The sequence below is a fragment of the Mustela lutreola genome, chromosome 10 (assembly GCF_030435805.1).
Source record: "Mustela lutreola isolate mMusLut2 chromosome 10, mMusLut2.pri, whole genome shotgun sequence".
In the NCBI taxonomy this organism is placed as follows: domain Eukaryota; kingdom Metazoa; phylum Chordata; class Mammalia; order Carnivora; family Mustelidae; genus Mustela; species Mustela lutreola.
The window spans coordinates 93,967,839-94,109,823 of record NC_081299.1 but is presented as its reverse complement, the minus strand read 5'-3'; the positions used below and the strand labels follow the sequence as shown (position 1 = coordinate 94,109,823).

The following is a 141,985-nucleotide window of genomic DNA, read 5'->3' as shown; positions in this document are numbered from 1 at the left end:
TTGAAGTTCAAAGTTATGGTCATCGCATTCCTAGATGGTGTGCCACGGAGCCAGGGTGATGGATGGGCGTCCGCCACTCATGGAGTCAAGATAGGGGTAGACGCCCTGCTCTCTCCCTGTGATCCCTCAGTGCTGCCGTTGGACACAAGCATGGGCAAGACTGGCTGTGGCACAGCGTGCCCTGAATGAGGCTGTTTGGATCATTCTAGTCCTTAGAAACTGCACAGGTAGCTGGGCCTCTGCCTCCACCTCCAGGGCCTCCTTCCAGTACCCCTACCCCTGCTCCGGCCATGGGACACTGCTGGCCTGGAATATGTCACTGCCTTGGCCAACCGCTGGCTCCGGGGGGCTGGTTCAGGATCGAAAAGAACCCAGGAGGAGCCTCGCAGTCCCTCCTTGGTAAATGGAGTGTGACAGCCAAGAAGTTGCGAAGCCCTCCCCTTCCTCCATTCCCCTTCGGAGCTCTGAAAAGCCTGAAGCCTGGGGAGTGTCAAGAGGGTGGAGGCTGCTCTTGGCCTCACCTCACCCCGTTCCCCCACCCACCTCCCTGTAAATTCTGGCGACACAACAGGAAGGCCCTTTAACTAGCACATAAAAGTGCTGTGGGCTTTCAAAGCCCCCGCCCCGGTGTTTACGGGGAGCCCTGAGACATTTATGGGCCATTTCCAACCCCCTTCCCGCTGACCTACTGAGGCATCTTGGTTTCTAGCTGTGGTGTGGGAAACTGTCACAGCCCAGGTAAGGGCCAGTGTGGGGTCTGGAAGGAGGATGGGAGACTCCTGCCCCCGGGGGGTGCCAGGCCAAGTCTCTATGGGTCAGGCAGTCTGCTGGGATCCCCCTCGGATCCGGCCCTTTGTCCTTGGGTCACAAAATAAGGACGCACCACGTTGTTATTTGACAACTGACTGGTTTGCGGCTATAAGTGATGATTAGATCAGTCTTGGAAGGGGCCCAGCAAACACCCCGGAAAGGTGATGAGGGCTGTGTCCCCATAGATATTCAGCCCATTCTGGAGGTGGCCAGGCAGGTGAGCTATCGTAGGCTAGAATTCCAGCAATGGACCTTTAAGATCTCGTTTCGCCTTGCTAGATGGTGAAGCTGTAGACTTGCGAGGATTTGGGGGAATTAGTAAGCATCTGCTCTCTGATGCAGAACTAGGACTGCTCCACGCCAGTAGACGCGGGGAGAGCCCAGGAGAGGCTTTTCCCTCAACCTGGTCTGGGATCCTCGCAGGTCCAGAGATCTCCTGGCTCTTAGTGCCTGGCGGGGCGGAAGGGAGCTCCCAGCCTGGGAGCTGACAGAAGCCCAGTGGCGGTGGCGGGTGGCAAGGAGAGATCTCTGCCGGCTCCTAGCTCCCGCCTGGAGAACTCAGCAAGGGGGAGCCATCCAAGCCCCACAGGCTCCCAAGGCAGATATGGAAGCCCCGCACTGGGCCCTGCCAGCTGTCCCCTCTCCCTGGCCCCTTCCTACCCTTCTCCACGGCCCCTCCCTTCCTGACCCTCTTCTATCTCTTTGTCTGCTACATTCTGGGGGGACAGCTTTTGCTCCCTTCGATATTCCTTAGACTCACTCCTGTTCTCAGCATCATTCCATTTGGTTTTTACCGTTTCTTCTTCCTTTTTGCCTTTTGCTTCCTTTCTATTTGATCTAGCCATCTCTGCCCTCCTCTCTTAGACAAGATTGTCTTTTAAGGTCTCATGTGATGATGAAATCACATGATCTGAAGATCCAATGAATGTATGTGCTACGCTGGTACATGTCAGGCTCCTCTCGGTTTCTTACTGCGCTGGAAACTCACGTCCTTTCTCTGACGCTGAGCTTCTCCCCATTTTACAGGTGCAGACTTGAGGCTCAGTGCCCAGGCATGATTTGCTCAGAGCCACAGACCTATCAGATGACAGACCTAGGATGAGCTCCCCCTGCCTTCAGTCACAGCAGCGATAATCAAGACCTCCCATAGCAGTGCTGTAAAGTGTAACACACATTGTGACATACGACATAGCACATTCTAGATATGGACAGTGTATTTGGTGCAGCATACAGGACGGTTCCAGATACTGCTCTTAGTGCTTGTTGTTCTTTTATTTTTAAAGATTTTATTTGTTTGTCAGAGAGAGAGAGGGATTGCACAAGCAGGGGGAGCAGCAGGCAGAGCGAGAAGCAGGCTCCCTGCTGAGCAAGGAGCCTGATACGGGACTTGATCCCAGGACCCTGAGATCAGGACCTGAGCCGAAGGATGACGCCAAACCATGACGCCGAACCAACTGAGCCACTCAGGAGTACCAGTGTTTGTTGTTCTGAGTCCGCACAACTTCATAGCAATCCTATGAGGTAGGTGTACCGCCCCCATTTTACAGATGATGAAACTGAAGTGCAGAGAGATTAAATAAATTGCCTACAGGTACACAACTAGTAAGTGGCAGAGCAAGACTCAACCCCAGCGCTTGCCTCCAGCCTCTGCCTGCACCATTCCTGGGCTCTTGGGCTCCCCTCTTCCCCGAAGTTCTTGGGCAGGTGGTCCCCTCTTCCCCCAAGACTTACGACAAGTGGTCCTGTCATCAGGAAATTCAGGATGCTGGAGATATGGCCTCTGATTCAGACAGTAATGGAGTTTTTTGGAGGCCTATTGGCCTTGCCTGCAAGAGGAGAAAGTGTGTGTGTCTGGGTCTGTATGTCCCCAGGAACTCCAAGGCCAAGTGTTCAGGAGAGATGTCAGAGGAAGGGGTCAGCTGAGACAAGCAGATCCTGTCTTATTTCCAGATTAGAGAGAATAAAGGCTTCTATTCGGAGCCCCTGCATACACACACACACACACACACACACACACACACACCAGCTGGCTACTCCTAGAAGGGCCTCTTTCCTCTCCTCGCCAACTCTGGGAAGGCCCTGAAGAACTTGCCCTTCCTCCTGACCCTGCCCTGGGAGCCACAGCTAAATCTGGCTCCACTATTGTCCAGCAGCACCCCACTTGGACCCACAGCCTCCCAGCCCCCGGGGACTTCTTGGTGGGTACCTGGTCTGGCTCTCCCCTCTGGCATAGGGAAGAATGCGCCGCTGTCATCCTATCCTCCCTCCCCGACCCTAGCCCAGCGCAGAATTGGATTAAGAACAAAAATACGAGCTGTGTTTGTTTTAATCAGCTTCAAGACGTGGGGGCTTTTAAAGGGAAGGAGAGCAGGCTGGAGCTGGCCCCGGGGCAGGCAGGCCGGGCGGTGATGCCATCCTAGGGTCAGGAGCACGCAGAGTGGTGAGTGCATCTGCAGGTCAGATCCTGGGCCAGATAAGGGCTGTGAAGAGACAACCAGGGGGCCAAGGGCTGCAGTTAGGGGAGGAAGGAAAGGATGTTGGGAGGGAGGGGAGACACAGGTCCCCCCTAACCAGAGTGCGGGAGTGAGGCAGGAGGGGAGGGGAGGCAGGAGGCCCAGGAAGCCCCTGTGGAGAAGAGCAGCAGGGAGTAACTAGGGGGAGTAACCCCCTAGCCCCTCGGGGTCTCATCGTGAGGGATGATGGGAAGGAGGTCAGGGAGGGTGGACAACGATCTCCACCACCCATCGCAGGAAGAACTCCTGCCAGGGGCTTCCACTGAGCCGGAGCAATGGTGTCTGGACTGGAGTGTTGCGTCCAGGTGTGCCAGAGCTGGGGGGACCCAGGTGCTCTCATTAAGCCAAACATGTGGAATCCAGTGGAAAATGGGAGGAGTCAGGGTCCGATTGAGGGAACCTGCCTGATCCCTGGGCAGACATCAGATCTGATGAGCACCTGGAGGCTGCAAGGTGTGGTGGAAGGACTCTGAGGTGGGAGCCAGGAGCCTGGGTGCTCGGGGATTCCTGGGCATATAAGGAAAAGCCCCTGTGGACATACACTCGTACACTTACTCTACGAGCTGTTCTCCTCACGTTAGCTCTGCGAGCCAAAGAAAGGGGCTCAGAGAGGCTCGGGGACTGGTCCAAGGTCACACAGCCAATGAGAGAAGAAGCTGGTACAACTACCTAGGGCTCAGGATATCCGGCTGGCACTCCAACCCCTCTGGTTGAACAGCCTCAGCGAGTTCTCAGGTCGAAGCATCCAGATGGAAACAGTGATGTCAGACAGCTGAGGGCAGAGCCCCCAGAGGTCCTTCCCAGAACCTTTCTGCTCCCTAGCCATCAGGCACAGGGAGAAGGGCCTGAATGGGCTCTGCACACCCTCCAATCAGACTCTGGTGCTTCGCACCACCCTTGCCTGGAGACACCTGCGAGGTGGCGGCCGGAGTCTGAGACCAGAGCACGGGATCCCTGGGCCAGATCTGGGTCTTCTCATTCAAGTCCACAAAGGGGTTCTGGTCCATGACGATGCTATTACCAGTTGGAGGTGAAGGAGAAAAAACCAACAGGGAATTCTTTATATGGTTACATTTAGTGAGCTTCTAAATTTGAAATGATATCATCCTTTTTCTGATTTAAAATGTTCTTTCTTGTTATAAAACATAATGAAAGCAGGACTTCTAGAAAGTCCATTCTTGGCAAAATAAAAATTGTCAAACCTTTTCCTCCGTTCAGTTACAAGCAATTTTTAACGGGTCCATAAAAATCCCCAAGTTTATTTATTTGGGTGGGTTTTTTTTTTTTCCAGATCTATTTATTTATTTGAGAAAGAGAGAGTCCCGGCATGAGTGTGTGGGATGGGGCATGGGGCGGGGGAGAAAAACTAACTCTAAGCAGCCCCATTCCCAGCACAGAGCCCGAAGTGGGGCTCGATCTCATGACCCTGAGATCCTGACCTAAGCGGAAACTAAGAGTCAGACGCTTAACCAACTGTTGCCCCCCACTCCCCGCCCAGGCACCCCTATTATTTATTTGGAGACATTGTTACCTGCCCTGAGACAGAGTCCAGAGCTCTGCATGCATGCTACAAGAACTTAATAAATGTGTATCACAGGACTTCTCATGGTCCAGGTCAGCAGCAGGCACACAGCTGGGAGGTATGGGGTATCTGAGCAAATAGCTACATTTCTGCCTCAGTCTCCTCTTCTGCAGAGGAGGAGGCAGGAGCATCTAGGGACCCTGCAATGGATCTCGGGGGCAACATCCCGCCGCTCGGGGAGACTGAGCTCCTGGCACACAGATGGGGACCATCCCAAGCACAGAGCTCGCAGCCGTGCCCCAGGCCAAAGACTTAAGGGGGAAGACGGAGGCATGGACTGGCTTACCTGGCCCACGGGAGAGAATGTCTAGTACCAGCCATGGAGGGTCTGTCAGCCATGAGAAAGAGCATCACCAACAGCAGCCAGGACTTAGGCCCAGGTAGCCCTGGTCCTCTGTCCCAAGGCTCTGGATGCATCTCCCAGGCCCTGCAGGCTGGGGCCAGCCTCAGAGCCTCCCCTCCACCAAGAATCAGGCCATCCTCTGTAGGTAAAGTCTATCCGACCCAGTGCAGCTTGGCCCCTGCTCTGATGCCAAGTGTGGGGGCACACACATTATATGGGAGAACGGTGCACACAGTGGTGCTGTGTTCTTTCAATATAGGACATACGTGTTCATACGGGTCTACCATAGTCCAGTCTGTTAAGAGGCAGTTGGACTGGGGTGCCTGGGTGGGTCAGTCATTAAGCGTCTGCCTTTGGCTCAGGTGGTGATCCCAGGATCCTGGGATTGAGCCCCATACTGGGCTCCCTGCTCAGCAGGGTGTCTGCTTCTCCCTCCCTCTCCCACTCTCCCTGCTCGCGTTCCCTCTCTCACTGTGTCTCTCTGTCAAATAAATAAACAAAATCTTAAAAAAAAAAAAAAAGAAAAGAAAAAAAGAGGGAGTTAGACGAAATAAAATATGTCCAGCCTCTGCCCTCAAGGACCAGCTTCTGAAACACACCCCTAGGGACCTGAAAAGAATCCAGTGGACAGAGGAAACCCATTCTATCCCAGGGAACATTCTGGCTAACGGCAAAGGTGGGTGCTTGGCACAGACCCAGCATCAAGGTAAAACCTGAAGCAGGAGCTGTGGACTGGTGGCCGTCCATCGCAGGGCCCAGACGAAGATGCCTCTGTGAGTGCTGGAGCCAGATTCGAATGGGAAGGGAAGGGGCGAGGCCATCACTCCTCCCTGAAGCAGGACCCTCATGTCGCTGGGGGTGGGAAGGGTGTGGCCTGTCTGGAGCAGGCACTGTCCCTGGGGTGTGGGTGTCGTTTTCCAGCTCTGGTCTTGTTAGGATGCAGGAAAGAGGCATCTTTGCCAGGGCCCTGGGACGTGGGGGAAGAGGGCACAATGGCCTCCACGAAGTGCCGAAAAGACAGGGCAGCTTTGGGGGCGGGTGGGGGCAGCTCTCCTACCCCCTCAGGCAGCTCAGCTCTGCACAGTCTCAGCCCCATTCCCCAGACACCAAGGGACACTGGTTGCTGACACCACGGCATTGGGTTTCCCCTGGGCTGGCCCAGGCTACTGTCACTGGGCCTGCCAGGAAATTGCAGCTGACACTCAGGAAAGGGCCTGGGGAAGGGCCCAGGGAAGGGCCCAGAGAGTGGGGGTCCAGAATCGTGCCGTCGGTGAGTTCTGAACAGGCCCCAGACCGGCTGGAGCAGGGGGAGACAGCTGGAGCTCGGAGGAGACAGCAGCCACACAGAGCTGGGCCTTGCATCTCTATCCTGGTCCTGCTCCTCTTGAGCTCTCCCCAGGAGGCTGGGAGACCCTGGAGCCTGGGGTTAGCCTGGCTGTGTGGAGTGAGAACGGAGAGGAAGGGTCACAGGACCCCTCTATTTCCCCACCCACAAGGTTGTAAAAACTGGTGCTTTAGCATCCCTTTGGGCGGAAAGCCACAGCTGCCCCACCCTTACTGGGCCACGTGCCGTGCCGCTGCCTCCACAGGGCCCCATCAGCTTTAATCTAGAGAGGGAACACATCCCCCTAGTCAGGGGCTGTGCCCTGTCCTGCTCTGTTCCACTGGATCCCAGACAGCCTGCTCTGTATCCTCCCCCATGCCATCCGTTTCTCTCTCCCTCTCTCCCTCTTCTGCTAGCTCTCCCTTCTCTATTGTATTTATTAAAATAAAAACACATACTGGTTCCCAGGTGCTCTTAAGTATTTCAAAAACTTAGAAACTGGGGAAGGCTGCGGGTGAGCAGCAGGAGGGACCCTCGGACTGGGATTCGAGATCCTCCGGCTCTCACTGCCCCTGGAGGTTCTCTTCTAGAAAGCATGTGGTTTACCTGCTGGAGACTTTGGGGATGGGACACACAGCACTCTGGGCTCTCAAGGGCAATTCTTACAGGAGCTTGGGCTCCATCCCCACCTGCAAAGAAACATCCATGGACTTACCGCCTGCACTGTTCCACTGTCCACCACACCCGATCACAGATGAAAGCCCTCTGGCCCGGACTGTGACAGTCCCCCAGAGCTTCGGTCCTGGACTGCATCACTGGAGCCTCGGCCCCAGGCAGGAGGACAAGGCAGGCCCAAAGGAGACACAGGTGCAGTGAGAGTGTGCCCCTGGGAGGAAGCTCCCAGGGCACCAGCTAAGGGTGGGGATGGAGATTGGGCTGAGGGGGGAAGGGTGGATAACAGCCACAGGGGAGGGGCAGTGGGAGTCCAGCCAGGGACCCCCAGAAGGCAATGAGCTGTTGAGGATACCATGCTGGCAGCCCTGGCGCTCGGTCTCACAGCCCCCGACAATGCAGGCCACTCTCCCACAATCCCAAAAGGGAAGAATGGAACATTCATGCAGATGACTCATCCCCATCCGTGCACACCTGCTACAGCTGTGACACGGTGACAAACGTGCAAAAGGCCCCCAAAGGCCCATTTCTTCTTCAGTCTAGGAGACTCCTTCAGAACAGGGTGGGACGGGGGTGGGGGTAGGGCACATCTAACTTGCTGATTCCCAGATTGGGTAACAACGGACTGTCAAACTATAATTTGGTGTACTTACTGTTCATTTCATCACAAAAGAAAGGTATTTTAACACTTGTTTCGAAAAGAAGTGAAGAGGATAGAATAAAAGACCGTCCTTCCCACTGTCGAGTAGTGGTAAAGATCCAGCGAGGGGCAGCTTTGGAGGCAAGTGACTGAAAGGGGCACCAGGGGTGCCTGGGGGGCACTGGTCAGGTGTGCGTCCCAGATCGTGGCGGCTGTCACAGAGACACGGTGCACAGAGACACCTACCGAGCCATACATCTGGGAAGAGGGCACTGGCTCGCCTAAGTTAAACCTGAATGGGAACAGTCACATAAATAAGGCTCAAGTCAGACATTGAGCTCACGGAAGCTCCTGCCCCTGGGGGCCTCTCTTCACAAACTCCAATTCCAGCTCTACCCCTTGGTATCTGTGTGACCTTGCACAAAGTGTCTCACTTCCCTGTTCCTCAGTCTCCTCATCTCAGAAATGGGATCCCCAGCTCAAAGAGCTCCTGCGAGGCGCTCAGGAGTCCATGCCCATGAAGTCACCTGCATGGAGCCCGGTCAGATGTGCTCGCTGTCCTTCCAAGAAAGGGCAGCTGCCAGCTCCACACGGAACCGTAAAAGAGATGAAACAACCTCACATTCAGAAAGGAAAACATCATGCGACATTTTACAGGATGAATCATGTGGTACAATGTTGCTATCTTCTACAAACTTATTAGAGGCTCTACCTGTGGTTACTCATTCATTATTCAACCCATATTGACCAAAGGTTGCTAGCTTCAGAGACTGCTCCAGATGGTGGGAATAAAACAGTGAATTAGACAAAGTCTCTGTCCTTGTGAATTTATGTTATCCTGTGGGAGACAGTCAGTAAACTAAATAAGCAAAAAAAAAAAAAAAAAAAAAAAAAAAATATATATATATATATATATATATATATATACACACATATATATGTAGTATTTATAGTTTATATAGTAAACTAAATAAGCAAAAAATATATATGTATATGCATATATATAAAAAACTGTGTCAGCAGAGAACACCTATCAGGAGAAACACCAACAGATCTATATGTAGACATACCATGTTCAAACTGCAGAAAAATCAACACAAAGAACAAATCTTGAAAGAAGTAGGAAGGAAAAAAATGTTTCACCTGAAAAGATGGGTAAGAATCACATCGGACTTTCTTTTTTTTTTTTTTTTTTCAAGATTTTATTTATTTATTTGACAGACAGAAATCACAAGTAGGCAGAAAGAGAGAGGGAAGCAGGCTCCCTGCTGAGCAGAGAGTCTGATGCGGGGCTCAATCCCAGGACCCTGAGATCATGACCAGAGCCGAAGGCAGAGGCTTAACCCACTGAGCCACCCAGGTGCCCTTGGACTTTCTTTAGATACCATGCAAGCAGAATCAAAGTGGAATGAGATGTTTAAAGTGTTGGAAAATATATATCCCAATCTAGAATTCTGGATCCAGCGAAATTATCCTTCCAAAGGAAAAGAGAAATAAAGACAGTCTCAGAGGAGCAATGTCAACAGTGGTAAGTGCTGTAAAGAAAAACAAAGCAGGGTGGGGGCACCTCGCAGGCTCAGTTGGGAGAGAATCTGACTCTTGATCTCAGGTCATGAGTTCGAGGCCCACGTTGGGCAAAGAGATGACTTTTAAAAAATAAATAAAGCAGGGTAAATGGTTAGAGAATGTTGGGGGAGGTACTCTCTCGGGGTGGTCAGGAGACCTTTCCAAGAGGATACCATTTCTGTGGAGACCTGAATGAAGGATGGAAGCAGGAGCTGTGTGCAGATCAGGGAGAGAGCCCCTGGCAGAGAACAGCAGAGGCAAAGGCCCTGGGGCAGGAGGGAGGGCGTGCTGGGGCAACAGAAAGAAGTCATCATGGCTGGAGTACAACGAACTCAGGGCAGGGGCTGTGAGGTAAGGAAGGAAAGGCACAGGGCCCAGGTCATGGAAGGAATCTGAACTGAAAGGCAATAGAATCAGATTTACGCCTTTTAAAACCCCACTCTCAGCTTTGGTGTGTGAAGAACAGACGAGGAGTTGCAAGGCATTGTCTAGGCCAGGGATGGTAGGGTGTGGACCAGGACAGCAGCAGAAGGGAGAGGGCGTCACTGGATTCTGGCTATGTCTGGAAGGTGGAGCCAATAGAACAATGGAGGGACTGGATCTGGGACACCAGGAAGAGAAAGGAGCCAAGGAGATATTTTGGCCTGAGCAAGCGCAGAGCCACAGGGCCTGCAGCTGAGATGAGGGTACCTGGGACCGAAGCAAGTCTGTGGCTGGGTGGGAGGAGGGGGTGGCAATCCAGAGTTGGGCTCTGCTCGGCCATGTCTAATCTGCGACACCCAGGAGGCCTGCGAGAGGACGGGACAACTGGACAGCTAGACATACACGTCTAGGCCTCAGGGGAGTAGGCAGAGCTGAAAATATCATTTGGGGAATTGTCATCAGCAGGAAGTGTAGCTCAAATGCCCCGCTTGTTCTCATGCTTGGGGTTTTCTCATTATGGAAAATTCCCTGTAGTTCTGCTAAGGAAAGTGGGAACAGTCTTTCTAGGGCTGTCTCGTTAAAAGTCAGAAGAGGCGAGACCAGCAGCCTTTGTCTCCAGCAACTCCATTGGTCCTCTCCCTGTGGCCCAAAGAACATGGCTCTGCGGCACATCAACAAGCTGAGAGGGATGCTTCGATTCCTCTGAGCCACGCCTGCTCCATGCCCCTGGAGGGAATTTGCAGTAATCTTTGATGATGCCCAGAAGAGCGAGCGAGAACATCAGAGCTCTCCAATCCCTTTTCATTTCTGATCACAACGTGTCCTTTACATGACAGTGACATCTAGTCACTTACAATGACCAGTGGGGCTCTAACGCCCTCTATCCTTGCTAACATTCCTGTTGTAGGAAAGAAAGCAAACGTTTGGACTCAGAGCCTTCTACAGGCTCTACGCATATACACGCATGTGTGGGTCGTGAGTTACTGTAAAGAAAACTGTTAATAGTACAAAGAGTACAAATGTGGACCCAAATCATGAAGGTCCTACTTCCGTGACTGAAGTCTGAAAAAACATGGCTCTCAAAGGTGCAGGAATGGGAATAAGAGCCCTGAGCCTCATGTTCATCCACAGAGGTTATAATGCCCCCAAGCCACTCTAAGATCAAGGGTAGGAACATTCTTGTTTCCCTTCATAGCCCCAGCAGGCCGTAGGGGGATAACACTCCCTCTTCCTTGTTGTGTTTGGTATTTGCCACCAAGGGGGTTCACCAAAGGGGAAAAGTCACAGAACATACAATTCTCACCATCTCAAGGACGTAAAATTGATGTTCCCAATGATAGCCGCCCTCCAAGTGTTGCAAATTCATGAAATGCCCTTTGAATCAGCAAAGCTGGGGCACCTGAGTGGCTCAATCGTTAAGCGTCTGCCTTCAGCTCAGGTCATTATCCTGGGGTACTGGGATCGAGCCCCGCATCGGGCTCCCTGCTCCACGGAGAAGCCTGCTTCTCCCTCTGCCTCCCCCAGCCTTTCCCCCTGCTCATGCTCTCTCTCTCAAATAAATAAACAGAATCTTTAAAAAATTTAAAAAATGAATCCGCAAATCTTACGACACACCCTCTAAGTAACAGCAACATCTGGTCACACTTCTAAGTGATGGCGACAGCCGTTCTAGACGATAACATCTGTAAGCAGGGCGAAATTCAGGAGTGGGTTCGGGTGTGACTCGGGGCCTTCTGCAGAGGCTGGCCAGGGCAGGCCAGACCTAAGGGATCTCTGTGCGTCAGGTCTCTGTGCACAGCTGTGAGTCAGAGGACAGCGACTGTGTGAACCAGCTCAAACATGGATGGAAGGTACTCAGAAGCCAGTCCTGCTGACCCCTGGGGACCCTGTAGAAGCCGACACCCCCCTTCCCTGGAGCCTTTTGGGTCTAGCGATATTATCCCGTAAGGAGGAAGTGTGGGTCCTGGGTTCTCAGCACCTCCAGCTGCGGCTGTGCTGAGGGAGGCACAGCTGTCTTGCCCGAGGCTGTGTCTCTTGCAAAGGAGAAACATCCGGCCAATTCCATCAAGAATGTCAGTCACCGTGCAGGGAAAGAATCAGTCGGTTCAGCCGTCCTGTCCAGCCACGCCTGCATTCAGGGAGCGGGTGCCTGGACCATCCTCCGCCGGATGGGGAGAGACCCACCTCCTGTGGACCCCTGATCCCAAAGGTCTGCTGCTGCCTAGAGCCTAGGGCTGGTGGCCCATAGGTCCAGGGGCGGCACAGGGACTCTTGGAGGTGACCCAGGATGTGGGGACCTGAGCATTCAGAGGGGAAAGATATGCAAAGGTGAAAGGGCAAACCTGTTTCCAGTCTCCTTATCAGGAACAGCCGACTGAAAGGGAAGCAGGCCGCCCTGGAGGTCAGGTTGGGGGCCACGGCGGGGACAGGGTCCAACCCAGGAGACCTGAGAAGAGACCCACTGGGTGGGGGAGAGAGAGAAAGGGAGGATGGAGGGAGGAACCAACCGCAAGGCCCTTTGCCAAGTGGAGGAGCAACTACGGTGGCCAACCATCCGGCTCCACCTTCCTGCCATACGGGGCTTCCACGCTGAAAACCAGATGGTTGGGCACCCCTGGAGCAGCCCCAGCCAGGGGACTGTCAGAGTCCCCCACACTGCACACCATCCCAGGCTCACCCCACCACCTTCTCACTCCCCAGCGACACCTTTACTCATCCAGTGCTAATGAGCACCTGCTCCATGCCAGGCCTGCTGGCGGGCACTGTGGGTTTGGCCACGAAAGGACATGCCCCCTGCCGTCCTGAACTTGTCGGTTATGCCCACTCCCCGTCCCCCACCTGCCCAGCCAGCCCACCACAGAGTGCCTCCCGGGCACGCTTCTGGGAAACATCTTTTCTGTCTACCCCTCCAAACCCCCCAGGGTGGGGACTGTACCTAGCTCCTGGCTGGGCCGCGCATAGTGTCCTGTGCAGACGGGGGCTTAAGGCATGTCTTTGGATGGAGGGGCTGAGGTACTGAGGGCAGCTGGAAGTGGGGACACCTCAGCAGCCTAAACGCCCACAGCCCAACACCCACGCCACCCACATATGCACCTGGGGCACACCTAGCCTATGGGGGCATCCCCCCCCAGCACAAGGAGGCCCCACCCTTCCCAGCTGGAGAGTGGGAGGGGGAAACACAGGCAGCCTGAGGGAAGACCCAGCCCAGGTTGGGGCAGGGTGGTCCCTGAGATAAAAGGTGGGAGGAAACATCAGAGCTGGCTTTTCCCCCAGCTGAGAGGACTTCCTCTTGGGCTCTGCCATTCTCTTCCCTCAGGGGCCCCACCTGCAGGGAGCCCACAACAATGTGCCCCACGAGTGTCTGGGGGCATCATGAGAAGGCAGAGCCAAGCCTAGACCCCTTTGGCCTCGGTCCTTGCAGCCGGAGAAGCCCGTGGGGACCCCGAGGGGAGGCCAGGCATCAAGGACTGCTGGGGGAGGTGCTGGAAGAGGTTAGGGGTTCCAGCTACAACTCCAACAGACTCAGCTGCCCACTTAAGGAGCAGGGATCTGTACCACTGAAGTCACCATGGGACTGTAGGCTTCTCGGAGGCAGGGGCTGAATGCAGTCATCTTAGTCTTCCCAATAGGGCACTGCTTAGAGCCAGAGGATGGCCAGAATCAAGCCTGGCCCTCAGAGAACAGGACCCCATGTTTCTGTCCTGCCCCCTGGTGGCAGTTTATTGTATTGCAACTCACAGGCTCTAACAAGCTAGGGGGGTTTCTGACAGCCGCTGAGCTCAGCCCCTTTGACACCCCCATCTTTGAGATGGTCTTGAGGTATCACTAGGATAGGGCCCCTGGGTGTTCTGGGAACAGCTGGAACCCAGCCACTCCCAACCAGCTGGGGAGTGGGAGAAAAGAGCAGGATGAGGGAAGAGAAGGCTAAAGAAAACGGCAGCCTGGGACTTGATATATGCTCTAGCCATAGTATGGACAGACAGGGAATGTATAGAAGGGACTTGGCAAGTTTTTTCATGTAATCTCAAGTGTCCAGGATCAGATTCTGGCTTAATCACCATCTTTGGTTCCTGATGCACTCTCACGCTTTCACTGACTGGTTTGCTTACCTATTTTTTCATTATGCATAAGTTCCTATGAACCAGGGATTTTCTTTCTTTTAAAGCAATACAGACCCCCTTTTATCCCAAAGGAAATTCTGCATGGAACCCCAGTGGAAAAGTGGAACTGTTCTGCTGCAGTAGCAGTGGAGGATGGCCACTAACTGCTTGACTTCCCCTTTCTCTGCCCCACAGCCCTGAGCAGCTCCTTGGAATTCTGTAGAACATGATCTATACCAACAGTGCCCAGGAGGGCAGGGGCACCTCTCCTCCACCTCTGTGCCCCAGTGCCCAGCACATGCCCAGTTTGGTGTCCCACTTCAACGCATGCTGGGTGAAACGAATTGAATGAGAGACATTTGCTCCAACAACTACCCAGGTCTGGTGTGGGAGGAAAGCACCAAAAAATGCTTCTGCCTCCCAAAGTCTTGCCCATCCGCCCAACACAGTGCCTACCGTTCCTTATCACCACACAGCCTCGCCTTGCACGTCTTCTGGAATCCAGAGGAGGTGCCGCCTCCTCCATGAAGCTTTCCCAGATGTTGTCAGCCAGTCATTTTGTTGGCCCCAAGTGCCAAAGCCACCTCATCACACCTCTTTCCCGCATTCTTCACATGCACTCAGCCTTCCGCTCAAGTTATGGGCAGGCACATCTCATTTCCCCAGCAATGTGGACGCCGCACTCCCTAAGAGCCAGGCATGTTTGATTGCCTCTTGCGTCCATCCCACGGCCTTCACTCAGTAATACTCAAAAAATATGTTTGAGAAAGAAGTCAAGTCTCCCCATGCTCCTCAGGGCACTGTGTCTCCAGAAAGTCCTGTTAAAATTTTCCAGAAGGGGCACCTGGAATCAATTTGCCCTACTAAGACATGAGCACGGAGTGTTTTACCCACTTGACAAAGTGTCACCAAGCAGAGCTCATGGAAGAGATCCAGCATAGGGAAGTTTGGGTGGAAAAGAGATATTTAGAGCCACAGCAGTGCCAGAGCTACATACAGAGGATGGGTCTTTGGCCCTGAGAAGGATTCAGAGAGTGTGGCCAAGGAAGGGTTGGGGGTAGGGGCATGACGCCTTGGGTCCAGCAGCAGAGTTGGCCTCCCCGCGCTGCTCCCCAGGGCCTGGCAGGCTGGGACATAGGGGACTGGTTCCCTTTCTCTCCCACAGAACATCTGGGGCTGCATCAAACATAACGGTCTGGTAAAGAAAATTGTTATGGAAATATGTAACCGTGAGACGTTATCAAAGGCATCTTTAAAGTCCCTCTTCAGCCCCCAGCCCAGTGGAGGGGATTGGAAATTGGAAAACTGGGAGACAGTCACAGGACCATCAAAGTGGCCGAAATTCAATCCAATCTGCGGGGTTGGGGACGGCTAGCAGACCCCTGCCCCAGCCCCAAAGGCTGCAAACCCACTGTTTAAAAACCAAATCAACAGCATCATCAGATCCGGGTCTGGAGCAAACAAACGGCGCCCACAAAGGCTTCCCTGGATTTCCCTTTCGTTGGGGAAATCTGAGAAGGGAGGCCCTGGGGAGGCGCCTAGCCCTGGGAAGGCTCCCAACTTCCAGAGCTTCTATCTCCTCCTCTCCACCTACCCCACCCCCAGCCTGGGCTCGGGCTCTCAGGCTCTTTGTCTCGGTCCCTCCCGAATATTCTCTTCTTCCTAGACATTTTGAGTTTCTCTCTCCTTCCATCTGTCTCTCTTCTTCATCTCTCTTTCTACATTTTTTTCTAAGAGTGTTTGTCTCTCTCTCTCTTCTTCTCTCTAAGGCTCCCCTTTGTCATCTGTCTTCTCGTGACATTTCCATCTTTTTTGTGTCTTTCAGCATCTGTCTCCTTACATTGTGTCTTCATTCTTCTCTTTCTTTTTTCTTTCTCTCTCTCCCTCCCTCCCTTTCCTCCACAACAACCACTTCATTTCCTTGGCCTCTCTTTAATTTTTCGGCCCCTTTTTCTGCCAATAGATTTCCTGTAATTTCAGACTACGCATGAGGTGAAATCCTCTTTGATCCGTAGTTACGAGCGCAAGTTCTGGGTATTTCCCCCAGGTCTCCAAACACACACTGGCCCTCCATGCAAGCCCACATAGGGACTCTTCTGGCATCTCCCAGCACCAGGAACCCTGTGTTGCTGCCATAGAACTGGGCCAGCACATACAGGCACCCAGAATAGACATGTGGCTTTACCTAGGAGCTGGCTCTCTAGACATGGAAATCTATGTCTGGAGGGGCAGAATACTACAGCGCATAAAACTGATACACGCAGAACACTTCCTTAATTTACAATGATTTTTTATTTGGGATGAGAGAAAAAGACTGTAATTTTGCTACTAATACAGTTCTCCGTATTTATCTTCGAGACGTGAGGGTTTATCGCACATTTCCTGTGGCCCTGACCTCGGAAGCCTCTGTTAGATTGCAGGTTTGTGATCCCACGAGAGCCCAAGGCGCGCGTCTGGCTGGAAACAGCCCAGAGATTCACTCCTGCAGAGTCTCCCAGGGACCACGAGAAGAAAGCTCCATTTTGAGTCATTCACCTTAGAAGAATCATTTCGGGAACGGAAAGGGGAACGCACCCGTCTGTTTCTCGGAAAAATGGAACTGCGAAAGGGCAGGAGAAAACGAAAGCAGAGGCTGGGCAGCCGCCGCGGGAGCCTGCAGGGCAGGGGGCGGACGTCCGAGGCGACGCGGCCACCCGGGGGCCGGGTGGACCCGCGGCCCTGAGAGGCGGCCGGGACGCGAGCCGCAGCGGCGGGTTCGGAGCAGCGGGCAGCGGCCGCCCGTCGGGCCACGTGTCCGTCGCGGACCCCGGCGAGCTGCGCTCTCTGCTAGCGCGTTTCCTCCGGCCGCCGCCTCCGGCTCGGCTCCCGGCCCCTCGGGCCGCGCGGCAGACAACCTGTGAGCTGCGGTCAGTTTACCAGGCCTCAAGTTCACGGGCACTGCATCCGTCCGGCCCGCGTGCGCCCTGGCCCCGCTCGGCCCTGGGTCGCGGTGCCGGAGTCCGAGGCCCCGGCTGGAGAGAAGAATGCGCCGGGCAGCCTGGGGCTCCATCTTCGGGGCTCCCTGAGCCCCGGGGCCCGCGGCGATCCCGGAAGAAACCAAGCGCCTGTTCCCTTTGATCTGGTTTTATAGAGATTTGATGTTGACATTAAACTTTGAATGCTTTTATCTATTTCAATCTCTCTCTCATTCTCATTTTGGGAGGGGATTCCTGGGCCCGCGGCAATCTCCGCGGGCGGGACTCGGGCACCGGGATCAGCAGGTCCAGAGGCACGAGGGTGCAGGGGGCGGGGGTGGGGGTGTGATGCTGGGCACAGCCCCCACCCACACCCACACCCACCCTCTCGCTTGGAGTACACCCACCCCTGCCCCGCTCGTGCGCCCTGCGGCTCTCCGCAAGGCCGGTGCGGGAGGCCAGCGCGGGGTGCAGGAGTGATGGACAGAACACGTCTCCCGGGGGGCGCAGGACTGCGCGCTGCCCAGGGACTGGGCGCCGCCGCCGCGCCTCAGTCCTCCCTCCGCAGCCCCCAGACCCATGCTGAGAGACTGAATTACTTTCAGGTGTGGACCACTTAATAAAATAAATCTTCCGGGTCAGGAGGCAAGTTTCCAGGGTCCCAACTCAAATCAGTAGACTTCACATTTAGAAAGAAGGGCTTCCCTAAAATCCACTAAGCTTTTTGTGGAGCAGGAGGAAAGGAGGTTCAGGAACACAGGGTGTCTCTTCCTGGGCTGATACTGTCCTTAACTGGGTGGGGGGACCCAGGGGGCGCTCTCTTTGTCTCTTTCCCAGTTGCTCCTTGGGCTCTAGCCCTCTTCTCGCTCAGTACTTGGGAACCGAATCAACCGTTTTGGGATCAAATCACCGTATAACCGCCAGAGCCCTCCGGTGCAGCGGGAAGACCCAGTGGAAACAGAAAGCTGTCTTCCTCTCCCTCGCTTCTTTCTCTCTCCTTTTCTCCCTTGTCTCCATCATCCATTGCCCAATGGTTCTCTTGATCTGAGATTTCCAAATCCAGTTTTGCAACACCCCAGGGAAACTCCAATTATCTCTAGGGCTTTGTGAAATGCTCAAAATGAAATAAACTTCAATTAACTTTAATTACTTAACTGCAGGTTACGGACCCCTAGTTGGGCAGGAGAAGCTGAGGAGGATGTTGGGGAATCAAGCAAACCACCCTGCTCTCTTGAAGCTTAGGAATTCCAGCTTCAAAAACTTCAGGGCTCAAGAAAGGATCCTGGATGCAGGCAAAGAAAAGCAAGTTCCCAGGAGGTCATGGCCTTAGTTTAAGCAAGGTTTGGAGCCAGGGAAGGCTCTCTCTGACTGAAGGCGGGCTCCTCCCCCCACCATCTAGCCAACCATCTCCACGTAGGCCCTTACAGGAGAAAGGGAGCGCGTTTCTCCCCACTCTAATGCCACCTACAATTCTGCCCCAAGGTCTAATTGACCCTGGACACCGAGGTTCTTTGACCGTTTGAATTCAGACCACAACAGAAGTCTTACACGGACTTTCCAGGAACTGAGGCCGATACAAACACACTGTCAAGGTTCTGCTCTTGTAGAAGAGTTACTCACCCAGAAGTCTCCAAGACCTCCTCACTCCTCACACCACTGGCTTCAGAACACTGCCCTTCTCCTGAGCTCAGGGATGGGAGCCCCAAGAGGTGACCAGACGGCTGTGACGGAGGGCAGCTCACTCTCCCGGTGTCTGACAGGAGCCCACATGTTTCCCGTACAGAGAACAAATCTGCCCCATTAAAGCGTTACTCCGTTGGGGAAAACAAGGAGGCAATATTGGAAACATGCTGGGCCCAGTGCAGGAGCTGCTGGGAAGGGGAGGCAAGTCTTCCCCGGGCAGCCAGTGAAGGCCAGTGGGCGAAACTAATCCTACCACCTCCACCCGCACTTGGCCCTGCAGACAGAGGGAGGGATTATTGACCAAAACATCTGCAGGGAGCAAGCCTGTGGGGCTGGTGGTATAGTTACAGACAGAGCATCTGGGGACAGAGAGGGGAAGAAGGTGCTGGTGACTTGGGGGGCGGGGGAGACGTGGCTGGGCTGTCTGAGTTTGAGGCCCCACTGGAGAGTCCACTTCCCAGAACCTGAACTTTATAGCAAATAACTCCATGGTCTGAGCCCCAGCAACACCCCTGATCTAAATAGCTTATTAACAAATGGAAAATATATAAACATAACAATTGCCTCTAAGAAAAAATTTATTAAACACCCCCCACGTTATTTGCAAAATAAATAGCTGAGAACATATGGGTGAGGGGGGAAGTGGCTGTGTCCTAATTAGCTATATGCTCTTGGCAAAGGTTCCCTCTCTCGGCCTCCCTTGCCTCATTTTTAAATGAAGATGACAGCCTAGATCAGCCATGGTCACGCTGAAGATGCCATCAGTATCGGCCGGAAAAAAATAAAAAGTGTCAAAACAAAGTTTGCTGGGTCACACCCCCAGGACTTCCTGGCTTGGGAGATCCGGGGCAAGGCCGATCATTTGCCTTTCTAGCAAGTTCCCTGATGCTGCTGCTGCCGGGCCAAGGACCATCGTAAGGTTTAGGTGATGCCCATCCTGATCTAGCATTCTGTTCTATCGCAATGCCCCTGTCCATCCCCCTCACCTGTTGGGAACCAAATACGAGAGGCTTGATGTTTCTATATTCTCAAGCTTGTACCCCGTCATGGGGACAGAATAAATCTTTCAATTGGCCAGCGTGGGCTGATGGTCCTGCCCCCTGAGGGATTCCTGACCCCTCTGAGCAGCGCCTGTATTCCAGTCTGAATTAACCCCAGCTGCCTGACTACAGGGCCTCACTCTCCCCACAGTGGCTAACATTGATTTCCCTTTGTACCAAACTGGGCTGGGCCTAATCCTAACCAAATCCCAAGCAGGCCTGTTGTGTAGAGGGCTGCCTTTGGAGGGGCTGGCAGGAGCCCAGGGTACATCTCCCGGCCCCCGAGACAGGCTGGTGTCTGCGAAACACTTGCCCCAACACACACACACACACACACGCACATGCACACGCACACGCACACAGTTTGCCACACGCGGAACCCCCGGTGGTCAGGAGAACTAGTTTTACTTTGATGTACCTCTCGCTGCACATTTGTTTCAGCTCCTCTCCTGGAGCCACGGCCTTATTTATCTTCTTGGCATGGGTTCTTAGAATCCTTCCATTCAGGCAGCAGCAAAATCACTCAGCTCCACTGTTTTACGGAGTTTATCAAACAGCAAAATATCCGGTCTCTTTGTCCAATGGATCTGGTGTGAATGTGCTTACAGAGCTGCTTTTCCCAGACGTCCTGGGGTCTGTGTGTGGTTACAGACGCCCTCCCCTGCATGGACCCCGCCAAATCCAGGGCTTGCCTGTTTCGGCTGCAAGGGGGCCCCCAAAGCAGATGCAGGGCTTTGAGGCTTCTCCCAAATAGGGATACCCAGTCACACATATTCCACACATGCACGCCCTGTGTTCACACCCCACCAGCAGAGCCTCCCACTCCCACAGCAGACCAACGCCCCCTGATGCCCCCACCAGACCCCAGGCCTGGCACAGCACCCCCACCCCCCAAGGGCAGGAGCTGCTTCTAAAATCATTACTGTCACCTCAATCCCAAAGACCTCTTTGGAGAGAGCCACCTTCCCCAAAGCCGAGGGCTTGGGCTCTCCACTCCCATTTAAAGGGACCAAGTGTTTCATAATCTGTCCAGATTGACTCAAAACAGCAGCAGGCCTGGTTTTCTCCACTGTCCTCTACCCAGCGCCCAAAGCATCCTGCTCGTTCCCTGGGAATCATGCCTACCCCAGCATGCCTATGTCCTGTGTATGCCTAGTGCTGTCCCCAGGAGGGTGCCGATCACAGGATTCCAGGGCCTGGCAAGCCTACGGAGAGACTTCCTCCCTCAGCCCCCGAAGTCCAGAGAGTAGCCTTGACTTTGCAGTCGACAACGGGTAGGGAGTGAAGGGCCCCTTTCCGGATGGACGTCTGCCTCAGGGGTTCCACATGTCCCCTGAAGACATATCCCTGTGCCTTCCTCTCTGCAGCTGCTGGTCGTCCATACACCACACCCCTGTCCCAACGGCAATATGTCTGTCACTTCTCACTAAAAACACCTCTTCCCTCAGCCATCCCTCTTCTTCCCCTCAGCCACACCTCAGTTCAGGCCTTAGGCACCTCATGCCAGGACCACTCTCTTACACAACACGCTGTGTCCCCTTGTCCTATGTGCCACTGCTACCTTGGGCAAGTGACTGACTCTCTCAGTGCCAGAGTTTTCTCAGCTGTAAAATAGAGACAGCAGTACTTAGCTCATAAGAAGGTTAGACTTCGGGCGCCTGGGTGGCTCAGTTGTTTGGGTGTCTGCCTTTGACTCAGGTCATGATCCTGGGACCACGGGATCGAGGCCCACATTGGGCTCCTTGCTCATCGGGGGAGTCTGCTTCTCCTTCTGACCCTCCCTCCTCTCATGCTCTCTCTCTCTCTCATTCTCTCTCTCAAATAAATAAATAAAACCTTTTTTTTTAAAAAAAAAAAAAAAGAAGGTTAGACTTCACTAAGACAGTGTGCTTAAAGAGCCTGGCCCATAGTAACTGCTCAATAAATGTTAGATAGCATCGCTACTATTATTATTCTGCTCAGGCCACCAAAATTCTCTTCCTACAACACAGCTCTCCTTCTCCTGCTAAATAACAGCAACCATAATAATACTAACACTTACCAAACACTTATTCAGGGCCAGGCCTCCTGCAAGGTCTTCTCCCTTCTACCCACTGGCTCCCGCTCTCTAAAAAGAAAGAAGGCTCCCTTTTCCACACCTGCCACATTCTGGTCTTGCGAAGCCCATCTCTGTCACACCTGCTGCTCCTTCACACAGCCTTCTGCTGGAGGCAGCCAAGTGCCACGTGCTCAGACGCACAGCGTCCACTTGACCTGGGCTCAGCAACTGCCCTCCCCTCCATCTGTCCAGATCCTTCACATCTTGTCAGGCTGAGCTCTGAACTCTCTAAGGGCTCTCTGCACGGGGGAGTGTCCATTTGCAATGGTCCTCAGGGTTGTACAGCTGAGAGTCTGGCCCAGGGTGCTGATATGCTCGCGACCATGCAGTGGTTTTCTTCTCCACCAGGAAGTGACTCGGAGTAAACCACGCCTTCCTGCTCATGTCTGGTCCTCCGCCAGGACAGCCTGTCTCACACTTAGCAAACATCCTCATATTCCTGGGTGATTGGTCATGTGTCCCAATCTCGTCTCCCCCGGAGAAAATAAAGCTAGTAAGAAGGATTCACTCAGAATTTGGAGTGGGGTGCATTTTTAGCCCCGCACCCTCCAATTTTGCCCAGTGTGGTCTCTACCCCATGCAGTGCTCAGATCCACCGAACAGCCAGAGGGAAAGCAAGCACAGCCCTCATCTGTCCAAGGTGACTCAAGGCAGCATAGCACGCTGGAGAGGGCGCAAGCTGATTAGGGCACCTGCCTGGGAGTCCCTCCTGGTTCCATCATTGAGGAAGAATTTGACACCTTGGAGAACTGACTTCATTCTCTGAGTTCTGTATTATTAATTAGGAAGTAGAAATGATAGCATCTACCTCCCAGGTGCGTTCTATGCCGTTTTAAAGAGTAGACTGTCCAGCTCAGGCTTAAGTCATAGTGGGCTCTGAACACTGCCCCCGGCTCCTGATCATTCAGTTCAAGGTCGAAGGTCGGTGTTCCCCTTGCTAAGCAGAGAGCAATGCAAACAGGATATTCTAGTACCCTGCTCAGGGAAAAGGTGAGCCTGCTTCCTTCCTTCACCCACATGAACGAAGAGCCTGGGGGAGCTCAGAGATCAGCTCGCTGTCCTAAGGGAGCCCCTAGGAGTCTGTGTGTTGTGGCCACTGACGCCCAGGGTACAGAAAAGACCAGGGTATACCTCATCCCCATATCCTTCAGTCTCCCTCAGGACAGGCAGTGAGTATGGCTCTCCCTACCCACTGGGCTTTGCCACTTGCCTGCCAGGCTCCCTGCTCCCCAAGAGCCTCTTCTTAGCTCATTGATGTAGACAGTCTTTCTGAGCCAACATGTGGCCTTCGAGCCTCCCCACAGAGTCTCGTGTGTGAATCCCAGCCGCGCTCCACAGCTGTGGGATCCCGGCAGTTTTCCGAGCTTGTCTGTGGTCATCAGCCCCCACGATGGCCCCACGCTGGTGGGATCCTCTCAGTCAGAACCAATCAGAACTGTGTAGTCCGTCCAATATGGCCAAAGCATGCGTGCGCGCGTGCGTGCGTGTATCCCAAGGCTGGGTCGTAAACGACACTGCACCTTGATCGTTGGCTGTGGGGAAAGCCAGCTGCCAGGTTGTGAGGACACCCAAGCAGCCAGGGGGAGAGGCCCCCCCAACGGGTGGAACTGGGGCCTCCCATCAATACCCAATACCTACCTGCCCACTGTGGGAGCAAGCCACCACGGAAATCCATCCTGCAGCCCACACCAAGCCCCAGAGTCCTGCAGCCCAACCAGTATCTGAGCTGGGGTTGTGAGACTCCCCAAGACACACCATTCAGCCAAGCTGCTCCTGACTATTGTTGTGCTAAGCCCAGCAAGTTTTGGGGTGATTTGCTAAGTAGTATTAGAAAACTGACACACAGGCCAATCTCCATTTCTTCATTTGTTAAAATGGGAATGTTAATGCCAGCTGCGTAACAACGTGAAGATGTGAGGAGGTGGTGTTTTCCTGGCACACTGTAGGTGCTTGGTGAGCGGTGGGCGTTGTTATTACCCAGCCCACCCCCTCTCCTCCCCAGCTGACTCTAGAGGAGGCCAGGCAGAGGCTGTTTGAGCCTTGACACTTGCTTTTCTCCTAGTCCCTCCTAAAGCTCAGACCCAGTGTTCGAGCACTCTCTCTCTTGCCAGCGCAGAAGCAGACCCTGGACTGGAGTGGGTGTCTCTGTGACATGGTGGTGAGCTCCTTCCAGAACTCTGGGGTGGGTCCCACTCCCATCTCTAAGGGTGTTCAATGGTGTATGTTTGCATTTCCTTTGAAGGGCCCCAGATGTGCTAATTACATACTTGTTAGCCCCGTAAAAACAACAAATCTGGAATCTACACTCTGGAACCAATGGATTTCCTGCTGAAATGAGTTCAAGAGGTGCCCCAGCCAGCATTCCCAGGAAGAACCAGAGCTCTGCTACGGAAGGGTCTCAGGGATCGCGGCGCTCAACCTGCCGCACACAGCTCCTCCGCCCTCCACCAACTCTCCAACCTCAGGGCGCCCAGCAGTTAGATGGGCATGTTGTTCTACTGCTTCTCTGCAGGCTTTCTTACTGCCTGCCTGCTAGACATGGGTTGTGTGCCCCCTTAAAGTCAGGGAAATTCTGGGCCCTAGGGCTTGCTCCCTCTCATCTGCCACTTGCAGACCCAATGCTTAAAACCGGGCTTAGCAGATGGACACGGTGCACGGTGGATGTCTCTGGAACCATCTTGCCCTCCCCCTGGAGTCTCTCTTGATTCGGGTGGACACCTCCCCTCTGTCTCTCTTTCTCCCACTTCAGCCCAGACTCTTCCTGCCCTGGCCCGAGCAATTCAACAAATGCATGTTCCTTTGCAAACGTGGCTTCTTCCTCTTTCCCACCACAGGGCTGTTCTCTCTGGATGCCCTCTCTCCCTGCCCACTCCGCACCCCCTTCCCTGCTAAGCCCCACTTGACTTTCTACCTGGAAGTGTCCCATGACCAGCTACCCCCCAGCCCAAAGCTGGGACAGGTGCCCATTTCATGGCCTCCATGGCCCCTGTGCTTCCTGCCAGCACAACACAGCCTGTGATCTAAGTGCCCATTGCTCTGTGTGTCCCCTGCCAGCCTGGAAAAGCCTTATCCTCCTTGTCAGAGGACAGGAGTAAGGCTCCTGTCCTCCGACTCAGTCCTCGCTGTGCAGCCCTCCTGTCTGGCACAGGGCAGGCACTCAGTACAGGCTCGACAAATAAAGAGGCAGCGTGTCAACTTATCAGCGTGCTAGAATTGCCAAGAAGTCCAAATCTGCCTCCTTCTGCTTTACACCAAGAAAGAGTTCATCAGAAACTCTCCCATAAAATGACTCCTGGCCTGCGTTGGCATTTGCCACAGACCCCGTTTACCTTCACACAAAGGCAGTAAGGCAGCCATCAGGCCAGACCAGGCACTCAGGACACATCCCAGACACAGGACCCCCCCACACACACTCCATTCACTGCCCCCATCCCAACCCGACTCCAGGGAGGTGGGCAGAGAGCATAAGCAGAGAAGTATAGGTTCAGGGTGGAGTCAGGCTCAAACACCATCTGTCTAAACACAGTTCCTGTTCATTCCAGCAAAGCTAAACTACAAAATCACTGCTCTCGTCTTCCAGGGGAGAAACTGAGGTATGGACAGGTTAAGTGACTGTCCCAAGGAAAGAGATCAAATGAACAGAAGAGCGAAAATAGCTTCCCAATGTCCCCGAAATTTCACCCCTAAGCCCAGACTGCAGCCTGGATTGTCAGCCCAGGATTCTGGGTCTCCGAAGCACAAATCTCCCCACCCCCTTCCTTCTTTCTTTTAAATATCATGGGTGAGGAGGAAGCAGCGGATCTGAGGGTTTATTTACCATTCCTTAGCCTGACCTTCCAGGAAGAATGTCACTAATGAGAAACAATCTCCTTGGGCTCCCAAACCCAGAATTTTCATAGGGATCAGTCTAGGATTTCAGAGCCTAAACAGGACAAGGGCAGTACCAACGGTCTTCCCTTCGAGGGGGAAAAAAAAAAGAAGCAACTGAGTCTTTCCTGTCTGAAAGGAAGGTTTGTCTATGTCAGATCTGAGGTGACATTTTTCCCATTGTTCCGACCCCTTTCGGATATCCACTGGGGAAACGGGATGTGGTGTAGGCTGAGGGATGTCGAAAATGAGAGAGCGGGAGTTGGGGCTCCTTCTCTGATTCTAGAACCCATCTCCCAGGTGAGGCTAGACATCAGGAACTCCACTCTTGAGACCAGGTTCCATCCTAACTCAAACCCCAATGCCGATTTTGTTGTGGGGGAGGAGACATTTCCAAGTGTCTGCCCCACAAAGGCAGGAGGCACGTCTAGTATCTCAGTGCCCGCACACATGCCTGCCACACAGTAGGTCCTCCCAGGGAATGAATAAATGAGGCAATTGGCTGGTGAAGAACAGCTGCCTAGACACAGTCAGTAAGTACCGTTGTTATTTTAGGAGTGGTTTTTCTCAGCAGGTGGGAAGTTAGTTGGTGTTGTTGCTTTAAGGTTTTTCATGTGATGGGGATCATCGTGTCAGTTCTCACTTACTCCACGGATCATACAGCAGTGACAGATGCTACCACAACACATGCGGCCATCAAAGAGCAGGCATGGGGAACTCACACATTCTCTTAAGACACTGCCCCACATCTGGATGTACCAGTGGGTTGTAAAACCTCTCAGGTGCTCGAAGCTCTGTCTCGTTTGGTCTCAGCTTAGCAGAAACCACCCTGTACCTACTGTTCCAGCCACCCTGGCTACCCCCCATGAGGGGTGGGGTGTCTCAGTAAAGTGCCACTCTGTGGGCAGGAAGGCAGCGCTGTGGTTCCACCTTGGACCACCTCTGTCCCTAGTCCACTCTGGCCTTGACTTCCTTTTCAGGGAAAAATCCCAACCTTCCTCCAGGAACATGAGGGTATGCACTGGACGATTTCAACTTTGTCATATTAGCCAAAGAAGAAGGACCAAGAGGTGCTCGGTGTCAGGTGCGGGACCACAGATATGGGCATCAATTCTGGTTCTGCCATGAAGTGGCCTTGGCCACCCTAGACAAATGGCTCCCTTCTGTGGCCTCAGTCTCTTCTCTGTAAAATGGGGATAATAATTGTGCCTGCTTCTTGGATTGGGGAGGATTAAATAAACCCGTGTCTGTAGGATACATGAGAGAGTGGCTGACATGCAGGAAGACGTATCAGCCATTGCTTTTATCTGTAAGATGAGGGCCCCTGTGGTACTCCAGGATCTCTCAGCCCTCGTAAGGGGCAATTCCACGAGTGCCACTTTTGTGTTTTCTATGTGCCTCTGCCCCATCAAACTCTCCCCAGATCTCATAGAGGTAAAGAGTTTGCACTAGTGGTTTGAAACGGGAACAAGAAAGCGTACCCTGCCTTGAATGATCCTGGGAGAAAAAGCCATCCAGAGGGCAATTCTATCTACCCATCCGATCTGAATGAAAGCTAGGGTTTTCTTCAGTCTCAGTTCAACTGGCAGCATGGAAAATGGTTCTGGTCAGAGAGCGGGGAATGGCAGGAGGAGCTTCTGGGTTTGGGCAGGGCTGTGGGTCTCTAGGTCTGTCTGATCAGCCCCAGCCTCTAGCCCACTCAGCCCCCGGGGTCAGGAACCTTCCACCAATTGCCGTCTCTTGGATATCATAATGGCAATAATAATCTCATGAACTAACACCCATCAAAACATCAGCGAGTCTCCAACATCCTTTGTCCATGTGCACAGCCCATTTTTTACAACAAGGAAACTGAGGCTGAGAAAGTTTTATCACCTGAGGCAAAACACTTGGCCTTTAAGCCTGGCTTAAACTGTTGGTGATGTTTTTCCTGCATCCTCTGTGCATCTCTCTCACTAAGCTGCTCCATTCCTTTGTGGAACAGAAGTGGCGTCCTGCGTGGACGCGAACATCGTCCCGAAGAGTCAAAATATCCACAGCCCCAAGCCCAAGAACTATCGGAAAACCTTCCTAATAAGTGAAAGGGATTGAGGCAAATTGACTGCCCAAAGCTGTGAGCCACTGGGTCCTTGAGAATTGATGCTCCTGGTGAGGCCAGAGAGGAAAGCTTAATTCTGAGCTTAACCTCCCTCTTGGCTGGAAATACCAGCCCCAGGTGCTCCCACCTCACTAGCCCAGTCTGCAGCCTGTGATCAGGGGCCCTAATGGCCATAATGCCTCCAATGTGGTGTTTAAACCAATAAGGCTTCAGAGAAGTTACGGTATGTTTAATAATGGCTTAATGACTACTTGTGAGATGCAAGGCTTCTGGTTCCTGTTTGGCCTTGATTTACAGCCCAACTCTGGCTGAGGACAGCCAAGAAACCCCCTCTAAGCCCCCAGCGGAAGAGGGAGGTGTTCACACCAGGCCTCTTGGATTCCTTTAAAAATTGAGAATTCAAATGAAATACAAACGATGTTTAACTCCCTGTCCCACTCACTAGTCTCTGGAGGCACTGAAAATAAAAAGCGGTGTAACCCAGACTTGGGGACTCCTCAATCCACAGAAGGGAGCAGGGTCCCAGGTCAGGAATGTCTTCTCAGATCTTAGGGTGGGGGTTATTTCTCTTCTCAGAAATTCCAAGCTACTTCCCTAGTCCTATGCATCCTTTTGTTGGTGGGGGCGGGGGTGGGGTGTGGGGAGAGACTCAGCTCCTAGGAGATGCAACCCTACCCTCACCTCCCTGTAAAAGGGCAGGCCTGGGGCGGTAGAGCCTTGGGGTCTGAGCTGCAGGCAGCCTCTCTCCAGTAGATCCCCATGCACTTTCAGATCACTGGAAAGGTACTCACTTCATGCCTGCTTTTCAAACCCCAAACCTTCTATGTACTCTCTCACTTGCTCCAAAGACAGCCTCTGCTAGGCCCTGTCCAGTCTTGAGCTGCCCCTGCAAGTCTCCCTGCCCCTTCTGGTTCAGCCTCTGCTTCTCAAACCCACCAGGAATACACAGAAATGCTCCAGAGTCAGATGAAGACACTAGCCACAGTTCAAGGTCCCACAGCTAATTAATGACAGCGCCCTGGCCGAAACTTTCCCAGATTAGAGCTGTTTCCAAACACCTCTCCCCAAGGACTCTTGTCGCAGGGAGAAACAAGAAATCCCCAAGGGAGGTGTTTCTGCCTGAGGCAAGGGTTTTCCAGCTCCCAGCAAAGAGTTAGGTAAAGTCCCAGCCCAGCCCCTCCCCCAGGCAGCCCTTATCCGAGGCTTCTGTCGGGAGACCAGGCCTAAGAGTGTTTGCTGGGCGTGCATCACGCCTCTAGGGGCGAGAAGCTCCAGGCTGTATGTCAGGACCTAGGGTGCTGCTCTGAGCAAGGGACTCACCAAGATGGGCAGACAAAACGGACCCTGCCGTCGAGAGAAGGTGGCTTCCTCCCTCTGCTCGAACTGCCTCTGACGAACGCGGGCTGGGGTGAATCCAGGGGGCTCCCGGGCTCCTAGGGGTTAACCCGCGCGGGGCCGCACGTGACGTGGATGGTTCCAGCATTAAGTCAGAGGCGCGGCCCCCTCCTCTGTCCCCCGCCCCCCGCGGCGCGCGCCGCTCCCGGGGGCTCCGCGCCCCCGCGCCCAGGTCCCTCCCCCTTGGCGGGCGCTCACAGGCCGCACGGGCAGCGCTAGCCCCGGAGCCCCCGCGGCCTGTGCGCCGGGAGCCGGCATGGACCCCGAGCGCTGCGCGCCTTTCGGCGTGGGGCCCGGGCCCGGCCCCTACGCGGCCGCGGGGGACGAGCCACCCGGCCCGCAGGGGACCCCCGCCGGCGCGCCTCACCTGCACCCCGCGCTATCCCGCGGCCCCCGCCTGACCCGTTTTCCAGCCTGCGGGCCCCTGGAGCCCTATCTCCCCGAGCCGGCCAAGCCGCCCGCCAAGTACCTGCAGGACCTCGGGCCCGGCCCGGCGCTCAACGGCAGCCACTTCTACGAGGGCCCAGCGGAAGGTAACGCGCGGCGCGGGCGCAGCGCGTAGCCCCGACCCGCTCTCCTTCCCTTCCCCGGCTGGCCCGGGCCTTCCCACTCCCCTCGCCCGCTCGCCCAGCTCTCGACTCTTTGACCCTCTAGCCCCCCTCCACGGCCCCCTCGGAAGCCCCACCGGTGCCGGTCCCGGCCGGGCAAAGCCAGCGTCCCGAGTGAGGCAGAGCCCCCCGTGTCTCCCGTGGCTGGAATGGGAGGCGGGAGGTAGCGCGAGGGTGGAGCAGCGACGGCCCCGGGCCCAGTGAGACCTGAAGCGACCGGAGGCGGAAAGGAGAAATCACGCTTGGCCGAAGTTGGCCTGGAACTGCCACCGACCCAGAAGCCCGGACGGGGCCCAGGTCCTGGGCGCCACCCTGAGCCCTCCGTCCCGATGCGGGGAGAGAAGCGCGCCTTTTGTGTGCGGCGCCCGTTCAGGGCCCTGAGCTTGGGCCCCGACCTGGAGTGGCCAAGCAGGACTCAGCCGAGGGCTGCGGCCTGGCCGCCGCCGGCTTCTCCTCCCCAGGCCCAGCCTCGGTGGGGAAGGCGCTGCCTGGGCGTTAGGCATTCGGCGGCGCGGCCGCGGCCGGTCGGCAGCGCCGGGGCGTTCTCAATACGGAATAATTGTGTTCTTATTTCTCAGACTAACCTGGCCTCCCCGTCGTTAAGCACGGTGATGGCCGCCTTTCCCGCAGTCTTGGCTTACTGGCCCTGGATCGTCACGGCTGGGGCCGTCGAGAGCAGCCCGGGCGGGCCTATTCCCTGGGCGCCTCGGGCTCCTGGGCCGGTGCCCCATGCGCCAAGGCCAGCTGGACCGCGCCAACTCCGGAGAATGCGCCTGAACGCCGGGGCCTGCCACACGGGCTGGCAGCCCGGCCGCCACCGCTGCACTTGCTGACCTGTAAGGAGTCTGGGCGCCCGCCCCATCTGTGCTGCCACGGCCCGCACCATAGGCCCAGAGCTGAATGTTCTGAGGTCGGCCTCAACCCGTTGGCGCCTGGCCGGCCTCCACCAGGCAGCTCGGGCCTTCGCCCAGCCGGGGCAATGGGAATGTGTCGGGAAGGGCGGGGAGGTGTGTGGGGGTCAGCGGAGGAAATGAGCGAGTCCGCAGAGCTTCGTGCCTGTGCCCTTTGAAAGAGGCTCTCCTGATAAAAACCATAGTTGGGACTTAATGAGAAGCAGTTGGCCTGGCTCCTCTGATCCCAGCCAGACGGCGGCGGCCGCGCAGCGCCATGAGCACGCCGGGGACAGGTACCCGGGCTGGCTAGGCGCGCCGCGTTCGGCAGGACTCACCCCACAGGCCCGCGTCCAGCTGGGCGCGCCGGATCCCGCAGGCACCGCGGGAAGGCCGGGACTGGCACACTGTGGAGAGCGCTGGGGCACAAGGAGCGGCGGGGCGCGGAGGGACCCGGCGATGGCGAGGATGTCAACAACGAAATGCGTAGAACTAAAACCGAAGAGTGTGAACAACCACCAAAAATAAGGAAAAGGAAACTGAACAAAACAACGGAGAAGGAGAGGTAGACAAAGTCGGCAAGCAGTGCAGAATGTTAAGAAATAAACGGAGAGCGAACGGAAGAACAGAAGGGAAAAAGCAAGCGATCGAACGAAGCGGGTAAATGGAGAAGGAGGGAAGGGACGAAGAGTAGAAGCAGAAAAAATGAAAGGAGAAACAGGGAGATCTTAAGAGAGCAGAAAGCTGCAAAATGAGATCAAGTGGAAGAGGAAAATGAACGATTCAAGCGGAGCGGAGGACCGCCCAAACGAAAAAACAGGAGCGCAGCCTGGGACCCCGGCCGCTGCTCGCCTCCCGGGTGCCGTGGCCGGAACTCGGCAGGCGCGGTCCCCTTGCGTCCCTGCGGCGGAGCGGGGCTGCTGGGGAGGACCGGCCCCGAGGGGACTAGGGCTACGCAGTCTACCAAGTGGGAAGTGGCGGCAAAGGGGTAAACCGCCTTATTTCCCGGCTTCTCAATTGACGGGCTACGAGCGTTTCCAGTTCAGACCAGTGAGCGCGCAGCTGCACCCCATCTGCGGCGCGATCTTGCGGAGGCCCGGGCAGTCGCGCGCTGGAGAGCCTGGAGCTCCTCTCCCGCTCTTTGCGGTGCCCTTGGCGGAGAGCGCCCAGCCCTGCCCTAGACCCTGGCCGCGTCCCGGCGGGGCCGGCCACCCTTTGAGCCCCGTGCGCGCGGCTGCTCAGAGGACCGGAGAAGTGCCCGGCCGTTCCTTCCCGCTCCACCGGGGGCCGCCCGGTCCATTCCCTGGCTTGGCTCTCTGACCTGGGAACGCGCCCGCCACCTCGGAGGCCCTGAGCGGAGCACTGAAGGCCTCGCTCACCGCTCGGGTCGCAGACCTCGTGAAGGATTCCAAGTTGGGGAGGGCCCCAAGCTGAGGCGTCTAGGCCAAAGGTGGAAACTCTGTCGAGAGCACAAGGGCCCACTGGGGTCCCGCGCCCGGGGTTTATGCCCACAACGGCTTCAGGTTACCAGCCAGAGCTGCCAGAGCCCAGGCCTCTGCGAGCTCTGCGGATGGCGTGGGAAACAGCGCAGAGCAAGACTCCCGCCGTGGTCGAAAACCAGGTGCTCAGTCTGGAGGCCTCAGTGGACGCTGGCTGAGAGGGCAGTGGGGCTGTCGGCTGTCGTGGGGAAGCCAGGGCTCTGGGGCTGGCAGGGTGCGGGAGAGCAGCCCAGGGAGGGAGCTGGAGGGAGCACGGTGGCAGCGTCAGAGGCTTTTGCCTTGGTTTCTGTCTTTCAGGCCCCACAGACTTCTGCTGTGGTGTTGCGGTTGTGCAGGCTGTGGACCCCCTGGTGCTGGGCCCCAGGATTCCAATCTCTGCTATGAACACTCCCCCTTTAACCACCCAGGGTCTCCACCAGGTGCAGGTGACCCCCATACACTGCCAGTACACCTTGAAAGTGCCAGTACACCTACTCCTTGCAACTGCAGACTCAAATCTTGGGGCTGCCTCTCTTTTCTTGACTGCTGCTTTTCCGGATCCCACCTCCCCTCTTCTCCCCTAAGCCTTGCTCTTCAGGAGAGATTCTAGGAGGTGTGCCCCGTCCCCCCAAAAAGGGGGGGTGCCTGCTTCTCCCCGGAGATCTCCAGGTAGATGGAGCTTTCAGGCCCATGGCGATGAAGAGGGGAGAAGTACCCTAGTCTCCTGGAAGGGCTCTAGAATGGGCCGGCATAGGAGGCCAGCAGAGGCCAGCAGGCTTGGTCCCTTTTCTGGGTGGCTGTTCTGAAAAGTCCTGCCACGCTTTTATCTCTCACTCTGGCAGCTCAGAGCCCAGAGCTGGTCACTTCCTTTGGGCAGATCCTGTTCCAACAGACTCGGAAGGCCCAAGAGCCAGGTGAGCAAAGCCTCAGAACTTTGGAGAACCCCCTACAGTGATGTCATTGCTCCCCTCGCCCCCATCTCCTCGCCATCCTCACCCTTTTTTGCCTGTAGTCCAGCAGGAGCTCCCTCTGAACCCAGGACTCCAAGAACTCCCTCTCAAACCTGCTAGAGGCAGGGTGTCCCTTTCCAGTCTCCCACTCCCCCTGACCATTTTCAATTGTTTGGCTCAGCTTCCATGAGTCTTTCTTCCTAAGCGGCTGCCCATGGACTTATCTCTAGACCAAAATATGTTGGCCAAGAACGGAAGTTAGTGGCTGGAGCACTTTCTCCTCGATGCTCTGCCTGAGCTATGAGCCTGGTACCCGAGGGCAGGCCCCTGACCCTGCCAGGCCTCCAGGATCCTTGCACAGCCTGGAGCTTCCTGCACAGCCCAGGTGTCCTGGGAGGTCCCTGACCACCTTCCGGCTGAGGGGGACCCTGCCCAACTTGTCCTCCATAATGCAGATGGGGAATCATCAGAGCCAGAACCCAAAAATCCCATCTCTCTGGTCCCATTTTTCCCTGATGACAACTGTGATCCTGACACCAAGTCCCAAGGAGGAAACTGCCTCTTGGTGCCAGCCTTCTGGGCCTCTTGGGGCTCAGACCCCTGCCTGGGATGGGCTGGGGCCAGGCCAGGACCCTGTGAGTCAGTGGGGCGCCTTTGTGGCTGTGCTCCTGCTGTCCCAGCGGGCTCTCGAGATTTCATGGCAATGCCGCTTGCCAGAGGAGTGGGCAGAGCGATCGGGGTGACCTATTTTTCACCATGACCGGGTTGTGGCAGGGCTCCACCAAGCCTCTCATGTGCGGGTTAGCGTGTCAGAGTGGGGCTGCTGGGAACTATGCCCAGCAGCAGTCAGGTCACCCCTCCCTGCTTGCTCATCCTGGGCAATGGGGGAGCCATCGGAAACTGCCGAGGAGGGAGGGACAGTCATTGACCAGGGTGATGGGGTTGGGAGCTGAGGCCTCTTTCGACACTGGTCCTCCAAGCCTTCACCCTCCTGCTCTCCAATGCTGGAGCTTAAATGTTGGGTCAAACATCACAATTTCTGGAGGAATGAGACAATGTCTTTTGGATGCTTCTTTGCCCCATCTTGTCCTTCATGTCCTGGGGCTGGGGGATTTGTCATTGCCCTGAGATTTGGGCAATGAGGCACAACGAGACCAGCCAAAGGGGATCTCTGAGTGTCCCTGTCTGTCCCCTGCCTGGACCTGGGACCAGAGGCAGGGGCATGAGGACCTGGGAACCACAGCCCCCGCAGCAGGGCCAAGGAGGCACTTCCTGGCAGGGGCGGGAGATGCCAGCCACCCCGGGGGCTCACCCCCTCCTGCGGCCTCTGTGCTAGGCCCTGCCCAGGGGGCCAGTCCTGGCACCCCCACGCCCTGTGGGCCATGCCACCACAAAGCGCTTCCCCGAAATGAACCTTCTTCTGGCCCCAGCAGATCCGCCCGACCACAGAGCACATGGTTCCCCAGGGCCCACTGAGCTGGAGGCTCAGCACACAGGCCTCCAAATGCCAGGCTCCCGTGCAGGGTGGCTGCTGGGACGAGGGAAGAGAAAGGAAGGGGGAGGCGGGGACTGAAGCGTCAAACGTTCTGCCCCCTCCCCCAGTCCACCCACAAAACCTCCTGGTTCGGTTTCCATCCTCCTTTTTGTGTTTTCCATTGCAGCTGAGGAGAAGGCCTCCAAAGCTGCCAGCTTCCCCCAGCTGCCCTTGGACTGCCGAGGGGGCCCCAGAGACGGGCCCTCTAGCTTGCAAGGCTCCCCGGGCCCTTGTCTGGCCAGCCTGCATGTCCCTCTGTCCCCGGGACTCCCGGACTCCATGGAGCTGGCCAAGAATAAGAGCAAGAAGCGCCGGAACCGCACGACCTTCAGCACGTTCCAGCTGGAAGAGCTGGAGAAAGTCTTCCAGAAAACCCACTACCCAGATGTGTACGCCCGGGAGCAGCTGGCTCTGCGAACGGATCTAACTGAGGCCCGGGTACAGGTGAGGGCACCCCGGCCATGGGCCTCTCTGGCTGCCTCGACCGCCCCGACCGTGGGCCAGGCCATGGAAGGGCTGGGAGAGGTGGGCGCTGGTGCCATGCAGAGCCGCCTTTCCCTGGTGCCTGCCCCTGGCCTGCCACCCCTCGGCTCCCCCTCCATGCCCAGCTCCGCTGCAGCCCAAGTGCCTCATGGGGTAGTTGCCTCTGGCAGTTCAAAGACCTACCTGTCTGGGAGCCCTAGCTCTGCCACTCTCTAGCTGACCAGGTGACTTAGTGCATGTCGTTGAATGTCTCGATCTCACTTTGGATAGTCTTTGAGCATCAAGATGCAGCAGCCTTTCAGAAGCAGTGAAAGGCTGAACACATCCGGCAGCTCCTGAGGCAGCTGCCCAGAGCAGGTGGGTCCCCAATGAAGGGGGGAGGGTCTGAGGTTCAGTGATGCTCAAAGCTATCCCGATCCAGCGATTTTCAGCCCCCCCCCAGCTCCCAGACACCTTCCCCACCCAACCCACTCACCCCAGCAGAGATCAGGCCCCAGGGCTTCCCGGGTAGGGCTGTGGCCAGCTTCCTGTTGGGCGTGAGGGGACGGATGGATGCTGGAACAAGGGAAAGGGAGAAGGAAAGTCCATTTCCAAGACACATCGGAGGTGAGAAAGAACAGGCAGATGGCAAGCAGAGGGTGCGGATGGGGAAAGAGGCTTCGGGAAAAGCTTGGCCCAAAAGGAAGATGGTGGTTGTTTCCGTGTGGTGTCCAGCAGGCTCTCTGAGGCCAGGCAGGAGTCACTGGGAGAGGGGTGGGATTTGGGCTTCTTGGGAGAGGTGAGGAAGTGACCTCTAGACAGAGGAAATTCTCTTTCCCCTTGCAGAAGAGATCTCATAGGGACAGAGCTCATACATAGCACACCCTGTATGGGACCTCCCAAAGAGGCCAGCTGCCTTCTAGCAGAGAAGGCCCCACAGCGGGTTTCAGCATAGGACCAGAGGTGCTTGGGCTCTTTCCCCCTTCTCTTCTGGGTCTTCCTGCTTTCATTCCCCCCACCCCACCTCAGGTGGCACCCAAAACACACTTCTAGGACTGTGCTCATAGAGTACCCAGGGCCGGGGCCAGCAGGGTAAGAGGCCAAGCATTCACAACAGTCCCAGAGCCCTTGAGCCACCGAAGTCCAGAACATCAAGTCTCCAGACCCTCAGCGAGCCTCTGGGGTAGGGTCCCAAAGGCCATGGCCGTGGCACTCCTTGGAGAGCTGGAGTACATCTCCGTACTCCTCTCCCAGGCCTTCTCAACCCCGAGGGGGTGCTGGGCCGGCTGTAGGCCCCCAGACTGACGCTTGAGGTCCCAGAGGAGGGCTCTTTTCTCTGACACGAAAGTGAGAGCCACCTGTGGGCCCTGCCCCACAGAGAGCATTAAGCCACCACACAGAACAGAGCAGAGGGCCAGGCCCAAGTGCAGGTGGAAGGCTACGGTGGGGTATGTAGAGACAATCAGGGATGGTGGGGAAGAACGCCCAGTGAAGCAGCCCCCTTCACTCACTCCAGACTCTTTCAGTTGCCCGTGGGGCAGGGGGGATAGAGAAGGGAAGGCCCAGCAGCTGGGCAGGCAGGATGGTCCCTCCCTGACCCTGCCCCAGGCCTGCTCTGGGCTCTCTGCCTCTGAGGCTTGGTGGGCTGGGGGTCTGCCAAGCTCCTTAACTGTCGTGGCTTCACCTGCCTGTGCGGGTAGGAACGGCCACCATGGGGGTGTGAATGAGGGGCTGAGGTGGGGCTCCTTACACATTCACATGCACACACACACATAGAATTTGTTGTGGCTCCCAGCTAGATCCCTAGAAAGCAAGGGGATGGTTTGGTTCAGTTTTGATATTGCCAACATCCAGCCCAGAGTCTGACACAGAAATGTTTATTAAATGATAGAAACACAAAACGCATGCATGGGGACCATAAACATAGAGCCGCAGGGCCCACAGATCCACCATAGATGCACACATAAGCGCCCAGCACACGGGTGGGCGCCCCTCACCTGCCAGGCGCTCGCAGATGAGGGGAGGCACAAAGATTACAAAGCAGACAATGGTAATTGGGTGGGGTGAGTATGAGATGCCCGTGTGACACCCAGGAGATGTACGTATGTGTGTCAGGGTGAGTTGGGCAGCCTTGGCAGGGGAGGCCCAAGCCAAGACAGGGGACTTTCAAGGTGGTGGATGGGTTCAAAGGCAAGTGGGCATGGGAAGCAAGTGGGGGAGAATCCAGTGATACTGCCTCGTTGGGGATGAGGCTGTAAGGAAGAGCGGGCTCAGGGCCCAGGGGTCTTCTGATGGAGCTGCCCGGGGCAGATGGCCTGGGACTGGAGATGAGGTAAGGGAGGCCTAGGTGGGGCCCAGAGCCTCTGAGGCCACAGATCCCATGATACCCTTAGTGGCCCAAGCAGGCAGGAGAACCAAGAGAGTGACTTAGCCTGGTGTCTGAGGGTAATGGGGACCCAAGGGACCAAGAAACTCCCTCCAAAGTCAGATTTTTCCTAGACCTCATTCCGGGCTCCCCAGCCCTGAGAACAATAGGAATTTATAGGCGGCTCAAGGTCCTCCAGGCGGGAGCCAGCTCCATACCTTCCAGAAGGACACTACCACCCACCTCAGGGCCACTGTGTCACTCCCTCAGCCTCTCCCCTCCGTCCCCAGGTGTGGTTCCAGAACCGCAGAGCAAAGTGGCGGAAGCGTGAGCGATACGGGAAGATCCAGGAGGGGCGGAACCCTTTCACATCTGCCTACGACATCTCTGTGCTGCCCCGAACTGACAGCCACCCGCAGGTGATACCCCACCCAGCCCCGCATCAGGGCCTGGCCCCCAGGAGACCTGAAGCAGCATTAGGGCTCTGTGGAACTGTGGGTAAATCACTCGTCCTCCACCAAGCAGGGCTCCTTCCCTGCACCGCAGGAAACCTCACTTGGTGCATTGGCAGGGGTCTCCTGGATTCCATTTTGAGGGTCAGGGGTAGGAGGGAGCAGATTCCAGACCCCGGTCAAGCAGAGCTTGCCGGGTAAGTTTCTGGAGTCCTAAGGGCAGAGACAGAACCCCCAAGTAAGGGAGGCAGCCCCTGGGCTATTGATTCATGGGCCTTCTTTTCTCTCTTTTCAGCTGCAGAACTCCCTGTGGCCCACTCCAGGTTCTGGGAGCCCCCCCGGACCCTGCCTCGTGTCTCCAGAGGGCATGCCCTCGCCGTGCATGTCTCCGTATTCCCACTCTCACGGGAATGTGGCTGGCTTCATGGGGGTGCCAGCTTCCCCTGGAGCCCACCCTGGCATATACTCCATCCATGGCTTCTCCCCGGCCCTGGGGGGTCATGGCTTTGAGCCTCCCCCAGATGGCGACTATAAGTCTCCAAGCCTCATCTCGCTCAGGGTGAAGTCCAAGGAGCCACCCACCCTACTGAACTGGACCACGTGATTGGTTGTGTAGACATGCAGACTAAGCTGCCCACCCCGCTTTTCTGTTCCCAGCTGCTCCCACCCCATTCCAGCCTGGGGGCCAGAGAGGACATACCTCTGTCTCCAAGCCCCAGAGATGGTTCCCGGAGGCCCCAGGAGAGCAGCTGGGATACTCAGCCTCCTGCAGGGGACAAGCTAGAGTTTTTTTTTTTTTTTCTCTTAAAATAAGGTGGGGCTGCCCAGGACAAAGGGGGCTGCAAAGCAGGTAGGACTCTTCCTACTACACACTGGGTCCCTTCATCCAACTCTGGGCTCGAGGAAGACACTGGCCCTGCTTCCTTCAGACTTTGTCTGAGTTTAAGTGTCACCCCACCAGCTGAAATGGCTGAATTGGTTCCTCATTCAGGGAACCCAGGAGAATAAGAGGATGGCAAAGGTTGAAGCTGGAAAAGCTCTCTGTGACTTGGGGGAAACATGGCTGGCATGAGCATCTGGGGCCAGCCTTATTTCCCCCACCCACCACTAGGGGGCGAGCGCTCAGCATCTGGAGCTCACAAGGGTGCATAGGCTGTCCCTGGAAATGGTGCCAGGCACTCCTGATCCAGCCTACCCCTTAACTCCTGCCCTGTGCTCCCTCTCCCAACACGCCTCTCCTCCTGCAAGGGAGCAGAAAGTCCCCCAGACACCACTAAATATTTGGATTCTCTTCAATGGGTTAAGGCCAGAGCTATGCCATGGAAACTGTAGGCTCCCTTGGTTTGTTACATGTTGGTAAGAATAAAAGAGATTTCCACAGAGTCTAAGCCCCTGAGATCTCAACACCCCCTTTTGTAAAAAAAAAATAAATAAATAAATAAAAAAATAAAAAAGTGCTGCCCAGCATATTGATAAAGATGGCAGTATTTTTTGGAACAGGCAATTGTGTCGGGCTTTGGCACTTGGTTAGCTGGTCTGTGCCCAGGGTTGTGGCTGGGCCAGGCCCTCCTGAGGGGCCAGCAGGGATCCTGGGGGCTAGGGGAAGGTAGGCCTGCAGCAGGGCCCCTAGGCTGAGCGATGCCATGCCTGGCCCTGTCACCTGCTCAGGATCAGCTGGTGTGGGTGGCAGGAAGAAGAGCCCAGCTCTAGGGCAGTTGGGCCCATGTGGAAGGAAAAATGGGGGACTGGCAGTGGGAAGGCAAAGATAAACTTGTGGCTGAACTGGCAGTGGAAGTGGGGGGTGGAATGAAAGACGGGGGAGCCCACTGAGGGCTCTGGGCTCTCCTGGGCCAGAACCATGGGGGTGGGGCAGCCCCCTTCTCCCAGAAGCCCCAGGAGCTTGTCTGAGCTATGGGGCGGAGACGAAAGCCAGGACTCTTTCTTGTGGTTTCAGAGTATTAGCCATTCTATCCTTCATGCCCACTTTCTGCCTTATCTCCACGGCCTGGAAGGCAGGAAGAAAGCAGGCCTGGCCCTCCCACCCTCCCAGTAAACACAACCACATTGCTCAGAAGAGCTCAGCCTCAGCCAGGAGCCCAGCCACCACACCCCAGGCCTCCTCTTCCAGGAGAAACCCGAGCACACAAAGACACCAGTGCTGTGCTCATTCCCAAAAAGGTAGCAAGTCCCCATCAGGATCAGACCTTCCTCTAACAGTGTGGCTAGGTTCAAGCACCCTTTAGAAGAAACCAGTGTCTTCCTTCCCTTCCCTCCATTCAAGGGCCAGGCTGCGGGTGATTTCTTTCCTCTTTGTACTGACGCTGGCTCTGAGGTCCACATGAGAGCCGTGTAGCCATCAGGAAGGGAAGAGCGTAAGTAGTAGGGACAGGCAGCCCCAGCACCTCCAAGGAACACAAACGCCCTCCCCAACAACCCTCCCACCCCGCCCTTCACAAAGCTGGTCAATAATGACTGGGCTCAAACTCAAATTTCTAACTCAGGGCTAAGACCACTACACTCGAAGTTTCTGTACCCAAGGAGTGGCCAGCAAAATTCTGGAATTCTGTGTCACAAAGTCAGAGAGATGCAGAAAGATTAGTTTGTTCTACAAATATTTATTGAGTGGCCACTCTGTGCCAGGCATTGTGCTGGGTGCCAGAAACAGAACAATGGTCAAGAAAAAAACCACAATTCCCTCTCTCACATAGCTCTGCGGGGGGTCGGGGGTGGCAGTACATGGAGAGGAAGGGATCCGTGAAAGCAAAGGAAGCAAAAGGGAGGGATGAGAGAAGCCAACAGAGTAAAGCCAACAGAGATCCACGCAGCAAGAGTGGAGGAGGCAGGCCGAGGCTGGGAGCGAACCGTGCAGGAGGGAGGCCCTGGTGGGGGAGGGCATGGGGAGGCCAGAGACCAGCTACTGGCTCCCATCCAGGGGCATCTGCCCACAGCTCATATTTTTCTGGCCAGTGACAGCTAAATGAAGAGAAAGCTAACTTTACAACCGCCCACTTCACACATAATGAATATGAATGGGCATCCCGGAGCCTATTCCCTAGGATTATCTGTGAGCTGATGGCTTCTCCCACAGACTGGGCCATCCCAGCCGGCCTGTCCCCTGGCTAGGACACAGGCAGCCCTTCCACCTGCTTCCCATTAGCCATCCTCCCCTCCTCCTCCACACCCTAGGCACCTCACCCCTAAGACACAGCTCCCCTCCCCCCCATCTTCAGATGCCCCTGCCCCCAGCCTCACTCCAGAGGTGACCTCGGCTCTCAGCCTAGTCCCCAGGCCAGGCTGGGGGCTACGCTAACTCCTTCTGGAAAAAGAAAGGGGAAGTGGCCCCACCTGGAATCCAAAATTTAAGAGAGTTGCTAGGCTCAGTGCCCCTTTGCTAAGGCCCCTCTCTGCCCTAGTGAGGCCCACCCACCCTGTCCTAAATCTTGGTGCTGGCAGGGACACAGACCCCAGGTCCAGAGCACAGAGCCCTTGTTAGCGGGCCCTTCGGTCCAGGCTTCTGGTCTCAGTCGGGCATGAGGAAATGCTTCTCATTAGAGGCACTCAATCTTCCTTCCCCACCTTCCCCCAAGCATTTACACATCAACCTGAATTACAGCCCTTAGGAGCAGACCTTCTGCAGCCCCAGACAGGAACTGAGCCCAGCCTGGCCAGGAGCCGGGTATTTCCCCCCTGTCAAGCGGAGGGAGCACACGCTGCACTCCCACTCCAGCCTCATCCTGGACACTTTCCCCAGGGGCAATAATCTCAGGACCCATGGTCCGGACGCTGGAGCCCCCACCCTCCCCACAACCCCACGCAGGCTCCTCTACCCAGTGTCTTCTCCAGAGCATTGGCTGGGGCCGGTGGGGCCCAGGTGGCCCCACGGGTATGTCTTGGGGTCCACTATGCTACTGCTCTCGCTTGCTGCTGCAGGCACCTGTCTAACGACTGACAGCTTGTCAAGGAAAGGGAGTGTGGTGTTCGGTTCACCTGGATGCCCAGGGCACCTGGAACGAGGCCTGGCCCAGAGAAGACGCCTTCGAGGGAGGGTGGCAGGGTGGCCCGGCAATGGCTGACTTTTGGAAGCCTTCTGTGTACAGAGCAGTGAGTTTAGAAGGAGGGACACGTGGAGGCCTGAGACATTGTTCTGGGCCCTTGAAGGAGGCAGGAAGTTTTTTCCAAGGGATTCAGCAAGTGGAAGCAAATTCAGAGTGGGCTAGAGTTGGAAGGGCCCTTAGCAGAACTACGAAGAGCTGTCACTTATGAGCTGTGCTGTCCCCCCACAGCCAGGCATGGAAGCCATTATCCATCATCTTATTTAGCCCTCATGACCACCTGTTATTATTAAACCGATTTTTACAAATGAGCCAGCTGATGGTTGAGCTCACTGAGCTCCAGGTCCTCTGCAGTCTGAGGCTGATCGTGCCAAGTGACAAGTGAAATGGCCCCACTACAGCTTCCTGGAGCAGTGGGCTTCTGAGAGGACAGAGCGAGCCAGCCTCCCGGGACAGGAGCCTGACAGCAACAGTGGGGTAGCCACACGCAAGGCCTCTGGGACTCGGGACAGAAAGACAACCCAGCTCAGGCCGAAGAGGAAGATAGTAGTGACAGCCCCCGAATTACCTCAACGAAGGCACATTTGGGGCACATGAGAAGCCAGAGCAAGGCCTAGTGGACATCTGCCAAAAATCTTCTTGCCAAGGACCATGCTTAAGCAAATACTAAGTACTGACGGACTAAAGGGAATAAAAGAGCAGATGAATGCACTGGTGGTAAATGCTAGGGGCGGGGGCGGCGGGGGGCAGGGAGGAAGGACGACGGCATTGATCTACACACTTTGCAGAGATCTCCGTTTGTATCCAGGCCCTGGCTCTCATTATTCTGTGACCATGGGCAAGTTCCTTACCCTTTCTGTGCCAGTTTCTCATGTAATGCTGGTACCTTTCAGAGTTATTAAAAGCAGTAAGATATTACATACAAAGCACTGAGAGTAGCGGCTAGCATACAGCAAGCACTGAACACTGGCTGGCTCCTGTGTGGGGAACAAGCTTTCAAGAAGCATGGGGACCGGACCTGGTACCTATGTGACACCAAGTGGTAAACGCTTTTGATTAAGAAGGGCCAGTTCCCTCAGGTGATAAGGCCACCAGGTAACCCATCTGTCAGTGGATGGAAGGAGCCCTAGACCTTCAGCCTGGTAGCAATCATCAACATTTTGTGTAACTCAACCATTTACAAAGGGCCTGCATGTACCCTGTCCATTACAGGGCCCAGATGAGAAAGAAAACTGCGAAGAGAACGTGGCCCACTTGTTCCAAAAGCTGTTTTTGTACAAAAGCCTGGATCTGAATGGCCAGCCCAGCACTAGCACACTCTGTGGCTAGGATATGGCTCTGCCTCTCTGGGCCAGCCCCTGGGCCCACAGATGCAGGCATTCATTTGCCCATTCCGGCTTCATGAAGCTGCAGCGTTGATATTCTGCATTCTTGTTTGCACAAACTTATAGATAAGTTAGATATATAAGTATTTACAGACCTTTGCAAACCAAGAGGGGAGAAAAAGGGCACCTCTGGTTAAGGGAAACTTCAGAAGAGACTGGGGAGATCATAAAAAGGGGAACGAAGCAAAACTTCAGACAGGCTGGTTCAGTGATCCAGGCTGCCTGGTGGAGTAGGAAACTGACAATCTGTCTTACCTGAACTAAAATCTCAAGATACATACTTCCTATTGGTCCTGGCTAGGAACAAAGAAAATCCATCCCACACACATGAATGGTGTCTGTTTCCCTTGTCTGGTGCAAGTTACCGAGGAGCAGAAATTCAATCAGTCGCAGGGAACTTCCCACCTCAGAGGCTTACAGAAAAAGGACAGTGCTGGCTTCACCCTTGCTGCTCCAAATCATGCAGGCTTACCCTGGAAGCCCAGTTTGGGGCCTGCACTGGGGCTCAGCCAAGACCCAGGCCAGGAAGGCACTGAACCAGCAAAAGGGAGATTCTCCCCAGAGTACATTTCCTTTGTAAGTCAAGACCCCTCAGAGACTTAAGATCCAATACACATGGCCTACAGGTAAGAGAAGGGACCTTCAAATAATTCTGAAAAGAAAACAGTCCTATGGTATCACTTGCACCAGAAACAGAACCTCAAGATGGAAGGAGGTAGAAGCGGAGATGGAAGTAGGTGGAAGCACATGTGACCAGGGATTAGAGGCCAGGTGCAGGCTCCAGGAGGCCTCCAACCAACACCTACCACAGAGAATCCCCTTGCCTCTTCCCCAGCAATGTGGGCTCCTGCGCCCCCCAAACACACACCTTCCCCTTGTGAAGCTGACTGCTTCCCCAGGCTCTGGGCACAGAGGTTTCCTCTCGCTCCCAACCACCCACCCTTGTGAGGGCCCAGAGCAGCTGAGCCCTCGCTGACTCAGCTGCTCCCTCGCTGGCTCTACAACTGGTTTGGTGGAAGCCAACTCAGAAGTGTGATCCAGAGATGCCTGGGGCTTCTACTGCAATCACATCAAACCCAGGCACACAGGACTACGGGTCACCCCAGCAGCCCGGAGCCCTGGAGCTGGGCTGAAGCGATTCCAGATTGACGTGGGGAAAAATACTCTGGGTAAGTGTTAACTCCCCCATTTCTTCCTCTCAGGTGGGAAAGGCAGGTAGCCTGGCAGGGAACAAGTGGGTGACCCATCAATGCTGGCAGGAAAGGCTACTTTCTAGATGGGAGGAGATAGGGGCCATACTTCCTGCAGACACGGCAATGGGGATTGGTTTCGCTTCTTTTTAATGTAAACAGAATACACAAACACGTTAAAAACCCCACAGGACACGAGAGAATACACAGAGATATATATATATATATATATATAGGTATTTACAGACCCTCGCAAACCCAGAGGAGAAGTGGCATCTCTGGCGAAGCGCAGCTTCCCTTCCTACCCCCTAACCCCATCCCAAATCAAAGCATTGAGGCAGATGTAGGAGCCTCTGCAACTGCTTCTGGACGAAACTTAGCAGGAGGCTGGAATGACATCAGAAACCCCCAAAGCAAAACCAAGATTTCAACTTTCTGGCCCTGGCCCATACCCTAAGCCCTCCTCCTCAGCAGGCTGACATGCCAAGAATCTGTGCATCTTGGGAAGAGTCAGCATGACCCCTGCGATTCAAATGCAATGGCTTCCCAGCCCACTCCAGCTTTTCCCAGCCTTGGGCTGAATGAGAAATGAGCTGCAACCAACCGTGTCCAAGAGAAGAGGGTAGGGAGGAGTGAAGAAAGGGAATCCCAAGCTGAGAGCAGACTGCACTCAGAGCAGGACGCTGGGAATCAATGAGGGGCCAAATCTGGCCTCCCCCACCAGCCCAGCATGTCCTAGGGAGGGCACCGTGGGGCCATGCTGCCACCTGGAGGAAGGTGGGAGCATTGCACCCACGGACTGGGACAGCCCCTGGGGCACCTCCAGGTCACTCCCCCTTTCCTTGTCAGTCCCCTGCCCAGGAGCCTCACTGCAGCAGCTCCTCCCAAGAAATGGGCTTGGAGAAGACCTCCCTTTCTAACCAGAGGTCATAGTTCATCTGGAAGTCCTCAGGGAGGTCCACCCGCTGGCCCAGGACACTCTGTAGGCAGTTGTCCACAGGCAGGAAGTCCGGGTTGCTATGGGCCCGGTCGTACCGCCGGGCGTTGAAGCGTTCGATATTGGCACGGAGGGCACATTCCTCTGCCTGGAAGTCCCAAGGCCGGGCATCAAGATCTGGGACAAAGCAGGAAGACATGTTTAGGAGCCAAGCCCTTGTGGCAGCTCTCCCGGGTTCACTGAAGCTCGGGGCCAGGATGACTCTGGCTTGCAATGCTGTCAGCCCAGAGCAGAAGACTTCCAATCCCCATCCTCAGGAAGACTGACAGGACTTTTTACTTTGATACAAAAGAAAACCAGGTAAAAAGAGAGAGACCATATCTATAAAGAGGCCATGTTGCAGCTAGTGGGGACCCAGCTAGGGAGGGCCACGGAATGATACACTTCTCTGGAAGTCACATTCTCCCTGGATCTCTGGGATGGATGGCAGGAAGCTCATTGTCTCAGTTCCCTGGCCAGGGCCCCAGGGGCCACTCTGGCTCTGCACAAATTCACAGGGCACTGGGGCGCTGATGTGGTCACCTGGCCATGGGGTTGTGGGCAAGAAACCGAATGGAGTGGCAGCACGCTCAGGAAAGCCCAGGAAGAGCCCACTCCACTCTGAGGTGGCCGCCCAGACAGGAAGCACACATGTGGATACCCAACAGCTACAGGTATGAGGGAGGTACCCTGCTGGGAGCAAGGAACATAGGGGACAATGGGGCTAATGGGCCAAGATCCCTGTGTGGGACAGAGGCTGAGCTGAAGGGAAGCTGGATCAGGTTACGCAGAGACACTGGGCCAGCCTCACAAGCCTTGCTTAAGAGTTCAGAAGCTAATGAAGGATTTTACTTAGGGAGTTAGTGCCACAGGACCTGCTTTTTAAAAAGATCACAGGGGCTCAGTTTGAGGCACTGATAGAGGGGAAGAAAAGGAGGGCAAGGAAACCATCTGGTTCTGTGAGAATTTCAGTGGTCAGAACCGAGGCAGTGGTCGTGGGGAGAGAAAAGATGGGTAAGCGTCTTGTGACAGTTTCTGGAAAAGGAACTCCTTCAGGGGGACAGAGGAATGGGGGTGATCACATGTGCCAATCCCAGGCAGTTTCTTAACATCTTTCCTGGAGCTCTCAGCGGGATGGTACAGAGGCAGGACCTGGACTCTGCGGGTTCCTCAGAGGGAAAGGCGACCCCCAGCTTCGCACCAGAGCTTACCATTGCCATACGCCCAGTCGTCGTTCAGCCGATGCCGCACCTTCTGGTAGATGGCAGACATGGTCTTCATGTTGCTCTTCCGCCACTGCCGCCCCAGGTACTTGGTCTGCACCTTGAGCAGCTTGAGCACATACAGCTGCATCATGGCCTGCTTCACCTTGAGGGCGCGCTTCAGGATGGGGGCCGACTTGAACACCACCAGCATCTGGGAAGGGCCATGGAGGGTTGCGGGCAGAGATTAACACCTGAACCGTGCCCTCTACTCACTGCTTCTGGGGTTATAGGCAGGGGAACTGACCATCTCTGTCTCCCCAGACTGAGGGGTTTCCCGGGACACTCCCACCACTTAAATCACGGGTCATCACGAAATCTGAGGCAAACCGTTCCTACGTGCGCATATGTAAAATTTCCAAGGACTCATGGACATCCCCTCCCCAAAGGCATCCTGACTCAGGGTTAAGGGAGACTCCCAGAATCGTGGTTGTGGTACCACTGGAGATTAAGAGGACATAGAAAAATCCCTTCTCTATGTGTCCACCGGCATCAGGGCACAACTGAGCCTCTTCTAGCTTCTAGTTCAACTCAGCAAGGAACCAGGAATGAGCCGTTAAATGCAAGGACATGGCTAAAGGCGCTGAGAAGGATGTAGGGGCAGCAGCGAGCCCGCCCTGGGGACACCCTGGGAGGGGACAGCACGGGGTGTGGCCCTCTGCCTAGACTTCCAAGTTGTGTGCCTGCTGACTATAATAGCTCACCATGGTCCTCGAGTGCTTCCATTTTGTCAGCTTGTTCAAGATCCGAAGCAGATTGATACAGGAAAAGAGGTTCCTCCAGCAAAACTGGTTATTGTCACCTGCCTCCTGCAGGGAGAATCCGGGAACAGTTATAACCCTCACAGCTGCAGGGGTTCAGCAGTGGCCAAGGCCCGCATGCCTCTCTCAGAACTGCCGGGTCTTCCTCTCCTCAGCCCTGGAGGACTGCTATCCCAGAGCTTGGCAGGGGTATGGAAGCTCCCTAGAAATTTTCTGCAGGACACGTGGAGCATGTGGATTTTGGAGACTGTGCCCTTAGCCCCCACACCTGGGGCACTGGCACCCACCTCAGAGCTGCACCCCACAGAGATCCACCGTGGGAGAGGGAAGCAGCCAGGCCAGGGGAGCTCGGGGTCCATGAACACCATGAAGAGCCCCTGAAGACCATGCTCCTGACCAACTACTCCCTACATCCACATCTTTCCCCTCGGCAAGCTCCCTCCTCTGGCCCTTCTATGCCCTCTCGGTGCTTTAAAAGCCAGCACTCAACAGTGACCTCACACTTGTGCACACCTCCATCCCTGTGTCGGGGGAGGCAGGCCCTCCATCAGCACCCCTCACGCCAAAGAAACAGCTGGGGAAGAGCACAGCCACTCACCAGACTCTCGGCGGTCAGCTCCGGCAGCTCGTGCACCACGCAGTGGGGGTAATCCAGGACAGAGATGCTGCAGAGAGCCAGGGCCCCCATCCTGAGCAAAGGCTAGGGGCTGGTGAAGCAGCTACAACAGGGCTGGCTCCTGGCCTTCCTCCCTCACTTGGGAGTGGAAGTAGGACTCTGCCTTATCTACACCCCTTGGTTCCCCCAGTTATAGGAAGATGAAATCCCTACTATCAGAGAGCTTGTAGGGTCCCTCTATGGCCAGAGACCAGCCTGCCATCTTGTAAGGTCCAGAGTCCCTGCTCTCCTCAAAGCAATCAGCCTGGGGCCTGGGGAGGGGGAAGATTTCTCAAGGTAATTAATGTACGCCAAACCCCTTGTGGAGACAGTGTCCGGATGAGAGCTCACCCTGCCGCACATTGTCAAATCTGCTGGCCCCAGGCGAGGGGCGGCAGGGGTAAGAGCAGACAGGGCCTCACGGTGCACATGGCAGAGCCCCTCAGAGATCAGGAAGCCCAGCCAGTCTCCTCAAAAAAGCACCAAACAGGGGCACCTGGGTGGGTCAGTGGGTTGAAGCCTCTGCCTTTGGCTTAGGTCGTGATCCCAGGGTCCTGGGATTGAGTCCCTATCAGGCTCTCTGCTCAGCGGGGAACCTGCTTTCCTTCCTCTCTCTCTGTCTACTTGTGATCTCTGTCAAATAAATAAATAAAATCTTTGAAAAGAAAAAAAAAAGCACCAAACACTGAGGACAGCACTGGAGCCCAGGATGAGAACCTTCCTACCCAGCACAGATTGAGTCACCTGTCACTAGAGTAGCTTAGACTCAGACTGGACACACTGGCATTCTCCACAGCAGGAACCATGTCTCACTCATCTTTGTGTCCGGGGGCCTGGTGGAGTGCTGGCTTGTTGGGCTTGAGCAGGCTCAGGAGGCGAGGCCAGCAGGGAGCCCTGCCATCTGGCCATACCCACCCCTTCCTGCTCCCTCATCCTTATCACCTGTTCTTGGCGGTGATGTAGGACATGATGTTTTGATTGAAGAACTTCAGGATCAAAGGGATGCAGTTGGCAAACACCAGGTGCTGGGCCATGTATTCAAACTGAAACCAAAAGAAAAAACTAAGCATGCCCTTTAGGACCTCACCCTCCTTCCTCCGATGATAAAAGGCCTTGGTCGGAGACCTGTGTCTAAAAACATTCATGCAGAGCTCAAGGGGGTTTGAAAGTCAAGGCCTGGGTTCTTCAGGGCTGGAGGAGCAGCACTGTCTGAGGCCCTGGCCCAGTGAATAAGGCAGGCAGTCCCTGGAAGTACCTGGTAGACGTGGTTCAACTTAAAATGTTTGAGCAGCAACAGCAGGACAGCAGAAATGGCCTTAACAATGACCTCCTTGTGGCGGTTCACATCCACGCCCAGCTTCATGCTCTGCAACACCGTGGTGCTGGAAACACAGTTCCCTGGTGAGCCACCAGTGTGTACAGCACAGCCTTTCCTGGTGCTCACAGGAGACACGGGATTCCTGAGCCTTCCCTGGGCAGAGGCCGACGCACCCCATTCCCCCCTCCACCCAGACACCTGAGAGATCAGGCCCCAGGCTCCTCTCACCCACCCTACAGGCAGTCCAGCTCAGCACAATTTATTTCTTGTGAGGCCACAAACACATTCTTAGCCTGTTTCCCTCGCAAAATGAACTTCTCCTTTTTCAAGTTCTTCTTAAGTTTCTGCTACCATATGAACTTAGGTCCCTCAAAGTGTATTCTGTGGAACACTAGTACATTGAGACATTTCACACTATGGAGAAAAAAGGGCTTTGGCGTCAGATAAATTGAAGAAGCACTGAGTTCAATCAGTTTCTTCATTCAGGGCTTCTCACTGTAAATCTCTGTAAAAGGAGGTTTAGTATTTGACTCTGGAACCTTTCTTCCAAGGATCATCACGATGGCCTTGTGTTCTGGGACACTGCCTTTGGTATTAGCCAATCCCTGCCTCCTCCCTCACAGGGCCATCACTCAAGGGGCCCAAACCCCAGGGAGCTGGGAGGTACTGGCAGGCTGGCAGGAGGTCAGATCAAGGCCCAGGTCCTTCTCAAAGCATAAAATGATCTCGGTTTGTACTCTTGTATCAAAGCGATGAGGTCAGTGCCCCAGAGAAAAAGAACCCCTAAGGATTTCACCAGCGCCCTGAGATAACCCATAAATACTTTGTTTGCCAAATCACCGGTGAATAGGAAAGAACCCGCACCCCACTCAGGTTCGGCTGTTGGCTGGTAAAGTGTCCAGAAGCTCAACCTACGTGTCCTGGCTGTCCTGATCACACCACTTTCGAGGGAGGGTTTCAGGAAATGTCAAACACAGCCTGACTCATTTTACAGGGGAGGAAAGGACGTCTCCCCAGTTCACTCAGCGGCAGAGTCCGCATCAGAATCCAGGCCCACCACACTAAACCACTTCCCCAACCAGCAGAACTAAATATTTAATCCGATATAGTTTCTTTCTTCTGAGCCAGGAATACCCTAAACTTAACCTACAGAGAAACTGAGCCAAAGAGAGAAACAACCTAGCAAGACTGAGGCTCAAAGGAAAACACTCCCCTTTCCCCTCTACCCGGGGGGCCCCGACCTGCGCCATTCACGGGAACACCACTCACGGCATCTCCTCAGGCAGGACATCTGCTAAGATGTTGATTGAGTCCGTTTTGGCCTTTGAGGTGGGGGCCGCAGCCAGCAGAATCTTCAGCAGCGCGATCTGGGGAGAGGCAGACCTGAGCCCTGAGAGGCGGTCCTTCCAGAGGAGCGCAGGTGGGCTGAAGGACACTGGGCAAAAGGGGCTGAAGGACACCGGCAGGGCACACTCTCAAGGCCAGTGTAGTGGGCAGGGACACCAAAGGGGCCCCAGACCGAAAGCCCTCCTGAGCAGGAGGTAAGAGCCCAAGAACAGGAGCACTCACCATGTACTGAGGCAGGCTGGGAAGCAAGCCTTGGTACAGGGTTTCTGCAGGTACTTGCTCTACTTCCTCTTCTCCCTTTTAACACAACAGGTACAAATAGAGATCCCCCCATCCCGACTGGTCTCCTGAGCCAGCTTGCTAGACAGCTAGAGGAGCATATGTAAGTAGCAATGTAAATAATGACATTGATCATGACAGCAAACCTTGAGTAATACAACATGTGAGGCACTTTACCTGTATTAACTCATTTAATCCTTTCTGCAACTCTTGTGAAGAAGGTACTATTACTACTCCCATTCTATGGGCGAGCAAACCAAAGCACAGTAAGATCCAGTAACTTGCCTGAGTGGCCACCTACTGAGTGGTGGAGCGGGAGTCAGAAGCAGGTGACAGACTCAGAGTCTGTGCTCTTGACCCCCACACTAGACACATGCCACCCCTGCAGCGGGAGTAAGACTGGGAGCTTTGAGGGCAGGGCCTGGGGCAGCTTTGCGATCTGGGCCCAGCACTGTTCCTAGTGCCTAGGAACAGCTGGGGGTCCGGTGGCCAGAGAAAGCCTCAGACTCACCCCTGAGAGGGGAGAGCGAAGGTACTCTTCCTCCATCTGGGCCTGGACCTCTGCAATCGATGTGTACTTGTGCTGGAGAGAGAGAGAGCAGAGAAACACCTCTCATTCTCTGGCCGAAGCCCCACACCCTGGCAAAGACCCTACTCAATTTTCTTTAAACACAATCTTCTCAAAGAGGGCTAAGTCACCACAAAGATCCCTAACTCAAAACCTGAAATATTTTTCTAAGTGGGCATGTTTTCTTAAACCCAGCCTAAAACCCACATGACAGATTAGAAAACAACAAAGGAGAAAGGAGCTTTCAGATAACTATAGAGCCAGTAGAAAACTATCAGAGGGGGAGTCAAGGATTCAGAAAAGCCGAGCAGCACAGGACCTACTTAGCCCACTTATACCATAAATCTCAAAAATACACTTCAAAAAACTACATCAACATTTCCACTCCTGATACATTGTCAGGGGAGACACCTCTTTCCCACTCTTGATGCTTCCTCCCACATGGAGAGTGTCAAAAACCCCTACTCTCCCACCCCGTTCCACCACTCCCTCTCCTTTTGCCAACTGGTGAGTATCAGGGGAGGTACAGGACTTTGAGCCCAGCCAACTACTCTTTTCTCTTTAGAAAAAAGAAAAGCCTATGTTCACTTCTGTTCCTCAACTAGGCTTAGGAGGGTTCCAGCACCACCTGGCCCTGGGTAGAGTCTGCCTAATTCTGGAAGTAAAACATAGGGTGCATATCACTGCTGTGTTCTCATGCCTCATTGTCCAGTCGCTCTATTAGCAATAAAGTTGGTGATTCAATTGCCATCTGTCTGCTCCTCTATCTCAACTGCTTAGAACTTGGACTCAGAAAAGGGAGGGCAATTTATTGGGCCCTTTAAAACACCAACTATCAAGTAATATCTCTAATAAACTCCCAGTCAAGTCCCCAACAAAAACTCAGCTAAAATAAGTAAAACTACAAAGAGCTGTATTAAAGGGCATTGCCACAGCCCACCCATGCCTCCACTCCAGGTTCCTTCAGGCAAACAACACTCTTCAAAAGGTTTCTCCCAATGGACTGCTCTCACTTTACTCACTTGGGACCAAAGTAGGTCAAAAGCTCATTCAAAGCCACCTACCTGTTTCAGAGTCTTGATGCTTTCGTGGATTGGCCTGGGCAGCCCCACCACTGTGTTTGTATCACTGGAGAATAAAGAAAACCTGTGTTAAGCCTAGACAGCAATTTGTCTCGATCCCTAAACACCAAAGGCCAGGAGAAAGAACTCCCATTACCTCTTTCTTCAAAAGGAAGTCAGATCACACTCACCTGCCTAGAGTGTAACCTATAAACTTGCTGCGGCTGGACTCGAGGAACATCTCAATGTCCTTCTCTCTGCCAAAGACAAAGACAAGGTTTTTACAAAATGTCATCTCAAGGTGTCATGGTCAATAGAACACAGAATGCACAAGAAGCCAGGAAAAACGGTATCCCACCATTATTTTTCTTTTTAGGGGGAAGAAAAAAAGAAAAGAAAGAAAATAAACAAATCAACTGAAATCTTCAGACTATTTTAAAGTCCTTTATAATGTTGTTGGATCTATAACCTGAAAATATTATGTGTAACTAGTTTACCAGTAAAATTAAGGTGCTACATCAAACTGAAAAGGACAATTTATTCAGCTAGTGAGTCTGTCAAAAGAATTTCTCAAATATCTAAAGTCATTACAACCATTAGATCTATCAAATACAGCTATTTTGCTATGCGTCCTGGGTCCATCTTAAACAACTGCCACATCTTGCATTTCCTGACGACTAGCTCTACATTGCTATCAGATATTACTGAAAACTGGAGTTTCAAATCAAGAAACTGACTTTTGTATCCTTTCACATGTCCACCAATTTCGTAAGTTGGTGGCTTTTTTAAAAAAGACTTTATTTCTCCATTAGAGAGTGAGCGAGCGAGAGCACAGGCAGGGGAGGGGCAAAGGGAGAGGGAGAAGCAGACTCCCCGCTGAACAAGAAAGCCTGATGCCTGGGCTCAATCCCAGGACTCCAGAAGCAGGACCTGAGCCAAAGAGATGCTTAACTAACTGAGCCACCCAGGCGCCCCTAGCTGGCACCTTTTCAAACAGATACCATTTCTATACACCCAGGCACATTCCTACCTATTGATTCATTCACACATACCTCAAACACCTTAATTATGACTCTAAAAACTCTTCCTTATTCTTTAATTTTTCTGTTAAAAACACATACAACCCCAGGGCAAGTGGAGATGGGTTCAGTTACCTGTCCTGGTTCTCCCCTTCATTAGTACGGCTAGCCAAAAACTAACTCACATTACTGATTTAAGAGCCATACACGGGTTTCTCTGAGCAAGGCCAGCGCCCTGAGACCTCTGGGCCAACACAGAGTACTTTAAGGAGTTTCACCCCGGAGCCAAAGTCAGCCTGGCCCTGTAGAGGACCTCCTGCTGGGGCTGGGAGGCCTCTGGTTTTAGGAGCCACAAGTGTGCCAGACATCTGAGCCTCACCTGACCTTGGGAGCCCACGGAAGCCCCTTTGGGCAGGTGAGCCTGTCAGTCTGAGGCTGCTGTAACGGGGGAGGCATCACTTCATCCCGCTCAAGGGGGAATGTCTCCCCCTCCAGACTGTTGTCATCATCATTCTCCTCTTCCTCTTCCCGAGAGTCATCAGCCTTGTAGGGATCCCGCTCGTTGAAGGCATCCAAGTTGTCCTGTTTTATCAGTGCCTGAAAAGAGAGGGAAAGGGAATCAGACAAGCGCCAACCGAGCAACTGTAAAGGCAAGAAGGCTAGAGAGGCTATAACAAAAGAAAAGTGGCAGGCGGAGCCAAGCGCAGGGGAAAAACCTGAGAGGAAGGCCAGGCTGGGCCCGAAAGGCTTTTCTTGCCCCAGTGTCTCAAAAGTGCCATGCTGTGAGTACCCACGGTCAACCAGACCCTGGGTTAGAGACACAGTGTCCCTGGCCCAGAGGCCTTCATTTGGACTAGCTGGTCAGAGAGGATTTCCAACAAGCCCGCTTACCCAGGGAGCATGTTGCCATGTGCTGTGCACCTTGGGACCCTTGGGACTCACAGGGGACATCTGTCACCCTCACCTTGTGTTCCCGACGGCCCCGCTTCTGCTGCTGCTCAATCAGGTCCGAGGCAGACGCTGGCGGAGAGGCAGCCCTCATGTTGCGGATCACCTTGATGCTGTCCTCAGGCAGCGGGGGAAGACCCAGGACCATGCGCTTCTCAACCTTCATGCTCTGGAGCTCCTCAAAGCCACCCAGGGTGCACTGTATCACGGACAAGGGCAGGCCAGGCTCAACACCTCCACAAGTGGGTCCCCAAGCCCTGCGTGACACCACAACCTGCACCAATCTCTCAAGAAGGGACTAAACCCATTCACACGAGGATCTAGCAACACCAACGTGGGAGCAGAGCAGTCAGACCAAGGGAAGGAGACATGCAGGCTGACTGAGCTAGTGGCCATGCTTTGCTCCGTATGATACACTCATCATATCAGGTGGGCAGACTGAAGAGCCTACTCCTTCAGGTTCCTAGAAGAGACTGTGAGAGTCAAACGCTTCAAAGGCTATACATGCCAGTCTTTCAAAATGGTGATACACTGTTACATACTCCCCCACAAAAAAGCCCAGGCTCCCTCTCATCATGCCCCTAGAAGCCAGACCCCAGTGGTATTCAGCTTTCGTCTCTGGCTTCAGTGAAGCTTTGACCTCTGACCAAAATAAAATGTGCACACCGTTCTAAAGAGGCCCTAACCTCCCTGAGCCTGGCTCTGCAGAGCTGGTCTGCTCTGGAAGGAGGAGGTGAGCCCCAGGGGTAAGGAGGAACCCCATCTGCAGCTCCACTGGGTGCAGAAGGGCGCTGGGCAGGTTGCTGGCCATTCCTCCCCCAGCCAGAAACAAGTTCTACACAACCCCCTGAGGAAGAGAGCACTAGCACAAGGCTTGCTCTTGCTTCCCTCAAGGGACCTCTGACCGAGGGGACCCAATTACACCAGCTCTAGTTCTGTCTCCAATCACTTCATACACTCTAGGTTCGGAAGCAGCCTGTCTGGGGAGAAGGTATTTTATGACTAGAGGAGCAGCTTGTAGGTGTCAGGGAGCCAACAATCTGTTCTGACCAAAGGGCCAAGTCCTCTTCAGCTACAGTGAGACAAAAGTGCTGTTTTGTTTTAAACCTCAGTTTTATAGTTTAGTTATTTATCAATTTATATAGAGTTTATCACATAATTCAATGTTTAAAAGGATATATAGTGAAAAGTCTGTCTCCTGGCCTGACCCCTACCAGCTGAGTTCCCCTTCAAGGAGGTACTCACCAATACTGTTTTCCAGAGCAGCAAGAGAACTTTCTTCATGGGGAAGTGAGGGGCATGGCCGCTGCAAAATTTGGTCACCATCCCAAACAGCATGATGGCAAATGGTTCATTGTTGTACAGGGGGGAACCTAGAGGCAACACAGAGGGATCAGGGCCACCAGCAGAACAGGACCCTCCCAAAGGCCAGCAGCCTCGGCTCCCAGGCAGGGCCTCAACACCCCAGGGTTTCCAGGGCCCTACCCAGCTCAGCCCTGAAGGTCTGTCGCATGGTCCTCCACTCAGCCTTATCACCCTCACACTCCTGATGAACAGTCTCCACAATCAGGTACATGATGTTAAGCAGGACCCTGGGAATAAGAGCCAGCTCATAATGTTGCACAATCGTGAAGCAAGGGAGCGTCCTGGCTTCTCCATGGTCCAGCTAATGTGATGAAAGCATGTGCACAAAGGCTAGTTGGTGGCGGAGGGCTGTGACACAGAGCAAACTTAGAGTCCCACAGAATGCCCCTTGGGGTGGCCTTTCTTGTCCTCTGCTGTTAAGGGCATGACAGATCTTACTCTGCTTTGCATGCCAGCATCGAGCTAGGTGTTCATGCAAGCAGGCACTTCATCAATGGTTGCTGACTGGATGAATATGAACAAGAATGGCCCAAAGCATTTCTGGCCCTAAGCTACCCTGAGCAAGAAGAGCTCAGAGGTGGGAGCAAGCTGTGGAAGTAGATGCCAGGTCAAACAAAGCAGCACAGGGTCAAAGCAAAAACAAGACCACGCAAGTGCTACCATGCTGGAGAGGAAACTGGGAGCCAGGGGTAGTACCCAGGGACGGGACCACAGTGGGGAACACCATGAACACCCAGTCTGAAAACTACCAAGCTCATAGAGACAGATGCTAGGCCTCACAAAATGGGAAGGTGACCCCATTGTTCAGCAGCTGCTATTACTGCCTGTGGGCAGGACATCGTAAGGGAGATGGGGGTCAAGCTGCGCAGCAGAGGGTGGAGCCCGAGGAGCCACACGGCATGCATTCCATCAAGCACAAAGCATCACACCAGCAAGTTGTCAGCAGCAGCGTGGGCAGGAGGCCACACGTCACTTGGGCTCTATTAAGTGGCCTTACCCTAGATTTCCTGCTGGAGCAGTTCTCAGCCGAGCCCCACCAAGGGAGAGCCCCCACCCCCGACCCACATGGCCGACTCAGGACACATGGAGATGGGCGAGCACAGAAGGATCACACACATAGCAAGGGCTCCCAAAGACATCCTTCCATTCCCGGCTCTGATCTCATTCTTAGGGAGCCTAAGCCAGCTGCCTGCCTCACCTCAGGTCTGTGCTGTCTGCCAGGGAGATGGCCGGCTTCCTCACTGCGCTGCTGCAGGCCGCACTGTTGCTGCAGGAGACATCTGGGAGTCAGGCCCTCCCCAAGGAAGGAAGACAAGGAGTTGCCCGGACAAGGGCCGCCCAGTGGGGGGATGAAATGCTACGATAAGTGCTTCGACTGCAGAAGAGCCCACGGTTCAACCCGACTAGTCAGAACAGAGCCTGGGACCACCCCGTCAGCCCCACTTGGCCCATTCCCCCTTCTCAAAACCACTGAGCTCTGCCAGCCCTGTCCCTTCAGCCCCTGCCTCCCCTTCCCTACTCCAGCTCCTCAGAAGAACTCACTCTATCTCCATGTTCAGAAGCTCCACCAATGCATTGAACGTGCCCACCTCAAGGAGCAGAAAGATGTTGTAGCGCATCCAGGACTGCACTTCTGCCTCCGAGCTGCACTCTCCAAACGTGCCTGCAAACACAGGCACAGCTCGCGGGGGCCCTCCCAGGATCACACTGGACGGCATCACTGAAAACTGCTGCAGGGTGCCTGGGGGGCCCGCTCAGTACCTTGGGCAACATAGAGAATTGCTCGAGCCACCTTGAGTCTTTTCTCCCTGGCAGTGACTTCCAGGCCATCCAGGAGCCTCATGGCATGAGTACGGTGCTGGTTGGTATCCAGCTCAGTCCATTTCTTATCTGTTACTGTGGGGCAAGAGACCAGGAGCACTTGAGCCCAGAAAAATCCTCACGATGGAATGAACCTATGTTAACTCACCACATTCAAGACTGTCACAAGGCCAGAACACTCAGAGAGAGAAGTTAACTCGCTAGGTAAGGCAGAAGGTCATGTACTGCTCTACAAATTTCCAGACTAACACACTGCTGTTTTTTGATGCAATTTTAATCACATAAAGATTTCCTCCCAGTACTCACACTCTGCAAAGCCACCACCAGAACACCAGCAAGCCCACCCTAAAGGTCACATGGGGCCTGGCACAATCATGGTTTGGCAGGTTTCTTGGGCCAGTCCAGGATGACTCAAGTCACTCAGATGACTAAGAGAAGCCCTGCAGCTCTCAGGACTCTGGGTCAAAGAAACCAAGAAGTGCGGAGAATCATCTCACCATGGATCCGGAAGTCCTCCTCAAAGCATTTTCGATTCATCAGGAATTCTGGCCCTTCTGTGTAGCTGTACAGCTCTATCAAGAACAAAGTCTCATCAGCTCCATGTCCACATGCCACAGCAGGTCTTGTCCATAGCAGAGACTATAAGGCATTTGCCTCTAGGCTCCACTCTCTCCCTGAGTCACAGTGACTCTTGGACTATCCAGTTACTAAGGGGGTCTTAGTGCTCTGACATGCACAGTGGAGAGAATGCAAACTCCCCTTGCAGCACACAATCAGAATGCTGGTTACACAAAAGTCCAGGCATTTCCAGTCTGGTGCACATCAATCCCACCATGCCACGCAAGGCGGACTGCCGCCATGGACATGTGCCTCTCAAATGGCCATGATCTCCTAACTAGGACCTGTACTAGAAGCAGCTCAGGCTAGCCTAATGTTACATGTGAGTAGTAGTGGCGGCAACACATGTGCACAGATGCAGGCACACCTGTTGGCAGACCTCATGCACGACCTACTGCTCCAGGAGAAACCACTGTCAGGCAGATAGTGTATGGCCCAGGAGCACCACTGACTGTGACTAGGCCACAGCCAGCTTAGCTGACCACAGCAGAGAGGCTTCACCAAAGCAAAGGAAAAACCAAAGTTATGAGATACACATAGCTGGAACCCCATAATTAACATGTATGTATATGTGTGTGTGTGTGTGTGTGTGTGTGTGTATGCAAGTTTATACAACTGATATATATGTATATATATCACTAGGTAACCAAAGGAAAAAATGAACTCCAAAATGACATTCATTCTTAATTTTATTAAAGATCAATACAGAAAAAAAAATCCTAAATAATAAGAAGGTCTGTGCTTTACCCGAGAGCTCTGCAGCCCACTTGTCTGTGTCAGCATATTCAAACTCGAGATCTGGTGACTCGGAATAGCCCTGAGGAGGAGAGGAGACAGTAATGCAAAAGACCACAGTGAGTGTTTTCTGAAGGAGGAAATAATATGCGTCTAGAGACACTGCTGTGTTACAAGACACCACTGCCTCCAATTTGCTGGGGTTTTATCACATTTTGTTTCCGGGGCTAGCTCAGGTTTCCCTATTGGGCCCTTACAGAGCACCTTCCACTTTCCCTTTAAGAGCACAACTTCTAATTATATGCCAGCATGTGTATTTGTTTTGTGTCTGTCTCTCCACAATATGCAAGTTCTATTCCTTGAGAAGGAGAACTTTGTCCACTCTGTTCACCAGTGACTTCACAATGCCCAGCATACTACCTCGCCTGAATGAATGAATGAATGAATTTTTTAAAAAAGATTTTATTTATTTATTTGACAGAAATCACAAGTAGGCAGAGAGGCGGGCAGAAAGGGTAGGGGGGGCAGACTCCCTGCTGAGCAGAGAGCCAGAAGCAGGGCTCGATCCCAGGACTCTGGGATCATGACCTGAACCTAAGGTCGAGGCTTAACCCACTGAGCCACCCAGGCGCCCTGAATGAAGAGTTTATAGTCAAATAAAATCTTGTGAGATAAATGAACACAGAACTTCTAAGTGTTCTGTGCAGTGAATGACCCCTTCCATACAATGCTAAGATTCCGGAAGCTTCGCTTCTTTCTGGCTAGTAGTAGGCCATCAACAGCTCAGGACAAAATGAGTATTGATACGCTCAGTTTTCCTGCCCTTTTCTCAAATTTCAGTGAGAACTGACAGAGAAGGCGCAGTCTAACAGAATGGTTTCCCTCCCAGACACACAGGAGAGAATGTGACAGAGAATCTTTTCACTGGTGGGGATAGGTGATCACTGAGAACACACCTTGTGCTGGGAAGAGAGAAGAGGTGACAAAGTAGGTAAAGTCTTCAGGCCTAATTATAAGCTACTTAGGAAGACAAAGACCACCCACAGAATGACATAACAAACCCAGACACTGAAAAACATGAAGAACTCTACTGTCAGAGGCAACAGACTGCACACTTTCACAAGTTCCTGAGCTTCAGTTCATTTATGGAATGGGGATGACAAAAATCTATCTTGAAGGTTTTTAAGGACTAATCAAAATTATGTAGCACACAGTGGGCTCTCATCAAGTGATGTCCTCCCTGTCCTCCAGGCATTGCTCAGGCTACCAGGCTACTGATTCCAGCTTTGCCCCAAGAGAGAGTGCAGCACAGACATCTCTAAGAAAATAAATTGAAACAGATCTCTCAGCTTAAGTGTTCATTGGCTGGCCTTCCACGTGTTGAGTCTATATGGAAATTAAAGGATAGAAGGAGAAATTCAAATGCATCAAAGGGTATTTATTTGATCTTTCAAGACAACCTAGAAAAATTTTAAACCGTAACTCCTCTCCTGATAAGGGTGGGCTCACCCCCATACTTTCATAATCCTCCCACCCCACCAGGCAAAGGCTCCTAAAAAGTCAGCTTCACTGCTTTTTCAAATAATTCCCATCAAGCTCAGTGCACCTCTATTTTGGACTTGCCAAATTTTGACACGCTTTGCCAGAGATCTGTACTTGACAACAAAATACAAAAGCTTGAGAGGAATTGATTTCACTTATCTTTAGCCTTTGGTATGACTGGTATACTGCGTCTGGACAAGGAGGAATTCCCTCTCAGTATTAAGAGCTTTACTGCTGATCAGCCTCTGAGTTCTCTCGTAAAGACGACCTCACAGTAAATACTCTGGGAACGTACTGATTAAGAAGCCCTAAAATGCTGCGACGTGCGACGTGCGTGTCTTCATTCATGAAATCTACATTGGGAGGGAGTGGGAGGAATTCTTTAACTCGGGGTGAGGTGACTAGTCAGCTTCAGACTACGGTGTCTCCGGAACCGGAGGAACAGCCCACTAGCAAGAAAGGGAATGCTGAGCTGAGCCCTAATGCCTGTTTACAATGTATATTTGTGATCGTTAACACTTCAGCATCTGGCGCACTAGGCACTGTGAAACTATGGCCTGGACCTGTAAATAGCTAAGGTCAGACCGAACTGGGAATGTTACCTCCGCCTACTCTCAAATCTCCGGACGAGTAGTACTATTAGTGATAATTAGCTCCGTCCGGCTTCCAGTTCCCTTCCCTGCCCACACACACCGCCCACCGCACGCTGCGGAGCCCACAGGACCAGGCGACAGAGATGATTAGGGATGTGGGTGCAGCCGCCCGCCCCTGGAGCGCACTCACTCCAGTAGACCACGGATTCCTCACCCCCGAACTGGGACCGGGTGCGGCTTCCCCAGGAGCTGGGGCCTGGAGGCCGCACCCTTAGCCCCGGCCCCAGAGAAGAACACGAGGAGTCGCTGGCTCCGGGAGGTTCTGGCTAACGACGGAGCTCGGGGATGGGACCCCGGCTTCACGCCCCCGGCCCCAGGGGTGCCAACCTTGCTTCCTGCTCCTTTCACTGTAGAATGACAACTCTCCCACCGAGCTCTCTCTAACCCTCCGGAAGCCCAGCTGGAACCCGAAAGCGGCCCCGGGCCCGGGTCCCCCGCCGTCACCCGCCCGGTGCTACACTCGCCCCCCGAAGCTCCTTACCTCCGAGTCTTTGCGCTGGTTGCGATTGAACTCTCGGGCTTTCCCCCCGGGCAGGAGGCCCCCGCCGGCCCGCGGGGCTCCGGGTGGAGGCTGCGCGGTTGCCGGTGGCGGAGGTGGTGGCGGCTGAGGCTGTTTGTTGTTCATGATCAGCGGGCCGGGACTGCCGGCTGCCGGCTCCATCTTGGCTGCTCCACACCCCCAGCTCAATTCACGGACTGTAGCCGAGATGCAACTCTCGCGTGATTTCGTCCAGGAACCCTCCCTGGGGTCGCCATATTAGGTGTGGCGGTAAGTGCTGGAAGCCATCTTGGCTGCCCATGACCTCGCGAGATTGCTTCTGCCGGGACTCTTACCTTTCTCTGTCTTTTTAGTTTTCACCCCATTTCCGTACTTGTTTAGGTGCGGTTTGGATCTGTGAGTACTCCCATAGCTCCTTAGGTCAGTTTAGTTGCCCCCACCTTGCTTTAATATGTCTTTGCACTTGTGAGTGTTCTAGCTCTGTTCAAAGCTTAGGGGATATAACAGTTAACACAATGGACACGATCCCAGCCTTCACGGAGTTTATGCTCACATGGGGGCGTTACGCTAAACAAATGGATAAATCAGTAAAACAGTTAGAGTTGTGACAAGCATGCATTCATCATTCATTCAACAAACAATAAATGTGTCTGTGCTTCCAGGCAGTGCGAATGAATGGGGGAACAAATCAAGTTCCTGCGCTAATGGTACCTAACATAGTACCGAGTGGGAGAGAGACGCGATGAGCGATACGCTACTAGAGAAATAAGTGTTGAGAAGAAACAAAAGGAAGTGTAAGGGATTAGGAAGTGGCAGTGGTGATGGGACGCGTGGCTATGTTAGGTCGGATGCCCAGGGAGGTGAGCCTGAGAATACGATTTTAAATGAGTTCTGAAGAAGTGAGAATCCTGCAAACTGCCAATGAGCAACTTAAGCAAAGGGACCTGAAGTTGGTTGGCAGGTGAGTGAGCCAGGGCAAAAACAGGAAAAGGTTAGGGCTAGATCATCCCCCAGACGAATAAATTTAGAGCCGTGAAGGGCATGAAAAAAAAATTGGAATTTTATTCTTAGTGAAAATGAAAACCATCAGAGGGTGTTAACCCAGGGAGCTGACATGGTCTGATGTTTACAAGACCAATGTGACTGCGTTTTGGAGAAGGGATTGGAGAGTTGAGAGTGGAAGAGGGTAGGCAGGTTAGGACACTTCATGTGACAATGACGATGCTTGCACCAGGATGGAGTTAAGATATTTCTATACCATGTAGGTAGATTCAACAGGATTTAGTGAAAGGCTGGAATCCTCCTGGCAGAATAGAGTGGAGTAGATTTTGGCTGGAGAAACTAGATGAGTGATTGTATTGCTTATTAAAATAGGGAAGTCTGGGAGAAAGAAAAAAGGTTTAGGAAGAAGATCAAGATTTCTGTTTTGAGATGCCCATTAAACTTCTTAGAGGTAATGTTTGATAATTACCTGTTACTATACTTTGAAATCCTTAAAAACATTTCCTCCATCTTTGTCTCTCCAGAGCTCCATCTTGGCTACTCCAGCTCAATTCTCAGAAAGTCCCAATGAGGCAACTTTGGCAAAATTTCCATCACCCAACCAGTAAGTGCTTTCAAAGTCTTTGTTGTAAACTAATGAACAAATCTAAAGCCGCTATGTTGCTACTTACTTCTACTGATGATCCTGCCCTTTGCCCATTTCTTCTCAAATCCAGTAGTTTACTTTGTAAATTAGCATTGCATCCAGGCAGGGCGAGGCCAAGGGGATAGGAAAAACTAAAGAATTTTCAAGAAAAGGACTAATGCGGCAAGTCTTCTTGGATAAAACCAGCAGGTCCCACAAAACCCCAAACATAACACCTCTCTAGTTTTGCTTACCAGTTTGGCCAAGTTCTAAGACAGACCTACCACAGCTCTTATCACCTGGGGGAGTGGGGGTGGGGGCAAAATAGAGCTTTAAATATCCTGTACTGTTTCAGCTCCATTCAGGATAGGGAGGATTTGAGGTTTTAGTTTAGTAATTCCACTTCTAGTAATAGATCCTAAAGAAACAAAGACTTAGACAAAGATATATGTATGATGATGCCAGTGGTATTTTCAATTGTGTAAAGTTGGAACCAACCTAATTTGAGGAATAGCCAACAAGAAAATGACTAACTAAAAATGAGGGCATGGATAAAATTGAATATACAGAAGCCAGGAATATTTAATATTAAAAAGAACTTTTAGTGACACTTTGGAGAATGGTTAAGACTTCCTTCTTTCCTCATCTGTAAAATGATGATAATCCCATCTGTCTTATGAGGCTATAGATCAAATGAACTCATTTATGTGAAATCATTCTGAAAACTATGAAGCATTTTGTTTTGTTTTTATTTATTTATTTATTTATTTTTTAAAAGATTTTATTTATTTATTTGACAGAGAGGAATCACAAGTAGATGGAGAGGCAGGCAGAGAGAGAGAGAGAGAGAGAGAAGCAGGCTCCCTGCTGAGCAGAGAGCTCGATGCGGGACTCGATCCCAGGACCCTGAGATCATGACCTGAGCCGAAGGCAGCGGCTTAACCCACTGAGCCACCCAGGCGCCCTTGTTTTGTTTTTATAAAGGGTTTTTTTTTTTTTTAAAAGAATTTTGGGGCACCTGGGTGGCTCGGTTGGTTAAGCGTCTGCCTTCAGTTGAGGTCATGAGCTCAGGGTCCTGGGGCTGAACCCCATGTTAGGTTCCCTTCTCAGTGGGGAGTCTGCTGCTCCCTCTCCCTCTGCCCCCCTCACCCTTGCCCCTGCCCATACTCACTCTCTCTGTCTCTGCCTTTGTTTTTCTCTCAAATAAATAAATAAAATCTTTAAAAGAAAAAGAATATTATGGCCAAGATGTGAAGCCTGAGGTGAGACGGCACTTCTTTCACCACAGGTAGTTTTGGTTCCAGAGACTGGAGGAAGGTGAATTGCATATTCAAGCTGTTACAGCCTTGCGGGGGAGTGGGGAGATTGCCAAGAACATGGTGGTGGTCCTGGGTGGGCTCCGTAGTAGGAAGTCAGCACAAACTATGTGCCTTCAGGGTGTTATCTACCAAGCAAGATGCTTCACATCCATACACACCTAACTGCATGCCGAGAGGCACTTTTCATCTTAGCCTTGATCAGGTTATTACCAGTCCCTGAAATGCTCAATATTAAAGTTGTGACTTGTAGAGCATCTGTGGGCCAGGTCTAAACCTCTAGTTGTAGTGCTGTGTGGCATTTTCTCCACTAATGGCCATGAGAAGAAGAAAAAGTGGATAATGTGACAGTTAGTTAGTTAATGGGGCAAATAACATTAATCCTGTCTTCCAAAGGAATCAAGCAGCTTAACTCTGTCCTAGCCTTCTTACCTACTTGATGGCTTAGTCAAGAGAGGACCCAAACATACATCTGATGGCTGATTTGACATCTCACTCAGATGTCTAACAGGCATTTCAAACTTAGCACGTTACAGACAGAACTCTGAATTCTCCCTCCCTTTTCGCAAACTGGCTCTTCTCTTGTTTTTCCTTCTCTGGATAGATGATGTTCCCAACCCCGTCCACTTTTCACAAGCCAAGACCTAGGACACACCCTTAACTCCTCCCTGCTTCACTCTGTACCTGTACCTACCAGTGGCTCTCCCACCCAAACTGTCCCCACGCTCCCATTTCATGAACAGCACTACTATAGTCTGCCTTCCTTCCCTCCCTGCTGTTTGCCTGACTCTACCGGCAAGCCAGGCTGGGCTTTTATTATTATTTTAAAAATATTTTATTTATTTATTTGATAGAGAACATGAGTGGGGAGGAGGGGCAGAGGGAGAGGGAGAAGCTGACTCCCCGCTAAGCAGGCAGCCTGACTCGGGGCTCGATCCCAAGACCCCAGGATCATGACCTGAGCCGAGGCAGACGCACACCCAACCAACGGAGCCACCCAGGTGCTCCCAGGCTGGGCTTTTAGAGCCCCAAAGCAACTTGTATAGCTGACTTGCTCCCAAGCTCCCATGGCTTCCCACTTCCCTTAGATTTATTTTATTTATTTTTTTTAAAGATTTTATTTATTTATTTGATAGAGAGATCACAAGCAGGCAGAGAAGAAGGTGGGGGTGGTGGGGGAAGCAGGCTCCCTGCTGAGCAGAGAGCCTGATGCGGGGCTCAATCCCAGGACCCTGCAATTATGTCTTGAGCCGAAGGCAGAGGCCTAACCCACTGAGTCACCCAGGTGCCCCTCACCTCCCTTAGATTTAAATCCTCTTTTTTTTTTTTTTTTTTAAATCCTAACTCTTTACCCTAACATCCAAGGCTCACGTGGGCCCCCAGAGGGCCCTGCCTGTTTCTCTGACCTCATCTCCTGCCGCTCTCCTCCTCTGGCCTCATGCCCCTTGCCTCTTGCCCCCCGCCCCAGGCTCTATCTCTCTAGCAGGTCAAATTTGCTGCTACTTCAAGACCTTGGCACTATCTGGTTTGTTGAAGTGAGGGGAGCAGGGAGCTTGGAGTGTTCTTTCTATAGATAACAGTAATAATAATAACAGCAACTATGTATATATCCTTAGTTTATGTCAGGCACCGTGCCAAGGACCTAAACTCATTTAATCCTCACACCAATGCCTCTGGGATGGATCCTGTTGTTTGCTGCTGAAGAAACCGGGATAAAGAGAGGTGAAGTATTTGCTAAAGGTCACATCCTATCTGAGACCAGCTTCCCCGAAAGCAAGCTCTGAGGCAGAGATCTGCATCTGGCAGGTGTGTTGGAGACCGACCCTGGTAAAAACCCCCTTAGGCAGGTGAGAGCACCAGGACTGGGGGAGGGAGAAGTTGAACTGTGACATGGTTGCCATAGAGATCTCGGTGGACCCTTCAAGGCCCTGGAGAGCGGAGTTGTCCCGCATTGGAGGCCAAGGAGTCAGGCCTTTCTATTCCTGCATGGATGAATCCTCAGCTGCCAGACTGCGTGGGTGAAGGGTGTATTTTTAAGCTAAGGGAGCTCTCTTGACTGGAGAAGGACTTCTGGAAACTGCTACTGCTAAACAGCCAACACTTCGGGCACCAGAATTATGAAAGCCCCAGCCCCGAAAGGAGAGTTTGAGCAGCAGGTCACCGTCCCCAGGACACACCGTACCTTAGTTTCTAGTTCTGCGTAACAAGCCAGCCTCACATTTAAGGATCAAAATAACAAATAGTTATTATCTCATCGTTTCTGTGGGTCAGCAATCCGGGGATGGCTTTGCTGAGTGCCTCTAGCTCAGGATGTTAAAGCATAAATTGTTCTAGCACCTGTTAACGTGGTAAGGAAGACTTCAGTCCAGACTCTTGGAATAGGCATCTGGACTATCCCTAGGTGAGAAGGCTTGGGCTTAACTCCAAATCCAGCAAAGACTGCTGGGAATTTGTAGCCAACAAGTGGGATGAAAAAAAAGATATTACTAAGAGGAGGCACCAAGGGTAGGGTGATTCTTGCTAAACTAACAGGATTCTTGCTGAAGGTGGGCCAGGGTGATCAGATAGCAAGGGTGAGGAGATTCTTGCTAAACTTACTTAGTAGAATTCTTATTATACTTGGGCTATGCAGGCCCGGCAAGGACAGGGAGCCAAGGTCAAGGCCTCATCAAGGAAAGGGCTCAGAGGAGGCTGACTGCAGTTTGTACAAGCAGAGCGTCTATGTCAAGGTCTCTCATGAGGTTATGGTCAAAGCTGTTGGCCAGGGCGGTGGTCTTACCTGACAGCTTGACCTGGAGAAGGAGAAGGATTCTAGGAAGAAGGCAGGGTAAGAAGCACCAGGAAATCTGTCTCCCCATTTAGCGGACAATTGTACTGTCAGAATGTGTCTGCCTTAACTGTTTTGGAACTCTTTTAAGTTTGCTGAAGGCTCTGCAGGGAAGACCTGGAGAGTAAATTACCTTCACTTTGATCAATTTCAGCTGTTAGACACCATAGCAATTACCCATCCCCCAAAGACTTGTAACTGTACCTTTAGTTTTCTGCATGAGACTGATACGTTTAAAGAAAAAGACTGTTAGTGTGAAAACTAGTATTACTATATCTTCGGTTTGTGACTCCACACTTTGTTTTCTATATAATTTAGGAGAATAGTGAATTTAAAAGAATTATTCATTTGTTTGGGGGCACACAATGTATAAAGATGATATTTTGTAACATCAGCAATCAGAAGGGGTAAGGACAGAGCTATAAAGGAGCAGAGTTTTTGTATGTTACTGAAGGTATAAATTCAAACAAGAGCATTATAAATTTAGAATCTTAAATGTAATCCCATGGAAACCACAAAGAAAATAGCTGTATAATATACACAAAAGGAAATGGGAAAGGAATTTAAACAACTCACTACAAAAAATAAACTAAACACAAAAGACAGTAATGCAGGAAATGAGAGAGAAAAATTTCAGGACATATGGAATACAAATAGCACTATGCCAGGAGTAAGTCCCTCTTGATAAGTAATTAAGTGTAATAAATTTAACTTGCCATTCAAAAGACAAAGATTGGCAGAATGGGCAAACACACAACCTAACTCTATGCTATCTATAAGACTCACTTGAGATCCAAAGGCACTGTCAAGTGGAAAGGGGAGGATAGAAAAAGATATTCCAAACAGTAGTCACCAGGAGAGAGCAGAGGTGGCCGTATTAATATCAATTGATTTTATTTATTTACTCATTCATTTATTCATTTATTTATAAAGATTTATTTATTTACTTGAGAGAGTGTGCACAAGTGTGAGCATGAGGGCAGGGGCAGAGGGAGAGGAAAAGAGCATCTTAAGCAGACTCCATGCCGAAGGCAGAGCCCGACACAGGACTCCGTCTCGCCACCCTGCAATCATGACCCTGAGATCACGACCTGAGCTGAAACCGAGAGTCAGTAGCTTAACTGACTAAGCCATTCAGGCACCCCAAAAGAGGATTTATGTAATAAGAATAGGCTCAAAACAGCACAAAGCTCTAATAATTATAAACATGTATGGCATCTAATGAAGACTGTCAAAATATATGAAGCAAACACCGATAGAATTGAAGGGAGAAATGGATAGTTATACAATAATAGTTGGAGACTTCAATACCGCACTCACGATAATGGATAGAACCAGACAGAAGGTAAGCAAGGAAAGAGAGGACTTAAAACAATAAACCAACTGGAGCTAACAGACACACAGAACACTATCCAACAGCCAAAGCACACACATTAGTAAGCCCACAGCAGAGATAGGAAAAAGCCACACAAATGGTTGTTCCCCATTGTATGTGTGACAGAGAAAGAGAATACCCTTCTTTATCTTACCATTAGATCTGATACAAAGCCATCTTTGCTTGGAAGAATATTCACGCACAGCTATCCCCTCTGTCGACAGATTTGCCTGAAAGCAAGCTGTAAGAGCTAGTGCCCCTCAGGGAAGGCTGTGCTCAGCAGGAGAGTTTCAAGCCTGTATTTGTCCAGTTCAAGCTCCTTGTCACACTTTCCTTGATAGGAAGACACCTCTAAGTGGCCCTTCAGAAGCATTTTGCCCAGAAAGAAATACAAAGGCAAGGGAATCATTGAAGAGAGTGCCCCTTTCACTTGGTGTTTGTGCAAGGAAACAGTGGGGTGGGTAGATTATGTGTGTGAACTTTTGTGATTGACAACCCAATGCAGAGCACAAGGGCTCAATGGGTCATCAGGGGATCTGTGGGGCCCCAGGAGTGGGTGACTTTGACCCAGTTTGGCTCTGGCTCTGGGAAGCAAGTATTCCGTGCCCCCAGAGACAGCAGGTTCCCTAGGTGACCGGGGCTTGCTATTCAGGAAACATCTGCAAAGTCATGGCATCTGCGGCGTGGGGCTTCATGGCCAGGCCGTTTCTTCTGCTGAAAGGATCTTTTTTAAGAAATGAGAACCACAGGGAAACTGCTTCCAAGTACCCTTGAGGAGCTTCAAAGTGACTCAGAAGAAAGGCCTCAGGGAGTCAGCATGAAGGTCAAATCCTAGGTCTACCTATCAACTGCCCTATGACTCGAGATGCTTGATTTTCTCCTGGCCCTAAGTTTGTTTCAGTGGGCTTGGGACAGGATTGGGAATCTATATTTTTAACCAGCCCCATATGTGACTCATACTAGAAACCTGGTATGAGCCTCTTTCCTATAAGCCGTATTGGCTCGTGTTTGTTACGCATGGACCCTGGAGACAGACTGTCTGGGTTACTTCCAGCTCCACCAGCTTGGGATTTGTGTATCCTTGGGCAAGTTATTTCACCTCCCTGTCTCAATTTCCCCATTTGTACAATGGGGAGAATAGTAGTACCTGTCTTACGGGGTTATTGTGAAGACCAAGTATGCTAATTGTGGAAAGCCTTTAGCATGGAGCCAGTTACAGCAAACACTGTGTGTTCCTCTTAATATTCCAGAGCCACAGACCATTATCCACAAGTCCAAAATTTAAACAAATTCTAAAAATCAAAAAGTTTTTCCTTGGGATGCCTGGGTGACTTGGTTAGTTAAGCGTCTGCCTCGGTTCAGCTCAGGTCATGATCCCAGGGATTGAGCCCTGCCATCAGGCTCCCTGCTCAGCGAGGAGCCTGCTTCTCCCTCTGCCTGCCATCCCCCCTGTTCCTGTGCTCATGCACGCTCTCTCTGCCAGGCAAATCTTAAAACAGTTTTCCCCTGAAGTTTGGCACAGATCAATGTGGCAGCGAAACCTGATCTGAACTGATGGGAGGCTACTGATAGTCTTTATCCCTTATTCTGTGCATTAAAATTTAATTGAAGAAATAGCAACACATGTTTATGGAATGCTGCCTCACAGCCCCAGTAGGTATTACATGATATACTGTGTATTTGTGTATTTCCTAAAAATCTGAAATACTCTCAACCTCAAAACACAGGGGTTGTTGAGAAGGGAACTCGGAGCTACAGCTCATTATCTTTCCTTGGCCAGAGACAACGTGGGATAACCAGACAATGTGGGAAAACTCGCCCTCTGGTGGTTGCGGTGGAGAACCACACCACAGGAGGGCCAGAGGAGAAGGAAAAGCCTCATCAGAGACTCATCCTCTGGCCCACAATTCAGAAGAAAAATTCTTTTTAGAGGACATTTCTTAAATGTCTTCAAGGGCTGCTGTATGGGCAGAGAAGACATCACTTCAGTCAAAAAAATTAATATTCAATTTACTGAAGTAATAAAAACATTACATCAGCTTTTTAAAGTTCGGTTTCTAGATCTTATATTTATAAAGCTAACAAATGTTAATTACTTTTAATTAGGGGAAATTTGAATATCCAATTTATAAACAAACTCCTTTAAACATTTACTATTGCATTTTTGTATTTAATATATTCGATTTCCTTTTCAGAGTACTTTAATTATCTGGCCAACCAAACTCAAAATACTATTAAAAGTTCCTATAGTATATATATATAGTTTCCAATACCATATAGAGAGAAATGATTGCAATTTAAAACTGATTACTAAGTCTAAATTGATTACTCACTCACGCACTCCAGACTGGAATCACAAATTATCTTCCCCAAGTTAATTTTTAAGTTGCTTTATCAGTTTGCTGAGATTTCCTAGTACCAAAGGGAATCCTGGCAGGATGCTGGCCGACTACAATACTCTGTTCAATATCCATTACTTTTCAGTGCTTTCATTCTGTCAACCTCTGCTCTCATACTCCCTCTTCTTACCTAATAGAATGCAAATGCAAACCTTTCAACACATCTTTCCCTTTGTACCTACCACACCACCTTTACGCCTGCGGTCAGCAACTCTTTGCGTAAAAGGCCGGTAAATACTTTGCACTTTGTGAGCTCTTTGGTGCACCTACTTAACTGTCTGCCATCGTGAAAGGAGTCTTAGACATCACATAAGTAAGTGTGCCTGTGTATAAAACTTCATTCATGGACACTGAAATTTGAATTTCACGTCATTTTCATGTGTCACAAAATAGCAGTCACAGTTTAAAAAGACATTTAAAAATGTGAAAACCGTTCTTTAGCTTGTGAGCTGTACTACCACAGGCAGTGGGCCAGGTTTGGCTCACTAACTGACCCCTGCTCTAACCGAGTTTTGCACGCAGTTAGCAGGTTAAGTACTGATGTCAATTCTTGTTCTATGCTCTTTGAAAACTCACACATTTCTCTGAAATTTTTCCTCATTCGAAGTTATTTGGCAGCTAAGACTTTGTCCAGGGAGCACTCTGGAGCGGTTACACCACGCTGAGCCCACACAGGGATGTCCACACTTTTGTTGAACTGTCCGGGTCTGTGTATTATCTTCACTGGGGTTTATCAGTGAAATACGGTTTTGTGTAGACAGGTAAAATACTGTTTCTTTGTCAATTTCTTTTCCTTTGCTAACCCAGGAGTTTTAAACTTTATTATCTGGTCTAAGATGTTCCTAAATAGAGCCAATAGATTTAAAAAAACTTTTCTCAATTGATGAAATTAAAGTCTGATTTTTTGGGGGAGAGGTGTCCTTGAACTCTCACTAAAATTCTTTTTTTTAATTAAAATTCTTTAACTTTGCAATAAAACTTACAAAATAGTAGCAAGTACATTACAAATAGCCTTTTCCTAGCCTGTCTGGGAATGAGCCATTTTCCTGATGACACATCACCCCTAATATTTGAGTCCTTATTTCCTCCAAGCAAGGACACTCTATAGACAACAGTTCAGTTGTCAACATCAGGAAAGCAACAGAAGTTCCCACCACCTAGTCCTTGGCCTCCTTTCAGGTTTCACCAGTTGTCCCAGTAATGTTTACAGTAAAAATGATCCAGTTCAGTTTATTTAGTTGTTTTATTAGTCTCTGCAGTTTTTTGGTCATTCTTTGACTTTGGTGACCTTGGCACTTTGGAAGCCTGACTATAGGCCAGTAATTTTGTAAAACGATTTGGATTTGTCTGATGCTTCCTCATGATTACATTCAGGTTTTACATCTTTGGCAGAAATATCACAGAGGGATGCTGTTCCTTTTCAATGCATTCCAGGGGTGGAGGATTGAAATGGGAGGTGAGCATCTTCCCATTACTGATTTTTTTTTTTTTTAAGATTTTTATTTATTTGACAGAGAGCTCACAAGTAGACAGAAATGCAGGTAGAGAGAGGGAGAACAAGCTCCCCGCTGCGCAGACAGCCCGATGGGGGCTCTATCAAAGGACCCTGAGATCATGACCCGAGCGGAAGGCGGAGGCTTTAACCCACCGAGCCACCCAGGCGACCCCCATTACTGATTTTTATTTTGTTCAATTAAGGTGGTCTGCCAGCTTCTCTAGTTGAAAACTATTCCTTTCCCCCTTATACTATTTTATAGGAAGGTACTTTGAAACTATGTACATAGCCAATTCCTTATTTAACCATTCATTCATATCAGCATAAACTTACAGTTGCACTTTTATTTAATGATTTATAAGCCCTTATTTTGATGTCAGGTTGTCTCAGATTTGCCCAGCGTAAATTCCTTTAAAGCTGGCTTCTGTGTCCTTTTGACGTGCTCCCATCACTTTTTAACTACCTTCCTTCTTTCTGGCTCATCGTGTACTTTTCCTGCCCAGCCATGGAATCAGCCCTTTCTCCGAACAGTCCTGGTTCCTTTAAGTGGAGAATGTAATGCCTAAATCTGGATGCTAGATGTGTACATTTTATCAGGGGAATGAGACTGCCGCAAGGCTCATTTAGTTGACAGAGCTAGGGAGTGTTTGTGCATGCACACACGCGTGATTTTTCCCACCATAAGAGGCAACTTTTTATAATCTTAAAAGTTATCAAAGAGACTCCTGAGACAGTTAAAGTTTAAATCTCTAATTAAGCAATATGAAGTTTATCTTAAGTTTGGATTTATGTGCATGGATAAAGCCTCCCAGCATTAAAAACACTCATTTTACCAGTCTGCACAGAAATCAACAACATCGTCTGGGACCAATTTAACAAAACAGAAAAGGTATTACTTTTGAGTATTATTAATAGATATATTGTTACATCCGAAAACAGGGGACAACTCCAGAGAGGGGCTGAAGCTTTCCTAATTTTGGAGACATTCTTTTTTTTTTTTTTTTTTAAGATTGATTTATTTGAGAGCAAGCAAGCAAGCAGTGGGGAGTGGCAGAGGGAGAGGGAGAGAATCTCAAGAGGACTCCATGGTAAGCACAGAACCCAACGTGGGGCTCGATCTCATGACCCTGAGATCATGACCTGAGCTGAAACCAAGAGTCAGCCGCTTAACTGACTGAGCCATCCAGGCACCCCGGAGACATTCTTTAAGGAAAAGAATTAGGTGCGGGGTCTTGAAGGGGAACTATGCAAGTGAGGGGCCCTGAAGTTTCAGATTTTTCTTTTTTAGATTTTATTTTTAAGTAATCTCCACACCCAACACAAGGCTCAAACTCCCAACCCTGAGATTAAGAACTGCACACTCCACCTACTGAGCCGGCCAGGTTCCTTGCAGATTTGTTTCTTGAAGAAATTCTGAGTGCAAGTGCTTTGGCACAGAGCAGGCACACACAACTTAAGGTACTCCTGGAACACTCTGCATCCAGCCTGTTCTTCTCCATACTAGGTCCTCAGCACATCTCTGTTAGAGACTGCTGGCTGACCTCGGACTCATCCCACCCCAGAAAACAAGTTCTAATGACGTTCTGCTGTTCAGGCAAGAATGACACAGAATCCCAATAAGGTCTTACCATTTTAATTGACTTTAGTGATTATTGCTCATCTGCAAGGATTAATATTGCATTCATTAAAAATCATTCAATACAAAATAAACTTGTTCTTCCCGAGTTGCTCTCCACACGCTCCCTCTGATGCCAGACATTTTCCCACACTGCCCTTTGTTACATGGCTTGACAGAGATGGAGCCCTTACCTATTATTCCTATGGACACAGTAATAGATTGGGAGCAGGGGGCAGGCCAGAGGGCAGCAGGACCTGAGCCCCTTGCCCCCAGCAGAGCTGATGTCATGGATACCACTGTTGGCCAGGTTACCGCCCCTCCAGGATGGGGTATTCTGATTGGCTGGTTCAATGCCCTGGGAAAAAGGGCTTGAACCCTTAGCATCTACAGAGAAGAAAGCATGGTCACACTGAAAAGAAGTGGGAAGGGGCTGGGGAGGGGAGAACCGGGAGAGGAAAAGGAAAAATGTTTTGGCAAGACTCTGCTAGAAGGCCGCAGAGTGAAAGCTTTCCTTTCTTATGTTTTTATGTCTGTCTCTCTGATCAACGGCAACAGAGAAATGAACATTGTGAGTACCTAGCACTAATGCCTGACCCAACTTTGAAGGATCACCATCTAGAACAAGTTGAAGATTTAGAATCCTGGATAATTATATACTTAAAGCTCGTGAGCATAAAGCTCATCGGACCATGCAGAAATGCTGGTAAGCAGGGTGCATGGCATGGGAATACATACCTCTCCAATCTTTGAGGGCCTTTCTAGGGATTCTTTCCGAGCATGAGCCAGGACGCACTGATTACATTCTCTGCCCCTTAAGATCTTGGTTCATAAACTTTTTGTGACACGTGTCAATTAAAAGAGGTACCACTTCTGTAAAACTAACGTCATACAAGGGGCCTGAAGTCCCAGACCAGTTATTATGGAGCTACATTTCCCTCACTCTGGCCCAATTTATCCTTTCCCTCCCATCCACATCTACCTCCCTTTAAATATTTTAGGTTGCAGAAGCACAGCTGACCGGAAATTTGCTCTTAAAGGATAAATCCTAAAGATAGAGCTCAGTGTTTTAGACTGAGTAATGGCTCAAGAAATTCGCCTTCAGCACAAGCTGTATGGGGCAGAGCTGACAGAATTTGCCTTTATGGCCCCAGTTCATTGAAGCTATAAACTAAGGGCTAGAAACAGAGGGACTTATCAGAGTTTGAGGCCAGCTTTTCTCCAGACTCAACTCTGCACTCTCAGCTCCAAAGGTTCAAAAGAGAAACTGGGAATGACTAATCACCCAAGCAGTTCCTCAGTGTTAACACTCAACATTTATCTTACCTTTTTTTTATTCTTTCTCTCTCTCTCTCTCTTTTTTTTATACAACAGAAATCAATGCCAGGGGACAAAATTAAACTTAATAGAGTGCAGTCTGGTTAAAAACTTGAAAAAATGAGAAGGTCTGGTGGGAGTGGAGGAAGGGTTGTACTAAATCCAAGTGGACCAACTGGATCTTAACAGTACATATCTCTGAACCAGACACACCGCCTGCACACAGGAAACAGGGCTTGGAACACCTGGAGAAATGAGCATGCGCCACCTAACATCTAACCTACCTGGCTAGTGGGTGTCAACCCTGCTCCTCTGACAAAGTGAAAGAGCACTGATTTCAGCAGCTAAGAAGTGGGCTCTTTTAAGGCAATTTAGACATTGCAGATTGTTCAACAAAGAAGGTACCTTAGCATTTCCTGTTAATAAGGTACCCAATTAAGACTAAAGTCCCCAGAAATGGGAAAGAATCACCTTTCTGGGCTGGGACAGTAAAATCCTTCTTTAGTGACTAGGGTGAGGAACCTTGAACCTCAGTTTCATCTAAAGAGCCATGAAGCAAGTTCCTGTGTGGTCTGCAGAACTTGGACAATGAGATGAAGAAAACAAAAATGAAATTACAGAAAAAAAAAAAAAAATCAACAGGAAAGGAATAAGAAGAAAATAAACGTTATCTTAAAAAATATTTCTTTTAGAGTTGTGTGGTACACGTGGACTGGTCCTTGGTAATATGGTCCATTAGTATCTGTAAAAGAAGAGACTGCTTAGTTAGCACTTGGGTCTTCCACATGAGAGATCCAAGAGAAAAATCAGAAACAGAGGGTCCCTCCCGGCCCCAGCGGGATCCCTACAGCCATTCCTCATGGATCATTCTTCCCTCTGCTTCCATGGGGCTTCTGGCAATGCCATCTCTGGTTTCATTTCCTGCTCCCTGATAATATAAGCCAGTGGTTTTTAACCCTGACTATACATTAATCCAGGGAGCTTTTACAAAATAAGTCTGGGCCCCATGCCAGACCAACTGTATTAGAATCTCTGGGGGGTGAGGCCAAGCTTCCTGCTTCAAAATTCTCGAAAACCCTCACCCCTTACATCTACTACTAGATATACAATTTCTCTGCTACCATGTTAGTCTGGAGCAGAGTTCTGGTACTCTTCAAAATCAGGCACACCACTTTATTTAAAAAAGCTGGCTAACGTGCTTTGTTTAATATTGGGTAAAATAACATCTCACGTGTTTTCCCCCAAGTTACCTGTAATAATTGGGTTTGAATGGCCCATTTTTGTTGAGTCCCAGATATTTTGCTTGGTCATCTGTCAGCTCTGTCAGGTGGGCATCAAATGATGGCAGGTGCAAGCTGGCAACGTACTCATCTAGGAAGAACACAGTGGCAGGGGAGCTCACTCCGTTTCAATCTGCCTCTCAGGGCACACCCTCCCCCTATTTTCATCTGAAGCTTTTTGAGGAGGACAAGGAATGGAATCACTGTGAAAGCACCTGTAACTTGAAATATTTGCTTAAAGAACCCTCAAAGTTGCCTTTCTGGCAGGGTACTTCTCTCTGTATATCCAGAATGCATTTGGAAAGCCATTTGCTAGGGTGACAAAATGGGGTAGACTTGTACCTCCCCATCCTTCCCTGGCAAAGCTTCTGGCTTTACCCCAGTGGCTAACATGCTACATATGACTCTCACCTTCCTGTAGCAACTTCCTTAACTGAGTTACATTCAAACTATGAAACAAAGTAGATACCAATAGCTCAAAAGTGCTTTGTATCATTACAATTTCTTTAGGGTAATACCCATAAAGGCCTCAAATCTTAGGATCACTGATTTCTAAGGCAGCTGATGCAAACTGATTACTCTTCCATAGATAAAACTTCCCAGGCTTTACTTTTATGAATATGAATTAAAGAAAAAAAAAAATCTGAGATAAGCTGGTTGGAGGAAATGAGAGTGAGAAGTCTTTCACCTTTAAAGAAGGGAGGTGGGTGCCACTATTCCAGAAGGGCAAAGAACCAGAAAGGATGTAGTATGCCACATGAACACAACACAGCTGTCCCCCAGATTATCAGGAGGTTCCATATTTACAGAAGATGGATGATAAAACCTAGATTTGTTTCTGTTTCTCTCATCTTGTTCACAGGCTATAGTCACTGGTGGTGGGAAGTTCACTGAACTCCATATGGCTACTAAGAATAAGAACATCTACCTTAAACCACTATGCTAAGCACTTTTACTCATTAGCTCTAATTCTTACTACAATCCTACAATAGTATGTAACTATTACTCTCACATTATTGATAAAGATATTGAGATTAGAATTGATCCTGACGCCCAGAAACCATGAAATGCTAGGATGCAGATTAGAACTCTGACTCTAAATCCAATACTTTCATTTTACCAAACCATGCAAACATCTGGGGCTCAGTACAGGCTCCTACTGTTTCTCACTCACCCATTTTCTTAGGAAGCAGGTATACATCTTGTTTGTATCGTCCCTCAGGTGCATTATACAGCTCTATCAGTGCCAAAGCCTAAGTTGGGAAAAGAGGGTCAGAAGACACAAAAACACTTCTTAGGGACCTAAAAATAAAACTCAATCTAACAGGGTCTTGGGGTAAGTACTACAGTGATCTATCATGATGCCAGTACCCAGGACTTGGCCTGCAGTAACCACCACCACACATCATAAGAGGATTTGCTGCTCTTTTTGTTTAGTTCCTAATAAAAGAACAGACTAAATACAACTAGGCTGGAACCCTACCTTCTCAACTAACATAGCCAACTCAAAGGGGCACAGACACTGACTCTGCCTGAGGACTCTTTTCTCCGCTTGAGAAAGCCCATCTTGGCCCCTTGTGGCCTGAACCAGGTTGAAAAGAACACAGCACGGCACACTCTCATTGAACTCTGACTTAGGTCTGGTTCCACTAATCTCAGGGCAAGAGAGGCAGGCATTTGGCCACATACCTGTGTTGTAGCTGTGATGGACAGAACAAAGGTGGGAACTGTGGAGCAGCTCAGGTTGAGAAGACGACCCTGAAAAGGTAAGAGAGCCCCGGGTGAGCTGTGCTCCCCCTCCGTCTGATTCCAGTGTCATACAAGTGAAGCAGAGCAGGACAGGACTCAGTCGGTACAGAAAGAATTACAGTCCCACATCAGGCTTCTAGATTTTATCTTATTTCCCGTAAGCCCGTGTGAGTATGACAAGCGGAAGCAGCCATGGGAGTCAGGAAATAGTGTAGTACTTGGTAAAAGGTAGATCTTTTTTTGAGTGGTTCTATTTTAGGGACCAGAAAGTTTAAGGACTAGATCTCTATCCAGAGATGGAATTCAGGAAAACCTGGGCCCAGTGCTTTCTCCCTATCTCCCCTCCTCCATCCTCCTCCGCCATGGATCTCACGACATTGCCCTCCCGTGTGTGTACCTCTGCCAGGAGGACAACGCGTTTGCCATCTGGCCAGATGACATGGTCCACCTGAGAGCGCACGCGCTCCCATGTCAGCTCTGGAGTGCGCAGGCTGGTCTGAAAGGAAGATGGCACAGTTGACGGGGCTATAGTGGAAAGGAGGGGAAAAAGGCCTTGCAGCAAATCAATGAGGGCAACCTTACCACATCAATTTCTGTGTTGGAGTGCCCCATATTGCATACGATACAGCTGTTTTTCATGCGGTCCAAATGCTCCCGTGTCACTACATTCTTATTTCCTAAAGGTAAAGGAGAGCAGCCAAAGAAAGATGCTGGGGGACAAAGGTACCTGGCTTCCAGTGAGGACATGGGAAAAGAGGACGCCTGCTGCACTGAAGGGAATGCATCCTTTATGAGAAACAAGTACACTGCATAACCGCTTTTTACACTCAGTGATTTGGTTTTAAGATTCAACAGTATAAATCACCTTCAAGAAAAAAGGCTCTTGGTTCTGGAAACATATTAAGGTTCCGATAGCTTATTCTGGTTCTGAGACTTTTATACCGAGCACAGGTCTCACCTACTTTATCTGAAAGACCACTTTCAATCAAGATTTGGCCTCAGAGCTACCAGTCCTCCATGTACACCAAAGCACTGATACTTACCCGTGCAAGTTATTACGACATCAACTTGCCGGATGACTTCATTTAGCTTTACCACCCTGAACCCATCCATGCTGGAAGGAAAGGAAGGAACACAATGAGCAAAGCAAGGAGGCAGGGGCACAGAGGCTGGTCACAAAATGAGACCAGCGAAATTCCCTTCTGAAGTCGGGTCCAGTGCTATCTCACGGGTAAGTGACAAGCTGTTCTAAGCTACACACTGGCCTCTGTGGACTCCCTGATATTCCAATCAGGAAGGGAAAATGCCAAGAAGCTCTAGGAGTGCCCTGGGCTTACAATGGAGGGAAGAGCCATCCTCCTAGCTTGCTCTTCCTTTAGAGAGATTTCTGCAAGGAATGATTAATATAATCAATCATAAACTCTCAGGAACACTAAAAGTACCAGGAATGAATCTAACAGTATTACCATCCTGTTCTTACCAGGCCTGCAGAGCACAGATGGGGTCGATTTCTGTGATGTAGACAATTGCTCCAAGGGCCTTGAGAGCAGCACAGCAGCCCTTTCCCACCTGCAGAGCATAAGAAAGAAGTAGGGGTGTCAGGTCATTTAAGGTATGGGTAGGGGGTATGTGGCTAGTCGGGAGATGGGAATTAACCTCCCTGAAATCACCAATGCTCTAGTGAGCCCTTGCAGGGATGCTCCAAGCCAGGCAGAGCATAAACAGATCCAGATTATGCTGTGACCCTCAGCCAGAGAGATGATCTGACATTCATATTTCACAGCAAGGGCTGGGGCTCGGAATAGTGAAAGAAACTGGGAGATCGAGTAAGTGTTACCATGAGGAAAACAAGACCAAGGAAGAGCAATTGTAACCTCTCATAGCTTATTCCAGAAAAACCTGATTAACTCTCATTTAAGATGCATCGAACTGAAGGACAGCCCAGCAGTTCCAGAACCTCCATGGGTCACTGATGACAACAGTCTCCTTCACCTAGTCTAGTTCAGGGATCATCAACTATGTACCACTTCGAATCCCACCCTTCACTCCAGTTCCGGGTCACTTGGGTGGCTAAAATGCCACATGTTCACTTGAAGTCAGTCTCATGAAAGGTAACTGTTATCATGGTGGAGGGTGGGGCGGGGCTGCCAACAGGCCGTTCCACAAGACAGTGTGGTGAGATCTGAAAACTCTATGGATTTTGTACATCTCTATTCATAATTCTGAATAAAGCACTTCTGCTACTGAGATACATTATCTCGAAGCGTTTTTAACCCTGTGTCAGTGACCACACTGACAGCATGGATTGCCTTCACTCCACATTTCTAGAAAGTCTATGAAAAGACACTGAGACCCAGCTATTTACCTCACCATAGCCACACACCACCACTTGTTTCCCACCAAACATCACATCTGTGGTCCTCTTCAGGCTGTGGAAAACAGATAAGGGCTCAACTTAAACATTATTAGCCCAGACACAGTCCCTCTGCACAAAAGCAAAAGTGTGAGGCAACGCCCCATGAGAACTCCAGCTGGAAGCTGGCTGGGCCCAGTATGACACGAACCCCTCTAACGAACCATTAACACCAAGGGAAGACAACGGGAAGACCACGGGAGAAGACCAGGAGTGGTATCAGAATAACACTGCGACCCAACCCAAACCTGTCCCCTAGGAGTCTGAATATCTATACATTTCAACCTACCCATCCAGAATGGACTCTCGGCAGCAGTACAAGTTATCAAACTTCTGTTTGGTAACAGAGTCATTGACATTCATGGCCGGAACACAGAGCTTCCCAGCTTTGGAGAGCTGATACAGCCTAAAGGGAAAAGAAGCCACAAAAACAAACAAAACCGAAATTACTACACAGCAAAATCTGCCTAATTCTCTTTGAGCTCCATGCTTCCCGCCCCCCACCAGCTGTATTTATTGCCCAAGGATATCAGTAAGCAAGAGCATTTCCTTGTCCTCATCTCTTTTCATTTTCTCTCCCCCTGGGCCCCCCACCCTTTTCTTGGAAGGGGAAAAAACCCCCTTTCAACAGAAGAAATTGACTTCTCTTCCATAAAAGGGGATATATTTCCTTAGACCAGCATTTTCTTGATAAAAAAACAAACAAACATGCCTACTTCTGATAAACAAAGATTATCAATGACTCTGATTCAGTTGCCTATGTGTGCTTGTGTGAGCGTGTGCAGTGTGCACACAACGGAGAAACACTCTTCCAGAAAGAGATCTTTTAGGGTTTTTGACAAGCCAAGAATACTCTGCCCAGTTTTACTTTTTGTAGTGTGTATAATATATAGTTTTACAACAGGATTTTTTTCCGTATTTCAAATATAAAATTTTAATACAATATTGAATACAGTTTTCCAGATACATTCATTCCCTATACCTCCCAACACTGGTTGAGACTCACAGTGGAATAAGTGGGAAAGAAAAATGTGTGAACTAGAACCTGAAATAACTGCCATTTAGGATCTCCTGGATTCTTCAGAAGTAAAAACAGAAGTTTTATCTAATGAAGGTACTCCCATTTAGTTACACGTCTGAAACATAGCCCTCAAGCCTAATGGAGACCAGGAGAGTTTGCTGAGGCAAGGACACAAGGGGCAGCTACTCCAGAATCTGTTACCTGTGAACACCAGTCACGCTCTCTTCCACAATGCCTCGGATCTTCTTAAACACGTTTGGATACTTCTTATAAACCCAGTGGGTTAAGTCTCCCCCATCATCCAGGATCTACAGAACAGCCAGAAGACTTCTATGGGCATTCAGGCTGCTAGAGCTGGGGGGAACTTTGAACCCACTTTCTGTTCTAGTAAGAGAGCCCTGTATGTTTTGGAGGAGCACTCCTCAGAGCTCCTTCGAACAGGTTTAGACAGTGGAAACACAGTCAAATCTGTTGGTGTAGAATGGTTAAAAGGATTCCTAAGTTTGTTCTTGGCTATAGTGAAGAGTACTAGGCTAATCACAGACTCGTTTTTAGTCTAGAGTCTTGAAATATATAGCTCTGTGGGATGCAAAAGGCGAGCTGGGGCAGGAAGGAAAGAAACCAGAATTCTACTCCAAAGAGGAACCACATTATTTCTTTCTATTTCATTCTGCTGTGTTTGAGCCACAAGTGTTCACTTTAGTTTTACCCTTCCCCCACCTTTCCATTCAGTACTCAGACCCATTCTGAATAGGTACTGAGCTAAACACTCTGACAACAAAGTAAGTGTATCAGAACATACATCCAAAACATATTTAGGGAACCATGCTTTGAGGGAAAAAAGGAAACAAATCTATGGTCAAAGTGTGGGATGAATATACATCATTACCATGTTAGCTTGCCAACCATCCATGTTCACACAGCGGTCAATACACCACCAGAAGTCATCTTCTGACTCGCCCTTCCAGGCAAACACGGCAACTCCTGTGGGGATGGGAACAAATCAGCTCACTCCTCCTTCTGGGAGTCTGCTATACCAATACCACTTTCTGAGATCCATGTGAAGAGGAAAAGGGCTACAGGAACTATGTTGGACAGGAAACAACTCTGAAAGGGCAAAAAGTCAAAATGGCACCTGTGGTTCAGAATTCGGTAACAAATTTAAGAGATTTTTGTTTTTTTAGAAGTATTTTGGAACCTTAAATTGTTACTCTCTTTCGTCAGTTTTATACTTGGAACTCTTAACAACCTAAGGAGATAAAGTGAAATGGGAATCATAATAAAGTTGTTCACGGGGCGCCTGGGTGGCTCAGTGGGTTGGGCCTCTGCCTTCGGCTCAGGTCATGATCCCAGGGGCCTGGGATCGAGTCCCGCATAGGGCTCTCTGCTCAGCGGGGAGCCTGCTTCTCCTCATCTCTCTCTCTGTCTGTCTTTCTGCCTATTTGTGATCTCTCTCTCTGTCAAATAAATAAATAAAATCTTTAAAAAAAAAATAAAAAATAAAGTTGTTCACTAGAACATTATTTGTATTAGCAAGAATCTTGGAACAACCTAAATGGTCAACATGAGTAAAACAATGAAGAAAAATCATGTGGCCGTATGATTATTACGAATGATTCTTTCAAGAAGTTTTCAGGGACATGGAAAACTTCTTCTGAAAGTGTTATGTTTTAGGTTATAAATTATATATTGAGACTTATTTCTGTAAAAAGTCAATAGAAAAAAGGAAAAATGTGTAAAATATTATCCCTGTGCAGTAGGATTATTATTATTATTTGGAAATTCCTACATTTTCTGTAATGAAACACCAGAAAAGAACAAGAAAATCAAGAGCATTATAAAGTTGCTCTCTGAGGATCCCAGGGAGATGGTAAATCCTTTAAGAAACCTCACAACAATTTTCTTCTGAACATTTTTACAGTAAAAACTGTTTCAAGCTGAGCTGAACTTATAAGTAGTCCATATAGTTTCAATACAATATGGAACACCAAATTATCTAATGAGCTACTAGTACTAAAGGCACTTCTTACTTGTGTGCCCTCAAAAGCGATGAGCCTTTGGTGAAAAGAGATCAGCTGAACTCCTATACCTCACACAGTTTAACATTCCTCCTTGTTCACTTACCATTAGAATTAAGCATCTCCCCATATAATTAAGATTCTTTTCAAAGGTCATTCTTTATGATTGTATCAGGGATATGGACCTTCCTTTTATTACCCATTTTCTTCCTGTTGCTATTCTTATTACCCTCCAAAGTTTTATAGCCTCTAGACAAACACATAACCATAAAGATAGTTTTGATACGTAGATATTTTACTTAAATAATTATTTTGAAGCACTGTTGGTGAAAAAGGCTAAACTTACCAGCCTCGGCCAGGGCCGCAGCCACTTCGTTCTGAGTGGAATAGATGTTGCAAGCAGACCAGCGGCACTGAGCCCCCAGGGCACAGAGTGTCTCAATCAACACCTGCGTAGACATACGGGAGGACAGAGTGAGAGAGAGGAGGGCCGGGTGGAAGCAGCACACAAGGGGACCATGCCCAGCAACTCTGCAGCAACTAGTGCTACACTGGGAAGTTGTAAGAGGGTATGGTCCAGTGAGGGAGCCTACTGCTATCTAACTTTACCCCAAAGATGTGTTCCTAAAAGTCTTAACATCTTCCTAACAGTCGTATTTTTGCAGATCTAGCTCTCCCTGAGTCAGGTCTGTAAACATACGTTGTAACTATACACAGAGTGGAAAACCCCATTACTGTGTAACAGGAGGTCCCACCTAATAGTCATTAGCATTTGGAGATTGGATAGACAGGAAAGGAAAAGCAAATTTTAAAAAAAGTTTATTTTTCCCCCTCATCAGAAGTCCCTCTTTAGTATCCCAGCAAACTCACCGCTGTCTGGGCTGTGATGTGTGTACAGCCCACTATTTTAGCACCAGCCAAGGGCTTCTCCCCCTGAGCACGTTTCCTGAGTGAAATCAGAGCAGACATGTCTGTGAAAGAACAGAGGATTTGAGCTAGGTCTGCACTAGCAGTATTACCAATTTCTGCCCCAGCAACATCTAGGGGTGGTCTAGATCTGTTGAGATATTTCAAGATAAGGTAGAAACACCAAATTTCCATGATGACTGGCAGCTTCAACAGCAGAAAGACAGTTGGGGAGTTGTTATCCAACTGCTTGGAAATTTCTGTCTTCCTGCAGAGGACTGAACAGAGAATGAATTCTCACATCTGGTCAAAATGGAGAGTGAATCTCATCATTCACTTGGGAGGAGGGAAGTTGTTATGGCATTGGCTAAAGGACTCCTAATCATCAAACCAGGAAGGATATCTTCACCCTCAGCAGAAGAGCACTTGCTTTTTTTCTATGCATCCTAACCCCATTCTGTCAGTCTGTTTGGTTTTGTACTTACCCCCAGCAGAGAGCACACCTTTAGTGTGAAAGTAACAAGAGTAAAAAAACCTTTATCAGGAGTGGGGTGGGTGGGGAAAACCATGATTTAACGGACTGTCAGTCACTTTCACTCTTGCTCCAGCAGAGGGTGCTAAGGACCAAAGACCAAAGAGACACTGGTCACCACATCCTTAGCTGAAAACCCTCCCACATCTGCTGCTTCTGGAAAATGTGGGTCTCTGAGATTGGCAGCTGTGGTAGAATCCCGCAGAACTAACCACCATGTAGTGATCCAGGACTTGCTGAGTCCACAAGGAGATCTCCGAATATGGTGTCATGGGGGAGGAAAACAGAAACTGCTCTGTGTAATTACTACGTGCTGAGAACAGGAAGCAAGGAGAACAAGAACCCTGGGGCTCAAGCTGCACGCAGAGAGATCTGCTTATACAAGAGCCCAGAATGTTGAATTTTTCAAGGTGACTTTCAAGTGTCAAGTTGTTTGTGGATCCTGATGACCAGCAAGTGGGTTGCTTCTGGTCCCCTACCCACTCCCTTTCTTTACCTTGCTCTGCAATCTCAATCTCCCGGCGTCCAAATTCTGCCTGCTTGATGTTCTTCACACAGAAATTGCTGCTGCCCTTGGAGTTGGTCTGCTGTTTCTCTCGGGGGGAAACCTCATCATCAGAGCTATCTGTGTAGGACGCAGCTAGAGCCAGGAGAGAAAAAAACAAGGACAGAAAATCCTCAATGGCCCTAACTCCACAAAGTGTACTCCCCCCAAGGACTCTCATTTAAGTTAAGCAGACTCAGAACTGGAGCCACCTTTTACACTACTCTCAGGTCTCCCTCCTCAGAGTCTAATGGATGAATGACATTGTTGTGGATCTCTCAATGCTGGAACCCTTTCTTTCACCCTGATGATACCCTACCCTTAGTCCCTATAACGGGAAGCTACAGAGCCCACTCCTGCACCAGCTCTACGGATCCCAGCTAATAGGGGCACTGGGTCCCAATGTGGATTGGAACGGGACATGGCGAAGATGGAAGAACACTTTAGGGCATGTAAGGAACACCACTGCTGTAGAACACTGGTTCTACATCTACAGCATTCATCAGAATCATGTGGAAGGTTTGTTAAAATACAAATGGCTAGGCCCCACCGCCAGAGATTCCCAATCAGCAGATCTCGGGTGGCACCCAAGAATTAGCATTTCTAACAAGTCCCCAGCTGTTGCTGCTGTTGTTCAGAAGACTGCACTCTGAGAACTAGTAACACGGATGACAGTGCTAAGAGAATCTTATAAGGGATTTTACACTAGGCTGTGCTCAAGCAATACAAAGATGGAAAGAAACGACTCAAAAGGTGAGTGAGTAGCTCTGGTTCTACTGCCAGCCCTGAGATCACTCAGTATGTTCAACTTTAAAAAAACCAGCTTCACATAAAGGCTAAAGATGTCCTTTCAGATAGATGTGTAGGGGGACATAGAGTAAACACTCCCCTACTCTCAAATCACTTCTTTCCTCTCTGAATCAACGAGTGGTTCCCGATCTGTCTCTGCCAGTGTATCAGGTCTCTCTCACTGTCTTCCACACACTGCTAGCCAACACAAATACTCCCAAAGGTATCTGTCTCACCAGACAAATGAACTAGATCACAAAATTAAAAAAAAAAAAAATGCTCTGATAAGCTCCTGTTAATGCATGGACATCAAGATTTTTGAGAACTTTGCTAAAGCTTTCTTCACTCCCTCCTTCCATCTTCCTCTTAGAGCCCGGCTTTTCACGATGAATTCTCTCTCTGCTGGAATCGGTCTGCTTATCACTCCTACTCTTTCGTATCTGTCACTTCAAAACACCTTTTATTTTTGACAGCCATTATGTTTTGAACCTCTTCTTGCACACATGCCACAGTGACTCTGAATATTCACTTATTTCAATACTTAACCCTGTAGACCACCATTTGCTCTTATCTGCTTATCTTATCCAAGCTGGGTTATCTGTGGCATGGGGCAGAAGACACTTTTTTAAAAAATGCATTTGCTTTTAAAAACAAAAACAAAAACAATCCTTTCCCCTCAAAGTCCAGTCCTTAATGTTAACAACACCATATAAACAGTATTCTGGCAAAGTCATTTATGGAGATGGCAAATATCTTTGCTGAAACTAATAGCAATCTACGACCTTGGGCAAGCCTCTTAAACTCTTAAATGTTTCCTCAGTTGAACAGTGGGGGTGGGGTTATATCAGACACCCCTGTGGATCTTCCAGTGTCTACTCTGCTAGTACTCAAATCATAACTTCTACATCCCAAACCACACTAACTTTCCAGTACTCCATGTAAAGTTGAGGACACAATTAAAAAAAAAAAAGCTTACTTATATAGGATCAAATTAGGAGAGGACTAAAAAGAAACAGAGCTGGAGCCACATTATCATACTTGAACCTCTCCTACTCCAGAGGTGAACAGGGGAGGGCACTTCAACATAAAGGGTAACCTAGCAAATAAAAAGGAACTAAAATACTCACTCTTCTTGTTACCAATCAAGCAGTCTTAGAGCCAAGAAAGAAAAAGACAGGTGGCAGGGTATATCTTAAACAACAGAGTTGGAAATTATGCTTCCAAAGTACACCTCTTTTTCAAGGCCAGTTCGATCAGCCAAAATAGAATTGATTTTCTCCCTTTGTGATGTGGGTGGAGAAACGTGGGAATGGGAACTGGCCCAGCACTACCAAGCAGGCACTGGCCACAGACCACACGCAGAGACAGCCAGGGGAAGAGAAATCTCCGGATGACAAAAGCCTCCCCAGCTACAAGCCTGACTGGGGACATTCTCATTGCCCAAGTGCTAATTATCAGCTCTCAGCACAAAGATGGGAAGAACTTTCAGATTCTAGATAAGTAAAGTACAGTGGGCAGAGAACTAGATTAAGATTCTGGAACTGGGAAGGGAGATCAGTGTGGACATAAGTTCTCCACCTACCTGAACTGTAGCTGTCCGTGGAAGACTGGGAGATGGAGCGAGACAAAGATCGGCGGCCTGTCTTGGTGGGGAATTTGGTGAACTCCTGCATGTCATCAGCAAACTGGATTTGCTGTAAGAGGAAGACGAACAGTTGAAAATTTACAACAGGAATTCTAGGAAATGTTCCATTTTTTAAGGCCATGTATTTCCTTCCCTAAAACCAATGTTACTACATAGTTCCTACAAGCCAGCAATTCTCAGACTAGAGTGAGGGTGGGCGGAAGTTATTGCTGACTCCTCCCCAAATGCCAATTACTGCTTCTTTCCAATTGTTGTAGAATTTTGGGGTGGGGGGGAGCTCAAGACCGAACTTTTTTAAGCATCTGTCCAAATTTCACAAATCTTTCTTCTCACATTCCATAAAGTTTTCTTTCTTCTTACAAACTTGACAGGCTCTTTACCCTTCCTCCCAACTCTACCAAAAAAATACACAATCTCATAGTGCTTCTGCTTTTTTTTTCCCCCAAAGGATTCTCTTGAAGCACATTCTCATCCTGAAATTAGCAATGGTCCTGTTGTTTGAAGAAAATTATGGAGTTGCCTTGAAATGGTGATAGGCACTGGGGTGCCAAGTCAGAGTCCAATGATACTTATACTTCACAAAGCCATGCAGTATGCCCAGAACTTTCCACATCCAATAAAATACTGGCATACAATAAAGCATGCAAAATTCAAAAAAATATATGCACTCCACAGTAAAATCTAACTAATTAGGACAAATTTGAAGCAGAAAATAAATGACTTGGTAAAATCTTTATTAAAAACTTCATTAAACGAAATACACCAGAAGTAGGTAATTGTTTGAAGGATACTTGGAAAATGGGCTTTAATAAATGGCAAATACCTTATAATTAATGTAACTCAGAAACTTAATGGATGCTTCTAAAATGTATGAAAACATTTTCTTCTATTAAATGGTTTAAACCTTCCTCCTGAATGCTGATAAACCCTTTAAAATACAAAATAAACTTCAGCCTCCTGCAAAACAGAACAGTTTGAGACTATGAATTGAGATTCTCCTCACAATCTGACTAAATCTGAAAAGGTTCCCATGGAGAATTCATTAAGCTAAGTCTTTAGCAGATAACTCTGGAAATATAAAAGCTATTACAGATTAAAATCTTCTCCCCATAATGCTAGCAACATGGTTATAGCCACTCTGAAGCCAGAACAGTAAACTGCTTGTTTGTTACAGCGGCAGTATAAGAATCAGGCGTAAAAGTGCAACACAGAAAAAGAACTCAGTAAATAAAAAGCATTCAGTCTAAACAACATACACGACACCAGAACTTGATTAACAAGTATCTTTATACATCCTAAGCAGCTTTTTTAGTTTAGTTGCTAAAACTTAAATAATTTAAATGCCAAAAGCACAGTGCCTTTCAAAACAACCAACAAACCAACCAACCCACCCCACTCTTTGGGAGCACCTGTGTGGCACATTTGGTTAAGCAACCAACTCTTGCTTTCGGCTCAGGTTGTGATCTCAGGGTCATGAGACAGAGCCCTGGCTCCATGCTCAGCATGGAGTCTGCTTGTTTTTCTCTCCCTCTGCCCCTCCCATCACATGCACTCTTTCTCTCAAATAAATAAATCTAAAAACAAAACAACAAGCCCACTCGAAGTGGCCACAGGTCAGCATGTGCCCTTCAAGAGCGGATTTCCCACTGCATGTTCACATGACTTCTGCAGTCAGCAAAGCCAGTTTTACTGAAGAGATTTATCCAGGACCAAGGTAATGACTTTCAAAACCAACATGCAGTTCTTTCGGTGGGAGAAAAAATACAGTCAAGAGACCATCAATGCTTTTTAACACCCTGCAGAGGCAGCCCTTCCTCCATCAGCCTCCTTGTTCCTGGCATAGGCAGTCTAGTCGGAAGCTACTCTTTTCTCTTGGCTGTTATGATTCCCTCCCCTGTTCATCTTTTTTCAAAAGGCTCTGGGCACATTCCCAGACACCACCTACCTGGTGGTGGCGGGGGTGGGGGAGGGAAATGCAGTAACATTCGCAGTTTCTTAAATAAAAAAAAAAGGAGAGAGCGGGAGAGAGAGGTGGCTGTGGCAAGATAGAAATGTTTCTGCAGCAACCTAAGAACTGATTTAATAGTCGTAATCCTACCTTGTATTAACAAAGCTCATCAGTAGTCTACAGCTTAGCAAAATCTTTCCCATCTAAAAATATTAGGCTGTGTTGCAAGCAGCTTACTGATCAGTGCAGTGCCCCATCTCTCAAATAATGAATATATCCATATTTGAAGTGGGCAGACTGTTCATTCAAGCCATGGCATGGATGGGTGGCTGTCTATTCTTGGAGCTCTCTGATATTTTCACTGCTTACAGATAAGGTGGTCCAGCTATATGAAGATGCCTGATCACCGTGTCCCCCACCCCGCCCCAACTGCGTGCTGAGGAGAACCCAGATCACAACTTATGCTCTGCCAGTGCCCACCCGGCCTGCTTGCTCCAGGGCGGCCTGACAGCCTGCAGCTCTGTTTTTCTTTTGAAGTACGGCCTGGAGCTGGAGCTGTTCACCTTCACATTGTAAACAAAGACACTGCGGTCAAGAGCAGGGTTTGAATATTACCTGTTTTTCCCTCTAGTGAAACCAGATCTCAGCAACAGCCCTCTAAGTTGGGATGGTTTCACCCCACTTACACAAATATGATCATTTAGGTAAAAACAAAATCTGAAGATGGCTGCAAAGCTGTTCCGTTTACATTACTTCCTATTATCATCATTTCTTCCCATCATAATTAAGTCTCCACTGGTGTACCTCAGTGCTTCTTCAAAGCTGTTATCTTTAAGGAAGGCTAGTTCTAAATAGGATGTAGACTGGGAAAGGGAGAGGGAAAAAGAGATAAGGTAGCTGGAACTTCAAAAAGTATCTGAAAATCAAAAAGTCCTATGTTAAAGAACTATTTTGTGTTTGAATACTCACCATCCCATAAACAGACTTACCCACACCAAGCATGCCAGTGTTTCATTCTTGAACTAATATTACAACTGAGAAAAGTTAGAAGGTCAGATTGACCCATTCTCCAAATAGCACATCCAAATACAGAAGTCTATTTGGCGTGCCTTAAAAACTCAATTAAATATCAAGCCAATTCAATGTGCTATTTTAAAGCACCCATTCGAATGGCTCAGTGGGTACAATGGTTGACTCTCTTCCATGTGACACTGAAAAGGATGAAAAGAAGCTTTCCAAAGAATCTGGGATCTGGTGCACCCACCACCTGGTGGGTAAGTGTGGTGACAAGCGAGCTGAAAGAACTGCTGTTTATAATTTATGAAGAAAAAGGGATCACAGGCAACCCAAAACAGTTATCAGCCTCCAGGGAAGACAAACTGTTTAATACTATTCATTCGATTTATCCCAACTGGTTTTTACCATCAGAAGCTGAAAAGTTTACTTCCACAAACACATGTTCTACCTACCCAGATGTTAAATAATAGCTTAGCCACACTTCCTTCCCAGGTCCCACCCAATCTTGCTGTCTAGCTCCTGAATCCCCGAGAACTGAAAGCCATCAGAATTGCACTATGTATAGCCAAGGGATGATGATCAGGATAATACTCATGGAGTGTTACATTCTTTTCGTCAACACATTTGGGAGGCACCGACTAAGTACCCAGCACTATCCCAGGGAAGATCTATGAAAGGAAATAAGAGCCATAGATTTCGTCTACTGAGAGGGTAACCGTAACACAATTGGCCATCATAGAATTTTACTGCTTCTTGAGGAAGAGCCTAGGTAATGCAGTCTAACAGTCTTATCTGGATATTGTTCAGCTTAGGGCTCCAAAATTCAGAGGTTAGGCCAGACATGTTAAGAAACTTGTGACTTCACATGCTATCTAGCAGCTTTTAACTTCCTCAGAAAGGTTTCCTCCTAAGGGTGAAGGAGAGACTCAAAGGTAAATAGCAATCATTAGGAAAACAAACCATTAAGAGCACAGCTTAGAAGTGAGTAGAGGGACTGGTCTATCTTTCTGCTGGGGAGTATGTGAAGGGCCAGTATCCCCCCTTCTGGTACACGACTGATCTTCTGAGGCATTCCCAAATTTATATGATCTGTCCCACTGTCTCCTCCAGCATACTGTATGTGCAGAATTTTCTGCATATTTCTCAGCTAATACTTAGCAACTGAGCAAAAAGATGACTATCAGAAGGTAGAAATTTTAATAAGGTCAATTACTAAGGTGTTGTAACACCTTCCAGGATTCCTTCGTCTTTTCTAATCCCTCTTCCACACATCTTCTGGCTAATAGATTCCTTCTTCTATAGAATCTACTCTCATCTGCTCTCTTTTCAAAGGGAAAGAAGAGGGTATGGCTATCAGCCTAAACAAAACAGGTGCAAGATCTTGCCTTGATACTTACCACTGATCAGTCTGATTCCATTTCGGATGAATCCAAAGAAATAGTTATCAATAAACACCAATATTTTGGTACAAGAGCTATGTAAGTCTGCACATCTATCACACCTTCAATTAGGTAAAAGAAATTTCCCAAAGAAGAAGGGTATCCTCTTCCCAACGTGCTGCTCCCAGGTACACCACCAGAAAATAATTTATCTCAAGGGACTCAATCTCAGGCCACTGAGTTGAATCCACAGCCGCCTTCAGTCACTTCTTCCACTCCCTAGTGCAGAAACCAGGCTTCTGAGACTCAGCAGGTTTGGGCTGCTCCCTGTCCTCCTTCCCTGTCTCAAGTTTCTTAAGTTCTCAGTTTCCCCAGATGGGGCCTGAGCTGGGTGGGGGGCGGGGGAGGGTGACGGCAAGCTGACTAATCACAGCACATATCTCCCTCCATCACTCCACCTATCTCTGTCTCAAGGGTAACAGGATATAATATGCACATGCACGTGTACACACACACACACACACTGCCAGAATACACTTCTGGAAGAAACAGTGTTTTCAAAAATGGGACTTAACTTGATCTTTCATCAATGCTGGTGGGAGGAAGGGGTGAGGCAACACCAGGGCTCACACTGCCTAGTCACTTAACCGGTGAAAACCTCTGCCAAAGAGCAGTCTTACCCTTATCAACTACTCCCCCAACCCCCACCCTTCTTATGAGACAATGTACCTCATGGATTTCTATTAGCTCCTATGTTGTATCCTACTCGTTATGTTGTATCCTACTCATACAATGAGTAGGATACAACATATGTATTTTTAATATATACATTAAGTATAAATATAAATTGTGTGTGTGTATATATATTTTTATTTCTATTTTATTTTATTTTTTTTTGTAGAGGTGACTGAAGAAATCTAGATTCCTGGAACATATCCATGACTTCAGTGATACACGCAAGTTCCCTTTCAACTCACTCTCCACCCCCACTGTCCCATTTTCCCAACTTTATTCTCATTTTCTACATGTAAACACGTCAAAAGAATAGTATAATAAACACCCGTATACCCTCCCTCTACACTGAATCCTCCCATTTCCAAAAGTTTCTACCTCTGTATATATACACATGCATCCTTTCAAGTGATCCTGCCAAAAAAGATTGCAAACCTGAAAACTCACCAATCAATTCTTCAGAATGAATCTTCTAAGAATAAGGATATTCTCTTACAGAACCACAGTAACATTCTCATACTTTTAAGAATATTAACAAGCCTATATCATCCAGGCTGTGGTCAAACTTCTCCAATTATCTCAAGAATACCTTTCATGTGGGCGCCTGGGTGGCTCAGTGGGTTAAGCCGCTGCCTTCGGCTCAGGTCATGATCTCAGGGTCCTGGGATCGAGTCCCGCATCGGGCTCTCTGCTCAGCAGGGAGCCTGCTTCCTCCTCTCTCTCTCTCTGCCTGTGTCTCTGCCTACTTGTGATCTCTCTCTGTCAAATAAATAAATAAAATCTTTAAAAAAAAAAAAAAAAAAAAAAAAGAATACCTTTCATGAAGATATGGTATGTGCACAAGGGACTATTACATGGTCATAACAAAGAACGACACCTTGCCATCTGCAGCAACCACAGGGTATTATGCTAAGTGAAATGAGTCAGAGAAAGACAAATACCATACAATTTAACTCGTAAGTGGAATTTTAAAAAGCAAACAAGAAAAAAGAGACAGGGGCACCTGGGTGGCTCAGTGGGTTAAAGCCTCTGCCTTCGGCTCAGGTCATGATCCCAGGGTCCTGGAATCGAGCCCTGCATCGGGCTCTCTGCTCGGCAGGGAGCCTGCTTCCTCCTCTCTGGCTGCTTCTCTGCCTACTTGTGATCTCTGTCTTTCAAATAAATAAATAAAATCTTAAAAAAAAAAAAAAAGAGAGAGAGACAAACAAAAAACACACTCTTAAGTACAGAGAACAAACTGGTGGTGGACAAGAGAAGTGGATGGGAAGAGAACAGGGAAATAAAGAAGATGAAGACTTCACTTGATGAGCACTGAGTAATGTATAGAACTGTTATATCACTGTACACCTGAAATTAATATAACACTGTGTTATTCACACTTGAGCAATTAAAGAAAAAAGAATCTTTCATAGTTATAGACCCAAATGCCTCCCCAACTCTTCCAACCAGGATGGAATCAAGGTTCACTAAATGCATTTGGCTGTTAGGTTCCTTTAGTATCTGGTAATCTAGAACAGCTCTCCTGCTTTTATTTTATTCCCCTCTGCGGTATTTTTTTCCTGGAAGCGTACAGGCCAGTTGCCTTATGGAATCTCCCTTATTCTGAATTTTTCAGATTAGTTCTTTCCTGTAAATTGGAAGTTCAGTTTTGAAGTTTGACTTGGAAGAGATTAAAATTTTGGCAAGAATATTTCATAGCTAACATTGTATACTTTGCATCGTATCAGGCAGCACATAACATCAGGTTGTGCCATGATCAGTGACACCAAGCTGAACCCTGGGTTAAAGTGAGACCATCAGTCTCTGAAAGGTATATTTTCTCCTTTGCAAGTAAAGGTTAAATTGTGGGGTGTTATTTTTCAGCCTGTGAATATCCTGTTCCCTAGTGACTTTACCATCTGTTCATAATCCTTGCCTGAACCAATTATATTGGGGGGGGGGGGTTGTTACAGAATCATGGTTTTTTCCCTATCATTCTTTGCACATACATTAACTGGCATTACTTTTGTAAAGAAAAGTTTTTCTTCTCCTTCTTTTACTTTTTTACTTGTCATTCATATTTTTATTTATTCAATCTGTTACACTGAATTATACAATGAGTACACTCAATGCTCCCGTTGTCCCAAACTGGGCCAGTGGGAGTCTCCTTCAAGCTGACTCTTCTGTTTAAGCGCTTCCTTCCTTTCTGGCATAAGATACACTAGATTCACCTTGTTCTTTCTCTGCTTCAGACCGGGAATCAGCCATTTCTCCAAGAAGCCCATATTTCTTTCAGTGAGGAATGTCATATTGAAACTAGTTTCTGAGTACATAAATTGAGCTAGTTGTTATTAGAGGTGTCAGTGCTAGTAAGTTCTTTTATGGGACAGAGAAATCTTTTTGTTTACTCATGAGTTTATATTGATATTTCCATTTCAAATTTAACATTGTCTTTTTAAAACTTTTAATTTTCCTATTTGTATTTCTTTCCTCTTATGATGACAGTCTTGGTCTCTAATAGCAATCATACACTTACTTGTTTTATTCTGTAATACATCTAAAACAATTTCAAAATCTTAAGAGTAATATTACTAACAACATGCTACACAGTAAAGTATCAATATTTCACTGAAGTTCTTTTTGTCTTTAGAAAATACCTCAAAGGATGTATAGTTCAAGTATGATTTCCTAGGTGATTATATAATCAATTTGATATGTAGCTATTCATTTGTTTCTATTAACAAGCAATTATAAGGTTACCTTTTTTCTCTTTAATTTTTTGATATTTTATGAAACCACATCTCAAAGTTTTAAAGGTATAGTCAGAGATGTCTCTCTGCCATTTCCAACTCCACCCCCCTCCCCCATCACCATTTTCATTGGTTTCTGGTTTATGTTCATTTCTGGAGATAGAAAAAAAAAGTATGTATTTATACTCTTATTTTCCTTTTCTTACCCAAAAGCCAGAATGCTAAAATATTCTGCACCTTGGTTTTTTTGTTTGTTTTTTCCACTTAGGAAATCACTTTGAATTGGTTCAGAGTATAAGAATCAGTAATTCTTCTTTTTTTTTTAAATTAAGGGTTTTTTATTTTATTATTTATTTATTTTAAAAAATTTTTGACAGACAGAGATCACAAGTAGGCAGAGAGGCAGGCAGAGTGAGAGGAGGAAGCAGGCTCCCCACTGAGCAGAGAGCCTGATGTGGGGATCAATCCCAGGACCCTGGGATCATGACCTGAGCTGAAGGCAGAGGCTTAACCCACTGAGCCACCCAGGTGCCCCAAGAATCAGTAATTCTTAAATGCTGGGAAGGACTGCAGGTTACTACTATTCACCTTATATGTTTTTAATAAAAAGTCATTAACCTAAAGTCAACCTTGACTTTAAATAGAGCTCAAAGAAATTAAACTGGCAAACCTCACTGCATGGTATGCTGGGGTATTCTTTAAGATGAAAATTTGTCAAATGCTTATAAATAGGTAAAGCTGTACACATCAAATGAATTTTTATGCAAAGAAAAGTTAATAGCAAATGCAAGCAATCTATCAATGGACAGATCTAGAAGGAAGATGGAGTTTCTGACATTTTGGAAAGTGGCCACACAGACTGAGTAAATGCCATCTGTATAATTTCTTAGCCTGCCAAGAAGGAGCAAGATTGGAGATGTATAAAAACAATTCTTCCTTCCTTGATCTGGAAGTTTAGCTTATATGAAAGTGAAAACGAACTACATCTGAAAATTCAAAGCCTCTACACATACTTGTTTGAGTGCCTGAGTCCCACCTGTAAGTCAGAGCAACTTTGAGGAAAGCTATATCCACTGAGAGGTGCAAGACATGCAAATCCTTGCCAAACATTTTACAGCAGATCAACTACAAGCAGTTCCATAAAAGCAGTAGCTGAGTTTACCTAGATGTGCTTTCTAAACTCGAGACAAACACCCAGCCAAGGTTAATAAGACAGAAACCCTATCAGTTTTTTAGTTACTATCCATTGCTTCCCATAAAGTATAGGCTCAAGGGAGCAAAAAGTCATCAAAACTCAACATTAAATAAAGATATTAAAGCCCTAATACTGAACAGTGACTATGTAGTAACAGGTATTGTATCCAAATGTGGGTGGGTTAATAGGACCTTTCAGAACCACTCCGCAGACACATAGTTTCAATTTCAAAAAACAAGGTAAAATCACTTTTTAAAGATTCAGCTGCAGGTGGCTTTAGCTTCCATAGCTGTTAACAAAACAGAAAATATTAAACTTCTAGGAGACTAGAGACACAAGGACAAGAATGTGACCAACGGTTACATCAAAAACATAACTATATTTTTCATTCTAGAGCAGTAATGTTTGCCATCTCTTCCTGGCTTTCTAACTTGAGATGTGTATGTTCATTTTTAGATAAAAGTCTCAGGATGAAATCATGACCTCAGATAAACCTGTAAGAAAGAAAATGGTGAAAAGAATTGTTGGCTGTAATGTCTCTGGGGCTATTTAAAAATAAGTACTACCCAGATACCTGGGTAGCTCAGTTGGTTAACTGTCTGACTAGATTCGGGCTCAGGTCATGACCTCAGGGATCAGACCCTACATTGGCTCTTTGCTGGCTGTGGAGGCTGCTTAAGATTCTCTTGCTCTCCCCCCTCCTTTCCCCGCCACCCCATGCACTTGCTCAGTCTCTCTCTCTCTCTCAAAACAAACAAAAAGCAAACCAAAAACTCCAAACACACCAAAAAAACCCCAAAACAAAACTACCTGTTTGCTCCAGAATGAATACAGGATAATCCCCTCACTCTATTTCCCAGACCAGAATACAAAAGTGGAGCTTTCCTGACCCATGACTTTCTTAATGGTCATTTTCTAATGAGTAAAGTGGATAGACGCACAAGATAAAGATCTCTCTCTCTTTTTTTTTTTTTTTAATATTTATTTATTTGAGAGAGAGAAAGTGAGACAGAGCATGAGCAAGGAGAAGGTCAGAGAGAGAAGCAGACTCCCTGTGGAGCTGAGAGCCCAATGTGGGACTCGATCCCGGGACTCCAGGATCATGACCTGAGCCGAAGGCAGTCGTCCAACCAACTGAGCCACCCAGGCGTCCCAAGGATAAAGATCTCTTGCTTTATGTTGTATCGCAAACTAAAAGTCAAAATCAAATCTGCTATAGGAGGAGTTACTCAGCACGTTTTATCAGTAAGTAACAATGCCAGAACATCACTGATCTCAGTATTTTTCAAACCATTTTTGTTTAAATGTTGGCATACAAAGAACAAGTAAAACCACCTGTAAGCATCACATCAGGACTTTTACTTACTGCTGATCATAAATTTGAAATCCACATTTAAACCAATATTGTAAAAACAAAGGTCCTGTGAACGCCTGTATTCTTTTTTAAAATATTTTTATTTTATTTATTTGCAGAGAGACAGAAGATAGAAAGCACGAGCAGGGAGAGTGGCAGGTTCCCTGCTGAGAAAGGAGCCCGACGTGATACTCCCAGGACCCTGGGATCATGACCTGAGCCAAAGGCAAAGGCTTAACCAACTAAGCCACTCTGGCATCACCTGAATGCCTAGATTTCTATGACGTTCTAGTTTAAGCACTCTGCTTCAACATCAGTGGCCCACAGATATGACTTCTTTATAGAGGATTCCTTACAGAGGATCTGTATTTTCAAAATATTTTAGAATCTTTGAGTGCAGGATTTACTCTTCACAGATGAAAAAAAAGAAAAGGGGTGGGGATTAAGTGACTTGCTGAAGGCAAATTTGCTAACAATGCTGAGATTTAAAAAAAAAAAAAAGGAAAAAGCAAGGGAGACAAAAATCCCTACAGGTCCAGTACTATTATCCTTCTTTTGGAATAGGCTGGAATAGCAGCTTTCCCCTGTATTTTCAAGAAGTCAGTTACAGAATAGTCTACTATTGCACAGAAGCTCTCTGAGCTTCCAGATGAGCACTTGTGAATCTAGGGATGGAAAAAAATTCTTTCTGTTCCAAAATCTACATTGATTTTGGGAGAAGTACAATGATGCAAAGAAATATATTAAAGTTGCCAACAAATTGCCTTGAGGAGTATGGTTCCTTGGGCTGGAAAGGGTGAGGAGAGAGTAAGAGACCAAACATTGTGGAAGCAAAAAGTTCTGTGCTGGCATGTATGTCCACTGTCTTCTGGTGGCAGAATGGAGAGGAGGAGAATGCACAGGCAATCTAACCCTGACCACTAGGTGAGAGAAATGACCCCAAAATGTCTTATAGGCATCAAGAGCAATGTGGAAATTTCATCTGTGTTTATTACACAAGGAGATTTTCAAATTTGGTATGGTTAAAACCAACCAATGATTTTTTTTTTCATCATCCAGGAAACCTGCTATTTTCATAAGAAATGACCATATTGAGGGGCGCCAGGGTGGCCCAGTGGGTTAAGCCTCTGCCTTCAGCTCAGGTCTTGATCTCAGGGTCCTGGGATCGAGCCCCACATCGGGCTCTCTGCTCTGCAGGGTGCCTGCTTCTCCTTCTCTGCCTGCTGCTCTGCCTACTTGTGATCTGTCTCTCTCTGTCAAATAAATAAATAAACTCTTAAAAAAAAAGAAGACCATACTTTAAAACATGCAACAGAGAATACATTTTAAATTGTGTTTTTTAAGGCAACTTATTTATGTTGTGCACAATGGGAACGTGGGCGTTTTACCTCTCACACACAGCACAATTAGAGTATATGTCCTTAAACTGAGAACTCCACCAGGTCCCTTTCTCACCTGTGGTGTGGTATTCAAAAAATCTACTCCAAGTCACCTTGCATCTTCTAATGTGTCTGAAAGATCTGGCATATTTATAGATCTTTCTGTAAATCTTTCAGATTTTTCCAATACAAAACAAGTTCTCTGACTTTACAACAACTAAAAAATAGTTCTTATATGGTTATTAATTTTATTGAAGTATTCTGGATTTAAGCAATATGATTATTGAATTTTGATTTCATATCTATGGTAGGTATTTAAACTACTCATTTAATGAATGAAGAAAACATTCTGGCTATATGGTTTAGGATAATTTTTCAAAAAACTGAGTAGCAGGTTTTAACTATATAGCTTACATGCTGAATAGAACCTTAAACAGTCCCAGAAGTGAGGTCTGAAATTCCTCTGATCATTCAAAGGGCTTTTTTAAAAATAGAAAATAAATTGGTGGTATGATTCTATTCCCCTAGATTAGGGAGCTTTGGTTTTTAATGGATCATTGAGCAAACATCGAGACATCCATATATTAACAGCAGGTTGGAAGGTTTCATAGCAGATCAGCTTTTCCATATGCTGGACAAACTGGAGCAGTTACAACTGAATCATCTAGAGCCTCCAGTCTCCTTTGGCGGGGGACTGTGGGGTCTGTTCTTTAATGGGCTCTGAATGTACAGCAGTTTGGCTTAGAAGGCCTTGAATACAGCACTTTCTCAGTGTGGGTCTGGAAAGTTCCCCTTAAATCTCTGGAAAGAGAAACAATTCCCTGTAAAGATCACCCTTCAAGAGGTCTTGATCTGTAGTTATGCTAATGATCAGATTCCAGGGAGGTCAAGGTAGAACTGGCACAGGGCTCTGGGTGCTCACTGTGCTCCAACCTCTATTTTGGCTGTGTCCTTTCTACAAAATTCTTTTCCCAGTGTCCCAAATGAAATTTCATTCATACTTCTGCAGTATATGTTATACATGGTACTAACTCTAAGGCAGGGTTTAGCCATTCATTCAAGTCAAACACCCAGTCTCCCAAGGACAGAGACATATTAATATTGGTATACATAAAGCAAAGCTTGGTCTGCCCTCCCCTTTTTATTCTGAGTTCTGTTTGGTAATAAAGGAATAGTGGCAGACCCTTATGGAGTAAAAAAGAATCTTCTTTTTTTTTTTTGGCGTGGGTCTCAAATCTACTCCCTTTGGCTTAAGGCTACCTGGCTTGCCAGCTCAAACACCTTTCTGGGTTCCACCCTACCTTGTTTCCTCTCATCTCTCTCCGGTCTTTTTGCTCCTTGGCTATTTCCTCAGCCCCTCATCAATCAGCTCCTTCTGTGAGGCTGTATGCTGAAGCCAGAATTTCGCTAAAACGTCCTCTCATGATCTTTACAATTTTACTACACTCTTAGTCTAGGAATTGATAATATAAATTATCATGTTAAGAAAATTCTCATCTTCTGACCCAACTTTTAATCCACTGAGTCCAAGAAGCTCAGTCTACCAGAGATCAAGAGGTGGGAATGAGAACAATGTCAAAATCATTCAAAGAGCACATTCTCAAGAAATGCTATTGGTGTAGTGGAGGCAAATTCCTTGCACTTGCTTTTTTAGAGGCACCCTCAAGTTCTTTACAAATGGCCTTGGCTATGCATAAGAAGAAACTACAACCCAATGTGGCTAGGACAGAACAATCCCAAATATCCAACTCATGGCAGGCCATGATCCTAACCACCAGGTTCTCCATTCTAGACAAGCGTTCTAGGTTTTTAGCCTGGGTTTATGGATGGGCACCAGGCTGCCAACTCCCCTTATATGTGAATTGTCTCATATATACACATAATATTTACATTAAGATGTGTGTTTATTTTTCTGGAAGATAAACACAGTTCTGATAGGGTTCCAAACCCCAGATGGTTAAGAACCACTACACTTGACTTATGTGACCCGAATAATAACCTCTCAAGAATGTAAACTCCAGAGGATATGGATATTTGTCTTGTTCACTGTTGAATCCCAAGTGCCCAGCACAGGTCCTCAGATATAACAGTAAATGCTCAACCCTGAGCTGATTGAGCTGAATGATTTCTGGTCACAGTCTATGCTGAATATTTTGGAAAAGAAGAGTAACCTTAAGCTATTTTCAGGACCTCTCTCATGGGGCACAAGATTTTTCCTCAGTGCCAAAGTCATTCAAGGTAGGTGGGAGCTACATTACCATCCCAGTATCAGATTTCATAATAATTTTGGCCAGTCTTGCTAGATAATATAAAAGACTGGTTCTAAATATGGGATCTTTCAAGTTTAAGTGGTTTCATAAAGCATATACTATCCTATTCTCCACTTGCTCCTATCCCTCAACTCTTACCTATTCTGAATAAGGAGATCTAGGTTAGGGTCCTGAAATGAATGTTTTGAAAAGCTCCCTAGGTGACTGATTTTTTCTGTTCCTTTCACTCCACGAGAAGTACTCATCGAAGACAATCTAAGCAGGATCCGAAAAAGCAAACCCAAGCACAGTGAGTTCACCAGGCTCTTAGAGCAACTGAAGGCACACAGGTAACACAGGTAACAACCGGGTTAGACACAATTCGTTCAGAGATAAAACAAATACGGCAAAGAAGAAGAAAATCTGCCTCTTTAATACTAACTCCATCTGTCAGGTACAGCCAATCCATTAAACAGATCTACAGGGTTTAGGAGAACATGACAAAGAGCTTGTTGTAGGAAGACAGACTGTATTTTTACAATGGCTTGGTCCAAAATCAGTAAGAATTGGCAAGGTGCTCTCATTCCAAACATGCCCAGTGTTCAGCTAATCCCCTCCCTGTGGAGTCAAAAAAGAATGTGCAGAATTCTGAACCCTCTATTCCTCAAATAGGAGGGGTTCCTTCTTCTGAATGCAAGGCTTGAAACTAATCTCATCAACTCTCCACTCCTAATTACAAACTAGGTAGACGAAAGAGAGACCTCCCAACGTGGGTGCTCTCCATCTAACCTTTATGATTTGTAAATATCCTTTACCCCATCTCACAAAAGTCATGCCTTAGCCAACCTCAATTTATTTTCAACTGGCAAATAAGAGCAGAAACCACCCCCAGAGTAATGTTTTCCCCGGGGAAATCCTGGGGAAGGGGTGCAATAAGGTCAGTGCCTCCAGCATGCGTTTTCCCTGGACTTACAATACAGCTTATTACATTTAGAACATCATGTTCCCAACCAGCTTGGTCTCTTTTCTGTTATAAATCTGAAGTAAACAGATTCTACAGCAGCTACAAGTCTGTTACCAAGGCCACTGTATTGATCAGTATAATTAACATTCACAATTCATCTAGTCCAGCATGACAAGCCAGCTGGGCTACTCTCCATAAGAACTGAACACTGGGAATCTTCATGTCTTGCGTGCTAAGAAGTCTGGTGGTCTGAAGCTGGACCCTAAAAACTTGTAGGAGACTACCTGGTCACCCACAGGAAACTAAATTAGTTACCAGAACAAACACACACATCTATCTTCTTTACGAAGTGCCTATTTCTACCTCCCAAACTACAAAGGTCTGAAGGCCTCCCTTTCCCCTGAATCCTGCTTACATCACATACTTAGGGAAACAAAACACACAAAATCCTCAATGCCAACTAGAGCCCGATTCCTGGTTGGGACAAGCACTGGCTCAGTTCCCAGAAGACTGTAACTCTGAAGAAGGTGTCTTTCAAAGACAAGGGCATATAAAGCTTTTGAACACGGAGCTCAGCCATTGGTTCAGAAGAGGCAGCTAGCGTTGCAGAAGGAAAAGAATCAGAAGTTTGCCCACTGTTGTTTATTACTTTTAGGACTCCAACACAAACTCCAAAATGAAACTGTTCAACTCACTGCCAGCCCTCAAATCCCAAACATCCTAAGAGTAAGCCTCTGCTCCTTAAATCAAGAGCATGTGTAAACCAGAACACCACTTTCAACTTAGGGCAGTGTCCTTAATGCTAAAGGTTTAAAGCTTGGTGGGACATCAAATTACCTTCTCATTACATGTAAGGATATCCCTAAGCTTCTAGCCTACTGCCCTGTGGTTTAAAACTTGGTGGGACATCAAATTACCTTCCCATTACATGTAAGGATATCCCTAAGCTTCTAGCTTACTGCCCTCTGGTTCTTGGCTACTCAGCTAAGAAGCTGGAGGATTTGTATCTCAACAGCCTCCTCCCTTACCTCCTATTTCAGGCATTATAAAGAGATCTACTAGGCTGTTGGAAATTATCAATTTCTCACCTGCAGTTTTTGGTATTTCCATTATCACCCACATGAGGGGGATCGAGTTAAAAAAACATCCTTTTGCCAACTGAAAGGGACAGGGAGCCAAAGCAACCAAGTGAGTCCAACTCACTTTCTCCCAGTGATAATCATCTCACAGTATTTTCCTCCATAAACAAGTACTGACAGTACTCCTATGCCAGGCATTGCTATACACAAATGTGAGATATGGTCCTTGCCCTCAGTATGCCTGGGTTACAGAAACCAAATGAAAATTCAGATTCAGGTATTAAGTCAGTCCTGAAAATAGTTTTGAGAAATAGTACACTGAAATCAAACCTATTTTTGAGAGATACAGAGAAACAAGTTATTTTGTTTAGTTTTAATAGTGAGGCATGTGAGTTCCCTAAACACTCCTGAGAATCAGCTCTGAAGCTTTGGAGGCACCACGTTTCACATGAAGGGTAGAGGGTATGAGACAGTGTAAGAACCCCTGGAAGTTGCTGAAATGCTTGTTTCAGTATGCCTAAGTTCCTGAGTTGAACCCTCGAGGCACTGATAATGAGTCTCTTGGGAAGCTGAGGAGCATCCCAAAGAGGGGGCTGGCAAAGAACACCAACAACCTCGGCTTTGTTTCAAGGACAAACTGCAAGTTGGAAACAATCTCAGCAGTTTCTGCATCTGTAAAGAAAAGAGACACTACAGCTGAAAGACCTCCGCTTCTAAATCAGGGTTTTTAACCCAGGATCCACGAATGCGTTTCAGGAAGTATCGCAAGTCCTCTGAAACTTACACAAGTTTTTGTGTTGCTGAATCTTCCCAAAGAACTGTAATTTTCATAAGATTCTTAAAGGGATCTATGACTCAAAAGATTAAGAACCACTGTTCTAGAGTTTTTAATCCAGTGACTATCTCAGGAGCATCCCTCAAACTGGCAAAAGGGAAACCTATTTCAGTTCTCTAGTTTCCATACAGACTCACCTACTTACTGACCTCTCTCTTAAAAGGAGAAACAGAGATGAGGGTGTGCACTTTGAAAATTCAAGGCGAAGAGCTCTTTTCTACATCTCCAAAATAAAGCTAACCATCCTGAGAGGCCAAATAAATCTTTCTCAAGATCTTTGAGAAGGGAGGTGGCCAAAACAGGCAGAACAGAACCATGGTCCCACTTACTTATTCTAATAGGTCCCATTTTTTGGTTTCAGGATCCTAAGATCATGATGAACACAAGCCATAGCCCCAGAACTCTGACTTGAGGTCAAGCCAGTCCTGGGGGAAAGGAATAAAGTAATTCCCATTATGTCCGTGGAAATTTGTGCCCCAAAGGTTCACCTTAATTAATAAGTACCACAAGAGCTGGAAACATTTACAAACAAAACAAGACAAAACCAAACCCAGAACTTCCAAAATCCTGACACTATTCAAACCACAGTGCAATGGACAGCTTCATTCAGGAGATGAAAATGAAACACGGTTACACTCATCTCCTCTGGGCCTTTAACCCCTCCCTCGCTCACTCACCAATTCCCCATCTAGCTCACACATTCGAGTTTTCCTTGGCACCTGGAACATACAGCATGCTCAGCGGGATTCCACTGACGCCACTGTGCACGCACACACTCTTCAAGAAAGAAGAGAAAGGGCTTTTTCTAGTTGGGCAGATTTTCAGATTTACAGAGAACTAAGCCTGAGGCAGGTCCAAGATGAACAGCATGGAACAGTGGGCAGTCCCAAGCCCTCCTGCTCAAGCCCTGTTCCACCACACGACTGAGTACCAGGTGTCCACTTTAGCAGTGAACTGGTTTGGGCTGGTGAAGGAGAACATTTTCAGCCCATTAAGCTCTACAGGTAAAGTACAGAGGCATGTCAGCTGAGGTACTGGGACTTCTATGGCAAGAAAGCAGGAGCATGCTGGGCCAGTCCTACATTTGTGTTTCTTCAAGGTCTTTTCTTCCTCTCAACCACAGGATTCCAAACACTACCTCTTACCAGTGGTTCATTATGCTTTTTCACTTTGTGGCCCGTTTGCATAGTAAATGATTAAGCCCCATTGTATATTGCTAAGTAGCACCAATCATTATACTCATTCTGAGATTAAGGCACCCGACTGAATCCTTTGGAAAAACTGAACAGAGATAGGAAAAAAATGAGACCAGTCTCAGTGTCAACAAAAGCACGGGTGTTCCACCCTAGTTCTGTAATTGCTTCAGAGCAAAGGCCACACACTTCTGCAGGAGAAAATCAGTTAAATGTAATTAGCAGCAGGCTGTTTAGAGCAAAGAGAAAGAGTACCTGAGGGAGGGAGTTGGAATACACAGGGATGGGATCTGATGGTGATTATATAAAAAGATAAAATCACACCTCCAAAGGGTCTTTGGAATTGCTTTATGTAATTCAGGGATTCTAGTTTGGGAAGACTCCCAGATGATTGCAGTTTGAGAAAATAAACTCCTGGACTCAGCTAGCCCACTGTCTGAAAGGCACCCACCTTCCACAGGTGCACTGTGTGATGTGAAGGGGGGGAAAGGGGTCAGGTAGAGCACGCCCCATTTCTATCACAAACTCTAGGTTCTCCCGTTGTCTGCACACCTCTGAGAAGTCCACTATTTTAGTGTTCAATAGGTTTAAGTCCTACATAAAATAACATTTTTCTCGTGGAAAAATTTTTTCCTGTTGAAAAGACATTCCAACAGAAACATTGTTGTTTTGGCTCTTAATTTAAGACCATTTCAAAATTCCATTTAAACCAGGGTACTTTTCAAAGTTTACAGAGGCAGTCACCACAGCATGGTGGGACAACAGATCTAAACCAGAACTGCACCAGGAACAAAAGCGCTAAGTAAATTTACTAAATGTTAATCCCCTCAGCAATCCTGTAGTACTATCATTATTCCTCATTTTACAGATAAGAAAATGGAGGCTCCCCAGATTCAGTCACTTGCCCAAAGTCACATGGTTTTTAGACGCTAGGGACTGAAGGTAAACCCAACTCCAAAAATCAAGTGCTTAATGTACATTGTACTTCTCAGTTTTAGGAACAAAAAGGGGAAGTTAAAGAGATCTTATGTAACAGCTAAGCAAGAGTGGGAGAGCAAGAGAACTACCTGAATGAGTCAAAGGGAAATATGGAATTGTAAGAAAAAAGGTGACCATACTTTTATGTGAAGTTTTAACTGCTTATATTCAAGATGCTGACATCGTTTACTGACAAGGGTAGGAAAGACAATTTGTGGTAAGAATCTTATTTACAAATCATAACTTCTTGAGGTGGCAGAGTAAATTTATGAAGTCACAGGCAACTAGAAATCTACAAGATTCTATGTATCAAAATATCCTTATAAGTAACTTCACAAGAATACATAGGGAAACACACACTGGACCCAAATGATACCCCCCCCCCAATAAAATAAAACATAACACGACTGTAATCTTGCCAGTAAGGGATCTAGACAATGAACAAATTACAAGATAAAAGTGTAAAGGAACTTAGAACAAAGTAATTTGGAAACTAGTGTCCAACAACCAAATAAGAAAGCGAGATAATCAGTATCTGTGGAGAAATCCAAACATGATCTTCTTACACCCTTGACTTCTGTCCCTAAAACAGCAGCTGTCCTGAAGAGAATCAAGAGATCCTAATAATGTAGAGAAGATAGGAAATATTTACCTATTAAACCTCTTCCTGGTGAATCCCAAGAAGTATTGGTGCAAATTCAGTTAACACTGCACCAAGAATTAGCCATAACATAGCCCTGATGAGAAGAGGAGCAACCTGCATTCCATCCGACAGGTTAACAGCTAAGTAGGACTCACTAGGGCTCTACTTGCTCTCACTAGCTCATCCTTTTGATAAACTGAGGCTGCTATATGTGCTTTACTCAAAGAATATCCTACAAGCAAAAGTAGTAGTGTGTCTTCTCTTTTCCCTACTGCTGGTGGTAAAAGTCTGTCTGCATAGATCTTAGGTTTAATGCCCAATGTATCACTCTGGAGAGTACCCCCCCTTAAATATTCGGAAGTACAGACTGTCCCCCCAGTAAACGTTTAGAAGTGCAGAGAATAGCAAATGCTCTGACAGGCTTCCAGAGAAGTCGATCTTCGGAAGTTTCATCAAGCTGGAGATTTGGGTTTACTCTTAGAAAAAAATAAAATCAACTCGATACAATGTCTACTTCCAAAGCCCAAGGACAGCTCTCACTCCTGCAATACAAAGTAGCAAAAAGAGGGATAAACACCCAGTGATTATGGGAACTAGCAGGTTTATTTGGGTCTACCAGTAACTGCCAACATTAAACAAGGATCCTCTTTAGTTGCGGCACAATGTACACTACCCTTACAACTAAGGAACCCCTTTTCCAGGGCGCCTGGGTGGCTCAGTGGTTTGGGGCCTCTGCCTGCGGCTCGGGTCATGGTCCCAGGGTCCTGGCATGGAGCCCCTCATCCGGCTCTGTGCCTGGTGGGGGGCCTGCTTCCCTTCCTCTCTCTCTGCCTGCCTCTCTGCCTGCTTGTGATCTCTGTCAAATAAATAAATAAAATCTTAAAAAAAAAAAAAAAAAAAAGGAACCCCTTTTCCCACCCCAATTTTCCTGGCAATACAATCTGAAATCAACAGTAAACTTATGAACAAGTCTTACCATGTGACTCATACTACAGCTGTTAATACTGTCCCATGAAAATCTCCTTTAGAACTCTGGGTCGGCCAAAGCTGTCTTCCCAGGTAAATGGTACATGCATTACCTCCCACATCTGCTAATGCAACTCCATTTATCATCTGACTCCTAGGAGGGAAGAGTTGCATGTGATGATCAGCCTCATCAATTGTCTTAGTCCTCAGGGTTAATATTTTTTCCCTTCCTTCTACACTTTTGACTTTTTCTTTTTTAAAGATTTATCTATTTATTTGAGACAGCGAGTGAGCGCATGGGTGGAGGGGAGAGGGAGAAGCAGGCTCCTCACTGAGCAGAAAGTGGATGCAGGACTTGATCACAGGACCCTGAGACTACCACCTGAACCAAAGGCAGAAGCTTAACCAACTGAACTACCCAGGCACCCCTGTTTTGACTTTCTATCTATATTGTATGTATCTTGTGTGACAAGCCATCTCAAATGCTCTCTAAAAAGATAGTAAGTATACCAACAAACTTTCTTAAAACCACTTTTGCAATCTTATCTCCCACCATGCACCTATCTCCACCTGTTCCAAATGAAAAGCATTCATTTGGTAGATGAGGAAACTGAGATACAGAACCTCACTTGCTTAAGGTAGCACCCATTTAGTTGACTTCCTGACACCTAGATCAAACCTTGAATCAAACCAACACGTCCTATTAACTTCACAGTACTGTGGTAGACCCTGGGGCATACAAAACTAAGTTACAATTATCGTTGAAGAATCTCAGTCTTTGATCTTAAATGATGGACATCTACTCTGCCCCCAAAGTGAACAAAATTTCACCAGTTACACTGGAATCTGATCTAAGGACCATCAAGGTCACCCTAAAGTGACCTATAGCCTGACTGGCACCTCACTTTCTGAGGGGCCCTGGGGCTTGGAATGATCTAAGGATTACTTAATCTATAGCCACACTGGAATCCTCACAGGGTAAGGCCGGCACCATCTGAAGAGGTCTTTTTCTTATATCACTCAGAACACACCACACTGCATTTTTTCTCTTTTCTCAAGCTTTCTCACATTATCCACACATGGCAGAGGTACAAAAGTTACTTAAGTCATAAGGTCCAATTCAGTTCTGAAAAAACGGATCACCTAGAACTTGCTATGTGACCTTGACCAGTCCTCAGTCAACTCATTAACTAAATAAATGCCTTTTATCATCACTAGGGGAAGGGTAATTAGTCATCATAAATCACTTTAATACAAAGTGCTGTGTAAATGCTAAACAAACCTCAGGCAGAGCAGGATTAATAAGAAACACGGGGGTACATTTACCAACAAATGGAAACTTATAATAGGGTCTTCCCACATTCCTGGCAGAGACTGCTCATTTCAGCTAATGCAATGAGTCTTTAAAATCATTAGCATTTGGCTTGACAATAGTATACATGAACAATATTCCTCCTGGAAAAAAAAGAGGAAAAGGAATATTTATTCTTAGTAGATGGTCCTACAGACTTCTCAATTACTAGTTAGCTAGGTGGGCAATTAATATTTAAATACCTACTACACGCTAGGTATAAAGCTAGGCACAGTACATACACGGGTGAACAAGAGTCCCTGCCTTTATGTAGTTTACAATCTACAATACAAACTTTGCCTTACTAATAAGTAGCACTTGCAAGAATACGGTCTTACTAAAATTAAGGCACGTAAGAATAAAGATGCTTAATCCCTGAAGCTATTAGACAAAAGAGGATAGGCTAATGGGGAGAGAAGAGTTCAGGGAATTAGGGTACCAGGACCTTCCTCTAACTCATTGTAGGTATTACCCTTAAGCATTCTTAGAAAGGCTGTGCCTGTGATTCCAAATAGTGCAGATTACAGTTACTGCCCCCAACAAAGCAGTCAACTGAACTGAAAGTGCTAAAAATAAGTTAATCAGACTCCACAGAATCAAAAGATCTTCTACTACCTTTTAAAGGCATTCTACTGGTACATTTCTCAATTTTGTGGGAAAAAAGAGCTACAGCACACAATGGCGACCTGTCTTTTCAATCTTGCGTTTGATTTCTGGAGTGGTAGATTAATCTACTTTAAAAACAAAGTCATCCCTCCCACTATGACAGCTTAACTAAATCAGGTGTAGGAGCCTCAAGGACTGTAACTATTCCTGCAAACCTTGTATGCAGCTTACACAAGCACTGCATCCCATCAAACACTGCAGGCAGAGGCAGCCTTGAAACACTGTCTTTACAGAAGGGAAATATTTATCCAGCTTCTCACTGGTTTCAGAAAGGTCACCTCTCTGCAAAGATTCTCCAGTCTACTGTTAACTGGGTGCCAGGTATGTGGAAAGTCAAGATGCGGTTGACAGCAAATGCTTACAAAGCACTTGGGATCCCAATTCCACCGTTCAGAGAGCTAGTTAGGCTAAAATCTCCAAAGATTGCTATTTAATCTTTCACGACAAGAGAATTGGTAGGGTGTCCTTTGAGCTCATCCCGCAGCACAATAGACTAAACTTGTTCTGTCTCAGTTAAGTGCGGTAAAGAATGAGCAATCCTTCCTTACCACCCACCCCTCCAACCCACCCAAGCTCCTTTCTCAAGGGATGCCTAAGTGATCTATTCACATGACTACGATCAACCTGTATCCAAGACAGGGTCTGCTGTCACCAACCTCCAAACGTTAATATCTTACATATGTCGAAGCAACTGGACGAGCGTAGAAGGTGAAAATCATACTTTCCTTTTCAATCTCTTATTGCCCTCGCTGCTTTCACCTGTATAAAAGAGCTAGCTCCACGTATTTTTTCCTCTTGCCTCCAAGCTAGCACGCAGTTGCTGGATAAACCAGCCACTGCTCCCAAAGATTTTGCCCAAAGCAGCTCTGCCAGACTTACCCACTCACCTGAGGGGTGATTTTCTGTACAGCGCCATCCCCTGGGGCTGGTCACAAGGGTCGACTGAGTTGGCTCACCACGGCCCCCCCCCCCAACCACCCCCCACCCCCGTCTTCGAAAGCCCCTTCATCCAGAAAAAGTCAGCCGCAAATTTAAGGCCCGGCCCTTTCAGATTTCAGAAAGATACCGGAGGGCTAGGGCCAAGGGACAAAGGAAAGTGAGGTCAGGGGCGGCCTTTCCAGCTCGGGATAGGCCTGGGGTCACTCACCCGCCACCCCTCACACCACCTCGGTCGTCCCGGACTACCTCAAACCTGGCCCCTTAAGTCCCGAACTAGCCGAAGCCCGGGCCCTGGGCTAGCTCGCGCCCCTTCCGCGAGGCCCCATCCCAGGCCCCCGCCGCCACCCAGAGCCCCCGCACCTTCTTGGGCGCCTTGGTGACGGTGGCCATGAAGGAGTACTTCTCAGCGTCCTCAATCTCCTTGGCCTGCTTCAGCTCCTCCCCGACCCCGGGCAGCGGCATCGCGTCAGGCATCGACATCCCCCGGCCGGCCCGGCCCGCGGCTGACCCGCCGCCCCCGCCTCTTTCCCTCACCCGCGCCCGCCCGCCCGCGCGGCACCCTCAGACACGCGTTCGCCCACCCTCCCGCAGAGCCCGCGCGGAGCTGCGTCCGATGCTAAGGTGCTGTGGCCAGCGTCTCGTCCGCTCGGCAGTCTAAACCAGCCAGACAGGGACGGCGGCTACAGGATCACCAAGAGCAGCAGCTCCGAGGTCCGACCGGCCCGCGCCGCCACCTCCGCTGCACGCAAACACGCACGCAAACTAAGGGTAGAGGGCGGTGACGCCACGTCAAGTACTGGCAGCTTCGAGTGGGGCGGGGTCAGGGGAAGAGGCGGGGAGAAACGGCGCCCTGCCGTGACGTCGCCACGCTGGAGCGGGCTGCAGAAGCCACGCCTTCTTCTTCCCCGCCTCGCTGGTTCCCAGAGTGAGCTGGATACCTTCCGACGCCAGGTGGCGGCATCAGCCCTGTGAGCGGCGCGTGGTTTCCTCAAGGACGTCTCGGAACTCGGCGTGGGGGAGAAGGGGTTTCTTTGGGCTGTGGAGTTCCCCCACCAAGACCTCAGAGGGCCATAAGGCTGACGTTTGGAAGCAAAAACCGGAGTCCTACGTGACACATTCTACAGCCAGTACCAGGAAATATGCGGGGACCCAGACGATCCATTCACTGCCCCAGACCCTTTGGACCAGCAGCCCCTTCCCCTTGTGCTCACCCCATAAGGGTCAGCAAAACAGACTCACAGCACGCTGGTTTCTGTACAACCTTTTGTGACCTCCACCACCGTCTCCGCTAGGTCTTGCTTGTTTAAAAGACCTTCAGGCCGCAGAGCTAGTGTTATCTGGCCATTGGGATGGGGTTAATGGGTAGGGAGTGCGGAGAAGGAGGGGGAATTGGGGGTGGTAGAGAGAAGTCCTGCCCTGAATGGGTTTCCTGCTCTCCCCCAAGCATGGACTCTGCCAGCTCCCGGTGGCACCTGGGGCATTCTCTTACTGGTCCCTACAATGTGCTCTAGGTTAAGGGCCTGGATAGTAGAGGTATTTGTGATACATTTTATGTTTTGCAAGACAGTCCAGCTGCAGAGGCAAAGCCTATTTGGAACCTAATGCCAGCTGAGGTAGCATGTCCTTTGAGATTTAAAGGACACTGGCTGAGTGCCATGTCCTGTGGAAAGTCCAGTGCCCTTCCCGGGATTTCTGTGAATTACTGAGTCTGTGTGTGGGGTTGGGGGAATGACTTAGATTTTCATGGTTATCTCTGGCTCTAGATTTCTGCCTCATCTGAAGTTTTATTCACTGTTCTGGTGGTGGTGGTTGTTTCTTTAGTTCTGCTGTCAATTCAAATATGGAACGCAGCCCCTTCTTTCAACCCCCACGCCTATTCCAAAACAACGGCAAAAATAATGCTGTAACATGTAGCAGAACTTTTAATGAAGGTTTGTGGGCCACAGGGGAGAGATTACATCACACAGCAAACAATTTAAAATCACATTTCTGAAATGTTCTGCAAAGTTATTTTGGCTATCTTGTCACCTGGGGTTTCTCATGGGCCACACCACCCCACAAAGTTCCCCTAGCCCAGTGCTGTCTAATGTGGCTTTCTCCATTACTCCCTTTCAGTTTTATTTTATTTAAATTCAATTAATTAGCATATAGTGTATTATCCATTTCAGAAGTAGAGATCAATAATTTATCAATCCATATAACACCCAGTGCATGTTACACCATGTGTCCTCCTTAATACCGAGTCACCCAGTTACCCCATCCATTACTCTCTTTCTATCCTTCCACCTCCCTCTCTCTTCCTTGATTGACTCTGAGAAGCCAGATTCCTCTCTACCTTGATGAGTAATTCAGGTCCTCCCAGTACCCTTGTCTCAAATTCCTCATGCCCAACCAAGCCCACCTTCTTATACCCAGAAGCCCATCAGGTCTTTGACAGGCTCAACTCTTTCAAGAAAGAAGCTGTGGTTTGAAATGACATCTTTTCCACTGGTTTGTATTCAAGATTGGGGAGAGTATGAAATACATGCCTCTGGGGCCCTAGAGTCTTAGTCAGAGAAGCCCATGTTCCAACCACCCCACCCCAGGGGGCCGTCTGAATCCGGCTACGAAAGTGCCCGAAAGGCTGCATGCTTCCGCAGGTCCTCATCTTAACTGTTAGAATTCTCTCATCTGCCCACTCTTTCAAGCCCCCAACTTCCCTCTGGCAGTATTCCTTTATCAGAAGGGACAGAGAGCAAGGGGACCAGAATAGCAGATTCGTCTACAAGGGGGCCAGACTGGTACCTTCCTCTTTATCTCTCATCTAGAGCCAGGAGCCTTACTTGCACACCCTGGAGTCTTCGGACCTACAGCCTAAAGTCGCTTGTTTCCTGTGGGTTTGCCCACACTGTTGTCAGAGTCCAGGGATCAGAGGTGCCTGCTCAGAGAACAGAGGCAGAGCCAGTTGGAACAGAGGTGAAAACGCCACATCCCTATAATAGGAAAACATGTGACTTAGGATAGCTTATTAAAACAACAACTACAACAACAAAAACCAAAAACAAAAAAAAACAAAAAAAAAAAGAAAGAAAGAAAAGAAAAGGAAAAAGAAAAACAAAAAAACATAGATGTGTCTGTCCTTTGGATCTGATTTTTAAAACCCATTGTCTGAGAACTTTGTCTCTGCAAGCCCAAACTCTGCCATGGATGTTAGCAATCAGACGGAGACTCTTAGAAATGTAAGATCCTGTCTCTCAGACTCCCCCTGAATCAAAGTAACAGGTTTTCCCTAACCCTTTGCTCACAGAACTGGCCTCCGCTGCTGCTGAAGATGTTGAAGACAGAGCTGTACCTTTGCACCTTGAACCAGGACGGAGACCGGCAGGCCTGACTCTGCCTACCTGAGTGCCTGGCCAAAGGGGAGGCTGGGGAGGCCAACCAAGGGGATCTGGGTGCCTAGACTGTAAGGCAGGAGGGACAGTACTCCCTGCCCTGGAAAAGGCAGCAGGCCTATGTGGTTCATGTCGGGCTGGAGCCCAGGACCTTCCTGGAAATCAGCCTGCTGCTAAGGACATGGTGGGCTGGTATTGTCCCCACCATGTGCAGGCTGGAGCCCGAAGAACTTGCCCAGCCTGGGAGTGTAATGACCTAATATGGGTGAGAACTATGGCACGCCGCCCCTCTCCCTCCTAGGTGGCCCCACTTGGCCCCGCTAAGGGGGTTGCCGCTAATGGATTACAAGAAATGACCTGTCCTCAGTCATCCTACCCCGAAGAGCATAATCTTAACAGATGAGAACAACTACCAGGGGCCCACGTTTGAGGGCGCCCCAAAACAGGTGCCTCTGTTGTGTGTGGTGAATGGAAGATACCAACGAGCCTCAGGGTCAGAAGTGACCCTGTTCTAGAAAGGGGTAGCCTGAGGGTAGAGATGAACTGGGAGATGCCATCACCAGAAATGTGCCTGCCCTGGAGTATCACACCTGGACTTGGTCTTGTTAATCAAATTCACTCTTCTTCCTACCCCCAAACTTACCTTCCACATTCATTCTTTTTTTTTTTTTTTTTTTTTTAATTCATAAAATGTACATCGAATGCTGGAGATGTGCTAGGAGCACCACTAGACATTGGAGCTACAGAGACAAAAGTAGTACTGATCTCTACTGGGGGACAGAGGGTGGGGGATTCAGGGGTGGGGAGAGGGTGGGGAAAAGTTTTGTAAGAGGCAGCGGCTCCTTGAGCAGTCCCTTAGCCTATAAGCAGCTGGGCCTGGTAGGGAAGGGATAGCATGAGAAAAGGCAGGGCAATGAAATAACGTGATGTATTACAGGTACTGTCAATAATGCGGTGCAGGTGGGGCCTGGGGTGCAAAATGGAGCAGAGTGAGAGCGGAAGGTGGAGCCAGATCCTTCAGATCCTGGCAAGCCGTGGGTGGGTGGGTGGTGGTGACATCCACCAGGATGGGGAACATGGGAGGAGAAGCAAATCTGGGCGGAGGGGCTGCTGAGATAAGGAGTCAGCTTCAGACCTGTCTGAGTTTGGTATGTCTGCAGAGGGCACTGTCCCCGAGTCCTGGGAGAGCCTAGGTTGGTGCCTTTCATATCTGCTGGCTTCTAGCCTGCTGGCTTCTAGCAGGGCTGGCACCTCACAGAGCAAGGCTGACCTCCCACTGGAGGCCTTTGGGCGTCCTTTTAGCTCTCTGAAATGAAAGGTGCAGAAAAATTGCAAGAGAGCTTGGATGACCACAGAAGCAAGGGAACAAGGCTCAGTGGCTCTACGTTCATCCAATGGATTATATCCCGTCTTCCTTCTGTCCCAGGGCCTCCCTGTTGCACAACTCCGGGAGGCAGCATGAACATTGATGTGAAAGGGGCTCCTGAAGCAGGACTCCAGATTGCTGATCTGACGTCTTGGCCCTGAGGGACCCCAGAGGCGAGGCTCCGAGCTCCACCTCTGCTTCTCGGGACACTGGCTTCGCAGGCCACTTCCACTTATACAACCCATGTCCAGTATCCCCCGCCTTCCACTCTGTAACTCTAGACCTTTCTTTCCTTCTTCTTCTTCTTCTTCTTCTTCTTCTTTTTTTTTTTTTTTAAAGATTATTTATTTATTTGATGGAGAGAGACACAGTGAGAGAAGGAACACAGGAGGGGGAGTGGGAGAGGGAGAAGCAGGAAGCCTAATTCGAGGCTTGATCCCAGGACCCTGGGATAATGATGTGAGCCAAAGGCAGATGCTTAACGACTGAACCACCCAGGTGCCCCCCTCTAACCCTGCGAAGACAAAAATCTCTTCCCATCTCTCTAACTTCGCTTCTGGTTCTTGGCCATTTGCAGAAGCTGAGATTTACATACCTGTGATCCATAGGTGCGTGTCGCTTTGTGTTCTGCTTTGATCAGATTACAATATTTCGAAAACACATTACCACATACAGAGATTGCTTACATGCTTGTCCTTGTCAGTGTTTCCCAAGCACTCCTTTGTCTTGCCGTAAAAGTTGGCTTTGTCGCGCTCCTAGGGCTAGGCCCTGGTTTCCAGCTTACTGCCATCTGAATAAAGTGTCTGTCAGAGTGGCTAGGCTTTCAAACAAAACAGACAAGTTTGGGTCACAGCACCCAGGTCCTGCCAGAGAGAAGGAGCAAAAATGTAAACTGAAAGGCCAATTGTCCTGGCCATAAATAGAAACTTGGGGGAAGGCACCTTTCGGACATAGGGGATGGGAGGCCCAACACTCACAACTTGTAATGGCTGACACACAGAGGGGGACTGCGTGGCGTGGAGGGAAGCCGGGCATCTGGACAGATGGCGAGGTGGCCTCTCCAGTCTTGACTTTGCTACCATCTTGGCTGCTGGAGTCCTGGGCCTTTCTGGGCCTCCATTTCTTCATGCAAAACAAGGGGATAGCTCTCCATCTGGGGACTGGGATGATCCAATCTCATACATAATAAATATCCAAGAGCTTTGAGTAAGTTACAAGTATTGTGCAAATATAAGTTACCAAAATGTGGCTCCAGCTGAAAATCGGGAGGGGAAGGTGTTATTGGCAAGAATTAGGAATTCTCTCGGTGTACCGCTTCCCAGAATGAGGAGCGGCCACAGCAACCTGCTTGTCAGTGCTGGTGCTGAGTCCTTGTTTACACAGGGATCATACTTCCTTGAGAAGAGAGGCTGGAGCCGTCCCAGCCAGGAGCGCTGCCACCTCCCCGGCCCAGCCTGGCCTTGGTCTGGCTACTGTGTATCCAGCAGCCCCTCCAGACTTCCTCAAATGCTTGCTTTCTTCTGGGTTGGACCAGAGAGTCTGATGTGACTTTCTTCAGTTTTTGTTTTCCAAAGCTGCAGCCCATAAAGCTAAGGCTGAGCAAGCCTCCAGTCATTGTAAACAATGTTCAAGGAATCTGTTTTGCTGGTTCTTTGTGCTACTTTGTGTACTTTCTTGTGCCTGTGAGTGTGTAATTATGAAACTGGCCATAGGCATCAGCCTGTGTCCAGGTCTCTGCCAGTCTGTTATTTATTAAGTCCAGGCTTTTTGTCAGGGGTTGGGCTGGATGCCAGGGAGCCTGCAGTCACCAAGACAGACAGTTCCTGGCCTCATGGGGCTTAGAGTCATTAGTGGAACTTGGTCACAAAATCTGTCCCCCCGCCAACAATATCTTTTCAGAGTGGGGCCCTCCTCCTTCCTCTATCCATGTACCTCACCATGCAAAGTCCTTCTGAGAAGTAAACTGCATTTACCATGCCAGACCTCAGGGTAGGGAGGAGCACAGCCATTCATCTCCAGAGTCTGCATCGACATACCCACCCTTGGCTTTATCCTGAGTCTCAGAAGTTACTAGAATGTCTCTCCCTGGCAGATATCCTTTCCCAAGACATTGGAGAGTGGCTGGTTGGGTGGAGGCACTGGTTTCCTAGGATCAGGGACTGCATTGCCTTTCTCTGCCTCTCACCAGCATTGGCTCCCCACCTGCCACCAGCCACCTGCCCCTAGGGCTGAAAATGGTCTTGGATTTGGGAGAGACAAGCAGATGGCCAGGTTGATGAGATATGCTGTTGGGGACTCAGAGAGGGATTTGCCTTGGCTGGAAGAGCACTGGGACAGGATGCAGTAGGAAAGCCAGAAGCTTCTTGAAGTCTCTGGTGGCTGGGATCCTACCCCCTTTGCCCCAGAGGTCCTGCCCCAAGGTTGGTTTGTTGGAGCTGGAGGAGTATGGTCAGCGGTCGGTGTGGAGGCTGCTGCTGGGTGGGAGCCTGCCTTCTTCACCCTCTCTGGTGTGCAGGGCGGGCCCCATTGCATCACCCTTGGAGCCTCTGCTCCTGGCTTTGCAGCCAGCTGGGCCCCTGGAGGAGGGACTCTCCCTGTTTTTCAACAAACTATTAACCATTTCACCCTCCCAGGCCTTCCTATAGCTGACCTAGATTTGCAGCGCTGCCCCTGACACCCACCTGTCTTGCTCCTGCAAACCTGCTTTCTGTTCCATGGTGCGCAGGAGTTCTGCCTAGGTGTCCATCTGAGGGCTGAAGGCTGGCTCCACTTTAGGCATGGCAAGCCCGGGCTCTTCCCCAGGAGAAGAGTTAACCTCCCTCGTCCCCACCCTCAGCCTCTGTCCCATACTGCAGCAGTGAGGAAAGGCTCCTCGGCCTCTCCCATGAGCTCATGCCACTTCCACCCTCCAAACAGAGCCTGGACAAAGGGTCAACACAACGTTTTCGACCCAAAGCCACAGTGGGACCCAAGTGGAGACCAGGAGCTTGGACATTACCCTCTCCCACAGCCCCTCCAACAATTGCCAGCAGACCTGCTTGGGCTCTGGCCCACACTTCCCCAACTCCAGGGACCCAGGGAAGGGGTAGGCAGGGCTAGGACCCTAGGGGGCCCACAGGAGTCCGTTGGAAGTCTCTAGTACACAGTGTTTCCCTGTGCCCTGCTTGGGTGGCAGGGAGAGATGGGAGGCAGAGAGGCTCTTCCAGGCAGTGAAGCCCAAGCCACATTCCCGCTCAGGCCTTTTATCTCGCAGCCCCAGCATTCCCCTCATCACCCCACCCATTCCAGCGCCTGAAATAGCCTGAAACTTGAGCCAAGCCTAGGCCCAGGTCCCAATTTTAGTTCCACAAACATCTGGCTGTGCCTTAACGTGTAGCATCCTGGGCTGGGTCCTGTGGGGGCCACCGAGAGGAGTGAGGCCCAGCCCCTGCCCTCATGGAGCTTGCAAAATGTACCCTAATGACTGTGATCACAGGCATAAGATTCCACAGGAAGAAGAAAGAAGGAGGGTTTCCTAGGGTGAGTGGGCTAGTGGAGAGTCTTTTTTGTTGAGTTTCAAAGGGCTAGTGGGATTTCCACAGGCAGGAGTGAGGGCCACTCATTCTAGGGGAACAGCAAGAGCAAGACCACAGACGTGTAAAACTCAAAGAGTTTATTCTGGAACATGGTCCATAATCTAGTTTGACTGGAGCACGTGGGAGGATACAGAGCTGCTTACGGTATCCATGAATATGTCATTTACTTTACTGTGAGTTGTCTTGACTTCCTACAGCCTGATGGTTCCAAGAGGGAAGGACTTAGAGGTCTACAGAAGTTTACAGACCAGAAAATGGAGACACAGAGAGCTCAAGAAACTTGCTCAGTGTTATAAAGCACAGTAGCGACAGAGTGAGGACTGGAGTCAGGTTCCCCTACTCTGGTCCATCTCTGCCCAGTTTGGTCTCTTAATCCAATGGAGCTGGCCAGCCCAGCAGACCTTGCCCCACTTTCCAAGCCAAGAGATGTTTGAAATCAACAGCCAGCAATCAAGGATGAACACAGATTTTGCCACGCAAATGTTCCTCATATTGTCATTCATAAGTCAGAAAAGGAATAACTCCATGACACTTGATGGGGAAGAAATGCCAGTATTTTTATTTTGTCATGTTTATTTAAATATGACCATAAGCCCCATCCACAGTTGGTAAGAAGTTTAAAATCATTATTAGGTCCTCATCCCCTGGCCTAGTGGATTAAATACAAAAGCAAAACCAAAACCCCACAAAAAAACAAAAATCCCCAAACAAGCAAACAAAGGGCTTGATCTTATAAAAGTGAGGCAGCTGGTCCTTATTCAGGGGAAATGGCCACAGTAACATCTGCTCCTTGTACTACATGCTGAACGCTGGTCCTTCCCATCTGTGAGTATTGCTTCCTCCTCATAGCTGTCCCATACCGGGTTCTGCCACCCCGTGGGGCGGGGGAGGTGTTGGTGGGAGCGAGGTCAGGGGATGTGTGTTCCAGCTGGATCTCAACATCTGCCTCTTGTGGCCACTTGCGATCCTGCACCTTCTTCTCAGGTACTGGAAGTCACTGCTCCACAGGTAAGGCTCCTGTTCCCCGCCTTGGAAAACCAGCTCTAATCCCCTTTGACCTCCAGGACTGGAAGCTCTCCTCACTCTCCTGGGAGGATGTGGGGAAAATACTTCACATTCTTTCCTGAAGAGTCCACAGCCAAGAAAACCACATATAGCTGATTTCTCAATCACGTTATTCCACCACATTAAATGTTCAATTAATCATCTTCTCTCACGTCCAATAGCAAAAGAAAAATACAGCCACAGGCCACCAAAACTGTGGTCAAGGCCATATCATGCAAGAATGCTTAATGACCTGGAATGAGGCTCATGATAAAAATACTAGATGAAAAAGGCAGCTCTTTAAAACGGCATTACAGCACTGTGTACGGAAAGACTCCGTTTTCTACCTATGATTGGGGAAAACTCAGCTCCTGCCCCCCGTGTGTCTCTTCTGTGTGTCTTCACTACTTTTAGACAGAACACCTCACTTCTAGTCTCCCAATATGAAGAAGTTTTCCCCCAGAACAAGCAATTCTCTGCGACACCAGCTGAGTTCCCACAATTCAACTGCATTCCTACGTCATCTATCAGAGACAGAGTCAGATGCCATAGGTGCCAGGCTCAGTCCCACAACACGGACACCCTCAACCCCAGTCCCACTCCAGACACCAGTTGCATGCTCAGGCTGCCACTCGCGTTTCTGAGCAGCCAGCTGTAGATCAGATGCCAATGACCCCTCCTTGGGTTTGATTACTTTGCTAGAGCTGCTCACGGAATTCAGGACTTAAATTTGCCAGTTTCTTATATAAAGGATATGATAAGGGATGAACACCCAGATGGGAGAGATGCCCAGGGACGCAGAGCAACCACTTGCTCCACACCTCCATATGGTCCTCAACCTGAAAGCTTTCTGAGCCCATACCTGTGAGAATTTGATGGACTTAGTATCACGCAGGCATGATCGATCATTAACTCCATTTTCAGCCATTCCTTCTCGAAGAGTCTGAAAATTCTGAGCTTCAAATCATGGCTTCCTCTTGCCAGTGACCAGCCCCCACCAGAAGCCCACAAATAGTCACCTCACTGGAATGAGAGATGCCCCTGGGGCTCTTATCAGATAGGAAATCACAATGGTTTAAGAGCCAGGAATGGGGGACACAGACCAATACATATTTTCCATTATCTCCCAAGTACGAACCGACTTTCTGATAAATGTAAAATCACTTATTTATACAAAGCAAAAAGAACTGAAAAGATAAACACCAAAATGCTATTTCTCTCTGAGAAATAGAAGTGGTCATTTCTATTTTCTCATTTGTACATATTTTCATTTTCTAAAAATGTGATAGTAAGTGCATATTACCTTTGGTGAGAGATCTGAACAAAAATGTAATTTTAGGGGTGCCTGGGTGGCTCAGTAGGTTAGGGCCTCTGCCTTCGGCTCAGGTCATGATCCTGGAGTCCTGGGATCAAGCCCTGCATCAGGCTCTCTGCTCAGCAGGGAGCCTGCTTCCTCCTCTCTCTCTCTGCCTGCCTCTCTGTCTACTTGTGATCTGTCTGTTAAATAAATAAAATCTTTAAAAAATGTAATTTTAAATTATAAAAGTAATGTATACTTGTGAAAACAAATCTAAGCCAACAGATGTATTGTGCAACAAAAGCAAAAATCTTCTTTCCCTGGGCACGCACATATTCCAGGCTTAGAGTGGGGAACCTCACTTCCACAGAATATTTTTCGTATTTTCATAGGTGGGATTTTTTATTGCATAAATAAGGCTATTCATATTACTGTATAGCCCCTCATGTAGACAGTTACCTAGTAAAATAGAGATTACAAGGAGACCTACCTTGCTGAGGATTTTGTCACAATGAGTTCATACATATAAAAGGCTTTGAGCTTTGCTTGCTGCATAAAAAGCATTACCTGAATTTTAACCACTTTAATGTATTTGTTGTTTAATTTCCCACCCTATTTTATGGACATCCCTCCACATAAACTTAATATTTCAGAAAACATTTAGAATGGTGCTTTTCCCAAATTAAACAAAACGTTGGCATGTGGGTGGCTCAGTCAGTGAAGCATCAGCTTTTGGCTCAGGTCGTGATCCCAGGGTCCTTGGATGGAGCCCCACATTGGGCTCCCTGCTCAGCAGGGAGTTTGCTTCTCCCTCTCCCTTTGCCACCCCCACCCCCAGCCCCCACAGCTTGCACTCTTGTTCCTCTCTCTGTCTCTCTCTCAAATAAATAAAATTTAAAATATTAAATTAAATGGGAAAAAAAAAAAAAAACAAGTAAATAGCTGGTTTCTCATCTGCTCTGTTCATTACCTGGCAAGGGGCTGCAAAATGGAAAGTTCCCCCTTTATCTGCTTTCACACTGATGACCTGGCTGGCCTTGACCTGAATGATCATGAGCCCCAGATGGGCAATCTAGTCAGCCAAATGCATGCTACCTAGAGGCTTGGGGTTATTTGAATGATTTGTCCCTTTCTGGAGAAAAGGAAGCAGAAATACCCTAAGCCCTCTGGAAATCAGTATACAGATCTTCCACTTATGATGGGGTCACATCTCAATAAACCTGTAATAAGTTGTTTATGTTGAAAATGCTTTTAAGACAATTAAACCACTGAATATCATAGCATAGTGGAGTCTCCCTTAAACGTGCTCAGAACACTTACATTAGCCTGAAGTTGGGCAAAATCATCTAACATAAGCCTGTTTCATTGTAAAGTGTCAAATATCTCACGTAATTCATTGAATATGGGTACAGAATGGTTGTATGTGTATGGGTTGTTCACCCTTCCTGATCACATGGCTGGCCAAGAGCCGTGGCTGGATCCCAAGGCCCAGCATCTGGAGAGAAGTTCGGAGGTGTCTAGATAGCCCCAGAAAAGACCAAAACTCAAAATTCAAAGTACGGTTTCTATTGAGTGTATTTGCTTTTGCACCATGGTAAAGCTGAAAGGTTGTTAAGTGGAACCGTACAATCAGGGAGTGTGTAGCTGTGAATCGCCTAGAGGCCTGGGCTTACCTGGCCGGGAGATTTTGTGCAGTTCCAGGGGTGACTGCAAAACAGAAGAGGTAGAGAGATCAGGTTGACAGGGCAGCTGTGGGAAATTGTAAAAACATTCGTTATATCAATCATTGAAGACATGTCAGCAGAGAAGACTAGTTTTAGTAATTGGCAAGGAGATATTGAGATTACAGAAGTCAGTTATCACTGTAGCCAACATGACTACCATCTGTATTTTGGATCCAGGAGCAAAACATACAAGAAATTATATCCAATTCACAGCATGGCAAATGGCATTGGTTCAGAATCCAGGAACTGTGTTTCATAGGATGTTTGTAGAATCCTCATCATTTCTTAGGTTCAGTCTTTTTTAAAATAAAGGGTTGGTCTATTAATGGAATAGCATTTTACCCAAACCAGGAAAAGACATCACAAGAACAGAAAATTAAAAACAAATAATTCTCATGAACATAGATACAAATCCTCAGCAGGATATTAGAAAATCAAATCCAACAATACAATAAAAAGGGAATAATACACCAGGCCCAAATGGTGTTTATCCAAGAAGTGCAAGGAATTGTTCCTTATTTGAAAGCTAATCAATGTAATTCCCACATTTACCATTTAAAGAAAAAAAAATGATTACAGCTATTGATGCATAAAAAAAACCTGGCAAAATTCACATCTATTTCTGATTTTAGAAAAAAGAAAGAAAAGTCATATGGATTGGAAGGAAGAAATAAAACTGTCTCGGTTTTCATATAACCCCATAGAATTCATATACACACATGAAACATCACCTAGCACTGAGTTTAGCAAGATTGCAAAAGGTAAGATCCATACAAATCAATCAAAATCAATCCATACAAATCAATCAAAATCAATCCCATATCTATATACTAACAATAAAAATTGGAAACTAAATTCAAAAAACCAATATCACTGCAATAGCTAAGAAAATCAAATATTTAGATACAAACCTTCTAAAACATATACAGGATCTATATGCTTAAAAGCATAAAAGACTAATGAAAGAAACCAAAGAGAACCTAAAAAAATAGAAAGTCATGCCATGTTCAGGAACTGGAAGACTTAATAGGGTATAGATTTGATTCTCTCCAACTTGATCAATAAATTTTAACTCAGTTCCTATCAAAGCCTCAGAAGATTTTTAGTAGATATAGACAAGCAGTTTCTTAAAAATTGTACAGAAAGGCAAAGGAACTAAGACAATTTTGCAGAAGAAGAACAAAGCTGGGAGAATCACACAACCTGATTTTAAGACTTACTGCAAAGCTATATAATCAAAATAGGAAAGACACATGTCAGTGAAACGAGATAGAGAATCCAGAAACAGATATACACAAATATGGCTAATTGATGTCTCAAGCACATAGGCAATCCAGCATAGAAAAGGAAAAAAAAAATTTTTTTTTTTACCAACAAATTGGGCTGAAACAATTGGAGAGTCATAAGCAGAAAAACAAACCTCAAACCACGTACAAAGATTAACTCAGAATGGATGTTTAATTCCTGTAATTTCCAACGTAAAACATCAGATTATAAAACGTTCAGAAGAGGGGTGCCTGGGGGCCTCAGTCGGTTGAACATCTGCATTTGGCTGGGGTCATGATCCCACGGTCCTGGGATTGAGCCCCGCATGGGGCTCTCTGCTCAGTGGGGAGCCTGGTTCTCCCTCTCCTGCTCCCTCTGCCTGTGTTCTCTCTCTCTCTCTCTCTCTCCCTCTCTCTGTGTCAAATAAATAAATAAATAAATAATTTATTTATTTATAAATTTATAAAATTTATTTATGCATTTTATTTATTTATAATTTTATAAATTTAATATAAATATATTATAATATATAAATATATATTTAATATATACTATATATTTTAAATATATATTTATATATATTTAAAATATATATTAAAAATATATAAATATATATTAAAATATATTAAAATATATATAAATTTGTAGAATTTATTTATAAATAAATAAATAAAATCTTAAAAAAAAATAAACTTTCAGAAGAAAACAGGAGAATCTTCATGACCTGGGGGTTAGGCAAAGCATTCTGAGATTTGATGAGAAAAACATGATCCATAACTATATTGGACTTCATTAAAACTTTGAGGGGCTCCTGGGTGCCTCTGTCAGTTAAACAAGCGCCTGCCTTCAGCTCAGGACAAGATCCCAGGGTCCTGGGATTGAGACTAGAGCCTGAGCCCCCTCTGTCAGGCTTGCTCCCTTGCTCAGTGGGAAGTCTGTTTCTCCCTCTCTCTCTGCCCCTCCCCCTGCTCAGGTGCATCCAGGCACTCCTCTCTCTCTCAAATAAATAAATAAAATCTGGGAAAAAAAACACAAAAAAACCCTTAATGAGATAGCAGCATACATGTTAGAATGGCTAAAATAAAACCCCTGACAGTATATACTGAGTGCTGTTGAGGATGGTGTCATACATTGGAACATCGTTCCAATACACTGATGGTAGGAATGAAAAAGGGTACAGCCGCATTGGGAAACAATTGGATAAATTCTTATAAAATGAAACATAAATTACCTTATGACCCAGTAGTTGTGCTCATGGGTAGTTACACTAGAGAAATGAAAGTTTATGTTTGCATAAAAACCCGTTCAAGAATATTCATAGCAGTTCATTCATAACTGCCAAACCCTGAAATAGTCCAAATGTCCTTCAATAAGTGAATGGATACAAAAACCAACTGTGGTTTGTCTATACAATGGATTAAAAAGTAATAAACTATTTCTATATAAAATAACTTTGGTGACCGCCGAAGGTATTAAGCTGAGTGAGAGAAGCTACTCTCACTTTCTTTTGGTTAGTATTGGCATGGTATATCTTTCCCCATTCCTTTACCTGTAATCATTTTTATTCATATATATGACCTTTATTATATTTAAAACAGGTTTCATTTAATTGGGTCTTGTTTTTCTGATTCACTCTGGCATTTCTGTCTTCTCAATGGCATGATAGATTTTTGTCATTTAATGTGATTATGGCTATAGTTGTTTTAGGGTCTATCATATTTGTTGCTATTTTCCACTCATTACCCTTGTTCTTTGTCCCTACTTTTGTCTTCCACTCTTTCTGGCTTTTGAAGTTTTAACTGAGTTCCGTTTTCTTTCTTTCCTCAGTCTGTCAATTCTTCTTCCTTTTTATTTATTTTTTTATTTTTACAGAATTATTTATTTATTTGACAGACAGAGATCACAAGTAGGCAGAGAGGCAGGCAGAGAGAGAGGGGGAAGCAGGCTCCCCGCTGAGCAGAGAGCCTGATTCGGGGTTCAGTCCCAGGACCCTGGGATCATGACCTGAGCTGAAGGCAGAGGCTCAACCTACTGAGCCACCCAGGCGCCCCAGTTCTTCCTTTTTAAACTTTTTATAGCGATTCCCCTAGAGTTTGCAGTATACATTTATAACCAACCCAAGTCCATTATCAGATAATGCTGTACCACTTCATGGGTAGTGTGAGTGCCAACAAAATGTTCCAAATTCCCCCCTCCAAACAATAATCTGTTGGATTAGTTCAGAATAAGAAAAGTAAAAGTTTTTTTGTTTTTGTTTTTTTGCTTTCACCTACTTTCTTTTCCTCTTGTTTCCCCTCTTTTTAATGTAAATCTGAGTTTCTGACCTATATCATATCCTTGTCTCTGAAGGACTTCTAACATTTCTTGCAAGTCAGGACCTCCTGACAACCAGTTCCCTCAATTTTTGTTTGTCTGCGAAAGTCTTATTTCTCCTTAACTTTTGGAAGATCATTTCACAGAGCCCAGAGTTCTATGTTGTGGGGTTTTTTTTCCCCCTCTTACCATTTGAAATATTTCACTCTGTTCTCTTGCTTGCACGATTTCTGAGAAGCCAAATTCATTCTTATCTTTCCTCCTCTTTGGGTAGGGTGTTTTTACATTCCCTTCTTGCTTTTATCAAGATTTTTTTCTTTAATTTTAAGCAGTTTCAATATGATATGGTTAGGTGTAATTTTTTGTTGTTTGTTTGTTTATTTTTTGCATTTATTCTGACATGAATTTGGAGGACATTCTTAGTCATAATTGCTCCAAATATCCCCCCCCCCTTTCTCTTTTTCTTCTTGTGGTAGCTCATTATGCAAATGTTACCCCTTCTCTAGCTGTCCCCTAGTTCTTGGCTGTTCTGTTCCTTTTTTTCTTCTTCTTCTTTACTCTTTTTCCCTTTGAATTTTAGTTTTGGAAATTTCTATTGACTTATCCTCAAGCTTGAGAGTTTTTCCTCAGCTGTCTCCTGTCTACTAATGAGCCCATCAAAGGCATTCTTTATTTCGGTTACAGTGTTGTTGCTGTTTTTAATCTCTAGCATTTCTCTTTGATTCTTTCTAAGACTTTCCATCTCTCTGTTTACATTACCATCAGTTCCTGCAGGTTGGCTCCTTTTTCCACTGGAGCCATTAGCATATTAATTGTAGTTGTTTTGAATTCCCAGGCTGATAACAGGACACCCCTGCCATATCTGAGTCTGGTTCTGATGCTTGCTCTCCCTCTTCAAACTACGGTTTTTGCCTTTTAGTATGCCTTGCAGAGTTTTTGTTTGTTTGTTTGTTTTGGTTGTTGAAAGCCTAACCTGATGTACTGAGTAAAAGGAACTCTGGAAAACAGGCTTTTAGTGGTGTGGTGGTCACGTGTTGTGGGAGAGGAAGCATTCTGTAGCCTGATGATTAGGTCTCAGTCTTTTAGTGAGGCTGTGCTCCTGGGCTATGGACTTCCCACAGGGTTCCCCATTCTTTCTCCCTTAAAGTGGAATAAGGGCTGGAATTGGGTATTTCCCTTTCCCCTGTCAAGGATTAAGCTCTGGGAAAACCCCGATAGGTTAGGCTGTGGTAAAATAGTTTCTCCTGGGAGCAGGCCTTTGTTAAGGAGAATGGAATGCTCTGGCATATTTCAAAATGGTCACTTTTTCCCTTCCTGTGTTGGAAGGAAGCACAAGGGGATTTTTTCTCTGATAGCCTCAGCAAGAACCTGGTACAGCTTCTAGGGCTAAAACTCACAAAAGCATGGGCATTCCCCATGATTGGCGCCCCCCCACCCCCTCCGGAGTTTTTAACTCTCGGACTTGTCCACACTGATCCCCAGCAACTTGCCAGCTACAATTTAGGTTCTCCTCCCCCAGGACTGATTCCCATGGAGCTTTGTGCTACTTGAAGTTGGAGCTGTGATTCTCTGTATGTACCTGTCTCTCTCTCTCCATTCTGGGGGGCAGCGGTGTGCTCTGCGACCTCAGTTTTTTGATGGATCTAAGAAGAGTTGATTTTTTTCAGTTTGTTCAGCTTTTTACTTGTTGGGTGGACAGGCTGATGATTTCCAAGGTCCTTCCATGCTGGAGTGGAAACCAGAAGTCAACTTAATGTTAGTTTAAAAAATAAGGCTCTTAAAATGGTTAAAAGGTAAATTTTATGTTAGGTGTATTTTATGGCATTGAATTTTTTTTTTTTTAAATAACATTTAAAAAAAGAAAAGAATGACACACTTAAAAATGAGACATTAGTGTAAGGAATAAGATGGGTTTTCCAAATGCTTGCAAGATACTACTACGTGATAATGCCATCAACACATCGGACTCGTCGTGGTTTGAACTGCTTTAATTTGCTTTACTTCCCATGTTCTTAATTTTTAATTACAGGCGACCTTTCTGTTGGTGACCCATCCTCTAAACCTTGGGCCATCTTGGACCACTCTGTCTCTCCAATAGTCATTCAGTTGCTACGTCATGTCTATTAGGTTTCCACAACTCAGTTGTACATCCATTTTCTCTTTTCCTTCCCTCTTGCCCCTCTTCTGGTTTATCACCACTGGTCCCAGTTTTGCAATTACTTTCCAACATGTCCTTCCTTAAGAATTTACTTTAGAGTCAAACGGATCTGAGTTTAAACCCTGGCACTGCTTTTAACAACAACAACAACAAGATTTATTTATTTATTGAAGAGAGAGTGAGCAAGCAAGTGTGGTGGAGCAAAAGGGAGGGACAGAAGCAGAGGGAAAGAGAAGTCCAAGCAGACTCCCGGATGAGCACAGAGCCCTAGGCAGGGCTCCTTTCCATGACCCTGAGATCCTGAGATCACCACTGAGCTGAAACCAAGAGTCTGATGCTCAGGGCACCTGGGTGGCTCAGTGGGTTGGGTCTCTCCCTTCCGGTCAGGTGATGATCTCAGAATCCTGGGAGTCCCGCATGGAGCTTTCTGCTCAGCAGGGAGCCTGCTTCTCCCCTCTTTCTGCCTGCCTCTCTGCCTACTTGTGATCTCTCTGTCAAATAAATAAACAAATAAAATCTTAAAAAAAAAAAAAAAGAGTCTGACGCTAAAGGACCGTATCTCCCTGCCCCCGCCCCACCCCAGCACCTAACACTTCTGACCTTGGGTGTAATATACTTAACCTCTTTGCCCCTCAGGCATCATCTGTAAAATTGAGGCGAGAATAATACTCAATTCCCAGGTCTATAGGGTGAAGATTGGAAAAGCCTAGGAGCCAGGCACTGGGTCTTCAACGCCTTATCTGTTACTTTCATCGAATGAGATAATGTGTATAAAGGTCTTGGCATGGTGCTGGGTACAGAGTAAGTATCCAGTCATTGCTGGCTGCTCTGTATGATTATCTTTCATCTCAGTCCATTTTAGACACTACTGTCAAATTAATTTCCCTAATGAGCACTTTCGATTACGTCCTTCTTACTCAGAATCTTTCTCTGACTCCCTCCTGCCTGTTGAAATATGTCTAAACTCTTGTGCCAAACATTCAAAGCTCTTGATCTGTTCCTTCCTACCTTTCAAATGTTCCTTCCTAAATTTCACTACTCACTGGACCCGACGCATCCCCCTGGTTTCCCCTCTCTTTAGCTTTGTTCAAACTGTTCTCTCTCCCTGGAATGCCCTCCCACCTCCCATCTTGCTTGGTAAATATTTGCTGAGTAAATAGATAGTGTCCTTTGGAAAAGCTCCCCTAGAGAAGACCGTTCTAATCTGTGCTGTATAGCCCTCCTGTGGTGGAGACACACAGGGCAGGCTCTGTTTATTTTCAGCAGGCCTCTCTGTGGGAGAGACATATATACAAACGAAGAGGTTTTAAACAAGTCAGTCCTGTTCCACATCCCCTCAACCCCTCCTGAATCCTGACGCCACATGAAACCAATGCCGAGAGAGGGTATTGCTCAACTCTTCTTGCCCAGCTAACCTCTCCAATCAGGGCATATTTATTGAGTACCTACAAGGTGCAACTTACTGGGGACAGTGGGGGTGGGGGATCAGAGCACATTTAAGACCATCTTGCTAATGGAGAGAAGGCCGATGCAAAGATGGCCGCCAGTAATTGGGAATCCAGAATCCAGTTCTAAACTCTGTGATGCCCAAGAGAAGTCTCACCAGGATGAACTTGTGCACAAGAGAAGGAGATAAAGAGGCTACAGAGAAGGAAGCTTTGTGACAGCCCTGACTGGGGTGGGTCTTCATGCCCCTGTACTTGGAGAATGTATGGTATGCTAAGGCAAACAGCTGATGTGTGCCGGGGAAATGCAAACCAATGACATTTTCCATTAGAGGATGAGCCACGCCCAGGGCAGTTTCTTAAAAGGCAGATACCCTAAAACCACTGGTACCTTGCTGCTGCTAAAGGAACAAGTGCAGGTGAAGGGTTTTTTTTTTCCCCCCAAAGTCCACCTCCCCACACCCAGTGCAGTCCATTTGGTCCAGGGAAGCTCCGTTGTTTAAATACTAAGACATCATTAATGATAGCAGGAGTGATAAGCAGGGGTTCATGAAAAAAATGGGTATATAAGTTCTCTCTTTTTTAAATTGGTTTTTATTTATTTATCTGAGAAAGAGAAAGAGAGAATGAGCACAAGCAGGGGAAGAGGGAGAGGGAGATGGGGAAGCAGGCTCCCCCATGAGCAGGGAACCCAATGCAGTGCTAGATCCCAAGACCCTGGATCATGACTGAGTTGAAGGCAGATGCTTAACCACTGAGTCACCCAGGTACCCCTGCGTGTATATGTTCTTGTAATTCTACATAAGTTAACTCAATATCAAAGTTCTTGGCAGGTCTGTAACCTAGGTTTTATTCCCAAAATGTTCTTAGCTCCTGGGTAACTCAGGATGAGGTAGGAGCTCAAACCTAAAGCAAAGCTTTTGAAAAGGATCTGGGTTGAACCCGGTTCAACCGTCTTCTATCTCTATGACCTTGAACCTCAGAGAAGGGCTTTGTGGTTCTACTTCCTCTTTTTGACAAATGGGGTGATACCACCTAGGTTAAGGGTTGTTGTGAGGATTTAACGAAATGTTGTGTGTGGAATGCCTAACAGAATTGCTGGTTATTATCACCATAGCAATTATCAGACATCTCCCCACACCTCATCCTGTCCCCAGACTCTTCCCTCCAAAGCTGCCTAAGCTACACATGTAACCACTTCCTCCGTGCTCTCCTCACACCTCTAAGTAGCCATAGTGGTAAATAATAACAACAGCAACAAATTCTAACAGCTGTTAGAGTGGGCCTAGGACATGCCATGCCCTGAGCAGGGTAGGGGGCACTTGGCAAACCTCATATCCAATCCTCAATATATCAAGTCTACAGAGCAAGCCCCTGAAGCTGAGAAATGAGAGGTTGACTTGTCCAAAGGAGATAGATGGGCTCAGAACTCAGGTGTTCGCTGTCCAAAGTCTATACTCGTCCCACTTGACCTTATTTTCTCCTCTGGAAAGATAATCTCCTTTCTGGACACGAAGACCAGAGATAGCGGCTATCCCTTAGCACCATTCAGACCTTTCCTAACAGTCTGCCTACAGACCATTCACTCATTCACTCCACAAACATTAATTGAGTGTTTACTAAGTGCTAGGGATGTAAAATTGATTAAGACCGTTCACAGATCTAAAGTGTTCACATTGTGATGGGGAAGAGGGATCCATAAAAGGAGAAGAGGGGAAGTTAGCGATTAAAGAAGAAGGCCCAGTGGACCCCCAGAGTCCAGGGGGAGGGTTCAAGGGAACAGTGATGGCATCAAGAAAACTTTCACAGGAGGTGATCTGGGTTCATTCATTATCCTGCTCTTTATCTCATTCATCCCAGAAACACATTTTAAGCAATGACTATGGTTCAGGCTTTAGGCTAAACCCTGGGGTTAAATATAGCTGGGGCTGGGTTCAGTCTACGCCCCTAAGAAATGTATGCCTAGCCAGGAGGGATGGATCATAAATCTCTGACTTCACTGAAATTGCATTGCGGGGCACAAGGAAAGAATTAATGCTCTAGGCCAAGGGTGGCTACAGAGGCCAAGTTTCTTTTAAAAGAATTGTTGTTAGGTTTTTTTTCCCCCCTTTTTCCTGTCTGGTCTTTTGGCACTTTAAACACCTTTGAGGATATCCCACAGACCATGCCAAGTAAAAATAGCACATCCCAAACTACATTTATGTTTTACGACATTCTCCAGGGGAAGAAGCCATAATTCAAAGTTCCATCAACGTCGTTTAACCGAGATGTTAGTTATAGAGATAGCGCCCGTTTTGATGTATCATAGTTCAAATTATTACATGCAATATCACAAAATGCAGTATTAGGTATGTTAAAAAATAACATAATAAAACAATAACTGGGGGCACCTGGGTGGCTCAGTGGGTTAAGCCTCTGCCTTCGGCTCAGGTCACAATCTCAGGGTCCTGGGATAGAACCTTGCGTCAGGCCCTTTGCTCAGCGGGGAGCCTGCTTCCCCCTCTTTCTCTGCCTGCCTCTCTGCCTACTTGTGATCTCTGCGTGTCAAATAAATAAATAAAATCCTAAAAAAAAAAAAACAAAAAACCCGCCTGCTCTTTGCCCATGGTTGTCCTCTCTGGAGTGGACCATGGTGGGGTACAAAGTAGAGGTCCGTTAACTATGTGACTCTCGTCTCCTAAATCATTCCTTCCACCTAGTGAGTCTCAGACCCTGTAGGCAGAAGCAGATTCAATAAAAAGTCTTCCAAAATGAGGAAATTCAATAGATGATAAAGCTGTCCTTTGATATTACGGTCAACTGTATGGCCACTTAGAACAAAAATAAACTTGGAGCCATACTATATGCCTTTATACTAAAATAAAATCAAGACGAATCTGAGATATCTAAACTTTGAAAAATGAAATTCTAAAAGTGCCAGAAGAAAACATGGGAAGGTTTTTTTTTTTTTAACTTTCATAATCTTAAAGTAGGAGAGGGTTGAAGCCATAAGAGAAAGTATTGATAAATTCAGACACATAAAAATAAAACTTCTCTGCATAGCAAAAAAATCACCATAAATAGTCAAAATCAAATAACAAACTGGGCAGGGGGGAGTATCCAAAACTTAGAATATGGCACAAAGGATAGCATATATAATGATATATCATACCATTTATATTAATATATATTTATTTATATTAATATTGTTTATATGTAATAGATTATATATATATATAATAAAATATAATGTCCTTATCATATAAATATAAAATTATCCTGTTTCATATTGCAGGTAGATCTAATCAATTAGAGGGGAAATATATATCTATAAATTTATAATTTTATATAGTAAACATATTAAATTTTCTCCAGAATTGCTAGGATCTCCCTGGGGCTCTCCAGGACCTCAGCTGCTTGCTCAGTGGAGTCCCTTGGCCACTGTCTTCATTATCTTGTCCCCAACACACTGCCTGGTTTGTCCTCCAACAACATGAAGCCTGGGCAAGGGCCACAATTGCATTAGTGCCCAGATCTGGGAGATATGCCTCTCCCCTCTTCTGAACTCAGAAAAACACCATGCCGCAGGATACCCTGTGGGGTAAACATTACCTCTGAAAGATGGCAGATGGGAGGGAACTGACAGAGGAGATCCCATTCTCCCCATTCTCATCAGGCCTGGCCCCTGATATTCACACAACCGAGTGATGGTCTGTTTCTTTGTGAAGCTGTGAGCAGCTTGGTAATGGCCCACCTGGTATTTGCTTTCCCTACTCTCTGGCCTCACTCCCATTTCTCCCTTCATTCTTGCTGTCCTGGGATTGCACTCCCCCAATAAAGCACTTGCATGTGAGCTTTGTCTCAGCCAGTTTCCTAGGCCATCTGAGTCAAGACCACATATAAAGAGCTATTGGAAGGCAGTATGAAAAAGCCCAACAATGTTAAGGACAAATAGGCAGATAAAAATAACTAGTTCACAAAAAAGTAACTGCAAAGGCAACTATAAATAACTCTATAAAAACCTGAAAAGACCCTCAACCCTACTCATGATAAGAGAAATACGAAGTAAAATTATAATGATCTATACTTTTTTATCTATCCCGTGGAACACTTTGATAACATAGTATGCTAGCGAGACTATGGAAATAGGTATTGCTATGACCTCTGGAGAGTAATTTAGTAATATCTTTAAAAATAAAAGAAAATTCAAAAAAATAAAAAATAAAAGAAAATTCACATACTCTGGAACCCACCAGTTTGAGCTCATTGTTGCTTTCTTTGTGAAAAGTCTGGAAATAACCTAACACCCATTCGTTAGAAACTTGTTCAGCAAATTATGGTATAACCATAAAGGGACAGTTATACAGCTATTAAAAAGAAGAAAGAGGAGGGTTTTTTTTTTTTAATGTACTGATATGTAAAGATCTTCACCTCATATTAAGTAAAAATATCTGCAAAAAGCTACCCAAGAAGGTTGCCTCTGTTAGGGCCACTAACAAAAGGGCCACTTTGCACCTTTTGTACCTTTTGAATTTTTCTTTTTTTTTTTTTCTTTCAATATTTTATTTATTTATTTGACAGACAGAGATCACAAGTAGACAGAGAGGCAGGCAGAGAGAGAGAGAGAGAGAGGAGGAAGCAGGCTCCCCGCCGAACAGAGAGCCCGATGCAGGGCTTGATCCCAGAACCCTGGGACCATGACCCGAGCCCAAGGCAGAGGCTTTAACCCACTGAGCCACCCAGGCGCCCCTGTACCTTTTGAATTTTTAAACCACATGGATCTTTCCTTGCCGAATTTATTGTTTATTGCATAGGTAAGCCATATCCATTTAAAGGGCACAATGTAATAAGTTTTGAAAATTGTATACATTTGTGAAACCACCATCCCAAGCTGGATACAGAACATTTAGGTCATCTCCCACCGATTCCTTATGCCCTTTGCTGTCTCTCTCTCTCCACCCTGGTCCCTTGCAACCCCTGACCAGCCTTCTGTCACTAGAGGCTGGTCTGCATTTTATATAAGGGGAATCGAGCTGTATCTCTTTCATATCTGGCTCTCGCACACCATAGGATGGCTTAGAGATTTATTCACGTTATTTTGTGTATTTAAGAGCTTGTTCCCAAATAGTATTTTGTTGTATGGTTGTACCATATTTTGTTTATTCAGCCACCGTTGGTGAACATTTGGGTTGTTTGCAGATTTGGGTTACGCGAATAAGGCTGCCGTGAACCTTTACCTGTACATTCTTGGGTGAAAATATGTTTTCTTTTCTTTTGAATAAATACCTCAGAGTGGAAAGGTTAGATTGTAGGTGTGTATATGTCAATTTCATAAGAAATGCCGGTTTTCCAAAGAGATTGGACCCTTCTCCATTTCCACTACCAGGGCATGAATTCCAACTGCTCCACATTCTTGCCAATATTTGGCATCTTTGGTCTTTTAAATGTTATGATATATGTATAATGGTATTACCTATTTTACTTAATTTAAAACATTGTTTTATTAGAGAGAGAGAGAGGGTGGGGCAAAGGGAGAAGGAGAGAGAGTCCTAAGTAGGCTCCAAGCCCAGTGCAGAATCCGATGTGGGGCTCGATGTCACGACCCTGAGATTGTGACCTGAGCCAAAATCAAGAAAGAGTCAGACGCTAAACTGAATGAGCCAACCAGGTGTTCCTTACCTATTTTAAAAGATACACTTAAGATTAAAATAAACAGATAGATAACAGCTTATAGCCTCTACCTTCAAGTCTATAAATAATGAGATAAGAAAGGCGGGTGTTGAAATTTTGAGAAGGGAGGTGTATTAGTTTTCTATTGCTATGTAACCAATTACCACAATATACTGGCTTAAAAACAACCTACATTTATTATTTCACAGTCTCTCTGGGTCAGGAGTCCAAGCATGGCTTTGCTGGGCCTTCTGCTCAGGGTCACACAAGGCTACAATCAAGGTTTTGGCTGGGGCTACATTCTTTTATGGAGCTTGGAGTCCTCTTCAGACATGGCTGTTGGCAGAATTCAGTTCCACTGATTGTAGGACTGAGCTCCCTGATTTCTTGCTGGCTGTCATCTGGGGCCTGCTCTCAGCGTCCAGAAGTCACCCACATTTCCTGGCATGTGGCCCTCTCCTAGGCTTCCACAACATGGCGGCATACCTTGAAGGCCAGTAGGAAACACTTTCCCTCTCCAGTCCTCTAGTAAGACAGTCTTATCAAACCTACCATAATCACAGAAGTATCACTACCACTACCTTTGCCACACACATTCTGCCCACACTCAAGGGAGAGGCTTACACAGGGACAGGATGCATAGGGGGACATCTACGTCTGTTTGACATATGTGTCAGACTTAGGCAGTGGTTCTCTGATTTGAGTGAGCATGAGAACCCCCAGAGAGGCCCATTCAGTTAAGATGAAGTTAAGATTCCTGGGCTATATCCACAGGGTTTCTGCCTCTATCAGTCTGAGCTGGGGCCTAGGAATGTGTTTGTCTGTTTGTTTTTTAAAGATTTTATTTATTTATTTGAGAGAGAGCATGAGAGGGGGAAGGTCAGAGGGAGAAGCAAAGCTCCGCACTGAGCAGGGAGCCTGATGTGGGACTCGATCCTGGGATTCCAGGATCATGACCAGAGCCGAAAGCCATCACTTAACCAACTGAGCCACCCAGGCGCCCAGGAATGCGTTTTCTTAGTGAGCAGTTAAGGTCTCAGATATGTTTTAAGTGGGTGGTCCCCAGGCCACACCTACAGAAACACCGTCATGGAGGTTAGTTCACGGCTTTCGAGATGGCACACTTGAATCTGAGCCTTCCCTTTGCCCATGAGCCAGTGACATTGGCCAATTCCATCTTTCCTTCTTGAAGACTGAAGGAGAGGCTGGGTACTACTTACCAGCAGAGCCCTACAGAGGCAAAGACCACCGCCAGGGACAAAGAAGACCAGGAAGTAGAGAAACCCCGAAGACAAAATAGTCTATAAGGACATTGCGAAAAGGCAAGGCTAACAAATCAAAGTAAAACCCACTGGCAATATAAGGAAGTTTTCTTTATGGTTCTATCACTTACTAGATGTAAAACATTGACACATCGCGTAACTTCCTTGGGCCTCAATGTCTGCAAAATGAGGATTATAATACCTGCTTCCCAGATCTATTACCACATGTCAGTGAGACACTGCTGGGGAAAAAAGCAAAAAACAAAAACCAAAAAAACCTGCTTTCCAATATCTGCCAAATCCTACCCGAAAAACCTAGAATCTCAAAAAGGAGTCCAGACTGTCAAAATATTACCACAAATGTTGGTGCTTCTGTTTCTCCACAGAGACAAGTAAAAGAAAATAGGCAAGTAAAAATAAGAAGAAATAATGATAAATGTAAAGGGCAAGAAAAGATCATACAAGTATATAATTGCTATTACACGTCAAGGGGACAGACCTCCCTATGAGGAGAAAATAAATTTAAAGTCTGGGTTATAAAATACATACAACTATTCCTTACCTATAAGAAAACTAATTAAAACCAAAAGACTTGGGGCACCTGGGTGGTTCAGTGGGTTAAAGCCTCTGCCTTTGGCTCAGGTCATGATCCCTGGGTCCTGGGATGGAGCCCCGCATCGGGCTCTCTCTCTGCTCAGGAGGGAGCCTGCTTCCTTTCCTCTCTCTCTCTGCCTGCCTCTCTGCCTACTTGTGATCTGTCTGTCAAATAAATAAATAAAATCTTAAAAAAAAAAAAGACTTTAAAAAAAAAAGACCAAAATGATGGGCGTATTCTGACTATGTAAAAAACAGAATGTCAAATAAAGTAGATTTTACAATCACAAACATTAAAGGTGACAACATACATCAAACAATAAGTGCCTAACAATTCTCAAGTTTTGGGTCCTAAATAATACAGTAGAGACATAAGCCAAAAGCTAGTAAAAATTAAAGAGAAGGAAAGAAAAATATAGTTGCATCTGGATTCCTTGGCACTACATTAGTTAATTTCCATTTTATTTATATATTTATTTTTAATTTCCATTTTAGAAAGAGAAAATGTAGCAAATTAAATCAGAAGTGAAAAAGAAAACTATTTTTTTAAAGTGTGTACTTGTCTAACAGTTGATGAAAAGATAGTCGATAAAGTTTAATATTTATTCCTCATTGAAGCTTTGAAATAAGATGTGGAGATTTTTATTCTTTGAGGAGAAGAACCATGTACTCTTTCTGAAGGGTCAATGTCACACTTACTAGCGATTGAGGATGGTTCCTCCCGTTGAAAGCACGTAGCAGAAGTGTCACCCAGTGCTGTTCTTTCAACATGGTATTGGAATTGCTGGAAATAGCTATTTGCGCAGGACATAAAAATATAGAGATTTAAAAAAAAATAGTACTTTTTGTAGTTGACATGATTATATACCTGAAAGTTCCAAGAAAAGCAACGCCTAAATTACTAGAAATAATAAATGAATCCAGCAAAGATGTAGCCAAAAGAAACCCACACAGAACGATTTTATTTCTAGCTGTTAGTGAAATACAACCATGTATTAATAAAAAGATAAAATAAAGAAGAGAGAAAGATTCCATTTATAACCACAAACCAAAAATGAATTTGGTTGAGGGTTTTCTTTGAGCCACAATATATATTCCAAGATGATTATTAAACCATAACAGGGAAAGGAAAGGAGGATGTGAACAAATGGAGAGATATACTGGAGCATTACTGAAAAACAAAATCCAATAAATGTGACAGTGTTTTCAAAGTGGATAGATTTAATGCAATATTAGTTTAAGGCTTTATAAAATACTTATAGAAGCTGAATAATTGATGTCCCTCTTAGAGAACAGTGGGAAAAAGCAAGGACTCTCTCACAGGATTGAAAATGCATTGTAAAAAGCACATTTATCAAAATGAGGTCCCCAAAGAGTTAAAAAAAAAAAAATCAGTGGAACACCTCCGCGTGGTATAGCATCTTAAGCTTAAAGCAGAACCAGTTCAAAACCAGTTCAAGGGCGCCTGGGTGGCTCAGTGGGTTAAGCCGCTGCCTTCGGCTCAGGTCATGATCTCAGAGTTCTGAGATCGAGTCCCGCATCGGGCTCCCTGCTCAGCGGGGAGCCTGCTTCCCTCTCTCTCTCTCTCTCTCTGCCTGCCTCTCCATCTACTTGTGATTTCTCTCTGTCAAATAAATAAATAAAATCTTTTAAAAAAAAAAAAAAACCAGTTCAAAATTCCCACTGTTCCTTCTTCAGTCTGTTTCCATCTCAGTATAGGCAAAACCATCCTTCCAGGGGTGCCTGGGTGGCTCAGTGGGTTAAAGCCTCTGCCTTTGGCTCAGGTCAGGTTCGCAGGGTCCTGGGATCGAGCCCCGCATCGGGCTCTCTGCTCAGCAGGGAGTCTGATTCCCGTTCTCTCTCTGCCTGCCTCTCTGCCTACTTGTGATCTCTGTCTGTCAAGTAAGTAAATAAAATCTTTAAAAAACAAACAAATAAACCCACCCTTCCAATGGTCTGGCCAAAATAAGTGAAGTCATCTTTGACCTTCTTTATTTCAAGTCAAAAATAAATCCAGAACCCACCAGTTCTCACTGGCCCACCACCTGTGCCCCTGAAGGAGGCCCCGCAGCCTTCTGTCCTTACCATAGCTTGGAGCCTCCTCACAGACCCACTGGCTTCCCTTCTCTCTTGTGGGCTTTCTAGCACCCCAGCCAGAGCACGTCAGGAACTTGATGTTCCTTTACAACTGTTGCTCTCTTCTTGCACCTGCTTTCCCCCAGATATGTGTGTGTGTGTGTTAAAGATTTATTTATGTACCTGAGAGAGAGAGAGTTCGAGCCAGCACGTCCATGCGTGGGGAAGGGGCAGAGGGAGAGAATCTCCAAGCACACTCCACACTCAGCATGGAGCCTGAGTAGGGCATCGATCCCATCACGCTGAGGTCATGACCTGAGCAGAAACCAAAGTCGCTCAATGGACTGAGCCACACAGGTGGTACCCACCCCTTGCCCCCATATATGCATGCTTGTTCCTCCCCTTCCTTCTTGTCTTTGCTCAAATGTCATCTTCTCAGTGAGGTCGTTAAGTTCCCCTTTGGAAATTTCAACCCCATGC

The 141,985-nt window shown here is 48.0% G+C and overlaps 3 protein-coding genes and 1 long non-coding RNA gene across 9 annotated transcripts; 2 read left to right on the top strand and 2 right to left on the bottom strand.

Annotated features, from left to right (window-relative positions):
- The first annotated feature begins 29,313 nt into the window (after positions 1-29,313).
- On the top strand, positions 29,314-39,286 carry ALX3 (ALX homeobox 3). The gene is made up of 4 exons (XM_059137990.1): positions 29,314-29,641; positions 34,696-35,012; positions 37,686-37,814; positions 38,143-39,286. The coding sequence occupies exons 1-4, from the start codon at positions 29,365-29,367 to the stop codon at positions 38,449-38,451; spliced, it is 1,032 nt and encodes a 343-aa protein (XP_058993973.1). The 5' UTR covers positions 29,314-29,364; the 3' UTR covers positions 38,452-39,286.
- Positions 39,287-44,607: 5,321 nt separating this feature from the next.
- STRIP1 (striatin interacting protein 1) lies at positions 44,608-62,101 on the bottom strand. Its single transcript, XM_059137986.1, has 21 exons — positions 61,884-62,101; positions 59,220-59,289; positions 58,352-58,426; positions 57,795-57,929; positions 57,576-57,696; positions 57,232-57,300; positions 56,154-56,260; positions 55,914-56,041; positions 54,685-54,867; positions 54,100-54,317; positions 52,893-52,958; positions 52,705-52,768; positions 51,584-51,655; positions 51,016-51,090; positions 50,716-50,813; positions 49,384-49,510; positions 49,071-49,171; positions 48,072-48,138; positions 47,417-47,521; positions 46,662-46,866; positions 44,608-45,588 (listed from the first exon to the last, which is right to left on the bottom strand). Exons 1-21 carry the CDS (start codon positions 62,061-62,063, stop codon positions 45,341-45,343), a joined length of 2,514 nt encoding a protein of 837 aa, XP_058993969.1. The 5' UTR covers positions 62,064-62,101; the 3' UTR covers positions 44,608-45,340.
- Positions 61,985-76,024, top strand: LOC131810263 (uncharacterized). Of its 4 annotated transcripts, XR_009345510.1 has the most exons (4): positions 61,985-62,171; positions 63,428-63,507; positions 66,461-66,691; positions 73,950-76,024. It is a non-coding gene; the product is annotated as an uncharacterized LOC131810263 (long non-coding RNA). The 4 variants fall into 4 exon arrangements; XR_009345509.1 differs by lacking the exon at positions 73,950-76,024 and having other exon boundaries at positions 66,461-72,377; XR_009345512.1 differs by lacking the exons at positions 61,985-62,171; positions 73,950-76,024 and adding an exon at positions 62,190-62,297 and having other exon boundaries at positions 66,461-72,377.
- AHCYL1 (adenosylhomocysteinase like 1) lies at positions 74,558-113,129 on the bottom strand. 3 transcript variants are annotated; one of them, XM_059137987.1, is made up of 17 exons: positions 112,726-113,129; positions 88,707-88,818; positions 86,288-86,431; positions 85,224-85,324; positions 84,700-84,802; positions 83,225-83,319; positions 82,537-82,643; positions 81,604-81,720; positions 81,267-81,330; positions 80,382-80,470; positions 79,945-80,015; positions 79,484-79,578; positions 79,299-79,397; positions 78,842-78,910; positions 78,327-78,405; positions 77,123-77,243; positions 74,558-76,614 (listed from the first exon to the last, which is right to left on the bottom strand). In XM_059137987.1, exons 1-17 carry the CDS (start codon positions 112,843-112,845, stop codon positions 76,608-76,610), a joined length of 1,593 nt encoding a protein of 530 aa, XP_058993970.1. In that variant the 5' UTR covers positions 112,846-113,129; the 3' UTR covers positions 74,558-76,607. The 3 variants fall into 3 exon arrangements, with proteins under 3 accessions (XP_058993970.1, XP_058993972.1, XP_058993971.1); XM_059137989.1 differs by lacking the exon at positions 112,726-113,129 and adding an exon at positions 112,104-112,212; XM_059137988.1 differs by lacking the exon at positions 74,558-76,614 and having other exon boundaries at positions 77,119-77,243.
- Positions 113,130-141,985: the final 28,856 nt, after the last annotated feature.

Bases quoted from the DNA above. Each gene is read 5' to 3' on its own strand.
- ALX3 (XM_059137990.1), top strand. From the start codon at position 29,365: ATGGACCCCGAGCGCTGCGCGCCTTTCGGCGTGGGGCCCGGGCCCGGC. The intron at 29,642-34,695 runs GTAACGCGCGGC...TTTCCATTGCAG, and splicing joins CTACGAGGGCCCAGCGGAAG to CTGAGGAGAAGGCCTCCAAA. The intron at 37,815-38,142 runs GTGATACCCCAC...CTCTCTTTTCAG, and splicing joins GAACTGACAGCCACCCGCAG to CTGCAGAACTCCCTGTGGCC.
- STRIP1 (XM_059137986.1), bottom strand. From the start codon at position 62,063: ATGGAGCCGGCAGCCGGCAGTCCCGGCCCGCTGATCATGAACAACAAA. The intron at 56,261-57,231 runs GTGAGGCAGGCA...TCTTATTCCCAG, and splicing joins GCAGACAGCACAGACCTGAG to GGTCCTGCTTAACATCATGT. The intron at 54,318-54,684 runs GTGAGGGTGACA...CTCTCTTTTCAG, and splicing joins GGGGCCGTCGGGAACACAAG to GCACTGATAAAACAGGACAA.
- AHCYL1 (XM_059137987.1), bottom strand. From the start codon at position 112,845: ATGTCGATGCCTGACGCGATGCCGCTGCCCGGGGTCGGGGAGGAGCTG. The intron at 81,331-81,603 runs GTAGGTTGAAAT...TGTTTTCCACAG, and splicing joins CGAGAGTCCATTCTGGATGG to CCTGAAGAGGACCACAGATG. The intron at 79,398-79,483 runs GTAAGGTTGCCC...TCTTCCTTTCAG, and splicing joins CCAACACAGAAATTGATGTG to ACCAGCCTGCGCACTCCAGA.